The sequence below is a fragment of the Saimiri boliviensis genome, chromosome 8 (assembly GCF_048565385.1).
Source record: "Saimiri boliviensis isolate mSaiBol1 chromosome 8, mSaiBol1.pri, whole genome shotgun sequence".
In the NCBI taxonomy this organism is placed as follows: Eukaryota; Metazoa; Chordata; class Mammalia; order Primates; family Cebidae; genus Saimiri; species Saimiri boliviensis.
The window spans coordinates 9,778,375-9,915,164 of NC_133456.1; the positions used below are offsets into that span (position 1 = coordinate 9,778,375).

General features: G+C 49.1%; 11 protein-coding genes and 1 long non-coding RNA gene across 20 annotated transcripts; 6 read left to right on the forward strand and 6 right to left on the reverse strand.

The window, feature by feature from the left end:
- Positions 1-8,125: 8,125 nt before the first annotated feature.
- On the forward strand, positions 8,126-10,432 carry RPL29 (ribosomal protein L29). The gene is made up of 4 exons (XM_010347068.3): positions 8,126-8,212; positions 8,620-8,664; positions 8,973-9,037; positions 9,941-10,432. The coding sequence occupies exons 2-4, from the start codon at positions 8,628-8,630 to the stop codon at positions 10,313-10,315; spliced, it is 477 nt and encodes a 158-aa protein (XP_010345370.1). The 5' UTR covers positions 8,126-8,212; positions 8,620-8,627; the 3' UTR covers positions 10,316-10,432.
- A 2,064-nt stretch (positions 10,433-12,496) lies between these two features.
- ACY1 (aminoacylase 1) lies at positions 12,497-18,708 on the reverse strand. 3 transcript variants are annotated; one of them, XM_010347069.3, is made up of 15 exons: positions 17,583-18,707; positions 17,035-17,146; positions 15,937-16,001; positions 15,747-15,851; positions 15,269-15,363; positions 14,885-14,961; positions 14,712-14,801; positions 14,555-14,611; positions 14,169-14,242; positions 14,034-14,083; positions 13,775-13,919; positions 13,605-13,673; positions 13,109-13,188; positions 12,873-12,933; positions 12,497-12,788 (listed from the first exon to the last, which is right to left on the reverse strand). In XM_010347069.3, exons 2-15 carry the CDS (start codon positions 17,126-17,128, stop codon positions 12,624-12,626), a joined length of 1,227 nt encoding a protein of 408 aa, XP_010345371.1. In that variant the 5' UTR covers positions 17,129-17,146; positions 17,583-18,707; the 3' UTR covers positions 12,497-12,623. The 3 variants fall into 3 exon arrangements, with proteins under 3 accessions (XP_010345371.1, XP_003936643.1, XP_039333167.1); XM_003936594.4 differs by having other exon boundaries at positions 17,578-18,706; XM_039477233.2 differs by lacking the exon at positions 13,109-13,188 and having other exon boundaries at positions 12,701-12,788; positions 17,578-18,708.
- A 1,291-nt stretch (positions 18,709-19,999) lies between these two features.
- ABHD14A (abhydrolase domain containing 14A) lies at positions 20,000-27,536 on the reverse strand. 4 transcript variants are annotated; one of them, XM_039477234.2, is made up of 5 exons: positions 27,358-27,536; positions 23,445-23,656; positions 23,154-23,269; positions 20,563-20,798; positions 20,000-20,356 (listed from the first exon to the last, which is right to left on the reverse strand). In XM_039477234.2, exons 1-5 carry the CDS (start codon positions 27,427-27,429, stop codon positions 20,174-20,176), a joined length of 819 nt encoding a protein of 272 aa, XP_039333168.1. In that variant the 5' UTR covers positions 27,430-27,536; the 3' UTR covers positions 20,000-20,173. The 4 variants fall into 4 exon arrangements, with proteins under 4 accessions (XP_039333168.1, XP_010345376.1, XP_010345377.1 ...); XM_010347074.3 differs by lacking the exon at positions 27,358-27,536 and adding an exon at positions 26,912-27,119; XM_010347075.3 differs by lacking the exon at positions 27,358-27,536 and adding an exon at positions 26,565-26,841.
- On the forward strand, positions 27,181-31,819 carry ABHD14B (abhydrolase domain containing 14B). Its single transcript, XM_010347071.3, has 4 exons — positions 27,181-27,295; positions 28,644-28,882; positions 30,129-30,370; positions 30,716-31,819. The coding sequence occupies exons 2-4, from the start codon at positions 28,672-28,674 to the stop codon at positions 30,893-30,895; spliced, it is 633 nt and encodes a 210-aa protein (XP_010345373.3). The 5' UTR covers positions 27,181-27,295; positions 28,644-28,671; the 3' UTR covers positions 30,896-31,819.
- Positions 31,820-32,805: 986 nt separating this feature from the next.
- On the forward strand, positions 32,806-42,921 carry PCBP4 (poly(rC) binding protein 4). Its single transcript, XM_039477235.2, has 13 exons — positions 32,806-33,014; positions 39,062-39,206; positions 39,361-39,384; positions 39,493-39,525; positions 39,749-39,865; positions 40,071-40,202; positions 40,367-40,495; positions 40,727-40,801; positions 40,970-41,014; positions 41,092-41,155; positions 41,282-41,334; positions 41,422-41,591; positions 42,040-42,921. The coding sequence occupies exons 2-13, from the start codon at positions 39,126-39,128 to the stop codon at positions 42,326-42,328; spliced, it is 1,212 nt and encodes a 403-aa protein (XP_039333169.1). The 5' UTR covers positions 32,806-33,014; positions 39,062-39,125; the 3' UTR covers positions 42,329-42,921.
- Positions 42,874-51,106, reverse strand: GPR62 (G protein-coupled receptor 62). Its single transcript, XM_039477238.2, has 2 exons — positions 44,829-51,106; positions 42,874-44,733 (listed from the first exon to the last, which is right to left on the reverse strand). Exon 2 carries the CDS (start codon positions 44,706-44,708, stop codon positions 43,617-43,619), a length of 1,092 nt encoding a protein of 363 aa, XP_039333172.1. The 5' UTR covers positions 44,709-44,733; positions 44,829-51,106; the 3' UTR covers positions 42,874-43,616.
- Positions 51,107-51,189: 83 nt separating this feature from the next.
- PARP3 (poly(ADP-ribose) polymerase family member 3) lies at positions 51,190-57,346 on the reverse strand. 4 transcript variants are annotated; one of them, XM_010347076.3, is made up of 11 exons: positions 56,933-57,346; positions 56,097-56,281; positions 55,445-55,570; positions 55,083-55,271; positions 54,751-54,883; positions 54,439-54,665; positions 54,023-54,172; positions 53,719-53,805; positions 53,307-53,484; positions 52,142-52,297; positions 51,190-51,729 (listed from the first exon to the last, which is right to left on the reverse strand). In XM_010347076.3, exons 1-11 carry the CDS (start codon positions 56,949-56,951, stop codon positions 51,560-51,562), a joined length of 1,620 nt encoding a protein of 539 aa, XP_010345378.1. In that variant the 5' UTR covers positions 56,952-57,346; the 3' UTR covers positions 51,190-51,559. The 4 variants fall into 4 exon arrangements, with proteins under 4 accessions (XP_010345378.1, XP_003936654.1, XP_010345379.1 ...); XM_003936605.4 differs by having other exon boundaries at positions 56,097-56,286; XM_010347077.3 differs by having other exon boundaries at positions 56,097-56,286; positions 56,586-57,345.
- A 348-nt stretch (positions 57,347-57,694) lies between these two features.
- Positions 57,695-66,136, forward strand: RRP9 (ribosomal RNA processing 9, U3 small nucleolar RNA binding protein). The gene is made up of 15 exons (XM_003936606.3): positions 57,695-57,859; positions 58,145-58,227; positions 61,421-61,533; positions 61,864-61,931; positions 62,013-62,054; positions 62,320-62,446; positions 63,059-63,183; positions 63,264-63,356; positions 63,903-64,003; positions 64,086-64,220; positions 64,304-64,366; positions 64,783-64,928; positions 65,008-65,087; positions 65,791-65,864; positions 65,973-66,136. The coding sequence occupies exons 1-15, from the start codon at positions 57,773-57,775 to the stop codon at positions 66,064-66,066; spliced, it is 1,431 nt and encodes a 476-aa protein (XP_003936655.1). The 5' UTR covers positions 57,695-57,772; the 3' UTR covers positions 66,067-66,136.
- A 21,564-nt stretch (positions 66,137-87,700) lies between these two features.
- On the forward strand, positions 87,701-90,751 carry IQCF1 (IQ motif containing F1). The gene is made up of 4 exons (XM_003936607.3): positions 87,701-87,784; positions 87,986-88,090; positions 88,223-88,285; positions 90,202-90,751. Exons 1-4 carry the CDS (start codon positions 87,782-87,784, stop codon positions 90,646-90,648), a joined length of 618 nt encoding a protein of 205 aa, XP_003936656.1. The 5' UTR covers positions 87,701-87,781; the 3' UTR covers positions 90,649-90,751.
- A 23,307-nt stretch (positions 90,752-114,058) lies between these two features.
- On the reverse strand, positions 114,059-116,147 carry LOC141585249 (uncharacterized). Its single transcript, XR_012518645.1, has 3 exons — positions 115,991-116,147; positions 115,456-115,907; positions 114,059-115,365 (listed from the first exon to the last, which is right to left on the reverse strand). It is a non-coding gene; the product is annotated as an uncharacterized LOC141585249 (long non-coding RNA).
- LOC101031717 (IQ domain-containing protein F5) lies at positions 114,144-116,022 on the forward strand. Its single transcript, XM_003936610.2, has 2 exons — positions 114,144-114,217; positions 115,568-116,022. The coding sequence occupies exons 1-2, from the start codon at positions 114,214-114,216 to the stop codon at positions 116,008-116,010; spliced, it is 447 nt and encodes a 148-aa protein (XP_003936659.1). The 5' UTR covers positions 114,144-114,213; the 3' UTR covers positions 116,011-116,022.
- Positions 116,148-120,595: 4,448 nt separating the features above from the next.
- On the reverse strand, positions 120,596-122,126 carry IQCF2 (IQ motif containing F2). The gene is made up of 3 exons (XM_003936608.2): positions 122,057-122,126; positions 121,792-121,884; positions 120,596-121,033 (listed from the first exon to the last, which is right to left on the reverse strand). The coding sequence occupies exons 1-3, from the start codon at positions 122,072-122,074 to the stop codon at positions 120,650-120,652; spliced, it is 495 nt and encodes a 164-aa protein (XP_003936657.1). The 5' UTR covers positions 122,075-122,126; the 3' UTR covers positions 120,596-120,649.
- Between the last annotated feature and the right edge of the window lie 14,664 nt (positions 122,127-136,790).

Consider the following 136,790-nt stretch of genomic DNA (forward strand, 5'->3'; position numbering starts at 1 on the left):
CTTTACCCAAGTGGTCATCGATGTGAGAGTATCAGGCAGTGTCCATGCCCAGGAGACTTTCCAGGAGTGGCTTTGACAGGGGAGAAAAGGCTGAGTGACCACCAGCAAGTAACTTTACTTTTCTGAGCCTTAGTTTCCTCCTCTGCAATGTGGGAAGCCACTCTGAGGGTGTGGCGAGAACCAGCCACAGTACAGGCAAAGCTCCTGACTCCAACCCCAGCAGCAGGCCGCTTTCCCTGTCCGTGCACTGGACTTGGGGCTGTGTGCAGGAAAGGCGAGGACATCCTCCTCAGGCCAGGCCTTGGGGGCCTCGGGCGCAGTGACGCTCAGGGAGGCCTGGATCAGCTGGGAGAGCTATAGGAGCAAATGCCAACCTTCACCCTCTCCAGCCCACTGTGTTCTCCCCATCTCTGCCTGATGGCCCAGGGCCTGCCTCATCTTCCAGGAAGGCTCCCAGGGTGCTCCTCCAACCTCCAGAGGCTTTGCAGGGCCCCCTCGCCTGGCTTGAATGGACCCCTCTCTGGTCTACATCTGGGTGTGCTGTGCCCACAGCTTCTTCCCCTCCCAACCTCCCCGGCTCTGCACACCATAGATGCTCCCAGTGATCATGGTGGTGGCCCCGGCACAGCAGATTCAAGAGGTTTGGGGCTGGGGACCCCTCACAGGACCTGTCCGCAGCTCTGCGTCTGCTGCCTCATGAGAATCCCCTGTAGCCATGTGGCCGAAATCATTCATGTGGGGGTGGGAGTGGGCCATTTAGCAGCCCCTGGGAAGGTGAGTGACTTGCCAGGGACATAGCCAGGAAAGGCCTGCCCTTGGGCTGGAACCCACTGGAACCCACTGCCTGCAGCCACAAGCCCTTCTTGCTCAGGGGACACTCGATGGGGCCTTTAGGATCCCCAGCCCCCGCAGACTCCTAGCTCCTCTCTGCTCTTGCTGGAGTCCCATGTGCCTTCCTAAACAGGCCAGGCCTGATTCTTCCTCCTTAGCCTATGTTGTCCTGGGGCCTGGGAGGGGGTTATTGAAGCACTAGTGGAAACCCAGGAACAGGGACCGTGAGGAGGCCAGCACCTCTCAGGGAACAGAAGTGGGTAAGGGCAGCCAGGGGTTTTCTCTGGACCTGTGACGGAAGTGCCAGCAGCTGCCTTCTCATGGGGCGTGGGCCTTCTGTGGCCCTCCATACCTATCCACTCCTCAGACCAACAGTAGCAAACGCACCCTCCACCCCAACCCCGGCTCAGGCCTCTCTGGTTCCCTTCCTGACTCTCACATATCACTGTGTGCCTTGAGCAAATTCCTTCTCCTCCCAGGCCTCAGTTTCCCCAACCATAGGCTTAGAGACGGGAACTAGATGACCTTCAACCCCCTTGCTCCAGTGCTGGCTTTCTGAACTCTGCCAGGGGCTCCTGGGTCACAGCCTCTGTCTCCTGGGAGGGCGTAGGGACTGGGAGAGCTGGGGCTTGAAATCTTTGGGAGAAGATAGCCCCCTTGCTCATTCAGAATAATTCTTTCAAAGGTCATTTCATCCTGTCCTCTCTCCCTCTTAAAGAGTCCTCCATCTGATCCCTAGGAAGGGGTGATCCTGGGATGCAGCCAGGGCATTAACCCCAGGACTGCTTGGTGAGCAAAGAAGTCCTCTCTCCCCCACCCGCCCAGCCTCTCTTTAGTCTGAGCTGGGAAGGGAGGGAAGGAGGGAGGGTACAGAAGAGAGGGGCATCCAGGCAGGACGGGGTTAACGGAGAAAGGGAGTTGGAAGGGGGCTGCGGTTGCTAAGGCAACGACATTGCTGGGGCCATTGGAGGCTGCTGGGGAGGGAATGGAGAGGGGTGTCCCTCCCAACCCTCAGCTTCATTCTTCCTTTTCAGATGCTCTTTGTTAAAAGGGAGTCTCCTTAGCTTCCTTTTGTGGCTGGGAACAGGAGTGGGAAGAGGTACGCGCCGCTTCCCTCCAGCCCTGTCCAGCACCCTCATGTCAGCCACCCACCTTGTCCCTTCCTTCCCACCCTTCCTGGCAGGTCCGTTTTTGGTGCTGCTGGGCTTCTCTTCCATTCATACCAAGCCAGCCCCTGGCTGCCTGAGGCCAGCCGACCCTAGCCCCGGCCTGATCAGGTAGCAGCCTGCCCTCCACCCACGGACACCACCACCTCCTTTCTAGGCCTGCTCTGGATGGGGCTGAGTGTCTGAGCAGAGGCAGGGGCTGCCACAGAGGATTTCCTCACTCTGGGCATCCACTGGCCATAGAGGCCCTGGGCTTCTCCCATCACATGGCAGTCACTGTCACAAAGCCTCCTCCGTGGCCTCACTCGGTGCAAAGCACCCCATGCTCCCCCAGATTCTGGTGGATGCCTGGAAGGCAGTAGCTCTCCATTTGGCTGTAGGGCCTCTAGCCAGTCATGCCCAAGGACTCCATCTCCCCATCTGTGAAGTGGGGTGATGAAAACCCCATCCCCTCCAAAGGCTGCTGTGTGGTCTCACGGTCAAACCCGAGGGCCTCCCGAATGCACAGCGAGGCTCCAGGAGGCATCCTGCCTGCTCAGCCCTGGCGCTGCTCGCCTCCACTGTGGCAGAAGGCTGAGGCTCAGAGAGGTGAAGCCACTCTGCTGGCGAGCGCCAGTCAGAATCAAAAACCAAGTCTGTCTGATGCCAAAGCCTGTTCCTTTAACCCGCAAGAGGCATCGCCCTTGGGTAACTGCAAAGTGGGCCAGGAGGGGCTGTGCCCAGGGATGTCCACGCGCTCTACTTCCTCTGCCTTGAACGTGAAGACACTTCGCCACCACCACCACCAGGAACTTGGAGGCAAGGGAGACCTGATCCAGCTTAGAGAACCTGTTCAAAATTGATGGACAGGGACTGAATCTAGAGGCGGGGCAGTGGGGGGTGCTGAGAAGCGCAGCTGTGAAAGGCCTGGGAGGCTGCAAGAGCCTTCGCGGGAGGGGGGCGGGTGCCTGTCTCCAGCCTACCTGCAGCACCAGATTCCCTCGGTGGTCCCACTCTGCCCCCTTGCGGATGATAGGCTCACTTCTGGGCTAGATGGGCCAGGTGCGCCCCCACAGGGAAATCAGGCCTGGCGCTGGGGGCGGCGTTCGCGGTAACCTGAGGAATGGGCCTCACCTCCCAGCTTCTGCTGGAGCCGAACTCTCTTCTGACAGATACTGAGCACCAGCCTGGCGTTGCGTGTGGTCCACCGCCCTTTCCTTCTACCAGGAGCTTTGAATCCCAGACTCCTGGGAGGGAGTGAACTTAAGAGCTCTATTTTCCAAGCCTCCCTCCCTTTTTTTGGGAGGGGGAGGAAACAGAGTTTTACTCTTGTTGCCCAGGCTGAAGTGCAATGATGCGATCTCAGCTCACTGCAACCTCCGCCTCCTGGGTTCAAGTGATTCTCCTGCCTCAGCCTCCCAGGTAGCTGGCATTACAGGCACATGCCACCATGCCCATTTAATTTTTGTATTTTTAGTAGAGATGGGGTTTCACCATGTTGGCCAGGCTGGTCTCGAACTCCTGACCTCAGGTGATCCACCCACCTCAGCCTCCGAGAGTGCTGGGATTACAGATGTGAGCCACCACACCTGGCCCCCTCCATCCTATTTTTAAACTCCCAACCCCAGGTCATTCTGTGGCTGCTGGCACACCCTTTGTATCAGGAAGCTTGCCACCTCTGGGAGCAACCCATGGTTTAGCGGGAATTCTGATTGCAGAAATGCCCTTTATCCATGGAGCTGGCATTTGCTTCCTTCAGTCATAGCTCTGTCTTTTAAGGACACACAGAATTAGGTAGCCCCTCACTCAGAAAGTTCTAAGCAGATCCAAAGTCCCAAAGCCCACCTCCCCTCTGCACTTCTGTCTTGCAGAAAAAACACCCTGGTTCTGATAAACTTCACAGTCTCTCTTACCTGAAAACACTGGGAGCCCCTGTTGTTCTGGAACTCAGAGGCCGATGGGATCTAGCGCCCCTGGGGACTGCCGGTTTCCTCCAGCCTGGCTTTCTCTTGTTCTTGGATCTTGTCCTTATTTCTAGCATCCACCTTGCCACTGACTTTCTTTCCCCAAACCCTGTCTCCCTCCCCTCAGGCCTTGTGGGGAAGATGCATGGATGGGACTAACAATGATTGAACACCTACTGTGTACTTAACATAGTGTTCTGTGCTTTATGCAAATTATCCAGTTTAGCCCCAAGAGGTAATTACTATTTTTATCCCCATGTTATGCTGGGAACTGAGGCTTGGCAAGCAAGGCTCTGGGTCCCAGGAGAAGAGCTGACTTTTTTTTTTTTTGAGACGAAGTCTCGCTCTTGTCACCCAGGCTGGGTGCAATGGCACGATCTCAGCTCACTGCAACCTCCGCCTCATAGGTTCAAGCAATTCTCTGCCTCAGTCTCCTGAGTAGCTGGGATTACAGGCACCTGCCACCACGCCCAGCTAATTTTTTTTGTATTTTTAGTAGAGACAGGGTTTCACCATCTTGGCTAGGCTGGTGTTGAACTCCTGACCTTGTGATCCATCCGCCTCGGCCTCCCAAAGTATTGGGATTACAGGCATGAGCCACGGAGCCTAGCCAACAGCTGATTTTTATCTCCGAGAAATCCCTCCAAGCCAACCGGCTTCTTGCCCCTGATTCTGTCATCTTCCTAGATTTGTGAAATGTGGACATTTAACTCCTCAAACATGTATCAGGTCTCCACATACTCCTGGGACTGTGACAGGAACCGCAAACACAACTCCAGGCGTCTTCAACCCCATCACTTTGCTGAGGAGACACCATGGGATCCTACTTGGGCTTTGAACTGGGTAATGGGTCTGGACAAGGCAAGACCCTTGCAGGCCACATGGGTTGGGCTGATCACATCCAGCCCCATCCAGCCCTATCTTGTCACCCACGCTCAAATCTTTCTCTGCCTTGTGCCCAAGGCATTTGAGAGAGACCTGGCTGAGGCTCTGCTGAGTCCAGCCAGTGGCTCTGCCCAAGGCTACTCCATGGAGGTGGCAAGTAGACCCCAACCTCCATGTAGATTTGAGATGGGGCAAGAACCACTCGCTCATGGAGAGTGGCAGCGTGTCAGCCCTAGAGGAAAGGTTAAGTTCTCTGTCTTTTTGTATGCTTGTGCCAGAGACTCCTTTGACATTTGGTAATATTTATTGACCTCTTCTCAAAATAATGTTTCAAAATATGTATAGGTTACCGAAGAATTCATATAGCATAAGCTTCCGTTTGTGAAGATAGAGAAGGAGTGAAAAAGGAGGGAGGAAGAAAGGAAAGAAAAAAAGAAGGAAAGAAGGGAGAGAGGAAGAAAAGAAAGAAGGGAGGGAAGAACAAAGAGAGGAAGGAAGGGAGAAATAAAGAAAACTATCCCTAGAAAGAATACTATCTTTGTAGACATGGCTGGCCCTACCATCCATCCCACTTTGAAAAGCATGACAGGGGCTGGGTGCGGTGGCTCATGCCTGTAATTCCAGCACTTTGGGAGGCTGAGGCAGGTGGATCAGTGGAGATCAGGAGTTCGAGACCAGCCTGACCAATACAGTGAAATCCCATTCTCCACTAAAAATTAGCTGGGCATGATGGTGGGTGGCTGTAATACCAGCTACTTGGGAGGCTGAGGCAGGAGAATCGCTTGAACCTGGGAGGCGAAGGTTGCAGTGAGTTGAGATTGTGCCATTGCACCCAGCCTGGGTGACAAGAGTGAGACTTCATCTCAAAAAAAAAAAAAAAAAAAGAAAAGAAAAGAAAAGAAAAGAAAAAAAGAAAGAAATAAAGAAAAAAAAAGCATGACAGGTCAATGGCTCCAAGTCAGAGCCCTCTTTGGCTCCTGGACAGGTCCCCTCAGGTCACAGTCAAAGTTCCTCATTCTTGTCACTGCTTCCGCCTTGCCTAACAGCTGGGATTTCCCTCTGGGCCAATCCTAACAGCCCCAATGGTACTGCATGGCCATGGTCCATCTCTGAATCTGCCTACCCATCAAACCATGGCTTTCTGCTCACTGCTTTTTCTGCCACTGTCATAATGGTCTAGCTAAACCAAGTCACTACTCACTTCTTAGGAGATGTGGGAGCTGCTACCTAGCTGGAAGGCCACATAGCAGAGCAGCCTGGTTCTTTCAAAGTCATCACAGGCTGGGCGTGGTGGCCCACGCCTGTAATCCCAGCACTTTGAGAGGCCGAGGCAGGTGGATCACCTGAGGTCATGAGTTCAGAATCAGCCTGGCCAACATGGAGAAACCTCATCTCTACTAAAAATACAAAAATTGGCCCCAGGTGTGATGGCAGGTGGCTATAATCCCAGCTACTCGGGAGGCTGAAGCAGGAGAATTGCTTGAGCCTGGGAGGCGGAGGTTGGAGTGAGCCAAGCTCACGACATTGCACTCCAGCGTGGGTGACAAGAGCGAAACTCCATCTCAAAAAATAAATAAATAAATAAATAAAAATAAACAAAGTCATCACAGCCCTCGCTGTCAGCCTCTACCCTGCTGGTTTCTCTTTCTAAAGAGTGTGGCAGTCAGACCTCCTCCCTGTCCCAACCTCCACAGCCACCTCTTCCATTTCCTGAGCTGAGGCCCTGGCTCACTGTCAGGCATCGAACCACCCCCCCCCTCCTGTAGTCTGTGTCTCTGCCCACCAGTTTCTCCACCTGTGCTCAGCACCCCACAAGGACTTTGCTCCTGCAGAGACACTTTCCGCAGGCCTCAGCTATTTCTTTCTTGGCACAAGGTCATCCATCAGTGTATGAGCCTACTTTTCATTCTCCCAGCTCACACCTGCCAGATATCTCTCTCCCCTTTCTTAGGAATGCTTCGGTAAGGAGTCATCCACGTGTCTTGCCTCCACAACCTCCTTTCCCCTTCACTCCCCAAACTTCTGCAGTATGTATCTGTCACTCCATGAAATGGCTTGCAAGGAATATTCCCTGGGCATGTGTTTATTAAGCTCTTTCTCTATCCAGATCGTGCTAAGTTAGGCAGTGGGAGAATGAAGGTGATGAAAACAGTCCCAAACTCAGGGCTCCTGTGATAATGGACACATACACCTGTAAGTAAACAATGTAATCAGAATCTGGGAAAATTCTATTAAAAAAGCAAACCATGGCCAGGTACGGTGGCTCACGCCTGTAATCCCAGCACTTTGGGAGGCTAAGGCGGGCGGATGACGATGTCAGGAGATCGAGACCATCCTGGCCAATATGGTGAAAACCCGTCTTTACTAAAATACAGAAAAATTAGCTGGGTGTGGTGGTGAGCTACCGCGCCCAACCAGCTCGGGTAGATCTCCTGGTCGGGTGCTTTTTAAGAACACAGATCTCTTGGCCGGGTGCAATGGCTCACGCCTGTAATCCCAGCACTTTGGGAGGCCGAGGCGGGCAGATCACCTGAGGTCGGGAGTTCGAGACCAGCATGGCCAACATGGTGAAACCCCGTCAATACTAAAAATACAAAAAATTAGCTGGGAGTGGTGGCTCACGCCTGTAATCCCAGCTACTTGGGAGGCTGAGGCAGGAGAATCCCTTGAACCCAGGAGGCGGAGGTTGCGGTGAGCAGAGATCGCGCCATTGCATTCCAGCCTGGGCGACAGAGTGAGACTCTCTCTCAAAAATAAAAAATGAAAGAAGATCACAGACCTCCTTGCCCAACATCTATCCCTCAAGGACTCCTTTCGCTTTCAGGATCCTGAATAGACTTAAGAGCCCTGTCCTGAGGCCGGGCGCGGTGGCTCACGCCTGTAATCCCAGCGCTTTGGGAGGCCGAGGCGGGTGGATCACGAGGTCAAGAGATCGAGACCATTCTGGTCAACATGGTGAAACCCCGTTTCTACTAAAAATACAAAAATTAGCTGGGCATGGTGGCGCGTGCCTGTAATCCCAGCTACTCTGGAGGCTGAGGCAGGAGAATTGCCTGAACCCAGGAGGCGGAGGTTGCGGTGAGCCGAGATCGCGCCATTGCACTCCAGCCTGGATAACTAGAGAGAAACTCCGTCTCAAAAAAAAAAAAAAAAAAAAAAAAGCCCTGTCCTGGAGAAACAGGCGAGGAAACAGCCTACGGGGGGCGGGGCCAAGCTCGTAGCACCGCCTCCCCGTCTGGCTTCCGTTCTTCCGGACTCGGAACCCTTTTTCCCGGAGCCAGGGGAAGCATTTCCAGTAGTACTTTCCGGCGCTGTTGATCTATTTCCCGTGCTGCACTGCGGCGGCTTTCTCTTCCGGTCTTAGGCGCTTCGGGAAGCGCGTCTTAGGTGAGTGTTGGCCGCGCGGTATCCGATGCCATCCGCGGCTTACGGGCGGCGGCGGGGCGCAGGCGGCGGAGAGGACGGGTGACCAGCTGTGTGTCTGTGGGGAGCGAAAGTTGCGGGGTGGCAATGGTGTTTCTAGGTCCTAAAGAGGAGGCTGGCAGGGAAAGCCACTTTATTGGGGAGCGCAGCCTTCTGGGGGTAGGGGCTTGATTTCAGGGCATCATTACCTGGGTTTGGGAGGCGAGAACTGGCGTCGGGTCGTGCAGAGCGAGTCGAGACTGGTGGAGGCTGCAGATCCAAAGCGTCTGTCTGCAGATTCATTCTGGCTTCTCCGCGTTCCACCAGATCGGGGGGCAGAGGTGGCCCAGCCTGGCGAGCCCCTCGCCCTGATCTCCACTCTTGTCTTCCAGGTGCAGACATGGCCAAGTCCAAGAACCACACCACACACAACCAGTGTAAGTTTTTCGGGCCCTGCCCACATCCCAGACCCTGGTAAGGGCTGGTTCAGGGAAACGGGCATGGATGAAGGGGCACGTTTTTATTGTGGGCCTGAGGCTAATTTCACCCAGTAATACCTTTAGGGTAATAGGTTTAGAGATCCACTTGAGATACACAGTGTTTTGCATTCAGTGGTAAGGGTTTCCCATACCTCAAGCGAAGCTGCTGTAGGAAGCCTTGGTTCTCCCAGCCTTGCCAGCTGTCATGTTAGGTGGTTTCATTAGACCGAAGTTCTTTGTGGCTTAATTCCCTTTCCCTCCTGCAGCCCGAAAATGGCACAGAAATGGTATCAAGAAACCCCGATCACAAAGATACGAATCTCTTAAGGGGGTGAGTATGGACCGAATCTTTGATTTCAGGTGCACAGTCAAGGCCTTTCTTTCATGTAGTTTTTCTCTAGCTCAGCTTCTGCCTGAGCAGAGCTTAACTGGCCCATTCAGAGCCTGCAATTGCTTTTTCTACCCTACTAGCCCCATAATAAAGCTTTCCTTGGTCTTCCCCAGCCTGAAGTGTGACTCTCTGGTCAGGGCATAACCTGTCTCTTGAGGGCAGTTTGTTTTGGCCATCTCCCTCACTCAGCAGTGGCACTTAGAGTAAGGTGCAGAGTGGCCTTGTCTCAGTGTGTGCAGGACACCTTGTGATCTTTCCGTACCCACACTGACCAGCCTTATGACCTTGATCTGACCCAGTGCTGGACTTGGGGTCAGCTTCTCTTCTTGTGTCAGGGGGTTCTAAAGATTCACTGAGAATGATGGAGGGTCTAGGGGGAACTGAGCCTGTCCCCAGTCTGTTCCCTTTACTTTTGCCCTCCATTCTGTGGAGTGAATTACAAACTCTGAGCCTCAGTTTCCCCATACTCTGCCTCGGCTATGAGTCTGTTGGACCAGACTTGGTATTTAATTGACACCTTCTATAGAAGGGAGGGGTGTCCATGAGGGGATGTCAGAAAAAACAGCTTGGTTGAACCCTGCTGTAGGAAGTTGAAGTCCTGAAACGTTGGCAGACAGGGCGGCAAAGCAGCTTTCTTTTTTTTGTTCTGAGGTCTGCACAGCATTAGCCAGGTGGAGTATTGGCTCCTTGGGATGGTGGTCCACCTTCTCTGGAAATAGTTTCAAGAGGTTGGGTATTGCCACATTTGAGGTTGACTTGATGCTGGGTACCCCTGTGGAGAGGGGCACCAGGGAAAGACTTGCGGACCCACATGCTGCCACCTGTACCTTTCCTGCTTTTCAGGTGGACCCCAAGTTCCTGAGGAACATGCGCTTTGCCAAGAAGCACAACAAGAAGGGCCTAAAGAAGATGCAGGCCAACAACGCCAAGGCCATGAGCGCACGTGCCGAGGCCATCACGGCCCTCGTAAAGCCCAAGGAGGTTAAGCCCAAGATCCCAAAGGGGGGTGTCAGCCGAAAGCTCGATCGACTTGCTTACATTGCCCACCCCAAGCTTGGGAAGCGTGCTCGTGCTCGCATTGCCAAGGGGCTCAGGCTCTGCCGGCCAAAGGCCAAGGCCAAGGCCAAGGATCAAAACAAGGCCCAGGCTGCACCTCCAGCTTCAGTTCCAGCTCAGGCTCCCAAAGGTGCCCAGGCCCCTACAAAGGCTTCAGAGTAGATCTCTCTGCCAATGTGAGGACAGAAGGACTGGTGCGACCCCCCGGGGCTGCCATCTGCATGGGGCTGGGGTCCTCCTGTGCTATTTGTACAAATAAACCTGAGGGAGGATTTGTTAGCCTCTGTCTATGATCCTGGGGCGGGGTTGGTTGCTCCATCTGTTGGTGTGAGAGAAGACATTGGCTTTCTGTGGAGAGGGTATGGGTGGGAGTCAGGAGATGGGGCCCTCAAGTGAAAGAGCGGCCCTAATGAATGAGAAATGGTTGGGGGCTCGTGGGAAGTTTGGGCATATAGCTTGTTGAACTGGGTAAGCTGTCGAGCAAAGGGAGAAATCTTAAACATCCTCATGAGGTCTCGAAGCATACTCCAAGGGAGGGGAACAGGCTCCACTGAGCAGCTCTGCACCCTGGTCTGAGGTGTCCCAGACTGAAGCTCTTTCAGTGCACCCAGTCAGCATCCACTGCTCTGGGTTGTGTTAGTCCCCCAACAGCTAGGGACCCAGGAAGGCAGGGGGTGGTGGCATTGCCTTACTCCCATGACTGTTTCTGATCCTGCTGTGCCCCTGGGCCAGCTGCTTCACATGCAGATCTTTATCCTCAGCAGACTGAAGTGAGTAGTAAAGTAGTAGTGAGCATTTGTGGAGGCTTCCTGTAGAAGGCACCAGGTGGAGCACTGTTCCTGGCCGTACTTAATCCTCAAGACCAGCCTTGGTCCAACCTTGGACACTTGTGGAAACTCAGAAAGGGGTGCTGTTGTGCTGGAGCAGCAGGTGCAGCCCATGGCATGTGATCCTCTACTTCTGAAGTAGATAACGATGTTTATCTTTGTTTCACGGGGTGGCGGACGTGGGAGCGGAATACTGAAGATCATGCAGCTAGGAAGGGGTTGGGGGTAGCAGAGCCCTAGGAAGTTTCAGTTGTCCAACTAGGGCTGAGGCTCGCTAGCTCTTGACTGTAATCCTGGCAGTCTCTGGGTGGCCAACTGCCCCTTCCCAAGGCGTGTCAGGTGGAGGTGGGGATCCAAATGGAGCAGGAGCAGGTTTTGTATTCTGAAGGTGGTTTGGCCCAGACAGGCCACCAGGCTGGTTGACTTCCAAGTGAAGTCTTTGCTGGTGTCGTGGACATGGGGTGTGAAAGCCATGAAAAACTATTGATCCCTTTACAGAGTTGCAGTCTGAGGGGGCGGCCAGGTCAGGGCTTCAGCTAGACTTAAGGTCACAGTCAGCTGCTGCTCTCAGCCTCCAGCTTGTACGTGGAACTTGCCTTGTGCTCAGGAAGCACAAGCCCCCAGTTCTTGAGTCTCAACTCCTTCACCTCCAAGCTCAAGCTCTAGACTAGGGCAAACTATATTAGTAGAACCTGCTTTTTTTTTTTTTTTTGAGACAGTCTTGTTTTGTCACCGAGGCTGGAGTGCAGTGGCACGATCTTGGCTCACTGCAACCTCCACTCCCTGGGTTCAAGTGATTCTTCTAAATTAGCCTCCAGAGTAGCTGGGACTACAGGCACGTGCACATGCCACCATGCCCAGCTAATTTTTCTTTTTCTTTTTTTTTTTTTTTGTATTTTCAGTAGAGACATGGTTTTGCCATGTTGCCCAGGTTGGTCTTGAACTCCTGAGCTCAGGCAATCCGCTCTCCTCAGCCTCCCAAAGTGTTAGGATTACAGGTTGTGAGCCACTGCGCCTGGCCAGTGAACCCTGTTTCTACACCGCTAGTAGGACCTGGCATCCGTCACAAGATTGCTGTGAGAGTTCAATGAAAAGTAAGGCAGACTTAAGTCCTGGCTCCTGGTCAACTGGGAGCAGGAGTGATTGTTACTTCTGTTAGTACTAAGCCTGCAGCCCAGAGCCAGGCTCGGACTTCTCTTCTGGCTACAGCCAGAAATTTTAAAAATGCAACCACCCCACCCCATCCCTAATTCCCCTGCCCCATACTCAGGGAGGTCCTAACAGGACACAGCAGATCCGGCTAGAACAGGCTCTGTTCTTGGGGCCATGGTTTACTCTTGGTACTGCCTGGGGGCCTAGCAAGGCTGAGATGGAAGCCTGGTTTCTGGGCCTCTGCACACACCCATCCAGGGTGATAAGGACCCCTAGATGAACTGACTTACAGGCTCAGTTTATTCATGTGTGAAATGGAGAAGATAACATGTCCCCGGGAAAAGGAAAATTCTTGCTCCGTGAGTGTCGTTGCTGTTAGTACTTCAGAGACAGCCCTGTCCACAGACTTTATTATTTGGAAGGGGGAAGAGGGGGTCATTGGTACTGGTTGGATGGAAGCCCCAGTGGCAGAGGTTGAGGAATTCCAGGGCTCAGCTCTCACCGGGCAGGGCAGGCACACTGGCAAGGGCAGGCAGCAGGCGTGTATATATGTCCACCCCCCGGAGGAACACGGCCTCATGGAGCCGTTCATCATGGTCGTGCAGCAGCACAGGTGTGTGGTTCATGGGTGAGAAACCTAGAGCTGGGACCCCCACCTGCAGGGGTGAGGAGGAGCCGTTAGGGGAAAGCCAGCACACAGGCCCAGTTCACTGCCCAGGCACTATGTGCAGGTGGCTCACCGCTCGGAGATAGCGGCTGTCGGTGGCAGCAGGGAAGATCTCAGGCTCCAGAGTGAGGTTCCTGTAGGAGGAAGAGCCTGATAAATGGGGAGGGAGATAGGGAAGAGGACAAGGGAAGAATTGAAGAGGCAAAGGAAGGTGGGAGAGAGGTGGGGGAAGGAGGGAGAAGGGAGGGGGCATCAGGAAGGAGAGGAGTAGGGGGCTGGACTGTGAGGAGAGCTGGCCAGCATGCTCACATGTCCTTGCAGACCCGGCTAAAAGCTGCCCACCAGGGGTTTGAGTCATCAGTAGGTGTCACTTGGGGCTGTGTCCACTTCTGGGGGATGGGAAGGATGGCAGGATCGGGACATAGTTCTGGGCATCTTGCCCTATTTTCCATAGAGTAGGCTGTGCCTGGCACAGAACACCTCCCCACTCCCACCCCTTCAACTACCCAGACATCTGGGTGGCCAGTCCAGCCACAGCTCTGGAGCCTAGGTGACAGAGTGAGACTCTTAGAAAAAAGTAGTATCACATAAATGTTTGATTTATGTCTGTCTCCCTGTTTCACTCCTAATTTTACTCCCCATAGCATTCCCCAGCGTCCACAGTTGCCTCTACAACTAATGCTTGTTGGAATAAAATATGTCTGTCACAGATAAATCCCCAGATATGCACACACTGTACTGTTGCACACTTGGGTCTCGCCCAGCCCTCACACTCCCCTATCACATGACCCAAATCCATTCATACCTGACCAAACTCAAAGGTGACCCCCTCACCAGCTGCCTGGCACCAGCTCTGCAGCTGCTCCTCGAAAGCCTAAGAGAAGGAGGATGAGCTGATCCTTCAGGCTTTCCAGGGGCCTCTAGGACAAGATTGAGGACCAGGATCCCTCCTCCAAACCCAGGTGGAGGTGGCACCTTTAAGTCCACATCCGGTGCCACGCGGAAGTCAAAGCTGGCGCTCATAGTGGCAGGTACCACGTTATAGGCCACGCCACCCTCTAGCTTAGTCAGGTTCACAGAGGTCACGGCTCCCTCTTTCAGGTGGGGGTTTGACTGCAGCCTGTGGTGCCAGGGTAGGGTAGGGGCAGCAACAGATAAAAGGAGGTGGCTCAGACTCTATCCTCCGTAGTACCGCCTCCCAGAGCCAGCCCTACTGCTTCCCAGGCTGTCTTACCTCTGCTGTTCCTTCTCCCGGAATGCCAGGATGGAGCTCACAACCTTGTGCTACGAGAGTATGAGGTTAAATGGGACAGTGGCCTCAGGATAGAGCCTCCTGAACTCCCAGACTCCCTCCCGGGGTGCCACGTACCAGCTTCTCTGCTGCTGTGTCCTTGATGAAGCGCGAGCTATGGCCTGGCCTCCCAGTGCTGGTGACCCGCACCCCTGGGGAGGTGTAGGGGAAAGGGAGTGTCTTCAGCACGAGAGGGGCTGGAGGCACAGTCAGCCCTGGAGGGGTCCAGGTCTCCCCCTCATTCCAGGCTCCTCTGGCCCGGCCCTGTCTGCCCCCAGGGCCCATAGCATAGAGCTGGTTTCTGCCCAGTCAGGGCTTGCCCTCAGAGAAGCTCAGGTAGGACGCGGCCTGGATTCAAGGCCTTCTCGGGTCTCAACTTGCTGTGCAACCCTTCGTAGGACTATGCCCTTTCTGGCCTAGCCTCCCACCTGCAGAGTGAGCCCTCCCTCCAAGCTCATACTTACACCAGGGACTCCGCTCACTATAAAAGACAGTGAAAGCATCAGTGGGGTTGGCCAGGCCTGAGGAGGGAGAGGGGGTTCAGAGGGTAGAGCGGCCCAGACCCCACTAGCAGCCTCCTACCCCCTGTCTGGCTGCTCAGTGGCTTGCCAACCTGCTTACCCTCATCCAGGGCGAAGCCTGCCCTCAGGGCCTGGAACTCTGGCCGCTGCACGAACAGCTCCATGCCTTGGTGACCCCCGACCTCCTCATCTGTAAAAGCAGCAGGGACATGAGATGAGGAGGCTGCCCCACCCCACCATCCCCTTTCCCAAAGGTATCTGAGCCACTCCTACCAGGCACAAAGGTCATGTGGATGGTTCTGGGGAGCTGGTGGCCCTCCGCCTTCAGCCTCCTCACAGCCTCCAGGTACCTGATGGGGCATAAGCCATGTGTGGGGAGAGCCACGAGATGCTCAGTCTGGCCCAGCAGGCAGGGCCAGCAGGCTGGATTCCTGTGCCCTGGACTCTACCCTGCCACACCCTAGTAGGGATTCCAGAAAGTCCCTGCTCCTCTCTGGGCTCAATATCCCTATCCATGCAATGGTCATGGAAGTAAGTCTTGTCCAAGGGGTGAAGGTGTCCCTTGGCCTTGAGTTTCTCCAATCACCCCCCAGGTCCTGGGTCAATCCATCGGACCAGTGGGGACATTGTGGGGGAGTGGGAATGGAGGGCACTCACTGGATGCTGATGCACTTCATGTCCTGGGCGCCCCTGGCATAGATGTAGCCCTCAGAATCCTTGAAGGCCTCAAAGGGGTCGTGACTCCAATATTCCTGGGGGCAGGGATGGGACGAGGGGCCCAAAACCCAGATTTAGTCATTGATCCCCTCTGGTCAGTGGTGGCCCTGCCGTAGGAGCCCACCATAGGGTTGGAGTGACAGAAGGAGTGGTGGGGGGAAGATGGGGGCTGAATAAGGCAGCTGGATTGCCATCCCCCATCGATGTTTCCTGTTTCCCACCCCCCAATCCCCACCCCGCTTTGGCACAGAACTGTTGCTGGACAAAGGCTGCTTGAGTGATGTAATGTCATAAGGACATTGAGAGTTAGTGCCAGGACCAGAACCAGGACCATGGGCTCCCTGAGATTGGATCGTGGGGTCTGCATCATGTCTGTCCCCAAGGCCTGCACTACCCACCTCCCCAGCCCCTTACACACCTTGAAGACAGGCACCACATCCGTGTGGGAGTTGAGCAAGATGGAGGAGAGTGTAGGGTTGGTGCCTGGCCAGGTCAGCACGGTCACCACATAGCCAGGTGCCACCTGGAGAGGGTTGGGGGGGTGGTCCGAGCAGGGTGAGGAAGTGCCCAGGCCCACCTCCCCTCCCCACTTAGGGCCCCAGGCTCACCTCCACTTTCTGGCAGCTCAGGCCCAGCTGGCAGGCTCTCTCCTCAAGGAAGGCCACCGCAGCTCCTGGAGGCGCAGAGTGTCTTGGGGCTGCATCTGCCTACCCATGGCTTCCCACTAGGCCAGGCAGCCCAGAGAGGAGCAAACCCAGAAATGGACTGTTGCCTCCCCAACAGAATCCATATCCCTCAGAGACACCTGCATTTCCATCCTCAAGAAAAAAGGTATTTTTGGCTAGTCAGTGACCCTTTCTGGAAGGTCAGGGGGATGTCCAGAGTTGGAGGAAGGTGTTATCTTCCTTAAATATGGTAAACTATGGCACAGAGACATGAAGAGATTCACCCACCATCTCTGAGCTCATTAATCAGAGCAGGAATTTGGATCCATATACACAATTCCCAGCCACCATGGTTTTTTTTTCTTCCTTTTCCTTTCTTTTTTTTTTTTTTTGAGATGGGGTCTCACTCTGTCACCAAGGCTGGAGTGAAGAGGTATGATCTTGGCTCACTGCAGCCTCGAACTCCCAGGTTCAAGCGATCATCCCACCTCAACCTCCCACGAAGCTGGGGCTATAGGTGGGCCACCATTCCTGACTAATTTTTGTATTTTTCTGTAGAGACAGAGTCTTGCCGTGTTGCCCAGGCCAGTCTCGAACTCCTGGGCCCAAGCAATCTGCCAGCCTCAACCTCCCGAAGTGCTGAGATAACAGGCAGGAGCCATCTCCCAGGCCCTAGCTACCAAGCTTGATTCCCTAAGGGCTGCAGCCTTTGTCCAGCCCCAGTAGGCTTCTGGAGGGCCTCTCCTTCCCCTGTGGCTGCCCTAGGCTTCCCCCACCCCTCCCACCCTGGGGAGTGAGGTGAAGTTTTTCTTCAAGCAGCTGCCAGGAGTAACCTTTATAGCAGCAGAGCCTCTGGGGAAAGAGTTCCTCTACTACCTGGAGAGGCTGCCTCAGTCCACTGACTTGGGGAATGGCTGGAGGGGGAGCTGTTTGGGGCAGCAGAGTGGGACTCAGCGGGGTGACAGGGCTTGGAGGCTGGTTTAGAGCACAGTCCCCATCCCTTAGGCCCCGTCACAGGCTCTAGAACTACCGTCTTCTCACCATAGTCAGGCTTGGGCTGGACGGTGCGGATGCGCAGGTACTGGCGGAAGAGCGTCACGGAGGGGTGCTCCTCCTCGGGACCCTTGCTGGTCATGGCGCTGTGCGTGGTGAGCTGGGGGCAAAGAATGGCTAACTACCCCTCCCAGCCTCTGGACCCGGTGCACTCCTGCACACAACCCATCCCACGGCAGCTCCCGGATCTCCCACAGGAGGAGGATACCGTGTCTTGGAGCCCCTGTTAAGGAGCACCCATTCTGTTTCAGGCGCTGGGCTGTCCGCTTCCAGCATATTTCCTTATTTAATGCCCAGAAGAGCCTCATGAAGTTTGTACTCAGAATGCTCACTTTACAGAGGAGAAAGCTGAGAGGCTGAGAGAGGTTCAAGGACAGCTCAGAGAGTAGCTGAGCCAGGTTTGAACCCAGACTTGTCCTCCCCACGCCCTTCTAAAAAACAAACAACAACAAAAAACCCAAAACACCTCTCAATTGCCCGGCTTTTAAGCCACGGAGTCCCAGTCCCTCCATCCCTTCCCAGGGACTCCACCTTACTCTCCTGTCGCTGGACTCACGCTAGTCCCTCAGCGACAGCCCCAGACTGTGAACTGGACTCACGGTCCCGCGAGGTCGAAGGCTCAGGACCGCCCCGGTCCGCCCCACCACGTGGCCGGGCCCTGATCTCGGGGCGGAGACCGAAGACCGCCAGTGAGGGCCCACGACACGCCTGCCACTCCTGCCCGGGCCTGCGAGCTCAGGACGGTCCCGCCCCCTGAGGGCGCCTCCTCCTTCAGCCTCCGGATAGGGCGGGAGGAGAGCAGGCCGTCCCAAGGCTCTCCGATGCAGAGCTGCCCCCTGCCCTCCTCTGGCAAGTCTCCAACAGGCCCCCTTTGCTTGCCTCAGCCTCTCGGGGAGGTCCTCCCTGACGCCTTAGCTCCGCTTGTACTGGTTACTGGCCAATGTCTGTCCGCCCCACGCTGTGAGCTCCGGGAGGCTGTCAGCTCCGCTTCCTGCAAGGTTTGCCCCTGGCCGGGCCGAGCCCGGACACCGTGTCAGGAATGAGGATAAATGCATGGACAAGAACACGTGTGATGGTGTGAGTGTGCCACCGCGTGTGCAGTCTACCAGTGGGTATGATCGTGTGTGTGAGATGGTGGGTGGGTGTGATGATGTCACTGTGAGTGGATGTAATTTCGACCCTGGATGACAGTGAGGAAACTCTGGCTCTTCTGCAGCCACGGGAGAGGGAGGCTAAACAGGCACAGGTGTCCCACCAGCCCCCTGCAGGCCACAGCTGCAGTTGCCCACTTATGCAGGAGCTGCCCTTTGCACTCCCAGCCAGGTCTGCCCTCTGCTCCAGGGGTGAGTCAGCTTGGGGAAGGGTGAGAGACAGACGTCAATCTCTAGGCCAAGGAGGCAGGCTGTGGGGAGGGGGTCTGGCCCACTTTTCCTGAAAGTTAAGGCTTGGCTGCTCACACATAACATGGGGGCAAGTGGATTTTAACTCAGAACAATGCTGGCTAATTCTTTATTTAGGGATTTTTTTCATACAGTCTCACTCTGTCATGCAGCAAATAGACTTTGACTCATAACAATGCTGACTAATTATTTAGCTATTCATGTGAGCGAATAGACTTTAACTCATAGCAATGCTGGCTAATTATTTAGCTTTTTTTTTTTTTTTTTTTTTTTGAGACGGAGTTTCGCTCTTGTTACCCAGGCTGGAGTGCAATGGCGCGATCTCGGCTCACCGCAACCTCCGCCTCCTGGGTTCAGGCAATTCTCCTGCCTCAGCCTCCTGAGTAGCTGGGATTACAGGCACGTGCCACCATGCCCAGCTAATTTTTTGTATTTTTAGTAGAGACGGGGTTTCACCATGTTGACCAGGATGGTCTCGATCTATTGACCTCGTGATCCACCCGCCTCGGCCTCCCAAAGTGCTGGGATTACAGGCTTGAGCCACCGCGCCCGGCCTAGCTATTTGTTTTTTTAATACGGTGCCTCACTCTGTTGCCCAGGCTGGAGTACAGTGGCTTGTTCTCAGCTCACTGCAAACTCCACCTCCTGGGTTCAAATGATTCTCCTGCCTCAGTCTCCCGAGTAGCTGGGATTTCAGGTGCCTGCCACCACACTGGCTATCTTTTTTTTGTGTGTGTGTATATATATATATATATATATACACACATACATATATATATATACACATACATATATATATACACATACATATATATATATATATATATATATATATATAGAGAGAGAGAGAGAGAGAGAGAGAGAGAGAGAGAGATTGTTTCACTCTTGTTGCCCAGGAATATAATGGCGTGATCTTGGCTCACCGCAACCTCTGCCTACCAGGTTCAAGCAATCCTTCTGCCTCAGCCTCCTGAGTATCTGGAACTACAGGTGTGTGCCACCACACCCAGCTAATTTTTGTATTTTTAGTAGAGAAAGGGTTTCATCTTGTTGGCCAGGCTGGTCTTGAACTCCTGACCTCAGGTGATCCACTTGCCTTGGCCTCTCAAGGTGCTGGGATTACAGACGTAAGCCACTGCACCAAGCCAATGCTAATTCTTAAAATGCATTCCCCACACCCTCTAGGTTCCTGACTCCAGCTTGGCTGTCCAAACCCTGGATTTCCCCCCAGTCCCAGTGGTCATGCGGGCAGCATAATACACCCTGCCTCCCACAGCAACCCCCAACCCTTATATGGCCAAGTACTCAGTTATCCAGACTCATTCAGTCCTACAGCCACCCTCCAACCTAGGAGTTGCCATCATACCCATTTTACAGATGAGGAAACTGAGGCATGGAGTGGTGAGGCCAGGCACTTAGGAAGTGATGCACTCTTAGCCTTCCTGGGCTGCTGGAGTATCCCCTCCAGCTCCCAGGCCCAAAGTAGTCCCAGACTTGCCTGCCACTCACATCTCTACCGCAGCACACCAGGAAATGGAACCTGTCACTTCCCAAGCAGGACAAATATGCTCATTTATTGTGTCTGTGAGATGAAATGAGAAGTCCTGGCTGGGTCTGACCCTCTGGCCTCTGGCCTCCAATCCCAGGGGCTGTCTCCCTGGTTGGGGGAGGGTAGCAGTCCAGACTGTCCAAGTTCAGGCCAGGCTGGGACCGGGGAGTGCGTTAACTCAAGGTAGATGGTCAAGAAAGGCAAGCAGGGCAACGTGGAAGTCTTGTGGCTTATGGAGGTAACAGGCATGGCCTGCATTGCGTAGCTTCACCACGGAGTGGTTGGGCAGGTGGCGGAGCTGCCGCAGTGACTCTCGAGCCAGGATGTGGTCCAGCTCCCCATACAGGATAAGGGTTGGAGTCTGCAGGGCAAGGCAGGGGGCCGTGACTCTGGGGCCTGATAAGTATCTGACCCCCAAGCCACTTCCTAGGAAGCCTTCCCCAAACACCCCAATTCTTCCATCCAAGATCAGGGATAAGGCCATGTCCCTCCAAGTAAGACTTGAGTCCTGAACCCCCCCAAGCCAGGGACAGGGCGCCAGGACCTTTGAGATCCTTCTCCTAGTACCTTCACAGCCCAGAATTGCTCCTGGGTGTAGTTTTGGGTGGAGGTGGGTGCGATGGGCACGAATCCATGTAGCTGGTGGTGGCTTCGAATCAGGAAGGGCAGGGCATAGCGGCCACTCAGCGAGGGGCTCACCAACACGGCATTCTGTACCTCCAGGTCCCGCAGTGCTTGTGCCAGCAGCTCCGCCCGCCCTGCCTCTGTGCTTGCCTCCTTCGAAGGTGCTGAGTTCCCAAAACCTAGGAACAGCAGCAGGTACCAGCTGAGGGGCACTGGGAAGGGGTGCAGGACTTCCTACCCACCACAGTGGGGGAAAAAGTTGGGGACCAGTGGCACTGGCACACACTACCTAAAACTGCCCAGAAGCTACTTTTTGGTAATGTGATACCCCTGTTAGAAAAGCATATCTTGGATGCCAGTCACAGTGGCTCACGCCTGTAATCCCAACACTTTGGGAGGCCGAGGTCGGTAGATCACCTGAGGTCAGGAGTTCGAGACCAGCCTGGCCAACATGGTGAAACCCCATCTCCATTAAAAATACAAAAATTGAGGCCAGGCATGGTGGCTCAAGCCTGTAATCTCAGGACTTTGGGAGGCCAAGGCGAGTGGATCACGAGGTCAAGAGATCGAGACCATCCTGGTCAACGTGTTGAAACCCCATCTCTACTAAAAATACAAAAAAATAGCCCAGCATGGTGGCGCGTGCCTGTAATCCCACCTACTCAGGAGGCTGAGGCAGGAGAATTGCCTGAACCCAGGAGGCGGAGGTTGTGGTGAGCCGAGATCGTGCCATTGCACTCCAGCCTGGGTAACAAGAGCAAAACTCCGTCTCAAAAAAAAAAAACCAAAAAAACCAATAATAATCAGCTGGGTGTGGTAGCACACGCTTGTAATCCCAGCTACTCAGGGGGCTGAGACAGGAGAATTGCTTGAACCCAGGAGGCGGAGGTTGCAGTGAGGCCAGATGGTGCCAATGTGTGCCAGCCTGGGCAACAAGAGTGAGACTCTGTCTCAGGAAAAAAAAACAAAAAGAAAAGAGAAGCGTATCTTGGCCTGGCGAGGTGGCTCATGCCTGTAATCCCAGCACTTTGGGAGGCTGAGGTGGGCACCCACCTGAGGTCAGGAGTTTGAGACCAGCCTGGCCAACATGGAGAAACCCTATCTCTACTAAAAAATACAAAAATTAGTGGGGTGTGGTGGTGTGCCCCTGTAATCTCAGCTACTTGGGAGGCTGAGATAGGAAGATCGCTGGAACCCAGGAGGTGGAGGTTGTAGTGAGCCAAGATCACGCCACTGCACTGCAGCCTGGGCGACACAGCGAGACTCTGTCTCAACAAAAAAAAAAAAAGAAAAGAAAAAGAAAAGCACATTTTTCATTCATCATAATATTAGCAAAGTGAAAAAGATTGAAATAATACCCAGTGTTGCGGAAGACATGGGGAAATGGGCACTTTCATACATGACAGATGGCAGGGTAAATCCATACAGCCCTTTTGGAGGGTAGGCAGTAGTTATCTAAATTCAACAATGAGCTTCCTTTGGCCCATCAATTGTCTTCAGTAGCTACCCTGGAGAAATTATTGCTTACATGCTCAAAGAAGCATGTCCAAGAATGCTTCAGCTACATTGCTTGAGCATTCTGCCAGTAGAGGAATGGCTGGATAAAGCCCGTCCATCCCTCCTGTGGCACACACTGCAGGGTTAACACTAGAGAGGGAGGTTTGCAGGGACATGCAGGATCCTCAAGACATGGTATAGGGGGAGAAAACCAAGCTGCAGATGGATGTGCTAAGCAGGCAGGACACCAATCATGTTTACACCCACAACCAGACAAGCCTCCATATTGAGCGGGAATACCCAGAAGAGGGTGTAGCATCCCCTACACTTCTTAGAGAGGGAGAGAAATGTGGCATTGGTCTTTGAAAGCTTTGCTAGTTTTTCGATTTTTTTCATCCTCTATGACTCGATGACATTTTTTGCTTTTTCTAATGACAAGAATGATAGCATAAATCATTTGTGTACTTAAAAACACAAAAAGCTATATAGTTTGTCATAGAAAGTATACTGCTTGGCTGGGTGCAGTGGTTCACGCCTGTAATCCCAGCACTTTCGGAGGCCGAGGTGAGTGGATTGTCTGAGGACAGAATTTTGAGACCAGCTTGGCCAGCATGGTAAAACTCCTTCTCTACTAAAAATACAAAAATTAGCTGGGCATGGTGGCAGGCACCTGTAATCCCAGCTACTTGGAAGCTGAGGCAGGAGAATCGCTTGAACCTGGGAGGTGGAGGTTGCAGCGAGATCATGCAGGACTCCAGCCTGGGCAACAGAGGGAGATTTTTCTACAAAAAAAAAAAAAAAAAAAAAAAAAAAAAAAAAAAAAAAGAAGAAGAAGAAGAAGAAAGTACACTGCTTGTGAAGTGAGTCACATTTCTATTTGCTTTGTGACCTACAATTCACACTGTAGTTTTCATGGTAGAAAATAAAAACACAGACTTTTTCATAGTGCCACCTTATGCTGTGACCTGCCACTGCTTGTCCAGACACTGGGTCTTAGGGCTTAGAGCTTTCTTAGATGAAGGGGTGGGGGTACTCACCTGGAAGGTCAAGGGCCACGGCCCGGTAGCCCCTCTGTGACAGCAGCTGCAGTGTGCCCAGCTGCTCCCACGTGTGCGAGTTAAAGGCCTTTCCATGAAGCAGCACCACCTGCACCCTGCAGGCACACAGGGGAATGTGTGTGCTGAGGACCTGGCGTAGCCCGCCTTTCTTTCTTCCTAGCCTTCTCCCATTGCCCTCCCAGGCCCTGAGCACCCTGAGTATAATGGGGTCCCACACAGAGACTCCCCTTGGGCCTAGTCTGTCCACTAGACCCTTGGGACAGCACCTACCTGCGTGCCCGGTTGAGCGGGAGCACCTCACGGTAAAAGATGGGGGAGTTGCCAGGGGTGAGACCAGCCAAGATTGTGACATTGGGGTCTCCCCAGAGCCAAGACGTCTGCTTGAGGGGGCCCGGCAGCCCCACATACAGTAGGAGCATGAGCAGCAGACCCAGGCCTAGCAGGGCTACCTGGGACCGACTCATGGAGGTCTGTACCACAGTCTGGAGAAGCAGAGGAGAGGGAAAAGAGGCTGGGACTGCGCCCCTACAAAGGCCCCTGGACCCCATCCCAAAACCCCACCCAGAGTCCCCAGCTCTAGCCCTTGCCCTTTCCCTTGCTCTGGGAAAAGGTCTGGGGTTTCACACCCAACTACTCCACATGCCAGGGCAAAGGCTCAGATACTTCACAGTACGAGGAAGTGCATCTGAGCTGTCCCATGGCACACAGCATGCTCCGTGACTGCAACCATCACAGCATCAGTTGAAACCACTATGGTTCATCGAGCGCTTATGACAGCAGGCCCTGAGTATGGCCCTTCACATACAAGGTTCTTTTCCACCAAGAACGCTGGGGAGCAGATGTGATCATAGGTCTCTTACAGGCGAGGAGATAGAGGCTCAGAGAGGTACATTCTCTTGCCCAGAGTGCCAAGTAGCAAGTGGGGGAATTGGGGTTTGAACCCAAGACTGGCCTTCCAACTACCAGGCCACACTCGGATTGCCAAGGAGGAACCTGGAGAGCTGGGAGGTGATGGATGAACTGGAACCTTGCTGGTGGAAAAAGTGGTGAGGGTTATCAAAGGAGAAAGACCAAGTGCAGAGGGACTTCCCACTTGAGGGCATGTTTGGAAATGGTGCTTTTCATCTCACTGCATTTAATACTGCTAAAATCAGAACGTGCTTTACAATCACATTATAACTAACAGTCTACCCCAGCTGTTTTGAAGAGGCTCACAGAGAATGTCTGTGATAGAGGAAAATGCTGAGGAGTCGGGGGCTGCAGGGCCAGGGAGGAGTGTGGTACACCTAGAAACGAAAAGTGCAGTGTGGAGTTTGGAGAGATGAACGCGGCCTGCCACTCCCCATCCCACACACAGACAGCTTCCGGCCAAATGACCTGCTTCATGGACTCCTCCAGTTTGGGGTCTGCGCCACCCCAGAGGGCAGCCCTTAGGACCCAGGACTCAAATAGGGCACGCCTTTGAGACGGCCACTTCCTGGCATGTGTCTTCAGTTTGTCAGTAAGATGGGATAACCTCGTGGCTAACCTCCCAAGCTTCCTGTGAGATTTAGATAATACCGTGCGCTGGAAGAGGGCTGTTCCTGTCATTTCTTGGGCCTAGGATGAGCACGCTTGCTTCGTTCGGGGAGTCCAGCAAACACATCTTTACTGAGTGCCAATTGGGCGCCTGCCCGAGCTAGGAGCCAGGGGCCTGTCTTGGACCCTACTCGTCCCTCGGGGATGTTTGGGGATGTTTCCCGAGCCCGCATCCTCAGGCTCCGGGGTCCGGGGGTTTGTGGTTGGCAGCCTCTCTGGTGTTTCTGAAAAACCAGGACCTATCGGAGGAAGAGTGGGTTCCTGTTTTCTTCCAAACCACGAACAACCTCGGATGCGCAGCTCCAACGGGCTTTAGCCCGGGTTCCCGCCGAGCGTGAGGGACCTTTCCTTGCTGTCCTCCCGGGGCGCCCCCGCGCGCCTCCAAGGAGGTAAGGGCGGGGCTTAGGCTGTTGCCTTGGCAACCCAGGTTGCCAGCAGTACTAGGCAATTGTGGCGGACCTGCAGCCGGCTGCCTTTGGAGATATGTGGGCGCAGGGTAAACTGTGCCCCGCGTTAGGTTATTGGAATATGCTTGTCAATGACACCCAAGTGCACACACATACAAAGACGAGTCTTGCCCCCATACTTTGTTTTGTACAAGCTATTCCCTGCATGTACATGCAGCCTTCTTGTACATGCAGCTTCCTTGCACACACACTGGCCCGTGTGCAATCAATCCCTTGTAATGGTACCCTCGAAATCACCTAAGCAGTCAGGCATCAGGAAGGCAGACAGACTGATGCAGACGCACGCTTTCAAAACCACATGCTGATCCTCAGAAATCCTCAAGCACTGTCATCCGCACAAACGTAAGGCTACATGCTCACACAAGAAAGACACATGCACAGGAAGGCAGACACACACACTCACCAACCCCCAGAAATGCACACAGACGCAGACAGGTAGACACATACCCTTAAAGTCACACGCACACAGAAATACACTCAGAAGACCCACACTGACACAAGCAGGTAGACATCGACGAACACACCCCCCAATATAAGCGCGTAGAAACACACCCTGACGGACACCACACAGGCACATGAGCGAACACATACATACTCCCAGACCCTCAAGAACACACGCAGACCCTGCGCGCACACACGACACGCGCGCACACGCACACTCGCGGCCCCAGCGTCCGCTTCTTCCGCGGGACTCTGTCCCGGAGCGCCCGGGCAAGGGGCGGGGTAAAGATGGCCCGCCCCCGGGCCACCGGTCGGCCTCCCTCCCCGGGGACACTCACCGGGCCAAGCGGGAGAAGCGGGCGGGCCCCGCCCAGGCGGAACCAGCAGCCGCACAGCGCCGCGACCATGGCTGCCTTCGCGGCTCCGCGGGCCGCTCCGGCTCTAGGCGTTCGGGAGCGCGGCCACCGAGGCGCGCTTGCGCACTCCGCAGCCGCTGGCCTGCCGCCCAGTTACCGAGTCGCCTGCGCCCAGTGGGTGCCTGGGGGCAGAGCCCCAACTCTCTCTGGCCCGCCGCACGCCCGGATTTTTGAAATTGTTTTTGACCTGAGGGCCGCCGGGGAGCCAGTGGCTTCTTCCCAGCGGAACGTCTCCACCCTCGCTCAGTTCGCTGGCCTGTACAATGGATTTAAGGATAAAACCCACCGCACAGGCTTGTCCTAGGTTCTTAGGGACGGTTCAAGCCTCAGAACAGTGTCTGGAGCAGAGGCCTTGTTGTGTAAATGCCAGATATTGTTATGCAGCAGCTCCAGGTCTTGGCCCAGCCATTTTCCTGACTTCTGCCCACTCCACCCCACCCCACCCCACCCTACCCCACCCTGCCCCGACGACGCACGCCCCGACGCACACTCACGGCCAGAGCCTGGGCTGGCCCCTGGGCTCCTTCAGGTCTACTCCTGGCACCTGCCCTGGTTTGCGATATGTTACCAACGTCTGGCCTGTCCCAGGCCCTATGCTCTGCGTGGCGACCGGGCCCAGCACAGGGAGGCTGTACAGAGCGCGGAGTTTACTCCTTATTGGTACCCTGCAGAGGTTGGCAACATCTGACCCGCTCTACAGGCAGGAAACAGGCTCGGAGGCATTGGGAAAACGATCAAGGCCACTTGGCTGGACACTGGCGGAGCTCCTCACTCAAACCTGTCGGGCTTCAATTCCGTGCCAGGCGCACAACTCGGTGCCAGGCCGTCAACTTACCCTGGGCAGTTCTGGCTGGGGGATGAGAGGGATGGGGAGCAGGAAGAGAGCAGCAAAGATGCTATCCTGAAGGAACTTTCCTCTTCAGACCGCTCCATGTCATTGTGGGGCAGGTAGCTGAGGAGTTCGAGACCGTGCTCAGCACCGTGTTTGGGGCATGTGGGACCGAGAGGCTTGGGGAAACTGAGGCCGCTGTGAGAACGGCAGTTTAGCAGCGACTATGGACCCTGCGAGCTTGTGGCCACAAGAGGGCGTCCGGGAGTACGGCCCAGTCCCCGCCCCCTTTGGTTGGGACCCGACCTCTTCCCCGAGTTCCTCCTCCGGCCCCATCCACCGCCAGCACTCGCCTGCCTCCCTTCTGCGCGAGTCCACGCAGCTCCCCAGGTACCCGCCCTGCGCTCCTGACCTTTTCTTCCTCTCTCCAGTCAAAACCCAACCCCACCTACTCTAAGTCTTCCTTTCTCGGATTTCTGGGTCTCCTCCTTCGGGGTTGCCACCATTCCCTCTCCGTGCTCCATTCCAGACCTAGCGAGCCAGAACGGTGGTCCGCGGAAGGAACCTGACCGCGAGGTCAACGCGTTGGGCCCCAGCTGGCAGCGCGTTGAGCACCCTGCGTCCCAGGCGGGTCGCCTTACCCTCTGGGCGCTTCGGTTTCCGCCTCTAGAAAATGGGCTTTCGGGTGTGGGGGTGCGCGCCTGTGGTTCCAGCTACTGGGGGGTGAGGCGGGAGGATCACTTGAGCCCAGGAAGCTCAAGGCTGCAGTGAGCCATGATTGCACCGCTGCATTCCAGCCTGAGCGACAGAGCGAGATCCCTTCTCTTAAAAAAAAAAAAAAAAAAAAAAAAAAAGATGAAGAAAATGGGCTTTTTAGTCTGGGCGCAGTGGCTCACGCCTGTAATCTCAGCATTTTGGGAAGCCAAGGTGGACGGATTACTTGAAGTCAGGAGTTCCAGACCAGTCTGGCCAACAGGATGCGACCCCGTCTCTACTAAAAATACACAATTTAGCCGGGCATGGTGACCAGTGCCTGTAAACCCAGCTACTCAGGAAGCTGAGGCAGGAGAATCACTTGAATCCAGGAGGTGGAGGTTGCAGTGAGCTGAGATCATGCCACTGCACTCCAGCCTGGGCAACAAGAGTTTCCAAAAAAGAAAAAGGAAATGGGCTTTTTACCTCAATTTGGGCTCCCTCTGGCCTGCGTTGCCAACCCATGACCTGTAAACCTGTAACTTACTGTTGAAGTACCAGAGTGGGTACTTACTGCTGACTGAGCAGTGACCCCTTCCTACATGGTAGGCATGGCACATGCATCCCCTTATTTAATACTGTCAACTACCTGTGACCTAGTGCTATTGAATTACCCCCATTTATAGAAAAGAATAATAACAGTAAGAACAGTAATCGCAATGGGAGCCCCATATATTGAGTTTTTGCAGCAGGCACCCCCACTGATAATTTTTTTCTTAAACTTCCTAATTTTTGAGGTTGGCTTTATTGTTCCCATATTTCAGATCAAGAAGCTGAGGCCCAGGGTTACACAATAAAGTGAATGGCAGAGGCAGAAATAACATCTATGTCCTCCTGAGCCCAAAGCATGTTCCTAAAGTTCTGGAAGCCTCCTGGAGGCTTCCTTGCTGGTCCTGTGGGACCCCCACCCTGTCTGCAGCAGCCTCCCTGCTCCACCTGGGCAGGGAGTTCTGTGGCCTCTCATCATCATGGCTTTGAATCACAGGCCCTTCACCAGCACAGCAGCAGCAGGCATGGCAGCAAGCGTGGAGCAGCGTGAGGGCACCATCCAAGTGCAGGGCCAGGGTCTCTTCTTCCGAGAGGCCCGGCCTGGCAGTGGGCAGGCTCGCTTCTCTGTACTGCTGCTGCATGGTATCCGCTTCTCCTCTGAGACCTGGCAGAACCTGGGTACACTGCACAGGCTGGCCCAGGCTGGCTACCAGGCTGTGGCCATTGACCTCCCAGGTACTTAAGGGGCAGGCTTCTGGGCAGGGGTTGGGGGGTCTCATCAGGGACCCACAGGTGGGGGATATAGGATCGGGAGGACCCAGCCAGGCTGGGCCTTGAGCTTGACAGAGTTTGGTCAAGCACACTGCAAGGGCCTCTGAGCAGTCTTGATCCACATGTGGTCCTCGCCACCCAGCTGCTCTTCACTGTTACCTGGGCAGCGTCTCAGTGTCTCTGAGCCTCTGTTTCCTCATCTGTAATGGGAAAAAACCACACTCATGTTTGGGGGCTGGCTCTAATGAGAATGGAATGAGCTAATCCATGTGAGTATGTGGCTAGTACCTGACACAGAGTAATGGGTGCTCAGCAAACTGGAAGTAAAATATTTTGACTGTGTCATAACCATAGGCTTTTGGAAGCCCTATGGAATGAGATCTGAGTCTTCTGAAGCCTTGGGATACGAGGCAGGGCCTGGTGGGTGGCCAGGCCCCCAGTTGTGATCCCACATGCAAAGCCCTGAGCTGGGTTCCAGCGGAGGTAGGGTCAGTGCCCAGACTGCCTGTCATAACCCAGACGGCTGGGTCCCAACCCTTGGTGCCAGGGGCAGCATGGCTGGCCCAATCCCCTCATGCCAGGGATGGTATGGTTTCCACAGGGCTCAAGGGCAGTCCTCCAGCTCAGGCAGGATTGTTTCCAATGGTGAGTTGGCCTGAGCTTCAGGGTGAAGGTCTGGAGCTAATCTTGTTGGTGAAGCCTGAATGACTGGAGGAGGAGCTATGAGTGCAGAACCTGCCCCTCAGCCAATATCCTTCAGGAGCCTCTCCTGCGCCAATCCAGGGCCAGCTGCTTTTCACGCAGTTACTTTTCACAGTAATCTTAAATGGCAGACACTTTTGTTTTCTCCCTTTAACAGATGGGGAAACTGAGTAGCTGAGAGAGGACTGAGGGAAGCCATCCAAGGTCACACAGACAGGAGATGCAGAACTGGGTTCTAGACTCAGACTTACTGGGCTTCACAGCTTGATTCTCTTCAGGACACTTACTGTTGGGGAGACGGGCACAGATGTGGAGAGAAATGCCTCATGCTTGGCACAGATAGGATAGAGTGAGGCTACTGTAGGAATAGACGTGGGCACACTTGATGTTATAGGAACCTGGCCACAGAGAAAGTGACCTAGGAGGGCTTCCTGGAGAGAGGGACCATCTCCCTTGTTTTGCCATTCACTGCTCTGGTCTTGTCTCTTCCACACCTGAATCCCTGCAGGTCTGGGGCACTCCAAGGAAGCAGCAGCCCCTGCCCCTCTTGGGGAGCTGGCTCCTGGGAGCTTCTTGGCGGCTGTGGTGGATGCCTTGGAGCTGGGCCCCCCAGTTGTGATCAGTCCATCACTGAGTGGCATGTACTCCCTGCCCTTTCTCACGGCCCCTGGCTCCCAGCTCCGGGGCTATGTGCCAGTGGCCCCCATCTGCACTGACAAAATCAATGCTGCCAACTATGCCAGTGTGAAGGTATCCTTGTGTGGGAAGCTGAGGTGTCCCTGCCAGGAGCAAGGAGCAGGGAATGGTGCATCCCTGGGCCTTCCTCATCTGGGGGCTGGGTAACCAAGGGGTGTCTTCTGGGAGGAGCTGGCCACCCAACTCCACCCTTTTGGTTTACTCAGCAGGCTACTGTGCCAAGCCCTGTGCTAAATTGTTTTCTGGGGCAAATGCCAATCTGTGCCTCCATGCACTGGGCCAGCTTGCCTCTCTCCCTCATATGGGGTGGTCCCAGGGAGAGACTGAAGTGCTGGGGAGGGCTGGAGCTGATATGGCAGGTCCCTGTTGACTCTGCCCCCCACCCTTCCTTCCTCTCAGACTCCGGCTCTGATTGTATATGGAGACCAGGACCCCATGGGTCAGACCAGCTTTGAGCACCTGAAGCAGCTGCCCAACCACCGAGTGCTGATCATGAAGGGGGCGGGGCACCCCTGTTACCTGGACAAACCGGAGGAGTGGCATACGGGGCTGCTAGACTTTCTGCAGGGGCTGGAGTGAAGCACAGCACTGCTGCAGGGGGTGGGCTGCCTGCCTGCTCTGATCTCTCTCTCTCTCTCTCTCTCTCTCTCTCTCTCTCTCTCTCTCTCTCTCATGCTCTCTCTTCTCTCATGGGCTCTGGCCCATGCACATGCAACAGGTGCGTCTGTCTATTTGTCTGGGTTCTTGTCTTTTGTAGCCTGTTTGTCTTTTCTGTTTCTTTCTTTTGCAGTAATAGACTGAGGAGGTAAAATCAAGAGAAAGAAACCTCAGGAATCAAGGAACATAATCCGGTGGAGGGTAATCCTTTAGATGAGCTTCTCCTGTTCTTCCACTTTCCTGCCTAGCTTTTACTCCTTCCTCTGCTCTGCCCAGCCTTCCCCTGCCACCCCTCCTCCTTCTGCAAATGCCCTGCAGGCCAGCCCTTTCCCCAACATCCACTTCCCACATACATACATGCCCACATGCATGCTTACATATTTAGAGCCTTCCATGTTCCCCAATATGACCCTTCGCTTGAGAGCAACTGCATAGGTCCGTGTAACTCTGGACCGACATGCACATTCTCATGTGCAGCTGTGCATATACACACATGCATACTTGAGCCTCCACACAAGCACTTGCACACATGAACACTTCTAACCATGGCTGGGGAGGTGGGGACCCCATGGGCCAGCCCTTGCAGGAGACCCTTTTGCAAGGCCTAGGGTGTGGCCAGCCCTGAAAGTTACTCAGCCACAGGTTTCAGCTGGCCCCAGGCCAGAAGTGGCCCCCAGAAAGGGAGGGCCACCGCTCTGTCCCCTTGCTTTTACCCTTCCTTCTGGGTGCTCTGCATCTCCCCAAGTTACCAAGCCTGAGGCTTCTCATCGAAGCTTGATTCCTGCTCTGAGGCTTGAGGGGTGGGAGCCAGAGTGGAGGTCGGTGAAATAAAGTGGTGCAATTAGACCTCACAGGTTCCTGCGTCTAAACAGCGCCGCCCCTCCCCCAACCCTGGGACCAACGCTGTGGGCCCCTCCCCCACTCCGGCAGGACCAGATGGTCCCCCTGCCCTTTGTCCACCAGGCCAGATGGAGAGGAAGGGAGATTGGATTCCCCTCCCCACCCACACATACCCAGGTGCCAAGAGACTCAGCTGCGGGGGGAGGTGGAGGTCAGTGGGACCAGGCTGAGCCGATTATGGCGGAGAGGGGGAGGACAGTTGCTCCCCCGACGGCGAGCGGGAGGAGGTCTGGGGGACTTGAGAACAGTTCAGCTCCTCCTCCACTACTATCCCTTCCCCAGTAAAAGACTCAACGGAGCCCGTCCCTTGCGACCCTAGCCCCAAAAGGAATTCCGGGGTTAGATTCGGGGTTATCACAGGGCCGGGTGCACAGGGCCACACGACTCTCACGCCCCTCCTCCAGCCTATCCTGCGCGGACCAGGGCCGGGCCGTGCAGCTGTGGGTGGACGAGGGGAGCGGGTCTGGGTGGGCGCGAGCCCGAGCGGAGAATGGCGCGCAGGGAGCAGAGCCGGGAGCTGGGCGGGGCGCGGGATCACAGCCGGAGCTCTGAGGGACCCCGGCCCGGAGCGAAGTGGAGCGGGGGCTGGCGGCGGGGCGGAGGAGGGGTTGGGGGGGGTGCATGGGGGCTCGGCAAAGGCGTCGGGCGGGCGGCCCGGACCGGAAGGACTGGCCTGGCGGGAGCGGAGGGGCTCGGAGCCGGGCGCAGCGCGGGCGGCGCGAGGAAGGGGCTGGGAACCGCGCTTCAGTCCGGACGCCCCTGGTCGCAACCCGCCAGGCTCCGAGAGCGGCAGGGGAAGGGTCGCCCGAGCCCTCCCGGAAGCGGCCGCCGCTCGGGGCGCACCGCGGCGCGCGGGGCGGGGCGGGCGGCTGCGGCACTGGGGCGGCTGGGGCGGGCCCGCCGCGCTGTAATCGGATCCGGGGAGGGGGCGGGGAGGGGCCGGGCCGGGCGGGCCGGGGGGTGGGGGGGGGCGCGGAGCCGGGCTCCGGGCCGGCCGGGCTCCGCGCCTGTCAAACCCCTCATTGTTCGCAGCTGATGTCACTCGCAGTTGTGAGCGGCCGCCTCTCCCGGGGACAATGTGGGACTGAGCGGCCCAGCCGCCGTGCCGCCGCCGCCGCCGCTGCAGGACAGCCCCAGCGAGGTAGGGCGCGGGCCGGGCGGGGCACGGCGGGCCGCGAAGTTTGGGGGTTCGTCCGAGGGCAGGGAGCCAGTGCCCGGATCCCTCGGTTGGGGTCCCGGGTTTGGAAGACTGCGAGACTGTGAGGAATACGTTCCCTGTCCCACACGGCTGAGGCCTGCACAGGTTGGGGCCGCTGGTCTGCCAGAGGAGCCCCCAGCACCAGGGAGAGGCTTCCTGGACCTTAGATCCCAGATTTGAAGCCCCCCATCCCACTCGCTGTTTCTATCCTTTGGGCCTGCTCCTCTCTCTGCCACCTGCTCTGGGTTCTAGTTCTGCTCCATCTCTGCCCTCATCTGCCACTCCCCTGTAGCTCCTGGCTGGACACACACCCCTTCCCATCCTCTGCAGTCCTTGTGTGAGCCAGAGACAGACCTCCAGGCCAGGGGTGTATGGAGATGACAGCTGGGGGCTCAGAATGGTCCCTCCTGCCCCATAGCTCTTCAGCCCTTCAGCTCTGACCTAGCTTCTTGGCTGGGGTCCTGGGGGGTGGGGGTGGGAGGCTCTGCTACTCACTTCACCCTGGCTGTCATGCCTGCCTGGCCAGGAGAGGGAGGTGCCCGCCTCCTTGCTCCCCTATCCCTGGCCCGCCATCTTGAGACCTGTGGCACCCAGTGCCCCACCCGGCCCCAGCACCCAGGGGGGTGGTCTCCAAGGTGATGCACCCAGGACCAGCTGCATTCCTTTCTCCCCACCAAGCCCAGGATGATCATGTTCATGCTGAACCCACAGGACATATGTTCCCAGGGGCTCTCCTTCTGCCACAAAGGCTCTTAGAACCCATGAACTCCCTAGGAGCTGCCCTCCCTGTTCCCTGGGTCACCCTCATTGGCTCAGGACCAGTACCTGGGACCCTATGCTTTCCCCATCTGAAAAATCTCCTGGCCTTTCCAGGTCCTGGAACCCCCTCAACCTCTAGGGCACCCCCATCCCAGCCCCCATTCCCTAGCCTTCATCAGCATGCAGGCTCAGGCTGCCCAAACACAAGGGGATTGTTCTTCTTGCATGCTCAGGGTGGGGGGCTGGGAGCAGGCAGCCCACACACCCTGGCAGGCCCAGGCCACGAGGAGGCTGGTTTGCCCCACCCTGTGTCCCCAGACAGGCTGTCCACCCTCCCTACTCCCATCACTGCTGCCCCTGCAGCCTCCATCACCATGGCCCAGTGACGCTGACCTCTTGAGGAGAGCTCTAAGCTGCACAGGTAGACTCCCTAGGATTCCCAGCTCTGCCAGTTGCCTTCCATGTAGCCTTACAAACGTTTCCGTTCCTCTCTGGGCCTCGGGCTCCTCTTGTGATCGGTGAGGCCTTTCCAGCTGTGACAGGCTGAGTCCAACTCCACTCTGTGAAATGTACCCCAATCCCCAGCTCTTCTTCCAGTCCCCCTTTTCCATAAGGAGACCCACTCTGCTCCCACCCTCTGAAAACCTAAAGCATAGCCCAAATCCCCGACCCCAGCAGCATACCTCAGGAACCCCTAGTCCTGGTAAAACAGCAGGAGTAGGGCTGGGGATGCTGAGAAAGGAACCAGGAATCCTGTCCAGGCAGGTTCTACCTCTGCCCATGTGGCTGGTCCTACCTCTGCCCATGTGGCTGGTCCCTCATGTCTGGGTCTTCTAACTCTACTCTCATTACTCCTCTGGGAACCTCAGCCCCATCTTTAGTTGCAAATGTCCCCAGGCCCCGTGAGCCTCAACTCTTCTCCCTGCACACCGAGCCTGATCCTGTCTCAAATTTCCTCTTTCTGGAGCTCTGTGTATCATGTAAAGACAGGCTCAGAAATGCCCAACGGGGACTTCTTTGAGTTGCAGCAACATCTTTGAGGGGCACAGTGGCCTGAGTGATCACATTGACTTGGAAGCCTGGGGAGGGCTACACAGAGGAGGTGGCATTTGAGAAGGATTTTGACAGAGAGCGAGGATAGGCATTTTGAGCTGAGGTCAGCCTGGACAAAGGCCTCAAGGGCTGGAGGTGCTAAGTGTGTTCTGCAGCCTGGGATGTGTGGAGGATGGGGTGGAGATGAGACAAGAGAGGCAGGGGCTGGATCACTCGGTCCTTGATGGCCTGTCCGTGGAGCTCAGGCTTTATTCTTTGGGCACTGGGGAGCCATGGGTAGCTGTTGAGCAGGAGAGTAAGCATACAGTTTTCAGAACGGAGAATGGGAGCTAGAGACGTTTCTCAATGTGGATGAGACAGTGAGGGGATGAGTAGCATGATACTGTGGCCTTTCTCCTGGAGCCCAGCCAGAGCCAGGCTTGACTTGGTTTACCTTGGTTCTGAAGTCTCCTGGGGGGCTGCCTAATGATGCTGTAAAGGAAGCTGTAGCATTTCTGGCACCTGCCAACTTGTCAGAGCTGCCTTTCCCTTCCTGGCACTCTGTCTGTGTGGCAGATCTGAATGAAAAAGCCAGAGGCTGGAGCTTGTGGACCCCAGGATGCTCACGCGAGGCTCCTTACTCCTCTTCTCCTCTCCCAGCTGGAGATGGTTGGCCATCCTGAGAAGCTGGGAGGCCGAGAGGCTGGGCACATGTGTCCGAGGATGCTGGAGCAGTTCTTGTGAAGGCCTGGCTAGTCAGGAGAGTGAGCATCCCCAGAGGAGGGGATGGGCAGGAGAGTTAGGAGCCCTTGATGCAGACCTGCTCAGGCCGAGGGTCCTCCCCCACCACACCCTGCCTCCCAGGATGCTCTGTGCCATTCCCCAGCATCACTGGGTGTGGCTAGTGTGGCTGGGAATAGGAGAAGGAGGCTGCTAGGCAGGGAGCTGGGGGTGCTGAGGTGATGGGGGGCATATGAGATGGAGAGTGAAGCCCAGGTGGGTCCACAGGCCCCAGCTGGTCCAGACATTCTGGCCAGCAGAGCGGAGGGAATCCCCCAAGGGGCGGGCCAGTCTACTTGAATCGCCTGGCCCCAGGGGCCCTCCCTTCCCCTGGATTGTTCTTGCTCCAGAACAAAGGCAGGGTGGACACTTGATCCCTGCATGTGGGGGGAGCTGGCTAAGCCCCCGGCCCTTTGGGCAGCTGTCATGAGAGAGAGACAGCTGAGGGGGAGGGGCAGGAAGGGGGCAGTCGCCATCGCTTACACAGCTGTCACCCCCCCCCCACCCCCTCCAGCCTGAGTGGCAGAAAGCCAGGGACAGAAGGAGTGGGCGCTGAGGCTGGGGAGGGGGCCTGGGAGTCAGGAGGGAGTGCCCGATGTCGGAGGTCCAGTGTGAGCTTGGTGTGTTCTGCCAGGGAGTCCTGCTGACAGAGGGGGCTGGGCACTCTCGGAGGTGAGCTGGAGGTCAGTGTGGCATGTTGTGTGGCTGCCATGTGGGTGGCCCGGCAGAGACCCAGGGCCCACCAGGCTGCCGTAGCAAAAAACTGCCTAGAGCCCCAGTGAGGGCAGGGGAAGCCAGTGATGCCTTATGGGGCTGCTTGTTCCTTGGGCCCTAGGAGAATAATTTGGAAGACATGGGTCAGTATGCCTTGATCTTTCCTTAAGATGGCAAAACCCTTGAGAGTCTTTTAGAACAGGAAGGGTGCAGAAAGACCAGCAACTCTCTCCTTACCCCCAGCTCCTAAACACAATACAGGTGGGTAAACCAAGGCCTAGGTCAGATGAGGAACTGGCCAAAGTTACCCGCTGGACTTGGGGTGGTGGGTCTCTGCTGGGGACCCAGGCGTCTTTTCATGGCAGAAGCTCCAGTTCTGGCCATGTTCCAGACCTCCTGCCCAATTTTTTCCTGGAGCCACAAGAGGTGATGTAAAGATGGTATGGGGACAATGTCAGGTCTCTCACTGGTTACCATCCCAAGGGGGTCCTTGAGCCCCAGAAAATTTTGGAACTTATGACTGAGGCTCTGGACAAGTTGTCAGTCATTTCCAAATAGTATCCCTGTCTACTAGCCAGGCAAAGTTCTCAGAAACAACTGAAGCCCAGTCCCCACTTCCGAAGGAGCCTGCCCTCCAGGAAGAGGACTAACAGATCCAGACAGGAGCAGCCTGAAAGGGGAGGCAGATGTGGCTTTGGATAGCCCCACACTAGCAATGCTAGTCCCACTATGTCCCATCTCTCTGTGACCTTGGGCAGGTTACTGATCCTCTCCAGGCATCAGGTTCTCCTGTGCAGTGAATTCATCTGTTCAGCTAACCAGTATGTTAGCTGAGTTCCAGCTGAGCTCAGTCTGTTCTGAGCACCTTCTCTGGCCTGGCTCTGAACTGAGCCCTGGGGACGTAAGAAAAGGCACCAGCCTTGGCTCCTGCTCCAAGGGGCTCCTGGGCTCCTGGGCTTGGCTGTCCAGAGAGGCAGAAACAAGCACGTCATCACAAGTGCTTTGATGGGGGAAGTGCAGGCAGCTGGGGGAATGTCTAGCAAGGGCAGCCAGCGTGAGGCTGGCCAGGATGCTCGGAGAGCACAGTCCCTGCATCCACTGCTCCTCTCCACCCTCTGGAGTGCCTATGGCAGAACTCAAATGGAAGGAGGAGCAGCTGCACCCAGGGGAGCAGTGTGTCACCTCTCTTGGAGGGGTGAGGAAACAGACCTTACGCTGTATGGTGGCTTGCCGGGGCTTCTGAGAAGGAGCCAGGCTGGGAGTCGCCTTCCCCTTCCATGCTCACACTCTGGCTAGCAAGGGGAGTTCAGAAGAGGGCGCTGGACAGAGCTCGATGCCTTTTCCTGTCATGTCAGGATGGGGCAGGGGACTGAGGAGGAAGGCACCCAGAGACCTCTGGAGCGTTCCAAGCCCAGCACACTCATCTTTCGCCCGCACACCCTCCTGGGCAGGAGGAATTTGCAGTGTTAGGGCTTGGTCTTGGCCCAGACTTAGCACCAGTTGGTCCCACTCCCTGTTTTCCCCATAGAGTTCTGGTCCCCTAGTGAGCTCCCCATCAAGGCGGAGCCTTGGCAGGAGACAGCCGCCTAAGGAGAGGGATTTCCAAGCAGGATTAAGGTTCAGGATTAAGTTGGGCCTGAAAAGGGGTCGTGTGGGGAGGGCTAGTGGTGGAGCTAATCCCAGCAGCTAATCTCAGGCTCCACCTTCCTCCATCAGTTAATGGCCTTGACATTCCCGCAGCCCACCAAATCCTTTTCTTACCCATCACGCAGTCCCAGAGAGAGGTGTTCCCTCCATTTTATGAGTGAGGAAATTGAGACTCAGAGCCCAAGTGACTTGCTTCTGGTACAGTAGAAAGTGTTCCAGGCTGGGAGTGTGGCCAGCCTGGACACTTCTTCCCTCCTGTTCCCAAGGCCATTTTCAGCACATAGGAGAGAGATTGGAAACCAATGTGCAGATCTGCCAGTCCCCTGACACCCTGTGCCCCACCCACTGCAGTGCAGTGCTGAATGAACCCTGCCCAGAGGTGTCCGTAGTGAGCCTCTGCTCTAGTGACTTCTGGGAGGTGGGAGTGGCCTCTGGAGGTGTGGCTCAATTGCCCGCCTCAGTCCTCCCTCAAGCCTTTACCAGGCAGGGCAAGACCTGACCATATCTGAGGCCTCTCTCCCTCCAAGACTCCCCACGACCGCTCCAGCTTCCTCCACAACTGCTCCTCTGTGCTCCAGCCAGTAGAGGATATGGCCTCTGGATGCAAGTGCCTTTTGTATGGAGTAAAGTTTCAGCCTGAACTCCACCATCAAGCCCCCATCCACAGAGGTTCCCTTTTCCAAGAGGTCAGGGAGGAGGCTCTCCTCTCTGGACTCCCATAGATTCCTAGTCAATTATTTCTTTTAGTATCTCAGGGTAAGGGAAAGACTAGGTACCTACCCTGTATGTGCTTATTGTTTTAATTTTTGTCACCCTTTGGAGATGGGAATTCGTATCCCCTTCTACAGATGGGGAAGCTGAGGCTCAGAAGGGTTGAATGGGCTCCCCAGGCTTACACAGCTTGTGAGACACACATAAGCACCCTCGTTTGGCACTCAAGGTCCATGCAATCTCTTTCCTCTGGGAGTCTGGTTGGCCCAGCTCTGGGGTTCCCATGTAAGGGCATGGGCAGGGTGAACTGCGCTCCTCTCGAATCCCTCTTTGGCTGCCCCTGCCAGAGCCGGCCAGGCCGCAGCGTGGACACACTTGCAGGTCGCTGTGGCCCCAGCCCCGCCTGACAGGATGAGCGGCTCGGATGGGGGGCTGGAGGAGGAGCCAGAGCTCAGCATCACCCTCACACTGCGGATGCTGATGCACGGGAAGGTGAGCGGGACGTGGAGGCGAGGCGAGGCCGGGCTGGGCTGGGCTGGGCTGGGCTGGGCTGGGCTGGGCTGGGTTGCATTGGGTGTCCCAGTGCAGGGGCGGGGGCTGGGCCTGGGCACTAGCACCCATTTGACAGCTCTTGTCTTGTCTGCAGGAAGTGGGCAGCATCATCGGGAAGGTAGGTGACCAGTTCTGCTCTGTACATCCCCCTCCAGCTGAGGCCTCAGCCCAGGGAAGGAGGCTGGGACCTCTAAGGTTAAGAGCGATCCTGTTTTGTCTTCCACAGAAGGGCGAGACTGTAAAGCGAATCCGGGAGCAGGTGAGGATGGAGTTTGGGGTAGGAGCCAAAGGCACCTGATGTGGAGGGGAGATCCCTGCCTCACCTTTTCCCTGAACCACTCCATCTGGGCTGACCACTGAGTGCTCCAGAGGGTGGCAGTTTTGAGCCATGCCTGGGGCCTGGTGAGTGGGGCAGGCAGACGAGTTCCGGCGAGGGAGCAGGGAAGATTCCCCGCTGCCCAGCGCTCATTCTGTATCTGCAGAGCAGTGCCCGGATCACCATCTCCGAGGGCTCCTGCCCCGAACGCATTACCACCATCACCGGGTCTACAGCTGCTGTCTTCCATGCAGTCTCCATGATTGCTTTCAAACTGGATGAGGTCCGTGGCTGGCCAGAGCAGGAGGCCAAGAATGGTTCCCCGGGAGGAACGCAACTCCCATCCCAGATAGTGGCTGTGGGTGGGAGGGGAGGTCAAGCCCTGGGCAGTGTTCCCTTGAAGTGGGACTGGGAAAAGGGTACCCTCCTGACCCCAGGGCGGATGTAGCAGGGATGAGCATGGCTAACCTACCATCTCCGTGTCCTAGGACCTTTGTGCTGCTCCTGCAAATGGTGGAAATGTCTCCAGGCCTCCGGTGACCCTGCGCCTTGTCATTCCTGCCAGCCAGTGTGGCTCACTGATTGGGAAGGCTGGCACTAAGATCAAGGAGATCCGAGAGGTGAGGGGAGAGGGATACCACCCACAGGGAGTCCCAGGCAAGGGAGTAATTGTAAGAGGGGTGCTAGGCTGATGGCATCCTCTCCCTTAGAGAGCTCTGAGCCTGGGCAGCCCTTTTCTGGGTTATAGGAGCAGCCAAAAGCGGCCCCTGTTTTCTGTTTGCAGACTACGGGTGCCCAGGTACAGGTGGCAGGGGACCTGCTCCCCAACTCTACAGAGCGAGCTGTTACAGTGTCTGGGGTGCCTGATGCCATCATCCTGTGTGTGCGCCAGATCTGCGCTGTTATCCTGGAGGTGCTGCCCTGGGGCAGGGAGAGAGGGGCAGGAGATGGGCCCTGGGTCTGCCTTGTCGGGCCCCCTGTGCCACAGGTGGGGCAGAGCAGGGTTGCAGGGATAGACGATGAACTCCAGGGATCACGTGCATTTCCCTGGGCTCATGGTGGGGGCCTGAGGCCACTGGGTAGCTGGGGAGGTTATCAGAGCCTGAGAGGGTCCTAACAGAGCCTCCCCATTTATGCCTTCCAGTCCCCACCCAAAGGAGCCACTATCCCCTACCATCCGAGCCTCTCCCTAGGTACTGTCCTTCTCTCCGCCAACCAGGTGAGGGGAACAGCAGGGACAGCAGGACACATTACTAGAGAAGGGGGATTGAGATGGAGGAGGGGATGGAAGAAGGAATTGTGGGTCCAGGGAGAGGGGAAGGAGTGACTCTGGCTGAACTGACCGAATGTCACAGTAATCCCTGTTTTACTCCCTTTGTCTCCACAGGGCTTCTCTGTCCAGGGTCAGTATGGGGCTGTGACCCCAGCTGAGGTGAGTGACCCACAGCCCAAGGCACCCCTTCCCGAACCAAGCCTCTTCTGATTTCTGACCCCTCTTCTTTGGCACAGGTCACCAAACTCCAGCAGCTCTCAAGCCATGCGGTCCCCTTTGCCACACCCAGCGTGGTGCCAGGTGAGCAGCCCCTGCACAAGGAGGCAGGGGAGGGTCGTAAGAGGGCAGCGCTTCCCTTCCAGGAAGAGTGGAAATGGTGGGGCAGGAAAGGCCCAGAACCACACTCAGTCCCTCTTCCCCACTCAGGACTGGATCCCGGCACACAGACCAGCTCACAGGAGTTCCTGGTTCCCAATGATGTGAGCAGGGGATGGGATGGCTGGAGGGTGGGTAGGGAGCCTGGGGGTCTGGGCCTCACCCAGGGTTGAATTCTGCCCTCCCTCTAGCTGATTGGCTGTGTGATCGGGCGCCAGGGCAGCAAGATCAGCGAGATCCGGCAGATGTCAGGGGCACATATCAAGATCGGGAACCAAGCAGAGGGCGCTGGGGAGCGGCATGTGACCATCACTGGGTCACCGGTCTCCATCGCCCTGGCCCAGTACCTCATCACTGCCTGGTGAGCGTGGGGTGGGCAACATCGGGGGAGCAGGTCATGGTTCTCATGTGCCCAAGAAAGGCAGGAGTGGGGAGAGGACAGCTGGCCTTCTCTGTCTGTCTGGGCCGGACCTCTGCCTCTCCTAACCCTACCCCAATTCCCCACAGTGTTTGCCTAACTCACCCTCTGTTGCCCCATCTCCTGCCTCGATATCCACGCCTCATGTCCTCATTCTTCATTGCTGTCTCTGGCTGCCCCATTTCTCCCTGCACCCCATGCTGTATCTGCTTGTTCTTTCTTTCTCTTCCACACTTCCCATCTTCCCCTCAAACACATCCACCCATGTCATTGTTCTCTCTTCACTGCCTCTCTCTTGCCTTTCATCTAATCTCATGCCCATCTCTGCCCTCATTGCCCCTCTCTCACTCCCACTTTCCCCTTCGTCTCCCTTCTATATCCCTCTCTCCAGTCTAGAGACGGCCAAGTCTACCTCTGGGGGGACACCCGGCTCGGCCCCCGCAGACCTGCCTGCCCCCTTCTCGCCGCCTCTGACGGCCCTGCCCACAGCTCCCCCCGGCCTGCTGGGCACACCCTATGCCATCTCCCTCTCCAACTTCATCGGCCTCAAGCCCGTGCCCTTCTTGGCTCTACCACCTGCTTCTCCAGGGCCGCCGCCGGGCTTGGCAGCCTACACTGCCAAGATGGCAGCAGCTAATGGGAGTAAGAAGGCTGAGCGGCAGAAATTCTCCCCCTACTGAGGCCAGCTGTGGTACAGGCAGGGGCAGGCAGGACCGACAGCAGGGGGCTGCCTCCGCACCCTACTCGCCCAAGGAGACTCCACCCTGGGGTCCCAAGTGCCGCTAACGCCCAGACGCATGGATGCACCCCCTACCCTGCCTCTGTCTATAGGAGTTCCTTCTCTCAGAGTGGGGGCAGTTTCTGGCCCAGGGGTCTGAGCTGTGGCAGCCCCAGGCCAGGGGGCCCTACCCCCTCAGCTCTGTGCTTGGATACAGGGATCAGCCAGGGGACTCCCTAGTGCCCCCACCATGGTTGGTGTCACTCATGCACTCCCCATCCCTTAGGACTCTGCACCCTTGTGAGAGTCAGGGAGGAGGTCCGGGGGGTAGCTGGGGCCAGGCTTCTCTCCCCACCACCTGCAGATTTCTTGCTGCTTCCACTGATACCCTTTTGACTGGAATGAACTGGCTGGGCTTGTCAGGGGGCACCCCAAAGAGGGGCCACTGCCAGGTAGCTGGGGGAGTGGCATGGGGCAGGGGCCCAGTTCTCAGCAGCAGACACTCTGTACAGTTTTTTCAATCCCTGTTTTTTGAATAAATATTCTCAGCGACCACGAAGTTGTGAAATACTGGTGTTGTGGGCGGGAAAACCTCTAGAAAATGGGTGCAGCTGAGGTTCTGGAGGACCCCCATGTGTGAATCCACCAACCTCAGTTAGGCCTCAGCGCCTTCCACATGCCAGTTCTGCGGCTTCAGGACCCTTAGAGGGTCAAGTCATCCCGCCTCCTGCTTCTAACACCAAACTGGTCCAGTTGTCTTCTGGGCATTTTAGAAGCAGATGGAGGAGTTTCAGTAGCTTTGTCCAGACTTTCCTTGGTGCAGATGTCAGGGAAGTCCTGAGGGTCTCTCCAGTGGTTCTTGCTACTGCAGCTATAACCCAGATCCTGTCCTGCTTGGCGGGTCACTTTGGTTGTGAGCCCTTAGGGCCCCCTTCTCTGTGACACCTGCCTACCTTGGCCTGAGGACTACCTGTGAGTTTCACAAACCACCTATGCTGGAGGGGCCCTTAGAGATGCTGCAGGGTGCAGATGAGAAAGCCTAAGAAAGGGTCGGCCTGTGCACAACGCTATGCAGTGCTGGGTCCAGACCCCAGCATTCCTGGCTCTCAGAAGTCCATGGGCCTCACCAGGCTGCAGACATCCTTTCTCCTCCTGTTCCAGTGCCAGATGTCCAGCAGGGCACCTGTGCAAGGGCTGGATGAGCCCCCATGGAAACCACCCTTTTTTCTCCTGCTCAGGAGAGAGAGCTCTCAGGTGGCCCCTGGCATGCTGGGGCACCGAACTCCAGCCAACTCGGGGGTCTGTTCTGGCGCCTCAGAAGGGCCTACATTTGGGCCCTCCGGGGGTCTCTGGAGGCATCGCAGGAGTGCCCGCGGGTGCCAGGCTTGCGGAGTGCAGGCCCGCGGAGGTCCAGGCAGTGCACGGCGAGTGAGGCGGCCCAGTGCCAAGCGCACGGGGCGCTGCAGCAGGCCATACAGGAAAGGGTGAGCCGCGAAGGCCGAGTAGGCGACCCAGGTGACAGCCGCCTCGGCTTCCGCGGCCCGCGCTGCGGGTGCCAGGCACGCGCAGCCATAAGGCAGCCAGCAGGCTGCAAATTGGCCCACGGCCAGCGCTGGGGCCAGGGCTGCCTTGCCCCCGGGCAGGCGAGGCCGGAGGGGCGGCAAGATGGAAAGGCGGCTATCCAGAGAGTCCGAGCGGAGCCGGGACCCCCGTGCCGGCCGTGGGGGCTTCAGGGCAGCGCGACGCGCCACCACGAAGATGCCGCCATAGGCGCCGAGCAGTAGGAGGGCGGGCAGCGCGAAGGCCAGCAGCGCCCAGAGCGGCCGGAAGGGCCCGAGGCCCCCCGCCAGGACCGAGCAGCGAGCAGGAGCTGGGGGCGGCGCGGGCGGCGGCCCGAGCAAGGAGAGCGCGCCCAGCAGCCCGGCCGCGGCCCATACAGCGGTGAGCACGAGCACAGGCGGCGGCCGCGAGCCTGGCCGCAGCGGGTGCACGATGAGGCGGTAGCGCGCCAGGCCAAGTGCAGCCACACCGAGCGTGCAGGCCGGCAGCAGAGCTGCGGAGAGGAAGCGCGCGGCCCGGCACGGCGCGGGGCCCAGGCGCACGCGGCCCAGCCCCGGCGGGGGTGCGGCCAGCAGGCCCAGCGGCATGATGGAAGCGGCCGCCAGCAGGTCCACGACGCACAGGTGCACCAGGTAGAGCGCGTCGCGCAGTCCCGGCGTTCGCAGCACCACGACCAGCAGCGCACCGTTGCCCAGCAGTGCCCCCACCTCCACGACAGCTGCCAGGATCAACGCCACCGAGCCTGCGACTTCCGAGGTGTTCAGCCCTGTGGAGTTGGCCATTTGGGCTCTCAGGCTTCACCCTGCGCTGGAATGTAGATGGCAAAATGTAGAGCCTATAGTTGCAGGATTTCCATCACCTGTCCCTTCCTCCTCCTGTCCCTAGCTCCTCCGGCCCCTCACCTCATTGGCTGCCCAGGAGGTGGCTCCGACGCCCAGGCCGCCATCCTCTCGGGGGCTTGGCCAGCCCCATGGAGGGGTGCAAGGATGAGTCTGGCGTCTCTCTCCCCTGCCCCAGTCCAGCTCCAGCAACTCAGCCCCTGTCGGAGATGGTACTGGCTGTCACTCTGATGTTGCCACACAGGGCTGGCAAGGGAGGGGCAGGGCCTGGCGCCAGCCCCCTGGGTCCTAGCAGCTGCCAGCTGAAGGCTGGAGGCTCTGCTGTGGAAGTGCCTGGGGGTGTCTCTAGGGTGGTGGGGTGGAGGACAGAGCAGGCACCCACCTGGAGCCTAGACTTGAGAGGGTTGGAGTATGGGCTTTGGAGTCAGTCAGAGCCTGATGATCTACCTTTCTCAGTGGTGGGGAGTGGCCCCCATCCCCTCTCCTCCCCCATCCTCATCAATGGGGGTAATCACAGCATTTAGCTCTCATATTAAAGGGAAACTGGTAGCAGTGAGACAAGAGCTGAAGCAGGAGGACCCTTAGGCATGGCCCGGCCCCCAAGAGGGCTAGTTCTCTCAGGAAGAAAGGAGGCTGGGAAAAGTGAGAGAAAAGCATAGGACTTGGCACAGAGTAGCGTGCTTGGCTAATATATATATTTTTTGAGACGGCGTCTTGAACTGTTGCCTGGACTGAAGTGCAATGGCATGATCTCGGCTCACTGCAACCTCCGCCTCCCAGGTTCAAGCGATTCTCCTGCCTCAGCTTCCTGAGTAACTGGGATTACAGGCGCCCGCCACCATGCCTGGCTATTTTTTTGTATTTAGTAGAGATGAGGTTTCACTATGTTGGCCAGGCTGGTCTGAACTCCTGACCTCATGATCTGCCCACCTTGGCCTCCCAAAGTGCTGGGATTACAGGCATGAGCCACTGCGCCCGGCCATGCTCAGCTAATATTAATAACGCACAGAATAGGTGCCCCATGATAGTGTGTGGGATAAGGGAGAGGAGGCTTTAGTGGGCAGATGCTGTTTGGTTTTTTTGTTACTGTTCTTTGCTTTTGTTTTTGCTGCTAGCAAACAGGTTCCCTTCTGGTAAGAGTGCCCTGAATTTAATTTCTTTTCTTATCACTTTCTCTCTCTCTCTCTTTTTCTTTCTTTTTTTGAGACAGGGTCTCAGTCTGTTGCCCAGGCTGGAATGCAGTGGTGCAATCTTGGCTCCCTGCTATCTCTGCCTCCCAGACTCAAGTGAGCCTCCCACCTCAGCCTCCCAGGTAGCTGGAACTACAGGCATGAGCCACCATACCTGGCTAAACACCCTGAATTTTCTTGAGGAAACCACCCCTCCCTAATTCTCAGGACAGGCAGTTTGGGTGAACAAGATCTCCACTCTCCATTAGCCTGGTTAGGCACAAAACCCAGTCCTGACCAATCAGTGAATGGCAGGGTTCCCCGCCCCAATGTGGTTGGCTCATGGAAAGCTGTGTAACTCCAGTGGGGCATATGCCCCCAGGTGAAGTCACCCAGTTTCATGGCAAAACCCCATCTATACTCTGATAGCTTCCAAAGGTATCTGAAGCCTCTTCCTCTTTCCTTGGGTATCCAGCTGCCTTTTCAATATTTCCCCCAGGACTTTCACTAATGGGCATCTCAAACTTCCTATGTCCAAAACAGAACCATGACTCTTGACCCTTCCTTAACAATCTGCTTCTCCCAGAATCTTCTCCATTTCAGTAAACTCTATCTCAGGATGCCTCCCTCTCCCTCATGCCCTATGTCCAATCCACTGAGATCTCTGGAATCCAGCCTCCAGCCATTTCTCACCATCACCATCAAGCTGGTCCCAGCCACCACCTCTCAACTGGACCATCTCAACATCCTTCTAACTGGTGTCATGGCCTCGGCTCCTGTACCTTGTGCTGGCTGCCTGCCTGTTTGCCCTCAGATTCATCCCTCTTCCCCCGAGTGCTATACTGCCTTCCTGGGAACTATTTCCCAGCCTCCTTTGTCAACTGACTTTGGGTATGTTCAGCCAATGGAAGTTACCAGCAGAAGACTGGTGGATGGGAGGAGGGAGAAGCCAGGATTTATTTCCCTCAAGCTCAGCTAGGGGCTCCTTCAGGTGGCCCCCTCTGTGGTCTGGCTCCTGCAGGGTGATCCTTGCCTCTGGGCAGCAGAGCCCCATTTGCTTCCTTGATCTCTCCAGTCTTAGGGTGGTAGTGACTTCCGGCTGTTGCTAATCTTTGGATTGCCGCATCATCCCCCATTTGGTCATTCAATTCTTTCCCTGTATCAAATTTCCCTTGTCTGAAATACCTAGGGTACTTTCTATCTTGCTGACTGGATGTTAACTGACATATATTCTACCGTCCACTCTCCACACGGTGGCTGAAGTGGATCTCTCTAAAAACAAAGCGACGGGGCATGACCCAGCTTTCATCCCTCCAAGAGCTTCCCTTCATCAGAACAGATCAGAATAGAATCTCAGCTTCTCTGTGATGTGAGCTAGGCCCTATTATCTGCCTTTTTTGCCCATCTCTGAGCCCACCCTCCTTGCTCACAGTATTTCTAGCCACAGCAGTCTGCTTGCTGTTCCTTCTGCCCATCAAACCGGTTTCTTTGCCTCTGGTGTTTCCATTGCAAGAATACCCTTCCTGCAGATCTGCCCACGGCTTGCTGCCTCACACAATTCAGGTCTCTACTCGAGAGGGACCTTCAGCGACTGTCTTTCCTAAAATCATTCTACCTTCTCATCACTCAAATCCTTTTATCCTGCTTTATTTTTCTTCCCAGCACTTTTCCTACCTGCTGTGGTATTTCATATTTATGCACACATTTACTTAGAGCCTGCTTTGCTAGAATGTAAGCTCCATGAGAGCAGGGTTCTCATGAGTCCCACTTGTACCGCCTGTGCCCCTAGCACTCCTCACAGGCACATGGTCAGCATCGCTGCAGATCTAGATGGTGAAGACAGGACATGGGCCTCCTGGTTTGACTAATTTTGTGCTGGAATTCAAAGGACTCCAGTGTAGTTCTCCATTATTCAGATGAGAAAAGTAGGGTCCAGAGAGGGGAGAAATGTGTCCCAGATCACACAGCTGAGTTGGACCTGGAATCCAGGTTACTTGCTTCCTAGAGCTACATCCACACAGGTGTCCCTTCCTGTCCTTGGCTACAACTTGAACTTGGGCATTTGCTTCTAGGAGGTGAAGCTGGATTTTTGAAGTTTTGGTCTCTAACCAGGCAGCCCTGTGGCCCTGGGGCAGCCCTTGAGCTACCAGGCCCTGGAGAGAGCTCAGTAGGGCCAGGTGGGAGCAGCAAATGAGAAAAGTAGACTAGGGCGGGGTGGAGACCATGGTGGGTTGCAGAGTTCATGCTCCCTTCAACATAATTAATATGAATAAAAAATTAAAACACCTTGTTAGCATGTGTATGTATGTGTGTGTATTGCAAAATTTGCAAAACACAAAACAAAACAAAATTAAAAAGTTACAGGAAGGATACGCCAGAAACTAAGGCACTGGCTCCCTCCCGCAGGTGAGTAGGAATGGAGGGAGGGGATAGGAGGATTCTACTTGTATAGAGTGGACCTTTTGGAACTACATTAATGTTCCACATATTGAAAACGATACAGTAACACAGAAGAATGTAGACAGAAATGACTGAGCCTATCTGTATTTCAAACCAATAACACAACCTCATTGAAGAGAAAGAACCAATCCAAGTAACATCTGAACCTGTATTTAAACTGTTACTTTGACCATGGACCCTCAGTCTAAAGACAAAAAGATAATCTTGAGTAACATCAGATACATCATGAGCTCTATTTAGAACGTTTGTTTTTCACAGGGTATGGGTATGGCAATTCTGCAATTCCTTTCTGTGTAGAATTGAGCAAATAGGTAGATATATTGATGTTGATGGAAACCCAGGTTGTTACTGTTTGAGAACTGAGGAAATAGGGAATCGGGGAAGAACAGAAGAACTCTGTGGTATTTGATTGGAACTGGATAAATAGGTATAGAGGGATATGTTTGTTTTTTATTCACACATACTTATTCCTTCTCTCCCTTTTTTTTTTCCTTTTTAATTTTTTTAGAGACAGAGTCTCAGTTTGTCATTCAGGCTGGAACGTAGTGTTGCAATCATAACTCACTCCAGCTTCGAACTCTTGGGCTCAAGAGATCCTCCTGCTTTGGCCTCTCACAGTGCTGAGGTTACAGGTGAGAGCCACTGTGCCCAGCCACATATACACGTTCCTTAGCTCTCTTTGCTGAAAGGACTTAAAAGCAATGACACCTTAGTACCAACAAGCACATCTACTGCCCAGATCTTGGATTCTAAACAACATTTCCTGCTCCCAGGAACCAGGACTCCTTGGAGAAATGGCTGATTCCAGGTTTGTACAAGATGAACTTGGAACATCTTGTGATGCCAGAGAGAAAGGATATGCTCAAAAAAAAAAAAAAAAAAAAAAAAAGAAAGAAAGAAAAGAAAAGAAAAAAAGAAATGATCAGGACACAGAAGGGACCTTCTGCTGGCCAAATCTGGGACAACTTGAGGCTCAAAAATAAATGACAGTAATGGATTATAACTCACTGAATAAAATAAAAATCCAGGAGTCTATACTGATAACAAAGACAGAAAGGATATTGTTAACTAATACTATAAAGGAAACGATGGAGTTAGATTAACTACCGTTTCCAACCCTCTTAGCAAAAATTGATTCAGGTAATTGATTTCGGGTAAGTTATCATCAATGGATATTAAAGCTAGTGGGTGAAAGGTGATGAAAAAAGGGACATTTACACCCCACAATATTTCCCCACAGATTACTGATTAATTACAAAGGAGAGAATGGTAGCTTCACAGTGGAGAAATGTAGTGGACATCACCTTAATGGATGATCAAGGTTAATTAACATTACCAAGAATGGGCCATGCCCCTACGGATGGAATTCACTGAAGGCATATCATTTATGTCATGTTCCTGCCTATGCAATACCTAAATCTAATCACCACAAAGCATCAGAGAAACCTAAACTCAGAAACATTCTATAAAACTGGTCTATATTCTTCTCAAGAATGTCAAAGTTATAAAAGAAAAAAAAAGCTGAGGAGTGTTTTCAGATTAAAGGAGACTAAAGGGACACAACATCTAAATGTACCATGCAACCCTAGCCTGGACGTCACCGGCTCCAGCACTGGCACTCCTCGTCCGTGGGTAGGATGACCTGCTGGTGATCACTGGCATTCCTGCCTGAACAGCCTCCTTTCATGGCTGCAGAGCTGTGCTCCTCTGACATGTGTTCAACTTGTTTGTAATATTTAGATTAAGACACAAAGGAGGCTGGGTGCGGTGATCCCAGCACTTTGGGAGGCCAAGGCAGGAGGATCACCTCAGCCCTGGAGTTTGAGACCAACCTGGGCAACATGGCAAAACTCAAAAATTAGCCAGGTATGGTGTCATGTATCTGCAGTCCCAGCTACTTTGGAGGCTGAGATGGGAGGATCACCTGAGCCTGGGGAGGCTGAGGCTGCAGTGAGCAGTGGTCGCACCACTGCACTCCAGCTTGGGTGACAGTTAGACCCTGCCTCGAAAACAAAAAGACACAAAGGGATGTTTGGTGCTAAAACATGAGAAATGCTTGATTCACCTGGCAATGTCTGGGATGAAGGACAGAATCACCATGTGGGTCCCCAGATGACAAATAGTTCTCAGTTGATAGTGGGGGTCGCCCTCGAAGGCTCAATGAGAGGAAGCAGGTTGTTGCAGTGATGGACCAGGAGGGACAGGGGTATGTACATGATCCACATCAACCCATGTGAGTGCTCACTACCTGGAGTGTGGCTGGAGGCTCAGGCCCAGCACAGCTGTGGCACAGACAGGCAGAGGCTGGAGCAATAGAATACCATGTTTACTAAACCTGCTTGCGCGTGCCTGCAGTTTAGCCTACCTTGGTGACCACGGGGCTCTGATGTGTAGTTCAGGCCAGGATGGATGGCGTGGGTGGATGTGGGACCCAGCCCACTCTCAGCTGTGCCCCTTGAGTAGGCTGCTGCATCTGTGTCCCCGTAATAAGTCCCCACCACACCCCTCACTTTAGGAGGCAAGACTCTGGGGCCACAGCCATGCCAAGGCTAACAGGGATTGGAGGGAAGGGGGATCGATGTCTGGGACACAGAGGAGCCTGGCAAGAGGGAGTGATACGGATCCAGCAACCATCCAAGGGGAATGAAATCAGCATGTCCAAGAGACGTCTGCGCTGCCAGTTCACTGCAGCACTGCTCACCATAGCCGAGAGATGGAAGCAACCTCAGCGTCCACCGACAGATGAGTGGATAGAGGAAAGGTGGAGCATATACAAAACAGAGTACCATTCAGCCTTAAAAAGGAAGAAATCCTGTCCTTTATGAAAACATGGGTGAACCTGGTGGATATTATGCTAAGTGAAATAAGCCAGGCACAGAAAGACAAACATCGCATGACTTCACTTACATGTGGAACCTAAAAAAGCTGCCTTATACCAGAGTAGAATGCTGGGAGGAGAGGGACCGGGCAGCTGTGGGTCAAAGAACACACAATTTCAGTCAGACAGGAGGAGTAAATCCAGGGATCCTGTACAGCTCGGTGACTGTAGTTAACAACAATGTATTGCATTCTTGAAAAAAGGAGATATAGGGGAACCGGAGACAGGGAAGGAAGAGTGAAGATCACCGTCCAGCCCTGCAGGACCCAGGGGGACAGAGTGGGCACTCAGAGGTGAACCTCCAGCAGGTAGCGCAGGCGACACTGGCTCTCCTGGTAGATGAGGTACTCGCTCTGGGAGAATGTGGAGCTGCTGAACTCTGGGCAGGGCACAGGCTGGCCCTGGGGCACCACTACTCGCTGGCCATCCAGCTCCAGCTCAGTGTCCTGGGTCGGATCTGCAGGGCACATCAAGGGTCAGGGTGGCTCAGGGGTCACTGGTCCCTGGACTTACAAATAAGTCCTGCAGCCTACGGTCTCCACATCTGTCAGAGGGCACGCCTGCTCATTCCACCTTGCCCACCTCCAGACCACGACATAGGCTCAGGCTTCTGGCTGGAGTGTCCATCTCACCTTCTCTCTGGGAAACTCCTACTCATCCTTCAATGCTCAGTCAATGACTGAGCACTGAAGCCCTCTGGGATGCCCAGGAAAGATTTGTTGAACCAGTGGATGTTTGTCAAATGACAGAGTGAGTGGCTTCAGGGAAGATTCTTTTTGTCCCTCTTCACAGCCCCCTCCCTGAAAATGTCCCAGCCCCTACCTCAGCCCCACCTTTCTCCTTGGCCTGTCCAGCTTCTGAGGACTCACCAGGCTCGGTGTGGCCTCGGGCAATGACACTGTTGAAGCCAGGAGGTGGGGTCTTCAAGCTGGGGTTGTCCATGGTGATATGGTACTCTCTGCCCAGGGCCACCTCACCCAGGAACATGTAGCCGATGTAGTGGTCCCCACAGTTCATGCCAGTAACTGGAGAACACAAGGAGTCACTGGCAGGCAGCTCAGCCTGCCTCCCGCTAACCCGAGGGCTCCTCTCTGCTGTGATGTTATCCCTTCTGGCTTTGCTGCTCCAGCCCAGAAAAGGCTCACTCTCCTCTAGCCATCACTCCCTCCTTGTCCCAGCATGCTCCCTGTGGCCAGGCCTCTGCACCCACTGCTGTCCTCATGAAAGTCAGCAATGGCCTCCCAGTGACCAAACCCGGGGCAGGGGCTTTTCTCCCTGGCCTGCCCTGCTGACTTCACTGCTGACATCATCAGCCCCTACCTGGGACCTCCTCACGGTGGCTCTCCTGAGCCTACCCCACCACTGTTTCCTAAGCTCCTCTGCCCTTCTGGTGGACCCCTTGCTCTTGGTGACCTCAGGCATCCTAGAACTTCAGCCCCATCTATTCTGGGATGTATCCTTGGTCCATGCTCTCTTGGCCTTACAAACGGTGGTGGCCTTCAATGATGGGGTCAGCCTGGGAGGTCATTTCAGTGAGGACACTCCTGGCCAGAAACTCGGAAGTCACTGGAGACAGTGCTGACCCTTTCCCACACGCTGGCCATCCCACCTTCCACACGTCCCTCTCATGGGCTCCCTCCCCCGCACCTCCCAGCCCCGGACAAGGCACCCCTCACATCCGGCTTGGATGAGAGCATGGCCTCCCTGCAGCCTCTGGCTGCTGCTACCTTCTCCACAGCTGTAGCCACTGAGATCCTGCCACACTCAAGTCCAGCTGGGCTTGCCATCACTCCCAGGTCCGGTTGGTGCACCCATTCTATCTGTATTACCTCCTCCAGGAAGCCATCCCTGACCATCAGGCACGTCCCCTGAGATCCCCGCCCTAAAGCCCAGGACAACCCACTGAGCACTGTAGTCATTAACCACTAAATGATTCTTCTCTCGGATCCCCCGTGAGTTTCCAGTGGGCAAGGACTGGGACCCATCCACCTTAGTGCCAACCCTCCCAGGGCCTGGCCTAGAGGGAAACCTCACCATAGCCGGCTGACTTGCTGTTCTCTGAGGCGAAGTAGATGCCCTTGCCAACACGCCCACCAGAATGTGGCATGATGCGGAGTCCACTAGTGAGGATGGCGGCCACCACGGCCACGTTGGTGCCGTGCCACAGCAGCCTCCGATTACCCAGTCTGGAGTGGGCCTGGAATCTGTCTCCCTGAGTGGAAAGGATGTGAGAAATGGGAGTTATGCCACCCAAGCACTCCGGTGCCTTGCCCGGCTGCTCAGAGGTGTGACCAAGCCTGAGGGCCCCTCTGCTTACTCCAGCACACTCATGGCCTGGCAGAAACTGAGCAGAGTTGCTCAATGATTTGCTAAGGGGCAGATAAGCCAAGGGCATCTTCCTAAGGCACAGGGGTGATGGTGGAGGGGGTGGGGGAATCTCCCTCACCTCCCCTTCTCGGTTCACTCTCCAGGCGTGTTGAAGAGTAGGGCACCTGTGGTTGTTGCCAGTCTGTTTTAAGTAGGTCTGTATCACCTGTGGGGAGAGCAGAAGCTGGGTGCCAGGGTGGGAGGCTCAGGAGCTAATCCCCGCTTCTCGTCGTCTCGTCCCCCCTGGTCCTGAGCCCTCCGCAGGCCCTGGAGACACAGGAAGAGAAGGCTGAGGGCGAGTATTCCTCTGGGTACCTGGAGGGCAGGTGGGCAGAGGGACAGGGCTTACTGTTAGCCTGGCCCCTCTGTGGAGCCCAGCTCACCTTGTACTCAGGTGCCCCAGGGTCCAGCAGCTGCAGCTGGCACTTGAGAAGCCGGTAGTCTCGGTCTAGGGGGTGTGGCACCTCCTCCACCATCTTCTTCTGTTCAGGGGCTGCCTGCAGGGCCTGGGCCAGCTCGATGTCTGCCAGCACCTAGGATGATGGGCCCTGGCCGCTCGTCTTCCCATGTGACCTCTGGCCTTCCCTTTCCTCTCTCACATGCCTGGTACTGCAGCTACCCCACCAGTGTGTCCGCCTGTCCCATCACCCCATCTGTCTGCCTGGCCTTCCCCACCCATCTGTCAGCTTGCCCAGGCAGTCCACCCCTCTGGGCGTTCTTGGCCACCTGTCTCTCGTCTCGCTTGTCGCCTAGGCTGTTCAGTGCCCCACTGCCTGCCCGCACCCCTGCCAGCCCTCACCAGCAGCATGTCCTTCTTGGCCTGCAGAAGCTCCGGGGTGTTGATGGGTGGGGGCCGGCTACGGCCGAAGTTGTGCGGTATGACGGTGTAAAAGTGGGAGGACAGCTCCTCCAGGCTCTGGCCACCATCCTTGGGGCCTTTCAGGGCGTCCTCCAGTGCCTCCAAGGCCTCGAAGCCCCGTGCAATCTGCTGCTTGCTCAGCTTTCCCAGGGGCATCTTCTTCACATCTGGGGGGACGGGGGAGTGGGGAGACTCAGCCCCACAGCCCTGCCTCCCTGAGGCCCCTGCCACCCTGCCTCCCTCACCCCTCACCCAGGTCCATGAGGGCCATGGCATTCTTAAACATCTCCTTGCTGAAGATGTTAGTGATGAGCTTCTGCGTGGCTGGGTCCAGGGAGCAGGGCTGCACCCGCTTTGCCACAGTCCTCACTGGGCCTCCGTCCACCTGAAGATTCAGGGCACATGTGAGCAGGAGCGGCTGGGCAGGGCGCAACACCAGACAGAGACCAGCCAGCCTGAGGCCAGAGGGGAGTTCTGTGCCTGAGGCTGCACAGCTGGGCAGTGGCACAGCCCACCCAGCAGGGATTCTCCAGCCAGTGCCCTCCCTCTGCCCAGGGCCTGCCTCCCTTCCCTGGCCCTCTCACCTTCACCACAGCTTCCTGGGCCTCATCCTCTCCCTGCACTTCGATAAGTGTGTACTTGCCGGGGTGGGCCACAAATCGGTCTCGCTCTGCCCATTTGTTCTTGGTCTTTTCCTGAAATTTCTTCTCAAAGTCCTTCTTTGCATCTTCTAGTGTTGTGAAGGGGTTGAGCTTCGACTGGCCAAGCTCTCCCTGCCACCCACAGATAGCCTTCAGGGGTGTGCCCACCATCAGCGTTTGCTGGCCTGTGTGCTGGGCCAGACCCTGTGCTGAGCACCCCTGGACAGTTGGGGATGCCGCCCAGTCAGTAGCCGTGGCCTTCTGAGGGCCCTGGGCAGCACGTGCAGAGCAAGCGGGGCACTCACCACGCGGCCCCAGCGGGTCCAGCAGGCAAAGCGGCCACCATCCTGGAGCAGCTGGATGATGTAGAACTTGTTGTTGTTCTTCCCGATGTCGGTCTGGTTCAGGGTGCAGTCGTAGTCCTCATGCACCTGGGCCAGAAGGGAGGTGGGGGCAGGCTGGCTGGGGTCAGATGGGTGCCTGGCTGCACACTGAGAGGGCTCCGAAGGGGACAGGAGTCTGATGGCAATGGGAGTCAGAGGGACTCTGTCTTGGAAGCTTGGGTGGTCATGGCTCTTCCCTAGGGGATGTGGTGTGACACTCGGATGGGGGCATGTCCTTCTGGGAGGACACAGCTGGGCCCTGAATGGGGAAATCCAAGAGGGACATGGCTCTGCCCTGAAGGGACATGAGTGAGCACCAGGGAGACTGAGGTAGTCAGAGACTTTCCCTAAGCATGCTGGGCGGAGGCCTGCATGGGGTCTGAAAAGCAGATGTGACCTGCCTAGACCTGATGGGACACAGCCCTGATGTCTGTGTTCAGAAGAACATGGCCTTGCTCTGGCGTGCTTACCTGGGGGCCTTGGGCTCCAAAACCAGAACTGAGCCCCAAGGGGGAGGCCTGGGTGTGTTTGCGCCTATCAGTGGGCAGGCTCTGGCCTGGCTGGGGCCACTCACCTGGGTCCCAGGGCTGCTGCTGAGTGGACACGTCGGATCCACACGGATTATGCGCCTCTCTGCGGGTGCGGCCCTGAGGGCCTCAGCGGCGGAGCGGAAGAGGTCCTCCTGCCCTGCCCCCTGCTGCCCCTTCTTCTTCTCAGGGCCCTCAGTCTGTACTGAGCACTTCCTCTTTGGAGCCATGGCTGTCCTGAGGCACAGAGGGGCCCGTAGGTCTCCATGGTCTCCTCATCCCCAACGCCCACTCTCACTCCCCAACCCCACCCTGGGCCTGTATAGCACCAACTTGTCCCACCCCGGGCTCCCTGTTCGGTGGCCTTCCACTGTGTCCTCTGTCCACTCTGACTGCATTCCCAGCCCCAGACCACACCCAGCTCTTTGTCACTCAGAAACACTCCTTTCCCCAGTCCCAAGTGCAAGGTTAGGACTCTCCAGTCTTCCCACTCTAGTCAACGGAGTCTGCCTGGCTCCCTACCCTCTCCAGCTCACCTTCGAGTCCTGAGGGGTAGGGAAAGTGAAAGGAAGATCGCTCCAGTCCACTTAGGGGCTCCTCCCTGTGTCAGCTAGCTCAGCCCTGGCATGGTTGCTGAGCTGAGTCACGGAGCTATGGGGGAGGGTGGGCAGAGGATCCTGGGGCGGGCCAGATTTATCCCCCTGAAGCTTAGAACCCAGTGTTGTAGAGGCCCTTCCCAATGGACTGAAGAGTTCTAGGAAGCCAGAACTCCAGATCAATGGCCTTGAACTACCAGAGGGCAAAGGCCAGTCCACCAGGCCCTGCCCTGCCCTGCCCTGCTCTGCCCTGCGGAGGACTGTGGGCAGGACCATAGGACACTCACCCAAGAAAAGCAGGGACATGGGAGAGGTCTTGGCTGCCGCCCGACCTGGTTGTGTGCGCCTCCCAGGGCAGTCCCAGGTCTAGCATCTCTCCATGAGTCTCAGGCGTGACTTAGCGAGGGAATTCCCAAGAGTCGCCAGACGCTGTATGTGCTTGTGTAAGGCTTAGACATCGGCTATTTGGCCACCAGTGGGGTGAAGCAGAGGCTGGGGCAGGTCGAATCAGGAGGCCAGTCCCACGGACGGGTGGGCACTCGATCTGGTATATCCAAGGCCCGGGCAGTCGCGTCCGTAGCGCTGCTCATGTGGCCGGGGCCTGCGGCATGCATCTGTCGGTCGCCCGGTGACCTTGGGCCCGGGTACAGGCACCGCCTCCCTCTCCCCCAGGCTGCTTGGATCCCCGCTGGGCCTAGCGCCTGGCTGCCCAAGGAGGGGAGGAGTCACGCTCCAGAACGCGGACGGGTTCCGCGTCTCTGGCGCCCCCCAGCGGCCAAGGGGCGCAAACACCGAGAAGGCTCTTGCTCCCACTTCGAAGTCGGCCAGCAGCAGAGCGCAAGCGCTGCAGCTTCAGGCCGGAAGCGCCCGGGAGACGCCGGCTTCCCACTCGAGCCTAGTGCGGGAGCCTATAGGAACTCCAGGAGGCGGGGCCACAAGCGTCCATCCTATGGGCGTTTGGGGGCGTGGCAGAGCCTGCCGAAGGACCCAATGGAACAGTGGAAGGCGGGGCCCGGGCTATGGAAGCCTATCAGGAAGCGGAATCTTGCCATGCGGCTGGGGTGCGGGGAGGGTTCAGCTGCCACGTGAGTTCTCCGGTGGCCGCTGGCACACACCCGGTGGGCAGCATGTCGGCAAAAGCAGCGGCTCGTAAGCGGGGAAAGCCGGCTTTGGGGGCCGGGGCTGGTGCGGCGGCCGGCAAGCGGCGGCGAAAGGTAAGCATGGTGCTTCTGCGGGCCGTGGTATGCCCTGGTGCTGGGACAACCGTCATCCCATCAGGGGGACCCGGGTCCGGGCCCTTCCCCAGCTCTTCGCCCGGGACACCAGCTGGAATCAGCTTCGTTCTTCTCTCCGCTAGCCAAATCCTAGAAAGCCGTGCATTTAACCCGGGAGCCACTGCCTTTACCATCCTGGGGCTCATGAGGGACCCGAGGAGGCCCCTTAGTCAATGCCAGGGTGGTCGGGACTCTTGACCAAAGAAAGGACCTTATAATTCCCAGGCCGTCTCTGCGGGGGACAGGGGCAAAACCAAAGGTGGCACCAAGATGAATGAGGAGATCTCCAGCGACTCTGAGAGCGAGAGGTGAGCTGTTCTTTTCCACCTAGTGGGAGGGAAAACTGAGGCCCATGGTGCCTGGAAGACTCTTGAGTCTGGGCAGAGCTAAGCCTAGAACCCAAGACTCTGGCCTTGGCTCTGAGATCGTAGCTCTTTCCTTTAGTTTCTGGTCCTGCGAAGTCTCGTTTCTGCGAGGTCTGTGGATGGGAAGGACCCTAGGCCCCAATCCGAGGCTACTGCGACCTCCTTAGGTTTTGGCAAGGAGCTAAACATGGGACTGGACTGATTGTGAAATTGCAGGAAAACAGAACAAAGCTGTCAAGTATTTCTTGCATCCCTCTCCTCTTGCCAGTTTTCCTGCAATTTCGCGATTTAACTAGAGTCCCTGTCGGTTAACATGCCAGACACTGCCTTCACTGTTGAAAGTGCAGAGTTAGGCAGGCAGTTGAAGAAAGTTTGTAGTGAGATGTGTATCTTATAGTTAGTTGTGCGTCTGGGAACAGGGGAGGGACATTTAAATAGGGTCTTGAGAGATGAGGAGGAGTCTCTCATGGAGAGGTAGGGAAGGCATTCAGGGATCAGAGGACAGTTTGAGGTGTAAGTGTGCCAGAATGGGTGATAGAAAAGATGGAAGGGGCCGGGCCTGGTAACTCACACCTGTAATACCAGCACTTTGGGAGGCCAAGGTGGGAGGATTGCTTGAGGTCAGGAGTTTGAGACCAGCCTGGACAACACAGTGAGATCTTGTCTGTACAAAAAGTAAAAAAGTTAGCTGGCTATGGTGGCATACACCTGTAGTCCCACCTACTTGGGAGGCTAAGGTAGGGGGATCCCTTCCCAGGAAGTTGATGCTGCAGTGAGCTATGACCATGCACTGACCTCCAGTCTGGGTGACAGAGCAAGACCCTGTCTCTACAAAAACACGATAACAGGAGGGGTGGTCATAGGTACATGCAGATTCTAAAGGGCTTTGAATGCCTCCCTTATTTCTGGAGATGATGGGTGTGGTTGCTTGCAGGATTCCAAAGAGTCAGGCAAGGTGTCAGGCCTGACCCTGTGGGTTAGAGCTCTTGGATCAAGGAATCCTAGTGTCTTCCTTATGAATTGACTTGAGAACCTCACTTCTAGAATTAAGTATGTGTTGCCTTAATTTGCCTGCAGAAAGACTTAATGTACTTTTTTTGTTTTTGAGACAGAGTCTCACTCTGTTGTCCAGGCTGGAGTGCAGTGATGCGATCTTGGCTTACTGCAACCTCTGCTTCCCTGGTTCAAGTGATTCTCCTGCCTCAGCCACCTGAATAGTTGGGATTATAGTCCTGTACCACCATACCTGGCTAATTATGTATGTGTAGTGGAGATGGAGTTTCACCATGGTGGCCAGGCTAGTCTCAAACTCCTGACCTCAATTGATCCACCCACCTCAGCCTCCCAGAGCGCTGGGATTACCAGCATGAGCTACCATGCCCAGCCATTAATGTACTTTTCTTAATGGGAAGGTTATTGTGGATGAGTATGTGCCAGGCTAGTGTGGGCTAAGCACTTTTAAATGTTTTTTAAATGTATTGTGAAGCTTGTTAGATGCAGAAGAGTGAATGATATACATATGTAGAGAGTAGTGGTGAAATGGTAAGCCTCTGCACTTACCACTTAGGTTAAGAACTAGAACATTTGCAGCAACTTAGAAGTCCCAACTGTTATTCCTAACTTGAGTTAATAATTTCTTTGGTTTCTTTCTTCTTCTTTTAAAAAACTAATATTTTCCATTTAGGTATAATTTACATATAGTAACATTCACTTTTTAAAGTTATGGTTCGGTGAATTTTGAGAAATATACACAGTCATGTAATTACCACTACCTTGAAGATATACAAGGGTTTCATCACCCTCCAAAACTCTTCCTCCTTCTTCATAGTCAGCTCCTCTCCCTACTCCAGTCTGTGGTAGCCGCTGCCCCTAGAATTGTGTGTTTTCTAGCACGCCATGTAAATGGAATCATAGTGTATACTTCCCTTGCATTTCTTTACTGTTCTGCCTCATGCATATGAATCCTTCAACAATAGATTGATTCGTTTGGCTAAACTGAGTAGAAGTCCGAACTTAACACAGGTCCCTTGGCTGTGTAAAGGAAGGGCAGCACCAGCCCTGTTTTTGGCTGAAGACCTGCCAGGCATAGGGCACTAAATGATTTCTGGGGCATGGTCCAGCTTTGGCTTTCCTGAGAGTTTTCAAGGCCCCTTCTGTGGAAGTCAGGGGCAGGGTTATGAGTGAGTCCTGGAAACACGGTTAGGGCAATGGACAGAGACTGGATGTCTGCTGGCACATGATCAGAGGGAATGGGCTGCCCCGGATTTTCTGTGTTTGAGTGCTCATGACCTACTCCCAGCTCCCAGAAACAGGTCAAAGCAGGACCTATCTTTGAGTGAAGTGGGTCCTCTCTGCTGATCAGGGGACTGGGGGCATGGAGGGGAAAGCAGTGACTCTACCAGTAAAGGTCAATCCTCAAGCAGTGAAGGTTCATTTGGAACCTTGTCCCCAGGGTAAAGGATGGTGCAGTGGTGATGACAGTCCCGGTGTGTCTGCCTGGTGGGTCCTTGGATTTGTTCCAGACTGCCCCTGTCGTGTCTGGGGATGGTGTCCTCTTCTCTGTTCTCTCTGTAGCATCTCTGGTTTCTGGCATCCCTTGCCTTCCCTTTCCCAGTTTACTCTCTCATTTGGGGAGTACATCCTCTATCCTTCTTAAGAAGAAGAGGGAGAAACAATTCTGTGGCACCTTGCACACCTGGCAGTGTTGTTCGTTTGACTGGGCATGGCATTTTAGGGGTCAGCATATTCCTCCAGAGCTGGGTGTGTGAGGCTCCTCTGTCTCGTTCTCAATATTGCTGTTGAGATGCTGGAGCATTTTGATTCCTGACTCTTTGTATGTGACCTGATTTCTTTTGGAAGCCTGGTTTCTCTCGGAAGCCTCCTCTTTCCCCCAGAGTTGAGAGGCTTTAGTGATCTCTTTGGGATTTGGGTCTGTTTCCACCCTTATGTGGGCCACTGAGTGGGGCCTTTTAACTTGGAGAGTCACATCCTTCAGCTTTCTGCAGTGTAGTTACCAGCCATATGGGCTGGCGGGGATGGGGAAGGTTGGATAGGAAGGTGAGCATTCAGAAGGCAGAGTCCTAGTGGCCAGAGGAACAAGCTGAGCCCCTCAGACCCAGCCCCTCCCTGCCTACAGCCTACCTCCAAGGAGGCCTGAGGAGGAGGAGGAGGAGGAAGAGCTGGAGGAAACTGCACAGGAGAAGAAGCTGCGCTTGGCCAAGCTCTACCTAGAGCAGCTCCGACAGCAAGGTGAGCCACGGGCAGGGCTTGTGCCGCCGCTGCAGCCCCAGCCACCTGATGGGTGACTGACGTGGGTGCCCAGTGAGTGCCCGGGCTGTTGGTACTGGCTGCCCTGTGGGGGTGGCCAGGAGCTCTCATGGGCCTTCCAGGGAAGCCAGTACTGACAATAAGTACTGATCCAATAAGTAAAGGCATGAAGAAACCCTCCAGCCTGCTCTCCCCTCAGCTGAGGCACCTGGAACTTCCTGCATTGCCCAGCCCTGGGACAGTGGGATGGGGACAGGATGGGCGAAGAGGGATCTGAGCCTCAGTTTACTTGGTCTGGTCTGTCCTGCACAGAGGAGGAGAAGGCTGAGGCCCGAGCATTTGAGGAGGACCAGGTGGCAGGGCGCCTGAAGGAGGATGTGGTAGGTGTGGAGGGAGAGTTGGCGGAGGCAGGGTTGGAGCCGATCTGCTCCCAGGGTCCCATCTGACTCTTCTCCATGCAGCTCGAGCAGAGGGGCAGGCTGCAGAAGTCAGTGGCAAAGGAGGTGAGTGGTCCTGGTAAGGTTGGAGGGAATTGGGGTCCCACCTGGGTTGGTGGCCAGGTGAGTCAGTGGGGGCTCAGGGTCTTTGCTCTAGAACATGGTGGACACTTGGGACTATAGGGTCAGGTAAGGAGCTGATCCCTGTTGCCTTGGGTCTTGTTTTCCTTCTGGCCGGGAAGGGTGGGACGGGCCAACACTGCTGGGTGGGGTTGATGGGGGTGGTGCCTTTATGCCGCCAACCACAGTGACCCAGCCCCTGTCCGCCCAGATCCAGGCTCCAGCCTCGACTGACATTCGCGTTTTACGGGGGCACCAGCTCTCTATCACATGTTTGGTCATCACCCCCGATGACTTGGCCATCTTCTCTGCTGCTAAAGACTGCACCATCATTAAGTGTGAGTGAGTGCCTGGGTCGGGCCGGAGGCCCCTTGGCGCATCCAGGATGGCTGGTCAGGGGAGCGAGACTGGTCACGGCAGGCTGAGCCCTGAGCTGGAGGCAGGTTTGCTTCCCTAGAGGTGCTCTCTGGGTGACAGTGGAAGCTGCTGCCCGGCAGTGGGGCTTATGAGCTCCCTGTCCCTGGAGACCTTTGGACAAAGTCAGGCTGATGATTTAATGGGGATCAGTGTTGCAGGTGGGTGGTTGGACTAGAAGGCATTTGAGGCTGTGCAGTCCTGGGATTGAGTCCCCGGTCCTCCTGGGTTCCCATCCATTCCTGCTGAGCAGTTCTTCCTCCACTCACTGTGGTCACAGAAGAACTCACACCATCAATCCCACGTCCATCCCTTTTCTTCTTTGGGCTTCATGGCTGCTGTGTGGCACTAATGTCCCTCTTCATAGATGAGGAAACTGAGGTGGCTTTTCTGCAGGCTCATGGTGGCTGTGCCAGGTTTTCTGGCCGAGTCCGGTCCGGGACCTTTGCCATGGCTCTTTATTCCATGCTTGAGAGGGGTTGCCAGCCAGCCCTGTCCCCGCATCCCAGTAGCTTCTCCCCCACCCCCCACGGCAGGGAGTGTTGAGAGTGGACGGAAGCTGCATGTAATTCCTCGAGCCAAGAAGGGTGCCGAGGGAAAGTCCCCTGGCCACAGTAGCCACGTCCTCTGCATGGCCATCTCCTCCGACGGCAAGTACCTTGTAAGGCCAGGTTGGCCCTGGGGGCAGATGGGAGGTCTGGTGCACAGTGGGTGCCTGTGGTCATTGTCTTCACCCCGTAGGCCTCGGGTGACCGCAGCAAGCTCATTCTCATTTGGGAGGCCCAGAGCTGCCAGAACCTGTACACCTTCACAGGACACCGGGATGCAGTGTCGGTGAGGAGCTGGGCCTTTGCCAGTGGATAGTTTTCGGGCATGTGCTGAGTACGCTAGGCTCAATGCTGGCCTCTGTGGTCCCCGTCCTCAGAGAACCTGCATCCTGGGTAGCGAGTGGGTAGTGAGTGGTGTTATAAAAGACATAAATGGGCTAAAGGATGGGGAGGACCTGGTGGAGACTGGGTTGAGCTTGCTCAGGAATCAGGGAGGGCCTTGAGAAGTCCGCCTCTGGCTAGGGTGTGGCAGCTCTTAATCCCACCACTTTGGGAGACTGGGTGGAAGGATCATCTGAGTCCAGGAAGTGGAGGCTGCAGTGAGCTATGATTGCACCGTTGCACTCCAGCGTGAGCAACACAGTGAGACCCTGTCTCCAAAAAAATAAAGAAGTCCGCATCTGCTCAGGGGTAGATGGGCGTGTGGGCTGCACAAAAGTGCCTCCCAGGACATGCCACATGGCTTGCTTTTTGGGAAGTCCTCCCGGGGCCTGACCTGTCTCTTGCCTGCTGTAATCCAGGTCCCCTTTGTTCTCTCCCCATGCACCCTTAGGGGCTGGCGTTCCGCAGAGGCACCCACCAGCTCTACAGCACATCCCATGACCGCTCCGTGAAGGTGTGGAACGTGGCAGAGAACTCCTACGTGGAGACTCTGTGAGTGTGTGTGGGAGAGGGTGTGTGGATGCACGTGCGTGAGTTCACACATGACCCCTATCCTGCTCTGTCTGCTCTCCAGCTTCGGGCACCAGGACTCTGTGGCTGCACTAGATGCCTTGAGCCGGGAGTGCTGTGTGACGGCTGGGGGCCGGGATGGGACTGTACGTGTGTGGAAGATCCCTGAGGAGTCCCAGCTTGTCTTCTACGGCCACCAGTAAGGTGGCCTGCCATGCCAGTGGGGGCTACATGGGCTGGGGGTGGGCTTGGGCCACACCCCTCAACAGCCCCTTTCTCCAGGGGCTCCATCGACTGCATCCACCTAATCAACGAGGAGCACATGGTGTCCGGCGCAGACGATGGGTAAGGGCGCATTTGGATGTCTCTGGCCAGCCTTCTGCTCCCGAGCGATGGCTGCCTGCAGGGCCCTGAGCTTGCCTCATGGAACCCCCAGTGGGGTAGCTGTTGTAATCTCTTTTCATAGATGAGGACGCTGAGCCAGAGAGCTCAGATGACCTTGTCTGAGCTGTGTGCTCTTGACCTCTTCCTGTCATGTGGACTTTTTTCTTTTTTTTAGAATTAAAAAAAATTTCTGTGGGTACCTAGTAGTTGTATGTATTTATGGGGTACCTCAGATGTTTTGATACAGGCATGCAATATGTCATAATCACATCATGGAAAACGGTGTATCCATCCCCTCAAGCATTTATCTTTTGTGTTACATGTGTTGTCTTTTCTGCCTCTGGCCCCTCACTGCTGTACTCCCTTCCTGTCCGTAGTTCTGTGGCCTTGTGGGGCCTCTCCAAGAAGCGACCACTTGCCCTGCAGCGTGAAGCTCATGGGCTGCGGGGGGAGCCAGGCCTGGAGCAGCCCTTCTGGATATCATCGGTGGCAGCCCTCCTCAACACAGATCTCGTGGCCACAGGTGGGTGCCCTGAGAGGCAGGGAAGAGGGGCGGCTGCGTGGGCTGGTATGGGGGTTGCTCACTGTCCCTGTCTCCCCAGGCTCCCACAACTCCTGCGTGCGGCTTTGGCAGTGTGGGGAAGGCTTCCGGCGGCTTGACCTTCTCTGTGACATCCCCCTGGTGAGTGAGTGGGATTGAATGCTCAGCCTGTCTTTGCCACACTGCTGAGGCCCCTGGAATTAGCTTTTTAAGGTCTTTCTTCCTGTCAGAAGGGAACCTTCTCAGGGTAGGGCCAGCTCCTAGCACAGGGCCTGGCAGGAACCCTCCCCACTTTCCCTCTTCTGCTCCCCTTTCTAGCCTAGGCCCTGTCCAGGGTGCTGGGGTACAAGTCAGGGAGCCGCACGGGCAAAGACCTGGAGGCCCGGCCCTGTGATGGGTTTTGCACCGCTGGTGCCAGATTGGGTGCTAGGCTAGAGCGTGTGGACTTGACTGTCCACACTGGGGTGACCTGGAGGAGAGTGGCAGGATCTGTCAGTGATGTGTGCTCAGAATGCAGGGTCTGGGTCACTGGGGAGTCATGGGGTCTCCAGGGCCCCACAACCAGGAGCCAGCGTCAGGCCATGGCCTTGACATACTTGGGGTACACGGCCTCCTTCATTCTCACAAACTCACTGCCAGCCCAGTGCTCTGCTTACCCTCATCTCGCAGATTTGGAGGCTGAGGCCCTGATAGGTAAAGGGCTGGGCTGTGTCAGCAGGTGGCAGGGGGCAGAGCAGGGATTTAACCCAGGCCTGGTAAGGCCCAGCCCTTGACTGTGATGCTGAAGATGGTGGTGGAGGGGTGTTCTAATGTCTTTTCATGTTGTCTTTCTCTCTCTGCTCAGGTGGGTTTTATTAACAGCCTCAAGTTCTCCGGCTCTGGGGACTTCCTGGTAGCTGGGGTGGGGCAGGAGCACAGGTATGTGTGGCCCTTGAGGGTGTGGGTGAGGTGGTGCAGGCTGCACAACTGTGTGGAAATGGGCTGGAGAATGGTCCGGGTCTAGGCTGCTTCTTGTGCTCCCTGCAGGCTCGGCCGATGGTGGCGAATCAAAGAGGCTCGGAACTCTGTCTGCATCATCCCACTCCGCAGGGTCCCTGCACCCCCAGCTGCCGGCTCCTGACACTTACCCTCCTTATTTAAGTCCTTCCCAGGCCATGCCCCACCCTCTTTGTATTAAAAGCCTCCTCTTTTGGGCCTTGTCTCTTGTAGTTTCTTGGGGAAGTGGAGTTGGGGGTGCATCAGGGGCTGGGTGGGAGGCGGCCTGGGAGGGACAGGATTCCAGCAGTCTCCTAGCTCTGCCCCTCTGCTAACCTGAGGGCCGTTATCCTTTTCCAAAGAACTTGGGATGGAGACCTCAGCTGGCTCCTGGCTCCTGGCCCCTCCCGGAGTGTCCTGCATGACCTCACTGGGCGAGCTGCCCGTCACTGCTCTTGGGTGGTCGGGGTCAGAAGCTGCTCACCCTTCAAGCCATGGCTTGTAAGGGCTGGTGCTAGGGTCAGAACTGGACTGTAGACAGCAGACTTGCAAGTCAGGCTGGCTTGGCTTCCTCTCCCAGGTCAGGTCAGGAAGCCGGCAGGGACAGACTGCCCGTGAGGTGTAGGGGTGGGGAGTGGGAATGGGACCCTGCACTGGTGGGCTTGCTGTTTGAGGACAGGGGTCCAAGTTGGGAGAAGTACTGTCTTTGGTCTAAATGTCAGAACCAGGCTGCGGTGCTCATCACAGCCAAGACCTGCCTGCCAGGCAAGTGAGTCAAAGTGAAGGCTCACTTTCCCTGATTTCACTGAGTGGGTAACTCTCTCCTGCTGTGGGGTGAAGCCAGTGAGGAGGAAGCAGAGGTGGACTGGAGGTGCAGAGCACAGTGAGGTCCCCTCCTCTCAGGAAAAAGAAGGGGATGTTAAGGGAAAGCCTTCGCCCATGGGGCCCAAGGGCTAAACCTGTGAAGGAGTGGTGTAGTCCCCTGAGAGAAGAAGCCACCCCCTTTTGCCCCCATGCTCATGAGGCCTCCCCCTCAGACTGACCTGTGCCTGCCTGCAACTAACCTGGGACCAGAGGGGTCAAGTTCAGGCTGAGCCGCTGAAAAATACTATTTATTTATTTATTTTCGAGGCGCAGTTTCATTCTTGTTGCCCAAGCTGGAATGCAATGGTGTGATTTTGTCTCACTGCAATCTCCACCTGTCAGGTTCAGGCGATTCTCCCGCCTCAGCCTCCTGAGTAGCTGGGATTACAGGCATGCACCACCACTCCTGGCTAATTTTTGTATTTTTAGTAGAGACAGGGTTTTGTCATGTTGGCCAGGCTGGTCTCAAACTCGGCTGGTTTCAAACTCCTGACCTCAGGCGATCCACCTGCCTCAGCCTCCCAAAATGTTTGGATTACAGGCATGAGCCACTGCCAGCCTGAAAAATCCTGTTACAGATGAGAAGATGTTGGTAGAATTCACTCAATCCTATGTCCCATGACACATCGAGCTCAACAATGTCATAAACACATCTGAAGAACACTGCACACAACACAGAAAAGCCCCTGAACATGTGAACCCTTTCCTATTAGTACATTGTCACCAAATGAAAATGACGACTCCAACTTGGAAGTGAAAGTAATTTCTCCCGTGGTTTCTATTCTCAGCCTTTCTCTGCTGGGGCTTCCTTGCTATTGGATTCTTGAGCAGAGGCTGCTATCAGCAGACCCAGTGCCTCAGTCTCTCCCAGGACCCTTCTCACCTCCACTTTGGTCAAAATCTGGCTGTTCTGGTAGGGTTGAGTTCCACGCAGCTCTCAGGCTGAGACTGAGTAGGTGTTCATGACTCCTGCATCTGTTAGCTATTGCTGGGCAGCAAACCATCCTAAAACTGGCTTAGAATCACTAGTGTGCATGAGTCTGTAGGCCAGCTGGGGGTTCCTTCTGGTCCCAGCTGAGCTTGCTCATGCTTTTGCAGTCAGCTGTGTGTTTGGAACTCTGCTGACCTTGACTTGTCCATGTTGGGAGGTTGGCTGGCAATGGACACACTGGGAAAACTGCACTTCCATATGTGGTTTCTCATTCTCTAGTAGGCTAGCCCAAGCCAGGTTTGTTCACTTGTCTACACAGGGTTAAGAAGAGAGAAGCAGGAAAGTCATCTAGAGTTCTGGGCTTGGATCTGGCACTTCCATCATGTTCAGCTGGCCAAAGTGAAAGGCAGACGATCCCAGATTCAAGGGAAACAAACTTCCTCTTTTGATGGGAGTGACTGCCATGTCATGTTGTGAAGGGCACAGAAACGGGACATTTCGGCAGCGAATCCACAGTGTGTCCAGTCCAGAACATCACTCCACCTTTCTCCTGCCAGAGCTGGGCTCTTCTTACCCCTGAGTGGGCAGAAGATGGTACTAGAGGGCAACCTCAGACACTGATGGTCCAGGAAGAGTCAAGGATGGAATGGCCAGACCCTAGCCCTCTGGCCACCATTTTTTTTTTTTTTAACAGGGTCTCTGTCATCCAGGCTGGAGTACAATGGCACTGATTTGGCTCACTGTGACCTCTGCCTCCCTGGTTCAAATGATTCTAATGCCTCAGCCTCCCAAGTAGCTGGGTTTATAGGCATGTACCACTACACCTGGCTAAATTTTGTATTTTTGGTAGAGACAAAGTTTCACCATGTTGGCTAGGCTAGTCTCAAACTCCTGGCCTCAAGTGATCTGCCTGCCTTGGCCTTCCAAACTGCTGGGATTACAGGTGTGAGCCACGGCACCTGGCTGTCCCCCTGGCCACTATCAGGAGGGTGGCATGACAGATGAGCAGCCAGTATCCATTCTTCCCTTCTTCCTGAGAATGGGCCTAGAAGTACAGTCTGTACCGCTGAGCCACCCAAACTACAGCCATTCTCAGGGAATCTACCATCAATCCTAACTTCAAAAGGGAAACTAGAAATCAGGAAGGTGAAGGCAAGAGGGCTGGCAACCCATCTTCTAGGGGGCTGGGCTCTCTTTGTGGGGATGGTGACAGTAATATGTCTTCTGTACCTGTTGTATGGTCTGCCAGGTACTCATTCTCATTTCTTTCTGAAAGTGTAATTCCAATTTCTCTTGGAAAGCTATCCCTTGCATCCTGTAGCATATCCATCCATCTGTCCATCTGTCTGTCCATCCATCCATTGATTCATCCATCCATCCATTGATCCATCCATCCATCCATTGATCATCCATCCATCCATTGATCCATCCATCCATCCATTGATCATCCATCCATCCATCTGTCCATCTGTCCAACAACATTTTATTGTGTTCCAGTGATGCCCCAGCTGCTGCTCTAGGCCATGGCGATGCAGAAATGAGCAAGAAAAATTTCTGCATTCAAGAAGCCTACACTCTGGAGGTATAAAGCATGTAAATAAGCAGACACAGTGCAAATCCAGATGATCAGTGTTATGAAGAGGTCAAGCAGAGTGAGATGACAGAGACTGGGGTAAGGTCTCTGGAGAAGTGACATCCAGTGAGACCTGAATGATGGGAAGAGCTGGGGGAAGAGTACCCTCTGTCTTGAAATCACCTGAGCAAAGGCCTAAGACAAGAGATCTTCCTCAAGGAGCCACTTTCCAGGGCTTCCTGACTAGAGAAGTGTGTGGACAGAAACCCTAGGCAGAGTTGAGTACGACAGAGGGATAGCTGGTGCAGGACGGGGTTGGCTCCTGGCTAAGTGGCTGCCCCTTTCAACCCCTCTTAGTCTACCATGTCTCTGCCTCATTTCTCTTCACCCCTACCTTTCCAATGCTGGCTCTTCTGGTTGCTGTCCGGTTCCCAGTGCTGAACTCCACCGTCCCCAGTGCAGAGCTTCCTTAAATCCAGCCCAGTCACTTGCTGCTCACCCCTACCTCTACTGGGGTCACTGGGTACAAGGAAGTGCAGTGGCAGGAGCTGTCCCTAGGCATGGAGAAAAGGGTCTCAGGACTTTAGGATTTTGGGTCTCCCCAGAGAAGCATCTGGTCCTCTTTTACTTTATAATATTCATTAATTAAATGAGCAATTATTTAGTACCTGCTCTGTGCTGGCACTTTTTAGCATCTGAGGAAAATGCTCAGATTCTGCCAGCAAGGAGCCAGGTGAAGGAAGAGACAGGCTAGCAAAGGTGACTATATAAGATCAGGTGGGGACCGCAGGTGGATATAGATCAGGTGGAGATCTATAAAGGGGGCCATGGGGCTTCCCAAGGTGCAAGATCCACTAAGTAAACTCCTGGGTCCTCCTGGGAGGCTGCTGTGTCAGGGGCTGCATGTGAGGGTCACTTATCTGGGGATGGGGCTGGGGATGCTGCAGAAGAAATGCCTGAGGCAGGGGCTAATGGTCGCCTTAGCACAGCCCACTCCCAGGAGCGCTGCGTTCCCTCCTCTGCAGGCCACGGGGCTAGGGGCACATGCTGAGGGCTGGGCCCACTGAGACGCTCACTGAGCCTGGCTTTCTTCTCCCTTTTCCAGCCCTCCCTCAAGGGGACCACTGAGAACCTCTGGGGGAAACTCCGGTAGAGGAGGTGGAGAACGGTGGGGGTGGGATGGGAGAATGTGCCCCAGGATGCTGGTACTTCCGTGATTGGCTCTCACCCATGGTGGCCCTCAGGGGCCTGTGTCTTGCTCCCTGTGCTGCATCCCTTACCGCAGCTCCAGGAGGCTCACCCACCATGCTCACCCCAGGCCCCTCACCCAGCGCAGCCTCCAATCTCCCCTTGGATGGCGTCTCCCTCTGCTCCTCAGCCCCTGCGGTGCCTCCTCCCTGCCCACTGGCCAGAGGCTGAGCTGGTCCTGGTGGCACTCCAGGCCCCCAAACCCTCCCTGCCTCTAGGGTCATCAAATCCAGCAATGCCCCAGCCCTGGGTCTCTTCCCTGTCTGGGTCTTCCTCCATTCTGCACTCCAGCTCTCTAGTCATTCTAGGCTCCAAATGTGAGATCTTTCCTGTGCCCTTGGAGTGCAAGAACCTTCATCTCTTTGCTTCTTATTTAGACCCAAATAGGAGGATCATGATTGTTGTAAGTTGTTTTTAAAATTTACACACACTAAACTTGCTTGATGTGACATATGGGGTTTCTGAATTTTTAAAAATTATTGTGCGGTGAAACTGACTTTTTTTCTGTGAGTTATACAGTGTAACACACGTACAGATTTATGTAACCACCATCACAACCAAGATACAGAATAGTCTGTTACCCTAAAACAATCCCCTTAGTACCCCTTTGTGGTCAGACCTCCCCCATCTCTAACCTTGGGCAGCCACTGAGCTGTATTTTAGAGAATGTCACATGAATTAAATCATACAGTATGTAACATTTTGAGACTGTCTTTTTCAATGCAGCACAGTGTCTTCGAAATTCATCCACATTTTCACATCCTTTTCCTACTGAGTGGTATTCTATTGTATGGATGGACTCCAGTTTGATTTATCCATTCATATTGTGATGGAACATTTGGGTTGTTTCAAATTTTTGGTGACTATGAGTAGAGCTTCTAGAAGCTGGGCACAGTGGCTCATGCCTGTAATCCCAGCATTTTGGTAGGCCAAGGCGGATGGATCACCTGAGTTCAGGAGTTTGAGACCAGCCAGGCCAACATGATGAAACACCGTCTTTACTAAAAATACAAAAAATTTAGGCAGGCGTGGTGGCATGCACCTGTAATCCCAGCTACTCTGGAGGCTGAGGCAGGAGAATTGTGTGAACCTGGGAGGTGGAGGTTGCAGTGAGCCGAGATCACACCATTACACTCCAGCCTGGACAACAGAGTGAGACTGTGTCTCAAAAAAAAAAGGTGGGGGGGCTACTCTGAATATTCATGGACACACTTTTTCACTTCTCAAGGTTAAATACCAAGGAGCTCGATTTCTGGGTCATATGTTGAATTTTATAAGAAGCTGCCAAACTATTTTCTGAAGCAGCTGTACCATTTCACATCCCTGCCAGCGATTTATAAAGGATATGGGGGCTTCTAGTCACTCCACATCTTTTATAACACTTGTTACTGTCAGTATTTTAAATTTTATTCATTTAAACAAATGTGTGGTGGTATCTCATTTTAGTGTTAATTTGTATTGCCTAGTGGATAATGGTGTTGGATATCTTTCATGCAGTTATTTTCCATCTGTATATCTTCTTTGGTGAAGTATTTGTTCAAATCCTTTGCTCATTTTAGTATTATGTTGTTTAAGAATGTCAAATAAATAGAATTATACAGCATATAACATTTTGAAACTGGCTTCTATTACTCAACCTGATGTCTCTGAGGTTTGCACAAGTGGGTGGGTTTATTAGCAGCTTGTTCCTCATCACTGCTGGAATTACAGCAGTTCGTGTTTATCCATTCTCCTTTTGAAGCACATTTGGGTTGTTTCCAGTTTTTGGCTATTACAGTTAAAGCTGCTGTGAACCTTTGTGTACATATTTTTGTGTGAGCGTAAGGTTTAATTTCACTAGGGCAAATACCCAGGAGTGGGATTACTGGGTGATTTGGTAAGTATATGTTTACCTTATAAGAAACTGCCAAATCATTTTCCAGCACAGTTGTATTTTTCTCATTCCAGCCAGCAGTGTGTGAGTGTTCCCGTTCCTCATCATTCTTGCCAGCTTTTGGTGTTGCCAGGATTTTTAATTTTAGCATTTCTAACAGAGGCATAGATACAGCTCATTGTGGTTTGAATTTGCATTTTCCTAATGGCTAATTATATTGAACATATATTAATACATTCACTTGCTATCATTATATCCTCTTTGATGGTGTGTTTGTTCAAGTCCTTTGTCCATTTTTAAATTGGGTTTGTTTACTTATTATTTAATTTTGAGAATTCTTTATAATAGTCTTGATACAAATCCCTTCTAGAATGTAGTTTGCATGCATTTTCTCTAATTCTGTGGCTTGCTTTTCCATTCTGTTAACAGTTTTTTTCACTGAGCAAAAGTTTTAAATTTTGAAGTCAAATTCATCATTTTTTTTTTCATGGATAATGCTTTTGGTATTATACCAATGAAGTATTTGGTTAACTCAATTATGAAAAATTTTCTCTTGTTCTTAAAATTTTACATTTTGCAATAATTTACAGCTATAATCTATTTTGCGTTAATTTTTTATAAGGTAGGAAGTTTAGGCTGAGAGCCCTTTTTAAATTTTCTGATAGATGTCCAATTATCCCAACATCATTAAAAAAAAAAAAAGACTACTTTTTCTCCATTAAATTGCCTTTTTGCCTTTGTACCTTTGTGGGGAAAAAAAGCAATTTGTCATATTTTATGGAGATCTATTTCTGGACATTCTATTGTGATCCATTTATCTGTGCTTCTAATCTTCACTAATGCCACACTGTTTTGATTATGATAGCTTTATAGTAAGGCTTTTTTTTCTTTTGAGACAGAGTTTTGCTCTTTTTACCCAGGCTGGAGTGCAATGGCACCATCTCAGCTCACTGCAACCTCTGCCTTCCAGGTTCAAGTGATTCTCCTGCCTCAGCCCCCTGAGTAGCTGGGATTATGGGCATGTGCCACCATACCCGGCTAATTTTGTATTTTTAGTAGAGATGGGATTTCACCATGTTGGTCAGGGTGGTCTCAAACTCCTGACCTTGTGATCTGCCCACCTTGGCTTCCCAAAGTGCTGGGATTACAGGCATGAGCCACCACGCTTGGCCTTATAGTAAGTCTTAAAATTGAGTTATGTGAGTCTTTCAATTTTTTTTAATCTTCAAAATTGTTTGTGCTATTTTAGTTCCTCTGCTTTTCTGTATAAATTTTAGAATCAGCTTGTCTCTTCTAAAATTCTGCTTGGGATTTTGATTCAAGTGACATTTAATTTATGGACCAATTTGGGGAATATTTAGCTATATTGAGTCTTCCAATCAATAGACATGGTATATCTTTCTAATAGACATAATGTATCTTTCTATTTGTGTCTTTTTATTTTGCTCATCAGCATTTTGCATATTTCAGAATATGTATTCTGCTTATGTTTTATTAGGTTAGACAAATCCAATTATTATATTTTTGAAGCTAATGTAAATGACATTGTTTTTATAATTTTTGTTTCCCACAATTCACACAAGTATATAGACATATGATTAAATTTTGTATGTTAACCTTACATCTTTTTTTCTTTGAGCATGGAAGTAAATCCTTATTTTAATCTTGCTAAGCTCACTGAGTTTTAGGGGCTTTTGGTGGAGTCCTTGAGATTTCCTACGTAAACAATCACTGTGAATATGGACACTTGTATTTCTTTTTGAATGTGTATGCCTTTTATTTCTTTTTCATGCCTTGTTGCACTGACTAAGACTTCCAGCACAATCTTGAGCAAGAGTGATGAGAGTGGACCCATTGTCTTGTTCCCAATCATAAGAGTGAACATTTTGTTTTTACTGTTAACGATTATTTTACCTGTCAGTTCTTTTTAGAATCCCTTTATGGTGTTAAAGAAGTACTCTTCCATTCCTAGCTTGCTGAGTTTTTATCATGTATTGCTGTTGAATTTTTGTTTTTATTTTTTAGACAGAGTCTCACTCTGTTGCCCAGGCTAGAGTGCAGTGGTATGATCTCGGCTCACTGCAACCTCTGCCTCCCAGGTTTAAGTGATTCTCCTGTCTCTGCCTCCCAAGTAGCTGGGATTGCAGGCATGTACCATCACACCTGTCTAATTTTTAGTGGAAACAGTGTTTCACCATGTTGGCCAGGCTGGTCTCAAACTCCTGACCTCAGGTGATCTGTCCACCTCGGCCTCCCAAAGTGCTGGGATTACAGGCCATGGCATGTGGCCAACTTATTTATTTTTATTTTATTTATTTATTTTTTGAGACAAGGTCTCATTCTGTTGCCCAGGCTGGACTGCAGTGCACAATCTCAGCTCACTGTAACCTCTGCCTCCCAGGTTCAAGCGATTCTCCTGCCTAAGCCTTAGCTGGGATTACAGGTGCCCACCACCACATCCAGCTAATTTTTGTATTTTTAGTAGAGACAGGATTTCACCATGTTGGCCAGGATGGTCTTGAACTCTTGAACTCAGGTGATCTGCCTGACTCAGCCTCCCAAAGTGTTGGGATTACAGGAGCGAGCCACCACGTCCAGCCTACTTATGTGATTTTTTTCTTTAATCTGCTTATATGATGGATTGTATTGATTGATTTCTTTTGAATATAGAACCTTCCTCGAATTCCTATGATAATCCCAATTGGTAGTGGTGTATTATTCTTTTTGTATATTGCTAGATTCGATTAGCTAATATTTTGCTGATTTTTTTTTCTGTGTTCATGAGGAGCGTAGTTTTACTTTCTTGTAATGTTTTTGTCTGGTTTTGATATCAAGATAATTCTGCTCTCTAAAGCTATTTGAAAATGGTTCCCTTCAGTTATATTTTATGGAAGAAATTGTATATAACTGATGCGATTTCTTCTTTAAATGTTTGGTAGAATATGCCAGCAAAGCCATCTTTATCTGGAAATTAGAAAGTTTTAAACATCGAAGTCAGTTTCTTTCCTTTTCCTTTGTTTTTTAAATTAAGATGGGGTTGTGTCACCCAGGCTGAAGTGCAGTGGTGCAATCACAGCTCACTGCAGCAACTCCTGGGCTCAAGTGTTCCTTCTACCTCAGCTGGGACTACAGGTGCACACCACCATGCCCAGCTAATTTTTTTACTTTTATTTTTTGTAGAGATGTGATCTCGCTGTGTTGATCAGGCTGGTCTCAAACTCCTGGCCTCAAGTGATCCTCCTGCCTTGGCCCCTCAAAGTGCTGGGATTACAGGTGTGAACCACCATGCCCAGCCCAGCCCTGGTGCACTGGTTCATGCCTGTAATCCCAGCATTTTTTTTCTTTCGATGCCAACTGCTTCACTTTACTCTCCTTTGCTCAGATGATTTCTGATGAGAAATTTGCTGTATTTCTCATCTTTGCTCTTCTGTATGTAAGGTGTTCCTCTCCACTCCCCTGGCTTTTCAACATTTCCTCTTTGCCCTTGATTTTAAGCCCTTTGACTACGATATGCATCGGTGTTGTTTTTGATATTTATCCTGTTTGGTGTTTCTGGGTTTCTGGGATCTATAGTTTGGTATCTACCATTAATTTGGAAAGTTCTTGGCCATTATTTATGCAAATATTTCTTCTGCTCTGTATCTCTTCTTTTTTAGGTATTCCAGTGACACATATACATTTTAGAAATTGTCCCTCAGTTTTGGATACCTTGTCTTTTTTCCCTTTGCATTTTAGTTGGGAAGTTTCTATTGGCATATTTTCAAGCTCACTGATTCTTTTATCAGTCATGTCAGGCTACAGGTGAGTCCACTGAAGACATACTTCATTTCTGTTGTTACAGTGTTTTAAAATTTCTAGCTTTCCTTTTGATTCTTTCTTAGAGTCTCCATCTCTCTACTCATATTACCCATCTATTCTTGCATTACTTTTTCCATCTGAGCCCTTCACACAATAATTATATTTACTTAAAATTCTCGGTCTGATAATTTCAATATCTGTGTTATATCTGAATTTGATTCTGATGATTGCTTTGTCTCTTCAAATTATGTTTTGTGTGTTTTGCCTTTTGTCATGCTTGTAGTTTTGTTTTGTTTTGAAAGCTGGAGGTGGATTGGGTGTGGTGGCTTCTACCTGGAAGAAGGTAATCCCAGTGCTTTGGGAGGCTAAGGTGGGAGTATTGCTTGAGGTCAAGAGTTCAAGACTAGCCTGGGCAAAATAGTGAGACCCCCATCCCCCCCCAAAAAATTAGCATGGCCTGGTGGCATACGCCTTTAGTCCTAACTACTCGGGAAGCTGAGGTGGGAGGATTGCTTGAGCCCAGCAGTTTGAGTCTGCAGTGAGCTCTGATTGTGCCACTACACTCCAGCCTAGGAGAACAGAACAAGATCTTGTCCCTAAAAAAAAAGAAAAGAAAAAGCTGGACATGTATCAGGAACTGAGGTAAATAGGCCTTTAGTGTGAGGATTTATGTTAATCTGCTGGATTTGGGCTGTGGTTTTCTTTTGTTTGTTTTTGATACGGTCTCACTGTTGCCTAGGCTGGAGTGCAGCTCACTGCAACCTCTTCCTCCTGGGCTCAGGTGATCCTCCTGCCTCCTGAGTAGCTGGAACTGCAGGCATGCACCACCATGCCTGGCTAATTTTTGTATTGTTTTATACAGACACAGGGTCTCACCTTGTTGCCCAGCTAGTCTGGAACTCCTGGGCTCAAGTGATCCACCTGCCCCAGCCTCCCAAAGCATTAGGATTACAGGTGTGAGCCACCGTGTGCAGCCTGGGCTGTGTTTAGAATCCATAACTCCTAAATGTCTTCTCATGTTCCCTTCCTCTCACCCATCCTGAAGCCCCACCTCCATCTTCAGGAAATCACTGATCTGCTCTCTGACATTTTAGATTAGTTCTCATTTTTCTAGAATTTTATATCAATGAAATTTATATATATATACATATATATATATAAATATACAGGATATATACAATTTTTACTGACATAGAAGAGTTGTACATGTTTATGGGGTACATGTAATATTTTAACTCATGCATAGAATGTATAAGGATTAAGTCAAATTAATTGGGATATCCATCACTTCAGACATTTGGCAGCAACCTGGATGGAACCGGAAGACATATTGAGTGAAGTAAGCCAGGCACAGAAAGGCAAATATTACATTTTCTCACTCCTATGTGGGAGTTAAAAAAATTGATCTCATGGAGGGAGTGAGTAGAATGATGGTTACCAGAGGCAGGAAAGGGTGGGGATGAGGAAGAATGAAGACAGATTGGTTAATGGGTGCAAAAATTCAGTTAGCTAGGAGGAATAAGTTGAAGTGTTAGCACAGTAGGGTGGCTATAGTTAAGAATTTATTAGGCCGGGCGCGGTGGCTCAAGCCTGTAATCCCAGCACTTTGGGAGGCCAAGGCGGATGGATCACGAGGTCAAGAGATCGAGACCATCCTGGTCAACATGGTGAAACCCCGTCTCTACTAAAAATACAAAAAAGTAGGTGGCACATGCCTGTAATCCGAGCTACTCAGGAGGCTGAGGCAGGAGAATTGCCTGAACCCAGGAGGCGGATGTTGTGGTGAGCTGAGATCGCGCCATTGCACTCCAGCCTGGGTAACAAGAGCAAAACTCCATCTCAAAAAAAAAAAAAAAAAAAAAAAAAAAAAAAAAAAAAAAAAAGAATTTGTTGCATGTGGCTGAGTGCTGTGATTCACACCCGTAATCCCAGCATCTTGGGAGGTGGAGGCGGGCAGATCACCTGAAGTCAGGAGTTCGAGATCAACATGGTCAACAGGGCAAAACCCCATCTCTACTAAAAGTACAAAATTAGCCAGGCATGGTGGTGCAAGCCTGTAATCCCAGCTACTTGGGAGGCTGAGGCATGAGAATCGCTTGAACCCAGGAGGTGGAGGTTGCAGTGAGCCTAGATCAAGCCACTGCACTCCAGCCTGGGTGACAGAGTGAGATTCTGTCTCAAAAAAGAAAAAAAGAATTTATTGTATGTTTCAAAATAGCTAGAAGATTTGAAATGTTCTCAACACAAAGAGATGATAAATGTTTCAGGATATATTCTTTTAATCTGTATACTTTCTAACAAAACTTACTTTGAGATTAATCCGTCTTACTGTATATATCCAGAGTTTATTCCTTTTTATTGTGGAATAATTTGTGTCTCATTGAATGGGTGTGCTACATTTTGTTTATGTGTTCACATTTGTGTTGTTTTAAGGTTTTGTCTATTACAAATAAAGTTGCTATGAACATCAGTGTACAAGTCTTTATGTACACATATGCTTCTGTTTCTCTTGGGTAAATACATAGGACTTCCTGAAATACCACAGGGGGAAAAAAAGAAAAATACTTAGGACTAGAATAGGAGGGCCACATGGTAGGTATATGCAAAATGTTTTAAGAACTGTCAAACTTTTTTGCACCATTGTACCATTTTTCATTCTCATGAGCAGCGTATACAAGTTTGGTCCCGTCTAAAGAGTTCAAGTTGCTCTACATCCTTACGGGCTCTTGGCATGAGTCTTTTAAATTGTAGGCATTTTAATAGGTGGGCCATATGAGTTTATGGTTCTAGTCTACATTTCCTAATTACTAAGGATTTTGAGTATCTATACACATACTTACTTACCAGTGAGATATCTTCTTTGGCTCCCCCTTCCTGTACAGTTGCCTGGAAACTTTCCAGGAAGTAAACTCTCATTTGTTTCCTGTCTCTTGGGAATCATCCTGTCCTTCATTTCTTGGTTTCTAGAATCTTAAAAATCATTGTTTTCTAGATTTTGTCTAGTTTTTGGTTGTTTCAAGTGGGAGAGTAAATCCAGTGACTGTTGCTCCATCTTGGCTGGAAATGCAAGTCCCATCCTTTTACTTAACTTTTTTTTTATTGAGGTAAAATAAACATAAAATTTACAATTTTAACTATTTTCATTGTGTATTAAGTACTTGTTTTACTTTTAACATGCCTATATAATTACATTTTAAATAGATTTATTATAGAGAGCACACAGTTTGTCTTTTTTAAAAAAACCAATATGTTACTACCTCTCTTTTAATTGGTGTATTTAGACTGTTTACATGTCTTATTATTATTATTATTATTATTATTATTATTATTTTGAGACAGAGTCTCTTGCTCTGTTGCCCAGGAAGGAGTGCAGTGCCACAATCTTGGCTCACCACAACCTCTGCCTCCCAGGTTCAGGTGATTCTCCTGCTTCAGCCTCCCAAGTAGCTGGGATTACAGGTGCATGCCACCATGCCTAGCTAATTTTTGTGTTTTTAGTAGAGACGGAATTTCACTATGTTGGCCAGACTGGTCTTGAACTTCTGACCTCAGGTGATCCACTAACCTTGGCCTCCCACGGTGCTGAGATTACAGGCATCAGCCACTGTGCCTGGCCTAATATTATTATTGACATCATTTAAGACTATAGTTTATCATTTGTTTTCTGTGTTTCCTCTGTTATTTATTTTCTCCTTCTGTTCTCCATTCCTGATTTCTTTTTCTTTTGGGTTATTTAAATATGTTTTAGTGTTCCTTTTTTTTGTGTGTATGTGTGTCTTATTGAATGGGTGTGCTACATTTTGTTGTGACAGAGTGAGAGAGTCTCACTCTGTCGCCAGGCTGGAATGTAGTGGCGCAATCTTGGTCCACTGCAACCTCCGCCTCCCAAGTTCACACAATTCTCCTGCCTCAGCCTTCCAAGCAGCTGGGACTATAGGCACCTGCCACCAAGCCCGGTTAATTTTTGCATTTTTCGTAGAGATGGGGTTTCACCATGTTGGCCGGGGTGGTCTCGATTTCTTGACCGTATGATCTGCCTGCCTCGGCCTCCCAAAGTGCGGGATTACAGGTGTGAGCCACCACGCCTGGCCTCTAGTGTTCCATTTTAATTTACCTTTGGGGTTTTGAATATGTCTCTGTGTTTTTTCTCAGGATGACTACATATTTATACATATAGCATACCTTCACAACCTGTTAGAATTGATACTTCATCTCCTCAAGTAAAATGTAGGAACTTTACAACCACACAAGTCCCTTCATCTTTCCCTCTTATGTAACAGTTGCATGTGTATTTCTTTTTTTTTTTTTTTTGAGACGGAGTTTCGCTCTTGTTACCCAGGCTGGAGTGCAATGGCGCGATCTCGGCTCACTGCAACCTCCGCCTCCTGGGCTCAGGCAATTCTCCTGCCTCAGCCTCCTAAGTAGCTGGGATTACAGGCATGCGCCACCACGCCCAGCTAGTTTTTTTGTATTTTTAGTAGAGACGGGGTTTCACCATGTTGACCAGGATGGTCTCGATCTTTCGACCTCGTGATCCACCCGCCTCGGCCTCCCAAAGTGCTGGGATTACAGGCTTGAGCCACCGCGCCCGGCCTTGCATGTGTATTTCATTGCATACTTTGAAAGCCCCACCTGACAATGCTATAACAACAGGCAAATACATTCTAAAGAACTTAAAAGACTACTTCTTTTAGTGTATTATATTTACGTAGATAACCATTTCTGTTGTATTTTCTTCATTCCTGAAGTTCCAAGTTTCCCTCTGATAATATTTCTCTTCTTTCTAACTTCCTTTAGCATTTCTTTAGCAACAGTTCTGCTGGCAATGAATTCTCTTATTTCCTTCATCTGAGAATGTCTTCATATAATCATTATTCCAAAATGATTTTTTTTCCTGGATATAGAATTCTGGGTGACAGTTCTCTTTAAGCATTTTAAAGATGTTGTTCCACTGTCTTCTGGTCTTCATGATTTCTGATGAGGAATTCAGTCATTTGAATCATTATTTCCCTATAAGTAATGCATCATTTTTTCTCTGGATGCTTTTAAGGTGTTTTTTCTTTTCTTTTCTTTCTTTTTTTTGGTCTTTGGTTTTCAAGAGTTTGATTATAATGTATCTGGGATGGTTTTCTTTGATTATATCCTTTTTGGTGTTTGCTGAGATTCTTAAATCTGTAGATTTATGCCTTTTACCAAATTTGGGAAATTTTTAGCCATATTTCTTCAAACGATTTTTTTGGACCAATTTATTTCTCCTTTCCTTCTAGGTCTTCAATAACATGAATGTTAGACTTTTGATACTGTTCCACAGTTCTCTGGGGCTCTGTTTATTATTTTTTCCAATCTTTATTTCTCTGTTGTTCAGATTAGCTAATTTCAATTGCTCTATATTCAAATTCACTGACTGATTTTCTGTCATCAATGTTCTTCCAGTGGGCCTGTCAGTGGATTCTTTATGTCAGATATTGACTGTATTTTACAGTTCTAAAATTTTGATTCAGTTGTATTTATTTTTAAAATTTTGGTGGACCTACCTGCCCTCCTGAGGGAGAGGGAGGGCAGGGCCCTGGTTATATTCTCATTTTATTTTACTTCTCTGCTTAGAGTTTCTATCTCTCCAGTCACTTATGAAGGATTCACCTTTGCTTTATTGGAAATAACAGCTTGGAGTTGCAAAGAAAATGAGCGCTTAAACAAAGGATTTCTCAGCAAGGCAAATTTATTGCTGCGGAAGTGTGCTGCTTGCTCTTCTGGCTGCTGTGAGAGCACACCAGGCAAATGAGGGAAGGGGTTTTTATCCCTAATGTAGTTAGTCCCTGGTACTGTGTCTGGTCCCCATTGGCTGGAGTTGGACCACACAATCTAGCATGAGCCCAATTGGCTACTTCAATTGGAGCAGGGGTGGGGTCTACAGCAGCAGGAAGAGTAGTTTCAGAACTAAGGGCACAAATAAGGAACAGATGTGGGTTACAGATTGGGAATGGTTGGAAGGTTGTTTACTGTGACTAGGGGCAAGGTGGCACAAAGATCAAGGAAGTTAGGCTTTGAAAATAGAGAACAAAGAACAAGGGAGTTGAACAAGTGGAACCTTTGAGGAGGAACTCACTGTATCCAACAGCTTCATGAACAGTGGTTACATTAACTGCTTCCAACATCTGAGTGACTTAGGAATGGCAAGAACTGATTGTCTTTTCCCTTGAGAATTAATCAGATTTTCCTGGCTCTTCATATGTTGAGTAATTTTTGATTGCATCCTAGACTATTTAAATATTACATCTCTGGACAATATTTACTTTTTATTTTAGCAGATAAATCAGATACATAAAGACCAGAGGCTTTGTCTTGCTTTCTGTGGATGATGATTCTAATGCCAGTGTCAGTTTTCAAAGCCTTTTACATGCTGTTTAGGTCTGCCTTGCATGTGCTACATAGGGGTTAGTTTGGGACCTGGCAGTGGTTTTTGTTATAGTTCATTTTTCAAAGAATGCTGTAAACCAAAAGTATCTGAGACAAGTCTCAGTTTAGGAGTTGATTTTTCCAAGGTTAAGGACATGCTGTGACACAGCCTCAGGAAGTCCTAACAACATGTTCCCAAGGTGGTCAGCCTACAACTTGTTTTATACATTTTAGGGAGTCATAAGGCATCAATCAATACATGTCAGATGTACACTAGTGTGGTCTGGAAAGGCAGGACAACTGGAAGTGGGGGCTTCCAGGTCATAGGCAGATTTAAAGATTTTTCTGATTGGCAATTGGTTGAGTTATTATGTAAAGACTTGGAATCAGTAGAAAGGAACATCTGGGTTATGATAAGAGGTTGCAGAAACCAAGGGTTTATTATGCAGATGGAGGCCCCAGGTAGCAGGCTTCAGAGAAAATGGATTGTAGGTGTTTCTTATCAGACTTAAAGTGTATGTTCTATCATTCTTAAGGTCTGTGTTGATATTAATAGCATTGAGGTATGTCTGACTCCCACTTGCTATCATGGCCTGAACTAGTCTTACAGGTTAACTCTGGAGCGCCCTTGGCCAAGAGGAGGGGTCCATTCAGGTGGTTGAGTGGCTTTGAATTTTATTTTTGATTTATAATGTGCAGCTAAGGCATGAGGCTGAGACATGTGTTTGTTATACACAGAATTATGGGATTCCTTTTCCCACATTTTCTGGGCTTTCCTCATTCTTCCACTCCTAGAGATTATGTTCTTGATTTCTCTGCCAGAAATATGGATTTGTTTGAGAGTTTTAGACCACCACACTTCTATGCAGTTCCATGTGACTAGAGCTGCCTTCAGGGCGAAGTGGCAAAAGAAATGAGAAAAAAATGACTTCTTTCAGACTACAGGAATCCCGTCCCTTTGTATGTTTCCTCTAGCCAGGGAGATGATTTTTCACGTGCCCAAAGCACCACCACTGTGACAGTGCAGTTCTGTGAGCGGGCCTGGCTTGGGGTAGGGCCAAGAGGAAACACAGAAAGAAGAGTAGGGATGCTGTCCATATTCCCTAGCACGAGGAAGTGTCTTTTTCTGATCCTCTGACCCAAAGTAAGGACTTTCTTTTGGATTATTTATTGTCGACACTGTGTGCAGTTCTGCATTTTGACTTGGAAACTGGAACTGATAGTTCTTCACATTTGACTTTCTTCCCCAATCTGTGTGCTATTGTTCACTTTTCAGAGTCTAGTTGCTTTTCGTATTCTGTCCAGAGTTTTCCATTGTAATCACTGGAAAAAATTTTCTATAGTGTAGTTACTTCATCTTGCCAGCACCGGACTCAATGGTATTTTAAAGAAATTTGAAAAGATTATCTTGCAATCTCTACCTCCTGGGATCAAGTGATTTTTGTGCCTCAGCCTTCCAAGTAGCTGGGATTACAGGCATGCACCACCATGCCAGGTTAATTTTTGTATTTTTAGTAGAGAAGGGGTTTTGTCATGTTGGCCAGGTTGGTCTTAAACTTCTGGCCTCAAGCAGTCCACCTGCCTCAGCCTCCCAAAGTGCTGGGATTACAGGCATGAGCCACCACACCTAGCCACCACTGGTTTCTTTTTTTGTTCTTTTTCTTTTCTTTTCTTTTTTTTTTTTTGAGATGGAGTCTTACTCTCTCACTCAGGATGGAGCACAGTGGTGCGATCTTGGCTCACTGCAACCTCTGCCTCCCAGGTTCAAGCAATTCTCATACCTCAGCCTCTGAGTAGCTGGGATTTTAGGCACATGCCATCACACCCAGCTAATTTTTGTATTTTCAGTAGAGTTGGGTTTTCCCACCTTGTTGGCCAGGCTGGTCTCGAACTCCTGATCTCGAGTGATCTGCCCACCTCAGCCTCCCAAAGTGCTGGGATTATAGGGGTGAACCACTTGGCTCTTAAAAACAATTTTCTTTTCCCTTGATTTTTTAAATCAGTTTTATTGTTGTACGTACATGTAGTTTTCTTTGTCTTTATCATGTTTGTATAATTTTTTGACCTGCCTTGGAGTTCGACAGTCCTTTCTTTTGCTACTCTCTCTAGTGAACTATTCATTTTGGGCATGGTATTTTTTAGTTTTAGAATTTCATAACTGGGCGTGGTGGCACATGCCTGTAGTTCCAGCTACTCAGGAAGCTGAGGCAGGAGTATTTCTGGAGCTGAGGAGTTTGAGACCAAGGTGGCTGATATAACAAGACCCTGTCTCTCTAAATAGAAAAAAAAATACATTTCTTTTATTCTGTTTTCTGGAGCTTTCATTTGTCTGCCAAAATTCTCTATCCCTTTTTTCATTTTTTTCTACCTTTACCTCTAAATTCTTTTTCTGTTATATGTATTTATGTCATATTTGCTGTTTCAAAGTCTTTGCTAATTCTAACATATGAATCATCTGTGAATATGCTTCTATTCCTTTTTTCCTTTTGATTACAGATTATATTTTTCTGCTCTTCAAGTGTCTACTTTTTAAGATTTTATGCAAACAATGGATAAAAGCAGTAAAGGCTAGGCTAGGCCACTTTTCAACTATTCAAGAGTTCAGTTAAGCTGGGGCTGTGTTGACACTTTGGTTGATTTGCATTCCCCTCAGTTTCAAATGTCTTGAGGATGGGCTCAGATTCCTTTCTCCAGCAAAAGTGTGGAATCTTAGCACTGTGAGACTTGAGAAAGCTCTCTCTGCTGTCCAGGCCAGCCCCTGGCTCCCTTTGCTGCTGCGGATCCAGCAGAAAAGGTCTCATTGGAGGGAATGATGGCAGCAGAGGACTCTCTCTCTCTTTCTCTCTCTCTCTCTCTCTCTGTGTGTGTGTGTGTGTGTGTGTGTGTGTGTGTGTGTGTGTGTACATGTCTGTGGCTTTCCCAGATTCCAAGTTGCCTCACAGCTCACATGCAGCCATTGAAAGTTCAGCTGGTTTCTCCCCATCACAGCAGCATTTTTCTGCATATGGCAGGCTCACTCCTGCAGGTCCCTGTGTCCAGAGATTTGGCACATATCCACAGGCATGAAAGCGGCCACTAACCCCTGTGCAACTAGAGAGGGACAGTCCTACTCTAGAATTCAGTTTATTTAGATGCTCCATACCTACTGCCATGTTGTTTTAAGTTTGTCAGGTGTTTCCTTATTGTGCAGTTGCTGTGGGAGTGTTTTGTGACCCTCTGCATCCTAACTGGAGGTGGAGCCCTCTGACATTCCCAGGAAGTGGCATTTCTTCCTCCTTTCTGGCTCCTCTGGAGGGAAGCCCTTCCATGTCCAGACCTGCCTTATATTGTCTCATTTCCTCTCTCAATGTTGCCAGGGCTTTTTGTTCTTCACACGATGTGGGTTACCCCATATATTCTGATCTGTAATTAGATTTTGGATTTAATTTTTCTATCTCTCTCTTTTTTTAAGACTGGGTCTCACTTTGTCACCAAGGTTGCAGTGCAGTGGTACAATCATGGCTTACTGCAACCTCGACCTCCCTGGGCACAGGTGATTTTTTCTGCTTCTGTCTCCCAAGTAGCTGGGACTACAGATGCACACCACCACGCCTGGCTAATTTTTGTATTTGTTGTACATATAGGGTTTTGCCATGTTACCCAGGCTGGTCTTAAATTCCTGGGCTCAAGTGATCCACCTGCCTTGGCCTCCCAAAGTGCTGGGATTACAGGTGTGTGTGAGCCACCATAGCTGGCCTTTTCTGTCTTCTTATCTCTCAAAAAGCTGATGTCCACTACTTAGGTTGTGAGGAGGTTGGGGATTATTCTTCCAGATAATGAAGCACAAGGCTATCATGACTATGTGTGTGTTGTGTTGGGCTATGGGGAGGTGTGTGGGAGTGTTGGGAGTTGGGGAAAGTAAAAAACTGACTAGTGTTACTACAAGGGCTTGTACCCTATTATCCTTCTCAAATGAACACATATCACACCTTCCCTGTCATACCCTCTATTAGTCCATTTTCATGCTGTTGTAAAAGACATACCGAAGACTGGGCAATTTACCAAAAAAAGACTTACAGACTTAATTGGACTTATAGTTCCACATGACTGGGGAAGCCTCATAATCATGGTGGACATCAAGGAGGAGCATGTCATGTCTTACATGGATGGCAGCAGGCAAAGAAAGCTTGTGTAAGCAAACTCCCATTTTAAAAACCATCAGATCTCGTAAGACTCATTCACTATCCCAAGAAAAGTGCAGGAAAGATCTGCCCCCATGATTCAATCACCTCCCACTGGGTTCCTCCCATGACACATAGGAACTGTGGGAGTTACAATTCAAGATGAGATTTGGGTGGGGACAAGAGCCAAACCATATTCTGCCCTGACCCCTCCCAAATTTCATGTTCTCACATTTCAGAACCAATCATGCCTTCCCAACAGTCCCCTCAAAGTCTCAACTCATTTCAGCATTAACTCAAAAGTCCACAGTCCAAAGTCTTATCCGAGACAAGGCAAGTCCCTTCTGCTTATGAGCCTGTAAAATCAAAAGCATGTTAGTTATTTCCTAGATACGATGGAGATGCAGGTATTGAGTAATACAGCTATTCTAACTGGGAAAGATTGGTTAAAACAAAAGGGTTACAGGCCCCATGCAAGTCCGAAATCTAGTGGGGCAGTTAAATCTTAAGGCTCCAAAATGATCTCCTTTGACTTCATGTCTCATATCCAGGTCATGCTGATGCAAGAGGTGGGTTCCCATGGTCTTGGGCAGCTCTGCCTATGTGGTTTTGCAGGCTAGTCTTGAATTCCTGACCACAGTTGATCTGTCTGCCTTGCCTCCCAAAGTGCTGGGATTACAGGCATGAGCCACTGCACCCTGCCAAGTGTTTTCAATTAAATGTTATTACCAATGACTGCCTTTTTATAAACCTTTACATCAATGGGCCAGTATTTCTGGCATCTTGCCTTTGAAGTGAGGGTTTTGGCCATTTCTGGCAGAAAAGAATGGGCAGTTTTGTCTTTCCCTCTTTCCCTTGGAGGGGGCTCACCTGTTAGGTGCTATCTGGTGCCTGAGTCACAGGTATCATTATGACATCACAGGTCTTTCTTCCTCTACCCTTCCTGCCTATGCTATGGCTGGATGAACACAGACCTGAGGGGATTTGAACCATCTACACCTAATCCATGTGTGACCAATGGTAAGAGAAAGCCAGACACATCAGCTTGTTAGAGATGTCCCCATAGATCTCTGAGATGTCCCCATAGATCTCTCTGGATGAAGGGACCACCTGACACTGAAGACTCTGAGAAGTCCTGGAAGCTGGGGATGCCTGCCATACTTAAATGGAGAGGGAGGGACAACAGCCTCACTCTTGCTTTTCCCCTAATGCTGATTGCAGGAGGAGAAGCAGCCCCCAAAGATGGAGGAGCCCTCAAAAAGAGATGAGCCTCAGCAGAAGGAGACACCGTCCCCTTCGTCCTTAGGAGCAAAGTCGAAGGCAGAGGTAGGAGGAGCCCTGACTTGGATATCATTAATCCTATATCCTAGTGCTTGTGGCTAGTGTATTTTGCATGGTGCTGAGCTAAGAAGAGAAATAAACTCAGTCTTGTTAGTCCTCTCCCCATTTCCTTTTCAGGTTAAAACTCCAGCTCTGGTTGAGACACAGACAGTGGGCAATGCCAGTGAGAAATTAGAAAAAGTATGACCTCCCAAACCACACAGGGCTGGGGCTGGAGATGTGGGGACTGTGCTTTTGGAAAGGAATGACCATGATATGGGAAGCTGGGCTCAGTCAGAAGTGTGTGCGTGCATGTTTGAGCTTGTGCATATATGGTGTTTGTGAATTAAGATTTAAAATGCAAAAGTTAAGAAAAATGATGGAGAAGAGAAGCACTTTGGGGTGGGGGAACTTTAATACTATAAAATTGTTGGAAATAAGAGCTTGGAGTCACAAAGAAAATGAGCACTCAAACAAAGGATTTCTTAGCAAGGCCAAATTAGATTTGCAGAAGGATGCTTCTTGTATACCAGGCAGTGGCAAGAGCACACTGAAAACAACAGAAAGAAGGCATTCTTATTGCCCAGCACGGTCCCTGTTTCCGTGTTCTCCCCCTGTGGGTTGGGGTCAGATCACACAATTTAAACTGATTCCAATTGGCTAGATTTGCAATTTTTTTTAAATAAGGGAGGGATGTTGGGTACAGGCTTAGAACAGGACAAAGAAGTAGGAAGTTAACTGTTTGTACCTCATGACTGAAAGCAGGGCGGTGTAGGTCAATTACAAGCTTGGCAGGTTAGGCAAGAAAGATTACTTATAGAATAGAACAAAGGACAAGGGAGTGAAATCTTTTGAAGAGGAACTGTTTGTTCCTAACATGTTGACGAAAAGAGCTGAATTCTGTAAAATATGAAGAGATTTATTCTGAGCCAAATATGAGTGACCATGGCCCATAACACAGCCCTTAGGAAGTCCTGAGAACATGTGCCCGAGGTAGTCAGGCTGCAGCTTGGTTTTGTACATTTTAGAGAGACATGAAACATCAATCAAACACATTTAAGAAATACATTGGTTTGGTCCAGAAAGGTGTCCAGAAAGGACAACTCAAAGCAGTGGCAGAAGCAGGGAGGGAGGTGTGGTGGGGGAAAGGCAGTGCTTTCAGGTTGTAGGTGAATTTAAACATCTTCTGACTGACCATTGGTTGAGTTTGTCTAAAGACCTGGAATTCATAGAAAGGGAACATTCAGGTTAAGATAAAAAATTGTGGAGACCAAAGTTCCTTTGAAGTATTATAGTGGCTGACCTTAGATACGACAGATGAGGAATGTTTCCCTTTCAGACCTTAGTTAATCTCTTCAGGATTGGGAGGGTGGGTCTGGAAGAAAAAGATCTAGCTATGTTAATAGATTCTTTACAGATGCAAATTTTCCCCCACAAAGAACAGCTTTGGAGGGCCATTTCAAAATTTGGCAAAGAAACATGTTTTGGGATAAAGCATTTTTCTTCCTTGTCTCATAATGTTATTATGCCAGGGTCAGGTTGGAAAGTAAGTCACAATATATAGGGTTAAATCAAATCCATCTGATGAGAATTTATGATTTGTAGGGCATGACTCCCCAGACCCCTTTAGATAGGAATCCGGGCATGATAAAAAAATATCAGGGTTTAGTCCTCAGGCATGATAGAGGGAGAGAACAGACTGAGGTTATGAGCTGGAGTCAGGGATGAGAGGGCAGGGCTGGCAAAGGATGTCATTTCACTGGCAGTTGGGAGGGGTCTGAAAGGAAGGGTAAGGCCTGGGTGGAACATGGTAACCCTTTGACTCTATATCACAGTGTCCTTGCTGGCCAACTAGGTCCATGGAAAACTGGGCAGGTGTGACCCACGATGGGGACCTGAGACCCAGGGGCAAGGTGATGTGCTTGGGGCCATCAACCAGAGGATGGCAGAGGCAGGACACCTACCTGGTCTTCCGGTTCCAGCCAGTGCCCTCCCCAGTGCTCCTGAATTCCAGAAAAAGGGACAGTTGCTAATAGAGAATCAGGGCCTTTCCTGACACATCCAGGGCTGAAGCCAGTGGGGAGCATTCTCTGAAGGTCCCTCTTTTTTCTTGAAAGCCCCCAGAAACCCAAAAGAAGCTCTCTGACAAAGATATGGTAGCCATCAAGATCCAGGCCTGGTGGCGGGGGACCCTGGTGCGTCGGGCACTGTTGCACGCAGCCCTCAGAGCCTGCATCATTCAGTGCTGGTGGCGGCTGATGCTGTCCAAGATTCTGGAGAAGAGGCGGCGGGCAGCGCTGGAGGTCTTCTCCCGGGAGGAGTGGGCAGCAGTCACACTGCAGTCCCAGGCCCGCATGTGGCGCATCCGCAGGCGTTATTGCCAGGTGCTCAATGCTGTTCGCATCATCCAGGCCTACTGGAGGTGCCGTGCCTGTGCTTCCCGGGGGTTCATCAAGGGCCAGTACAGAGTCACGGCCAACCAGCTGCATCTCGAGCTGGAGATCTTGCTGGGCTCAGGACCTTGCATTGTGACGGAGTGTATTCCCATCTCAATAAAGGAATGAAGTGGTCTTTTCTGCATAGTCTCTGTTCGACAAGCAGAGCAGATCAGAGCAAAGGATGGCAGATACTTGGCATTTCATATACCAGCTCTGAGGAATGGGCAGGGCTTGTCTGAGGCCTCATGTGGAGCAGGACTCTGAGCCCCTCTTCCAGACTGAGCAGAGATTGTGATTGATTAGCAATGTCTGCCATAGGAAGGAAAGTTGAGGTCAAAGACCTGTCAATTGGCCAACTCCAGGGAGCATCATTCATATTTACATCATTCTACGTAAATAGCGCACCCTCCCCAGGACCGGGTGTAATGGAAGCCTGGCTGGTGGTGGTCATGGCATTCTCCAGGAATTCAGCATTCTCCAGGAATTCACCGGACTGGATCTAGTTGCTCAGAGTTTGTTCCCCAATCCCTACGACTGAGAGGAGCCCCCCAACCCCAAGCCCTGTGATCCTGTCTCCCTGGTGCACTGGGGGCTATGTCCTTATACTTGGCTTCTAAGAATCTGAGACCAAACTGGAAGCTGTTAGCATAACTCAAGTCCTCATCCTCACCTCAAACCCCATCTGTCCCTTGCCCTCGAGCTCCATATGGAAGCTAGGACTCATTTTCCTCCAGACCAGCCTGGCGTGGGAGGTTCCCCAGGCAAGGGGTGCGAGAGAGGGCATTTTGCTACCAGCCCAATCCTCTGGTGAGTATTAGACCTCAGGTTATCACAGCTGCAGGAGCTGAGGAGGCGTCAGTCTTGTCTTCCTTACTCTCTCCCATGGTCCAACTACTGCAAGGACCAATCCAGGCAGAGCTGGCTCCTCTGAAAGTCCCTTCCTGTGAAATGCTCCCAGCTTGGGGTGGGGTTGGCGACCAGGTGATGATAAGGGCCAAATAAGAGGTGAAGGTTTGCATTACTCTGATAATTAGTGATGTTGAACAATTTTTCATGTATCTATTTGCCATTTAGCAAATAACAATGTAGTGTATATTTCAAGATTCTTTTTTTTTTTTTTTTTTTTTTTGAGACAGAGTTTCGCTCTTGTTACCCAGGCTGGAGTGCAATGGCGCGATCTCGGCTCACCGCAACCTCCGCCTCCTGGGTTCAGGCAATTCTCCTGCCTCAGCCTCCCGAGTAGCTGGGATTACAGGCACGTGCCACTATGCCCAGCTAATTTTTTGTATTTTTAGTAGAGACGGGGTTTCACTATGTTGACCGGGATGGTCTCGATCTCTCGACCTCGTGATCCACCCGCCTCGGCCTCCCAAAGTGCTGGGATTACAGGCTTGAGCCACCGTGCCCGGCCTTATTTCAAGATTCTTAAAACAAGATTTTGAATGTTGTCACTATAAAGAAATGATAAATGTTTAAAGTGATGGATATGGTAAATATCCCAATTTGGTCATTATACATATATACATGCATTGAAATATAACATTATATCCCATAATTATGTATAATTTTTGTCAGTTATAAATTAAAAAATTAATAAAAGCAAAAAAAGAGGTTAAGTTTAGGCTGAACCTCTGCCTGTTGATACTGCTGTCCCTGTCCTGTGGTTCCCTGCAGAGGGAGGATTCTGAGTCCTGAGTCACAGCCTACATCCAGTCCTTCTTCAATGACTGTGCCCTGGAGAGCTGGTTCCTCAGCTCCCAGATGTTCTGAGACGTGCTCAAAAGTCTCAGGCTCTAGCTCTGGGGCATGAGCTCTGTATTCCCTGCTCTGTCTTGCTGTGTCCTGCCCCTTGTGTCTCATTCAGGACCTGGCTCTCTCATACCCACTCTGAAGGATTGCTGTCTTTCTCCTTGCTTTCTGTTGTCCTGTCTTCAGAGTCTCAGAGCACAAAGCTCTGACCTCGATCTGATCCCTGGCTCTGCCTCTCACTGCTGTGTGGCCATGAATAAGTCATTTCCCCTCTCTGAGCCCAGTGTCCTGAGCTGTGAACTGGTGCTAACGTTCCCCACCTTCCAGGGTAAATGTCAAGCACCATAAAAACTAGCATCTTCAAAACATCAAGTTTATACACCTATATTGTATTTAACTTTGCTAACTGTACCTCAATAAAATTAAAAAGTTTCTGCATCAGCATCAAAACAAGGAAAAGAGTCACAAACAAACTTAAAATACTGGTAGCCATGGAAAAAGCAGCCAATTCTGGGGTCAGCTGGAGTGGCCCAGCAGAGCACATGGCAGCAGGCTCATTGTTGTTGAGGTACTCCTGCTCCGGGTCCTCCTCAGTGGACAGAGCCAGGAAATACATGTTTGTGCATATGCACAAGCAATGCACATTTCTATCTGTGTTTATTTCTACAGATAAGACACAGATATAAATTTTTTGTTTATCTATATTGAAATCTATGTATTCACACTGATAGCTCCAATCCCACACCAAATTTAAGAATGCACTCTAGTTTTCTCCTTTCCATATTTCTTTCTTTCTTTCTTTGAGATGGAGTCTGGCTCTGTTGCCCAGGCTGGAGTGCAGTTGCATGATCTCACCTCATTGCAACCTCCGCCTCTGGGTTCCAGTAATTCTTCTGTCTTAGTCTCCCAAGTAGCTGGGATTACAGGCAGCCACCAAAATGCTTGGCTAATTTTTGTATTTTTAGTAAAGACAGGGTTTTGACATGTTGGCTGGGCTAGTCTTGAACTCCTGACCTCAAGTGATCCACCCACCTTGGCCTCACAAAGTCTTGGGCTTACAGGCATGAGCCACTGTGCCCGGCCTCCTTTCTGTATTTCTAACTCCTCTTCCTGAGAGTGACGCTCCTAGCTCCCGTTATCTTTAATACATTTTCTTATTTGATCTTCTCTGTGTGCAACTGATTCTACACAGCTATTGCTGGCCTCTCACAGAGACATTGGCTCACTTCTCTTGATCTCTGATATACCAGGCCATCTATTGCCCTCTTCCTGTGGCTCAGGCTGTGGCTCCCCACATTAGTCTGATAATTGGGGTAAATGTCCCTTCGCCCCACCTGAGCTGACACAAAATGTCAGGCCACCCTCTGTGTGGATATCCTCCTCACTGCGCTCAGGTTCTGACGGTCTATGCCACCAAGGATGCCCTTCTCATCCTGCTGGATATGACACCATCACTGGTATGGTCTTACACGCCTGTGTGGACTCCTCCACCCACTGCCTGAGTTCCATGCTGGTCCCTCCTAGACCAATGCCTTCTTCCCCTGTCTTGTGACCCTCCCTCACCTGGCTCTGTTACATGGTGGCTCTCTTTCCCCCTGGTGCATCTATGCTGCACTGCCCAGCCTGAGGATTTCAGACTGACTGACTGATTCAGGAAGGAAAGGGAAAAAAAATAAAGGCAAGGGCAAGAGAAAACTAAATTTTCAATTTAAAAAACGGAGACAAAACGTCTGCAGAAAAAAATTCTCAATCACAGGCTAATATACGCTTCAATGTTTTCACCTCAAACCTCAAGCAAGCATAACCACACAGAAGATCTGGAAATTGTTCATGAAATAATGAATCAAAATGTTTGAGTACAGGCTCAGGCCTTCCTCTCCCTTTATGAATTCATAGGAATAACAGAAAGGAAATACATTGATGTCAAAAGTTTGTACTAGTACCTAAAATATAGGAAGGTTGCCTTCAGAGAATGGAAATCATGTGGAATCCCTAAAAGACAGGCATATGTGAAAAAACTGAAAGACAATCAGTCAAAGATTTAGAAAAGCAAAAGCAAAGGCAAGAGTGGCCATGCAGTTTCTCCATGCTTGGAACTAGCTGGTCTAGGGACAGCAGAGCTGTGGGGTCCGCAGGGCGCTGGTTGGAATATGCCCATAGGAGTAGCAGCTGGCTCTCCATTGACCCACAAGAGAGTGGCTGATGGCAGAGGGCTCTGTGACTGGCCTGGGATGGCATGGCAGGGCCTGGAGCCATGTGACACCTGTGCACAGCAAGGCCCCTGCTCAGAGGACCACTCACAGAGGTCCCATCCTGACAGCCCACTCCACGGAAATGGAAGACCTGGAAGTTTCACTGTTGGTCAAATGTATGCTTCTGAGAAAGATGGAGAATGGAGGAAAGGCGCACTCAAGCATGAATGAGAGGATCTCCCATCATCAATGAGAGCTTTAATGAGATTCTTTAGAAAGAACTACAGTTTAAGACAGTTGACCAACTGCACTGAGATGACTGAAAACAGATGGAACCCAAAACATGTTATGGCTGAAGATAAAATGCTGAAACTTTTTTTTTTTGAGATGGAGTTTTGCTCTTGTTCCCCAGGCTACAGTGGTGTGATCTTGGCTCACTGCAACCTCTGCCTCCCAGGTTCAAGCAATTCTCCTACCTCAGCCTCCTGAGTAGTTGGGATTACAGGCACCTGCCACTGCGCCTGGCTAATTTTTGTATTTTTAGTAGAGACGGGGTTTCACCATTTTGGCCAGGCTGGTCTTGAACTCCTGACCTCAGGTGATCTGCTCACCTTGGTCTCCCAAAGTGCTGGGATTACAGGCGTGAGCCACTGCACCTAGCTAAGATACTGAAACATTTAAATAGGAAATAAAACCAATGGTTTACTCATCAAGGATTGAGTCAGGTTGACTTCAGCTTTCTCAGCAGCAACAATGAGTGCAAAGAGAGAGTGAAGCCACAGCCCCAACTTTCTGCAGAATAATTTTTTTCAGCATAGAATCATAAACTCACCCGAATATTATCCAAGTGTTGTCCGCCACCTCCCCTGAGAACCATGGAATCAGGGACGTGGCACTCAATAGACTAACGGGAAATCTAAAAACAAAGATGATCACTCAAACAAGAATCACCAAGCTTTGGAGGAAACCAACAGCATGAAAAAGCATTCTTAAGCTGTGCAAGCAGAAACCTGATAACCAAGGGAAAGACTTGCGAAATTAATATCCTCATTGGGTGGAGAAAGACCTCTTAAATACAAAAGAACAAGCCCTATTTAAAAGCCATTTATGGATCTCAGAAAGGAATAATGATTGTCAAAATTAAGACCTAGTAAGTCGGATGAGTAGCAGAATGGATGTATAAAGTGCAGATTAGTGAGTGGAGACTTTGATGTGAAGAATCCTCCTGGAGTGTAGCACAAAAGGTCAGAGAAATGAAAAAAGTTAAAGAAAATAAATAAAAGAATGAGGCATTGATCCGGAAGTTCCAGTCATGGTTGAATGTGTATCCCCAAGAAAGGAACTGCAGAGATGGAGGCAGAAACATTCAAAGCATTGATGAGTTTTCCAGAGCTTAAAGAGACTCACTTGCCCTCAAAAGATGAAGGAAAACAGATGGAGCTTCACACAGGTCACAACACAATCTCTTAACTGATGAAGATAGAATACTTAAAGAGGAAAAGGAATCAACACATCACCTCCTAAGGAATATGTTTCAGATTCACATTAGCTTTCTCAGCATCAACACTGAGTGTAAGGAGAAAACGGAGCGACACTCCCAATGTTCTGAGAGAAAGTAAATGTGAGCATTGATTGTTATACTACCCCAAATGTCATTCAAGTGTAGGTGCAAAGTAAAAGCCATTCTTTGAATTCAAAATTTAATCTGCATCAGAAGTCTCTGACTGTATCTCTGGGAAATTAACTCCATGACAAAGGAAAAGAAATCCAGGGGAGTGGCACAAGACTTAGTGATGAGTATAGATGCCATGAAAATTTATTATTATGACTGAAGATTTTCCTATAAAATATGTGTATTTCTTTTTTTCTTGTTTTTTTAGACAGAGTCTCTCTCTGTTACCAGGCTGGGCTGCAGTGGCTGGATTATGGGTCACTGCAGCCTGCACCTCCCAGGCTCAAGTGATTCTTCCACTTCAGCCTCCTGAGTAGCTGGGACTACAGGTGCATGCCACAATGCCTGGCTAATTTTTGTATTTTTTTGTAGAGATGGGGGTCTCACTATGCTTCCAAGGCTGCTCTCAAAACTCTGGGCTCTAGCAGTCTGCCTGCCTCAGCCTCACAAAGTGTTGGAATTACAAGCGTGAGCCACTGCATATGACCAAAATATGTATTTCTATAAAATATGTCTATTTCTCAAATGATGGCAACATGGGAGGTTGTTGGAGGTAATGTACAGAGAAAAGGAACTTGCACTAAAGCTCCTGCCTGGTTTGAGGCCCGGGTGATACTGATTTACTTCAGAAAATGCAAAATAAAATCTGTGTAAACATGTAAGTGTAAGTACTAGAAGGAAAGCAATGAGGTTTATAATGTCTAGGTAAATCAGAAACTACATTCAACTAAAACAGAAATCTAAAATACAGTGAGTCAAACAAATTAGAGGTTTGTTTTATATCACCTAAAAGAAGTCTGCGAGTGAACAGTCCAGGCCCAGTGGGCAGCGCCATGATGTCATCACGAAGCTAAGCATTTACGGTTACCACACCACCTCCCCACTATGTTGGGAGGTAACCCATGTCCTCACGCTCTGAAAGTGGTTACCAGAGTGCTGGCCATCATGTTCACATTTTAGGGAAGAAGAGGGTTAAGGTGAAATGGGAAAACGGCCCATTTGGAGCCCAGCTTGGCTCATTACAGAGCTTTCTCAGAAGGCTCACCCAGTGACTCCTGCTGGCATCTCATTGGCCAGTGAATATCACGTGACCACTCCAGTCGCAAGGGAGGCTGAGAAACGCTATTTATTTAAGCAAGCATGTTGTCAACTCCAGTGAAATCAGTTCTTTTTGGTGATGAAGTGGAGGTCTAAGTATGGGTAAGAAACTCACAATATCTGAGAAAATTCCTAAAACAGTAGAAAGAAAAAAACCTCACTAATCTTAAAACTCACTGAAAACCTAATTAATCCAAAAAAGACAGGATGATAAAAATAAATCATAAGGGAAATTATAGATTACAAAATGGTATAGCAATAAGCCAGATATATTAGGAATCAGTAAATGTAGTAATATCCACCTATTAGAAAATGAGACTTCTGGCTGTGCACAGTGGCTCACACCTATAATCCCAGCACCTTGGGAGGCCAAGGTGAGAGGATCACTTGAGCCCAGGAGTTCTAGACCAGCCTGGGCAACATAGCAAAATTCCATCTGTACAAAAAATACAAAAAATGTCTGGGCATGATGGTACGTGCCTGTGGTCCCAGCTACTGAAGGACTGAAGTGGGAGGGTCACTTGAGCCCAGGAGGTTGCAGGTGCTGTGAACTGTAATCATGTCATTACTCTCCAGCCTGGGTAACAGAGTGAGACCCTGTCTCTGAGAGAGAGAAGGAGAGAGAGAGAGAGAGAGAGAGAGAGAGAGAGAGAGAGAGAGAAGAAGAAGAAGAAGAAGAAGAAGGAGGAGGAGGAGGAGGAGAAGGAAGAAGAAGAAGTGGAGGAGGAGAGAGAGAGAGAGAGAGAGAGAGAGAGAGAGAGAGAGAGACTCTTATGCTAGGTTAGACAGATTGTGCTTATGGTGGATGTGGAGACGCACCACTCAGAATCCTCTTCGACAAAAGACCTGTTGTATCAGCTCCCAGGAGTGCTGACTGCAACTGTTAGCTCCTTCAGGGACTGCTTCAGCTGCAGAAAGCCTGCCTTGCCCATGGTTAAGCCCTTCCAGATGCCACCCACAATGACTGATCCAGGTGAATGGATAACCAGCTGGCCACCACATTCAAATTGGGCAATTCCACCAGGTTATTTTAGAGTCAGAGCTTCCTATGGTACTTGATAAGGATACCAAGGGAATACTATGTACAATACACATTAAATTAATGAATGGATCAATTCACTGAAAACAAAAAACTACTTGCTATACCAAAACTTGTCCAACATGAAATAAATAACTGGAACCATTCTATAGCTATTTAAAAGATTGAATTTGCAGTTTAAAACCTTCTAGTTGGTTTTATTGGCAACTCCTACCAAGTATTTTACAAATAACACCAATTCTACACCATCTCTTCTGCAAAATAGAAGAGGAGAGACACTTTTCAATTCATTTTATGGGGCCAACATTATCCTGACAGCAAGACCAGACAAAGATAGTGTAAGAATAGAAAATTACGAGGCCGGGCGCGGTGGCTCAAGCCTGTAATCCCAGCACTTTGGGAGGCCAAGGTGGGTGGATCACGAGGTCAAGAGATTGAGACTATCCTGGTCAACATGGTGAAACCCCGTCTCTACTAAAAATACAAAAAGTTAGCTGGGCATGGTGGCGCGTGCCTGTAATCCCAGCTACTCAGGAGGCTGAGGCAGGAGAATTGCCTGAAGCCAGGAGGCGGAGGTTGCGGTGAGCCGAGATCGCGCCATTGCACTCCAGCCTGGATAACAAAAGTGAAACTCCATCTCAAAAAAAGAAAAAAAAAAAGAAAGAAAGAAAATTACAGACCAAGGCCAGGCCCGGTGGCTCACACTTGTAATCTCAGCCCTTTTGGAGGCCTAGGCGGGTGAATCACCCAAGTTCAGAAGTTCAAGACCAGCATGGCCAACATGGGATACTCTGTCTCTACCAAAAATATAAAAATTAGCTGGGCGTGGTGGTGGGTGCCTGTAATCCCAGCTACTCAGGAGGCTGAGAAAGGAGAAACGCTTGAACCCAGGAGGTGGAGGTTGCAGTGAGCCAAGATCGTGCCACCGCATTCCAGCCCGGGAGGGACAAGGGTAAAACTCTGTCTAAGAAAAAAAAAAAAAGAAAAAGAAAGAAAGAAATCTGTGGACCAATATAAGTTATGAACACAGAAACAAAAAATTTATTAACTAAGCATTAGCAAATCCAATTTAACAGAAAATATATAATATTACAGTCACATATCGCTTAATGATGGGGATATGTTCTGGGAAATGCACCATTAGGTGATTTCATTTTTGTGGGAACACCATAGAGTATGCTTACATAAATGCAGATGGTATAGTTTTCGACGTAACTAGGCTGTATAGGCAAGGTACAGCCTATTGCTCCTAGGCTGCAAACCTGTACAGCATATTACTCTGCTGAATACGTTAGGGAATTATAATACAATGATGTCTGTGTATCTAAGCATAGAAAAAGTACAGTAAAAACATCATATTATAGTATTATGGGACCACTGGTGTATATGTGACTGAAATACTGTTATGTAGTGCATGACTGTGTGTATTACACACACACACCACAACATGACCAAGTGGGCCTCATTTCAGGAATGCACAACTTCATATTTCAAGAGTTCACAGTTTCAATACTTGAAAACCAACCATTATAACTTACATGATTAATTTAAAAGAGGAAAACCACATGATCATATAACTTGAAGTTAGAAAACATTAGGGCCGGGCGTGGTGGCTCACGCCTGTAATCCCAGCACTTTAGGAGTCTGAGGTGGGTGGATCATGAGGTCAGAAATTCAAGATTAGCCTGGCCAACATGCTGAAACCCTGTCTCTACTAAAAATACAAAAAAAAAAAAAAAAAAAAAAAAAAAATTAGCCAGACATGATGGAGGACGCCTACAATCCCAGCCATTTGGGAGGTTGAGGCAGAGAATTGCTTGAACCTGGGAGGCAGAGGTTGCAGGGAGCCTAGATTGCGCCACCGCGCTCCAGCCTTGCAACACAGTGAGACTCCATCTCAAAAAACAAAACAAGCCGGGCGCGGTGGCTCAAGCCTGTAATCCCAGCACTTTGGGAGGCTGAGGCGGGTGGATCACGAGGTCGAGAGATCGAGACCATCCTGGTCAACATGGTGAAACCCCGTCTCTACTAAAAGTGCAAAAAATTAGCTGGGCATGGTGGCACGTGCCTGTAATCCCAGCTACTCAGGAGGCTGAGGCAGGAGAATTGCCTGAGCCCAGGAGGCGGAGGTTGCGGTGAGCCAAGATCGCGCCATTGCACTCCAGCCTGGGTAACAAGGGCGAAACTCCGTCTCAAAAAAAAAAAAAAAAAAAACCATTTGACAAAATCCAACATTTGTTCATAATAAAGACTCTCAGCACATTAGGACTAGAAGGGAATGTTCTCAACCTGATAAAGTTATTTACAAAAATCCTACAGCTAGTATCTTTCTTAGCAGAGAAAGATTAAATGCTTTCCACCAATGCTGGGAACAAGGCAGAGGTGTTTTCTCTCACCTGTCCTGTTTACTAGATGTTCTTGCCAGAAAAAGAAATGAAGATATACAGATTGGAAATAAGAAAATAAAACGACACCTATTCATAAGCAACAGGATTGTCTATGTAAAAAAAGCCCAAGGAATCTACAAAATAAAAGCCCAAAACTCTTCTAGAATAGATAAGGCAATTGAGCAACATTGCAGGAAACAAGGTTAACATAAAACTCAGTCATGTTTCTATATACTGACAATATACAGTTGGAAACTTAAACATGAAAAACAGTACTATTTACAATAGTTCCATAAAATGAAATTCTTAGGTATACATCTAAAAAAAATGTACAGAATCTATATGTGGAAAACTAGAAAACATTGACTAGAAGTACCAAAGAAGGTCTAAATCAATGGAGAAACAGTGTGTTCACATGTTGGAAGACTCAGTAAAGATGTTAATTATACTCAAATTGATCTATAGATTTAATATAATTCCAGTCAAAATCCCAGAAAGATTTTTATAGATATATACAAGCTGATTCTAAAATTTATGTGAAAAATTCAAAGTATTTGGATACCCAGAGCACTTTTGAAAAAGAACGACAAATTTAGAGTAATCATATTATTTGATTTTAAGACTTATTATAAAGCTGCAGTAATAATTAAGACTGTGATATTGCTAAAAGGATAGACACATAGATCAATGAACTAGACTTGAGGGTCTGTAGATAGATTCATACAAATAAGGCCAATCAATTTTTCACAAAGATATAAACAAATTCCAGTGGAAAAAGGACAGTTTTTTTGTGGTCAAATAATTGGAAATTCATATGCAAGAAAATGAACCCCAACCTAATCCTCATATAAAAAATTAATTCAATGTATACCTATGTAACAAACCTGCATTATCTGCACATGTACTCTAGAACTTAAAGTATAATAAATAAATTTAAAAAATTAATTCAAAATGAATCATAGCTATAAATGTAAAACATAACTATAAAATCTTAGGAAATAACATATGAGAAAATCTTTATCACCTAGAATTAGAAAAGGAGTTCTTAGATACGACAAACGTGAAATTCATAAAGGTTCGTAATTTATTAATTGGACTTCATCCGTGAAAGATACTGTTAAAAGAATGAAAATATAAGCCACATAATGGGAGATCATATAAATCACATATCTCACAGATAATTTTTATCCATAATATATAAAGAACTCTCAAAATTTATTAGTAATTGTGATGGTTAATGCACATGTCAATGTGACTGTGCTAAAAGATGCCCAGATAGCTGGTAAAACAAGATTTCTCTGTATGTCTGTGAAGATGTTTCTGGAAGAGATTAGCATTGAAATTGGTAGGTTGAGTCAATAAGGCTGCCATCATCAATGTGGTGGCCAGGATCCAATTTGTTGAGAGCCTGAATAGAACAAAAAGGTGGAAGAAGTATGAACTCACTCTCTTTCTTGAGCTGGGACATTCACCTTCTCCTACAGAGCACCTGGTTCTCTGACTTCAGACTTTGGGACTTGCACCAGAGGGCACTCCTCCCTTTCCTACCCTTCCAACTCCAGCCGAATTACTTTACCAGTTTCCTGGTTCTACAGCTTTCAGAGGGCAGATTGTGAGACGTCTCAGTCTTCACAGTTGCAGTGAGCCAATCCTGTGATAAATCTCTCTATTTCTATCTCATCTCCATTGGTTCTGTTTCTCTGGAGAACCTCAATGAATACAGTAATAAAATAAACAGCCCATTAACATATGGCCAAAGACTTGAGCATACACATTACTAAAGAAGATATATAGATACCAACTAAGCACACAGAGATGCTCATCACCATTAGCCATTAGGGAAATAAGTTAGCAAACTTTTTCAGTAAAGGATTAGAAAGATAGTAAACATTTTCAGCTTTATGGGCTGAGAGGCAAAATTGGTGATATGATGTGTGTACGTAGTTACATAGCAAGAGAGAAAACAAGTTTCCACAAATTTTTATTGATGAAATTAAAGATATAATAAAAATTAAGTTTTGTAATGCAAGTGGACTAATGAAAATAACGCATTTTTTTTTTGGTGAGGGAGGGACAATGTTTAGTTTAATTAGGGCTGAAAGTTAGTGTTTCCTGTCTTCAAAATCAGTTGCACATGCTTACATATAATGAATTTTATATATTTCATCTTTGCAATGTCTTTTTACATATATAAGCACTATGTAAAATATTTGCTACTACCAAATACTAATGTGAATCTGATATGGTTTGGATCTGTATCCCCACCGAATCTCGTGCTGAATTGTAATTCTCAGTGTTGGAGGTGGGGCCTGGTGGGAGGTGATTGGAGCATTGGAGCATGGGGGTGGTCCTTCATGAAGGATTTAGCACCATCCCCTTAGTGCTGTTCTTTGATAGTGAGTTCCCATGAGATCTGCTTGTTTAAAAGTATAGCACCTCCCCGCCACCCTTCCTCCTGCTCCAGCCATGTGAAGTGCCAGCTTCCCTTTCATCTTCTGCCATGATTGTAAGTTTCCTGAGGTCTCCCCAGAAGCTGAGCAGATGCTGCCATGCTTCCTGTACAGCCTGAAGAATCGTGAGCCAATTAGACCTCTTTTCTTTATAAATTACCCAGTCTCAGGTATTTATAGCAGTAGAAAAATGGACCAATATAGAATCCATGAACATGTGGCTTTGATTGAGAATATTTTCACTTGGGAGACATTATTTATAGAGTTCTATTAAATTCTTCTTTTGACATTTGCCTGTACACATATCATTACTTTTGTTGATTAACTACTTCCAGTTAAAGTTTAGGTGGTTGCTACTCAATTGCTTAAATAAATATATTTAGAAATGTTGAAATTCCCCTTGTACTTGCATAGAAATCTGAAATGCACATGCTACCGGAACTGCAGTTTGAGTTCAGAAAAGATACCCCCTGCAAATTTGTGTGGGAAATTCATGTTTTAACTTTTGATATCTCAGGAAGTTCTTAGAGCAGTTTAATATTACTTATGATTCAAAATTGTGGCCAACTTGTCTTTACCATAGTATAGGTGCTATGTGTAAGTTTTGTTTTGCCCTTTAACTTCAGGTTTAATTCATTAAGGAACATAAAGACTGCAGCAAAAACTTATTTATAGTGCTATTCACTTATTTATAGTGTTATTTGATAATAGTAGTTAAAGGCAGTTTTCCTCATTCAGAAAAATTTCAATCTCGACCTTGAACTTAAAAGTTCTCAGTAAAACCTTATCACTGCTAAGCCATGAACCTGCTGTGTGGTTTGGCAAGTCAGCATATCTAGCTTCTATTTATCACAAAAATTCATAAAACTGATGATGGTTCAGTCAATGATACCATGTGAAGTTTACCATTGACACTACTGGTTCAGTAACAGGATTGATTCCAATATTTTCCACAAAGTACCTACCGATGAATGATAGGCTTTAAGCACCTACATTTTCATAAGCTTTGTTTTTTCAACTAAGCCTTTGTTTGGCCCCACACATATTTTCACTGCTATCAGATTTATCACATCTTGGCACTTTCCATTTTCAGGTTGTGTTGAATTAGCATTTTTTCAATTTCTTCAACAAATATTCTCATCCATGTTTGTTTCATACACATAGAGGTTAAATTTCTCAGTCACTTCAAACTTGGCAGTTACCCTTCAGTAAGCAACAGCCGAGCTGTATTTGTACATCTGTCAACTCATTAAGAGCCAAGAAAAACCACTTGAAATCATTTGCCTTGTTGTTTATTTGACTATTGATGTTGTTACTCATGTCTTTGACTCTCTGAGCAGTTATTCTCATTGAAAGGCTAACAATGGGCTTGGGGCGGTGGCTCATACCTGTAATCGCAGTACTTTGGGAGGCCAACACTAGCAGATTACCTGAGGTCAGGAATTCAAGACCAGCCTGGCCAACATGGTGAAATACCATCTCTACTAAAAATACAAAAATCAGTCGGATGTGGTGGCACATGCCTGTAATCCCAGCTACTCAGGAGGCTGAGGCAGGAGAATTGCCTGAACTTGGAAGGTAGAGGTTGCAGTGAGCCAAGATCACACCACTGCACTCCAGCCTGGGTGAGAGTGACAGTCTGCCTCAAAAAAAAAAAAAGGCTACCAATGTTTATTTTCTCTGGACACATTTCTTCAGCTGCTGCAGTCAAATATGATTTAATTAACTCACTACTGGTAATAAGCTTTCCCTGCTTGGCTAACAAATGAGCAACTTGGAAACCTATTTCTCTTGCAGTCTCATTTTCATTTTTTAGTTTCTGTAAAGAAATTCTACTATAATGAGATATGCCATTTAAAATGTCTAAATTTTATGATTATTGATTTCTTGTAAGTTAGGAATATGGTGGAGTGCTTAGTCTGGTAGTGATGCATAACATTGTGCACTTTTAGCACAACTATAGTGTCATTGCATAATGGACACAATGCTTTGCCATTGTCTTTTTTTTTTTTTGAGACAGAGTCTCAGTCTGTTAGGCTGGAATGCAGTAGCATGATCTCAGCCCACTGCAACCTCTGACTCCCGAGTTCAAGCTATTCTCCTGCCTCAGCTTCCTGAGTAGCTGGGATTACAGGCACCCACCATCACACCCAGCTAATTTTTGTATTTTTAGTAAAGACAGGATTTCACCCTGTTGGCCAGGATGGTCTCGATCTCCTGACCTCGTGATCTGCCCGCCTCAGCCTCCCAAAGTGCTGGGATTACAAGTGTGAGCCACTGTGCCAAGCCTGCTATTGTCTTAAAAGTGCAACACTTGAAGTCTGCTTTTCTCTTATCTTCTTATTTTGATGTGATGGGCATGCACTGGTAATTAAAAAATAGGCCACAGTACAGCACTATATATCTATATGCAGTGCACAAAACACTGTTTAACTATAACTGCACCTCTGTGACTTTTGTGGGCTGAGCAGCAGTGGAAGTAAGGAGAATGCCCACATAGTCCCCTTCACAGCTACTTAATTCTGTCATTGTAGCGTAAATGTGGCGATAGACAATATATAAGCAAATAAGCATGATAGTGTTCCAATAAGACTTTATAGACACAGAAATTTGAATTTCATATAATTTTCATATGTCATGAAATAATATTCTTTGAGTTTTTCCAATCACTAAAAATGTACAAAGTATTCTTTGCAGGATGTACAAAAACAGGCATTGGGCTGTATTGACCTACTAGTTGTAGAATGCCCAACCATGCCCCAAGTCAATGTCCATTATACAGTGCTGAGTCCTTAATAGGAACCAATGTGTGGCATGGTAGTGGACCTGTGACCACCCCTCCAGTTATTCACTTGAGAATTCATATGTTCTGTTCCTGTAACTTCAGGCTCCATCTGATTGGAGGTACTAGATTCTAGGGAGGGGAGACATTTATCAGGGCTCACAGTAGAGCCTCACTAAACATAAAGCTATGGCTGTGACCTGGTCACTTTATGCTCGTATAATGAAAGGAGTCACTCTGTTAGCAGGAATAATTAAACCTGATCATCAGGAGAAGATGCCCTGCTGCTACACTAGGTGGGGGTGAGCAGGAAAGACTATGAATTCGGTTTGGGTAGTTCACTGGAAAAAATCTCTTGGTGCTTCGCTGCCAAGGTGTAATGGTAGATTAACCCATACAACCACCATAGCCTGAGAATTTTTATAGCCAGGGATGAAGATCTGGATCATCACTGCACCCAATCCCTTTCCCTTACTGGTAGCCTGCCTGGACAGCAGAGAAGCAAGTCAAACAGGAAAGGACTCTAGAAGGGGTAGTGGATGAAGGGGAAAAGATGTGTGACTAATGGTCTCAAAGTAAACAATGGACTGTCGCTTGTCCTTTTGACCCTTTTCTTTCCTCAAGGGTACACATGGAGGTTTATTAAACATAAGTAAACTTGGGTTACGGGGGTTTCTCGTACGTTTTGTCACCCAGGTAATAAGCCTATTACCCATAAGTTATTTTTCTCGATCTTCTCCCTCCTCCCACCCTCCACCTTCCATAGGCCCCAGTATCCCAGTAGCTGTTGTTCCCCTCTGTGTGTCCATGTGTTCTCACCATTTAGCTCCCACTTGTGAGTGAAAACATGTGGTATTTGGTTTTCCGTTCTTGTGTTAGTTTGCCAAGGATAATAGACCCCAGCTCCATCCATGTTCCCGCAAAGGACATGATCTCATTCTTTTTATGGCTGCATAGTATTCCATGGTGTATGTCTACCAGATTTTCTCAGTGTACTATTGATGGGCATTTAGGTTGTGAGGAATATAAGTCATTCTGTCATAAAAACACATGCACGTATTTGTTTGTTGCAGCGCTATTCACAATAGCAAAGACATAACCCTTCTCTTTTAAGTTTTCCTAGGAGACAAGACCACCTAGAATCCTGAAGAAGCTACTTTTTAAAAATTTTATTTATTTTGAGATAGAGTCTTGCTCTGATGTCAGGCTGGAGTGCAATGGAGCGATCTTGGCTCACTGCAACCTCCATCTCCCAGGTTCAAGCATTTTGCCTGCCTCCGCCTCCTGAGTAGCTGGGACTATAGGTGCACAACACCACACCTGGCAAATTTTTGTATATTAGTAGAGATGGGATTTCACCATGTTGGCCAGGCTGGTCTCGATCTCCTGACCTCGTGATCCACCTGCCTCGGCCTCCCAACGTGCTGGGATTATAGGTGTGAGCCACCGCGCCCAGCCAGAAGCTATTTTTAGATGGTGAAAATTTAGTATGAGAAGCAGGTAGGTATGAGTGGCATAAAGGGTTGGGCTGCAGCGGATATGCAGATGTAGTAGATCCTTTCTTCATAGCTGGTGACGCATCCTATATCTCTTGGGAATATTGGCTGCTGCTGGGTCATTGCTGTTTTCCCCTGGGAATTGTCTTTGGCCATAGGAAAGAGATTTGACCAAGATTATGTCCTCTCCTAAGGGGAGTCCTGCAGCTAATCACTGGCTTGTGGTTGGTGTTATACGTTGAAATGTATCCCTCCAAAGAGATATGTTGAAGTCCTAACCCTCAATACCTCAAAAACTGACCTTATTAGGAAATAGAGTTTTTGCAGATGTAATGAATAAGATGAGGTCATTGGGTGGGCCCTAATCCGATATGATTGGTGTCCTTATGTTAAAGGGAAATTTGGACACAGGCACAGATGTGTACAGGGGAAGAATATGTGAAGACACAGGGAGAATGCCATGTGAAGACGGAGGACTGGAGTGATGTATCTACATGCCATGGAGCACCAGAGATTGCCAGCAAATCCCCCAAAGCTAGGAAGAGGAAAGGAAAGGTCCTTTTCAGGTTTCAGGAGCATGGCCTTGCCGACACATTGATTTTGGATTTCTAACCTCTGGAACTGTGAGCCAATTAAACTTTTGTTTTTCTAGTTCCCTGTCTTAGTTTGTCCAGGCTGCTGTAAGAAAATACTATAAACTGGGTAGCTTGTAAACAATAGAAATTTATTTCTCACTGTTATCAGAGGCTAGGAAGTCCAAGATCAAGATGCCATCAGATTTGATGTCTAGTGAGGGCCCACTTGCTCTGTATATGGCAGAAGGGGTAAGGCAGCTCTCTGGGGGTCTCTTGTAGAGTCACTAATTTCATTCGTGAGTACTCTGCCCTCATGACCTAATCACCTCTCAAAGGCTCCATCTCTTAATACTATCACTCTGGGAGCTTGGTGTAATGGCTCACACCTGTAATCCCAACCACTTGGGAGGCTGAAGCAGGAGGATCATCTGAGGCCAAGAGTTTGAGACCAGCCTGGGCAACATAGTGAGCGTCTGCCTCTAAAACAAAAACGAAAACAAAAACAAAATACTTAGCTGAGCATGGCAGGGGGCACCTGTAGCTCCAGCTATGGAGGCTGAGGTGGGAGGATTGCTGGAGCCCAGGAGTTCGGGGCTATAGTGAGCTGTGATTGCACCATTGCACTCCAGCCTGGGCGACAGAGTGAGATCTTGGGTCTAAAAAATAAAACGAGGCTGGGTGCGGTAACTCATGATTGTAATCCCAGCACTGTGGGAAGCCGAGGCAAGCAGGTCACCTGAGGTCAAGGGTTTGAGACCAACCTGGCCAACACAGCGGAACCCCATCTCTACTAAAAATACAAAAATTAGCCAGGCATGGTAGTGGGTGCCTGTAATCCCAGCTATCTGGGAGGCTGAGACAGGAGAATTATTTGAAACCGGGAGTGAAGGGTCTGTGGGGAGCAGAGATCATGCCAATGCACTCTAGCCTGGGTGCGAGGATTAGGTTTGGACATATGAATTGGGGAGTGGGGGTAAAATCAGATCCTAATAGCTACCCAGCCTGGAGTACTTTGTTATGGCAACCCTAGCCAACGAGCACAGTGGGGTACAAAGGCCAGTTCCCTGTCCCTCAACTTTCCCTGAATTGGAGCAATTCTGAAGGGTCATCTAGCTGACATGCTCCCAATAGGATTGGTTGAGACCTCACATGCAATACATTGTAGATTAGCTTCTCCTTTTGCCCAACAGCACACTCCTCACAGCCTTAGAAGTGCTCCTAGCAGTCTCCAGTTAAACTGTATGCAACCCTCCATCTCAGAGGCTGTTTCCAGGGAACCAAATATAAGACAGTGTCTGAATTAGAATTCAGGAATACCCCAGTCTGCCATCCTGCCGTGGCATCTTGGCCACCCAGGACTATCCAGTTATGAACTTCCATGACCCTAAATCAGCAATATAGAGACTCTACGTATCTCCCATACTCAGGACCTGGTGTTACAGCAAATGTGTCTCTTGGGCCAGAGTCTGTCTCCAGGTGAGGCACACTCAGGGCTTCTGTTGTGTCTTGGTCACCCAGGGTAGGACAGAATTGGGCTGGGGACCACCAGGAAGGAGAGATAAACAGTATTTTGTGGGCAACTGCCATGTCCATAGCCCTGGAGCAAGGATCTTAGCTGGGGCAGTAAAGGATCTTAGACTCATTCTCAAAACCCACCTGCCAGGAACTCTCAGCTGGGACCCTGTACAGTCAGTGGACAGAAGAATGGGGGCAGCAAGCTTCTTTAGTGGGGAGACCCTGAGGTTTCAGGACTTTCACTGGTTGCAGCCTAGAAAAATCACATTCTGGCCAGGCGCAGTGGCTCAGATTACAGGCTCATCTTGAGAGGCTGAGGCATGAGAATCACTTGAACCCAGGAAGTGGAAGCTGCAGTGAGCTGAGATCACACTACTGTATTCTAGCCTGGGAGACAGAGTGAGACCCTGTCTCAAAAAAAAAAAAAAAAGAAAAAAGAAAAAAAGAAAGAAAGAAAAAGAAAAACCACATTCTGTCTCACCTTCTTCCTCCCTGCTCCCCTGTTCTCTCTGACTCCAAGTCCCCGTATTTCCCCTCTGTCTTCTCCCTCCAGGTTTCTTCCTTCCTCCCTCCTTCCCTCCTTCCTTCCTTTCTTCCTTCCTGCTTTCCTTCTACAGGGTCTTTCTGTGTTGCGCAGGCTAGAGTATAGTGGCATGATCTGCAGCCTTGATCTCTTGGCCTCAAGTTATCTCCCCTTTTCGGTCTCCCAAAGTGCTGCTGGGATTACAGACAGCACCACTGTGCCTGGCCCCCTCCCCCCAGATTTCTCTCTTTCTCTCTCCCATGCCTTCCCCATGTCACCCTTCTCCTCCAGCCCCCAAATGCCCAGCCTCCTCACCTTGGATCTGGGACTTTCAGCACCAGCCCAGGTCCATCCAGGCCCATGCCCACCTACAAAGGTAGAGGCGACAGAGGAGGAAATGACAGAATTTGCCCCCAGGAATGCAGACCCTGAAGGCTTTGGGTCTCCTCAGAGAGGTGGGCTATGAGTAGATAGTCCATTCATTCATCAACTCATTATACTTCCAGTGAACAATTATTTTTCACCTATTATATCCTGTTATTTTGCAGATTCTGGGGTCACAAACATGAAAAATGCTCAGGCTCTGCCCTCTAGGAACCAGTGGAAAGGGGCCAGTCAGGAACCAGGTGACTATAAGATCAGGTGGGGACCACAGGTGGATATAGATCAGGTGGAGATCTATAAAGGGGGCCATGGGGCTTCCCAAGGTGCAGGATCCACTAAGTAAACTCCTGGGTCCTCCTGGGAGGCTGCTGTGTCAGGGGCTGCATGTGAGGGTCACTTAACTGGGGATGGGGCTGGGGATGCTGCAGAAGAAATGCCCGAGGCAGGGGCGAATGGTCACCTTAGCACAGCCCACTCCCAGGAGCGCTGCGTTCCCTCCTCTGCAGGCTGCGGGGCTAGGGGCACATGCTGAGGGCTGGGCCCACTGAGACGCTCACTGAGCCTGGCTTTCTTCTCCCTTTTCCAGCCCTCCCTCAAGGGGACCACTGAGAACCTCTTGGGGAAACTCCGGTAGAGGAGGTGGAGAACGGTGGGGGTGGGATGGGAGAATGTGCCCCAGGATGCTGGTACTTCCGTAATCGGCGCTCACCCACGGTGGCCCTGAGGGGCCTGTGTCTTGCTCCCTGTGCTGCATCCCTTACCGCAGCTCCAGGAGGCTCACCCACCATGCTCACCCCAGGCCCCTCACCCAGCACAGCCTCCAATCTCCCCTTGGATGTCGTCTCCCTCTGCTCCTTAGCCCCTGCGGTGCCTCCTCCCTGCCCACTGGCTAGAGGCTGAGCTGGTCCTGGTGGCACTCAAGGTCCAGCACCCACCCTGCCTTTAGAGCCATCAAATCCAGCAATGCCCCAGCCCTGGGTCTCTTCCTTGTCTGGGTCTCCCTCCTTTCCAGACTCCAACCCCCTTGTTCCACTAAGCTCTAGTAATGGGATCTTTTCTGTGCCCTTGGGGTACAGAGATGTTTATCCTTCCTCTACCACCCAAACATACTTGGATCCTAGTATGATGATCTCTGTGTTGTAATAGGGAGGGATAGAGGTATTTAAATAAACTTTTATTGAGGCATAATTTATATACACATAACGTATATATCCATTTTAGATGTACATTTCATTGATTTTTTGGGGGACAAGTTCATACACCTGTGTGACCATCATGGCCACCAAAATGAAGATATTCTAGGCCGGGCGTGGTGGCTCACGTCTGTAATCCCAGCACTCTGGGAGACCAAGGCCAGGCAGATTGCTTGAGCTCAGGAGTTTGAGAACAGCCTGGGCAACATGGTTAAACACTGTCTCTACAAAAAAATATAAAAATTAGCTTGGTGTGGTGGTGTATACCTGTAGTCCCAGCTATTCTGGAGGCTGAGGTTGGAGGATTGCTTGAGGCCAGGAGGTTGCGGCTGCAGTGAGACATGATTGTGCCACTTCACTCCAGCCTGGGTGACAGAGCCAGACCCTGAAAAAAATGAAAGAAGAAAGAAAGAATGAAAGAAAGAAAGAAAGAAAGAAGCAAGAAAGAAAGAAAGAAAGAAACCTAGAACATTCCATTATCCACATAGTTCCATTCAGTCTCCATCCCAAAGTCTGGGCAACCACTGCCCTGTCCCCACTGATGACAGCTGTCCCTGCTTCAGTGCACGTGCATGGATTCACACTGTGTGCCCTCCTCAGAGTCTGGCTTCTTTTGCTTGGCTAATTTTTTGAGATTCAGGATGGAGGTTTCTTAGCGGAATTTTTTCTAGAAACAATGACAACCAGAAGCTGTGGGAAAGCATGGAGATGCTGGAGTCTGCACGATGTGGTGGTTTAGAGCCAAGTCTCAGGGTGGAACAGAGCTGGGACCAAATGGTAGCCTCACAGCTGACCAGCTATGAAACAGGGTGAGGTGAGTGAGGCATGATCTCTGCACCTCCGTTTTCTCAGCTGTGAAGTGGGGCTAATGTCACTGCATTGCTATTACCATGGACAGGAATATGGTTACTAGCGGTTTGATGACTAGCAGCTTTACTCTGGAGCTAGACTGATGGAGGTACTAAATAGACGCAGGTCTCCCAGGGGCCTGGCCAACATCTTTATCTTCAAATAGATGCTTCCTGCTCCTTTGCTGTTCCACACATTGTACCCTACTATTTCCCCATCCCCAACCTTATTACTATCTTCCCCACTCCCTCATTCCATTAACCCCAAACCAACACACTCCCCAGCCTCAAAGCATCTCCTCCTCTTCCCTACATTCCCCCTACAGACCCACATCGGCCTCTCCCATACTCACCCTACACATTCCGAATGCACTCCTCCGTGGCCTCTGGGGCTATACCTCTGAGGTATAGCCTGATCAGGCCGATCTGCCCGATCAGGCAGAAAGGGGGCCTGTTTGTGCGGTGGCCACCGTCATCTATCTGACGCCTTGAAGTGCTGAGGGGCAGAGGAAGACAGGAGAGCATTTGAATCCATTTGAGCTTTGGATGGAGCCCAGGCTGGTCCCGGGGGCCTCATGGAGTTTTCTGGCCTGTGTGTGTCCTGTCCTCTCAGGTGCCTGAAAGCAGACTGACCTGCAGATAGGTCAGACACAGGGGGATTAGCCACAGTGAAGGAATTTGTCTTGTCCCTCCAATTCCACCGTCCTCATTAGAGATATCATTGTTAGTTTCATGTACATCCTCCTACTCCCAGTCTTTAAAATAATGCCTTTACAACACGTGTATAAATGTGTGCTTATATTGGAATCACCTTGCCTTTCATCTTGATTTGTTTCACTCACTAAATCTTGCACTTTCCTATATTTGCATGTAGAGAGCAAACCCATTCTAATAGTTATTGGGAATACTAGTGTTTAAAGGAACTGAAAGCCACTTAATGAATACCAGCCAGATTTTAATAAGCAGCATTATGCACCTCTATGTCAATGGATTAGTACTTGGGACCTTCTAGGTTTTCTTTTTGTTTGTTTGTTTGTTTTTTGAGACAGAGTCTTGCTCTGTCACCAGGCTGGAGTGCAGTGGTGCAATCTCAGCTCACTGTAACCTCCACCTCCCAGGTTCAAGCGATTCTCCTGCCTTAGCTTCCTGAGCAGCTCGCACTACAGGTGTGCACCACCATGCCTAGCTAATTTTTGTATTTTTAGTAGAGACAGGATTTCACCATGTTGGCCAGGATGGTCTCGATCTCTTTACCTTGTGATCCACCAGCCTCAGCCTTCCAAAGTGCTGGGATTACAGGCTTGTGCCACCACACCCCGCCAGAAGCCTTTTTTTTTTTTTTGAGATGGAGTTTCACTCTTGCTGCCCAGGCTGGAGTGCAATGACGTGATCTCAGCTCATGGCATCCTCCACTTCCTGAGTTCAAGCAATTCTTCTGCCTCAGCCTCCTGAGTAGCTGAGCTTACAGTGCATGCCACCACACGTGGCTAATTTTTGTATTTTTAGTAGACACAGAGTTTCATCATATTGGTCAGGCTGGTCTTGAACCCCTGACCTCAGGTGATCCACCTACCTTGGCCTCCCAAAGGGCTGGGATTACAGGCATGAGCTACCACACCCAGCAGAGGTTTTTCTTAGAAGAGGCTCATATGCTGGAAGCCATCCTGGTGCCTGCATCATAGGTGCCCTTATGACATCACAGGTCCCTCCCCTCCTTCACTCTTCCTGCTGGAGTGGTGATCGGAGGAGTGCGGACCGGAGGGTGATGGAACCATCTAGCCCCTAGCCATGGGTAATTTAGTAAAGTGCAGACCTGTGGGGATTTTCCCACCTGTCCCCAATTAGATGTTTTGTAAAAGGCAGTCAGAACCACACTAGCTTTCTGAGGAGGGGGTAAATTCCCCACAGTTACTCATGACAGGACTCCCCTCTATGTCTGAAGTCCTAGAGAAAGCCAGGAAGCTGAATCTAGAAACAGTGAGAACCGTGGTTGACTTGGCACCTAGCAGTCGGGAGAGCACCTTTTACTTTCTCCCCGATTTTCCCCCATGCACTCTGATTCCAGAAGGATAGCAAGCTGTTTTAAATGATCATCAAGGATAATGATGAAATCACATTGATAGAACAGAGCTGGAAAGAACAAAGGGGCGAAGAGGGAAGCGACTCCATCGCCAACACCCTCACCCCTACCCGGCCACACCCTTACCCCCAACTCTGTGAGTAGCTGGGTCCAGAGAGCATTAACTAGTGATATCTCTGACCCTTGTGGCCCCGCAGAGTGACTCAAAGATCTATGGCGCTGTAATTTATTGTACGAAGAGTGGCTTCACTGAGGGAAATGGGCATGTCCTCATTATCTGACATCAATCAGGGTGTCCCAGAAAAACTGGGGTGAAACTTCAGCGTGTGCGGAGCTGGAATGAACGGGGATTGGCTGTCTCTTTCCCCCAATTTCTTGTTAGGCAGAGAGATGTGAGTCTGGCTGAGATACAGAGTGGAGATTGTGGCAAGGAGCAGGGCAGAGGAGTGTGATCCCAGACCACAGAGGGCTGGGGGCTGCAAATGGGGACTGTGGGGAATGCAGGGACCAAGGGGCAGGAATTAAAATGTGTGTTCGTGTGTGGAGTGTGCATGTTTGTACTGATGTATGCACAGCTGAAGTTCAAGCTGTTCACCATGTGTGTGAGGTGGAGTAATCTGTTACTGCTTTGGTGAGGAGGAGGGAATACAGCAGCTTGTGGGTCTGACCTGAAGTCAGAGTGAAGAGGGCAGGGGAGCGAAGGACACCACTCCTCCAGCAGGTGGGAGGGCTCTGAAGGGAAGAGGCATGGGTCCCAGGTAGATGGTTGCTCTTTTACTTCAGAGTCACAGTGTTCTTGCTCTAGACTGGCCAGCAAGGTCCATGGAAAATGAGGTGAGGTCGCTAGGGCAGATGTACACCTATTTTGCAGACGGGGACATTGGGACTTAGAGGTCAAGGTGAGGTGAGCACATCCACTAACCTGTGGGTGGCAGAGGAGGGACACCTGCCTGGTCTCCTGGGTTCAGCTGTTGTCCTGCCCCGTGCTGAGCTTCCATCACTGATAGAGGATCAGGGACCCTTCCTGGCATACCCTGAGTGTTCTCTGTTTTCTCTTGTAAGGCCCAAAAGAGAAGATCATCATGACAGAAAGGTCAGCAGCTGTTTTCATCCAGGCCTGGTGGCGGGGCACACTAGTGCGACGCACACTGCTGCATGCAGCCCTCAGGGCTTGGATCATTCAGTGCTGGTGGAGGCAGGTGCTGGCGAGGCTGCTGGCAAAGAGGCGGAGGATGGTGTTGGAGTTCTATGTGCAGCAGGAGTGGGCAGCAGTCAGGCTGCAGTCCTGGGTCCGCATGTGGCGTGTCCGCCAGTGTTACTGTCGTTTGCTGAACGCCGTCCGCATCATCCAGGTCTATTGGCGCTGGCACAGCTGCCATTCCCGTGGCTTTATTGAGGGCCACTACGAACTCAAAGAAAATCAACTTAATGTTCAACTTGAAATCTCTCTGGGCTCACAGGCTTGTAAGGTGCAACAATGCATACCCCTTCCATTAAAAGAATGACCAGGTCTGCTATATCTGTGTCCCCAGCTCTCTTTGCCAGATGTATTTTCAGGAGGTCATTGTTTGAGATAATGATGGGAAATACTAGGCATGTCACAAGTCAACTCTGAGGAATCAGCAGGGGTTGTCTGGGGTTCCATATGGAGAAAGATTCTGAGAGCCATCTTGGATGAGTAGGACCTGTGATTGATTAGCAATGTCTGTCATAGGTAAGGGAGTTGAGCTTCAGGGTCACCAGGTCAGATTTTACCATGTAAACAAAACATATAATACATGTATACTTACATAAACACATCCAAACACACGCGTGCACACACACACACACACACACATACATAGAAAGAGAGAGAGATCATACAGCTTTCATTTTAGAATTTTTTTCATGAGACAGTAACACAAGCTCACTGGTTTATAAAAGACAGTTGAATCTAAATTATATTTCAGACAAAATAGGAACCTATTCATATGGCTTAACTTTGTTTTCCCTATAGGTATTCTAATGAATCTTGTGAACCAAAATTTTGGAGAAAGCAGTTTCCATGGCAGTTTGATTTTTAAAAGCTTCTTTCGCCCCTACCCGCTTTTTGTCCTTTTTAAATTTTAAAGTTTAGTGTTAAATTTTCCATGTTTACATTTTTGAAACATGGGGGAAAAAAAAACCATGGCTGAATTGTGTAAGAAAAACAAAATCTCCAAGTAGTCTTGAACTAGTAACAAATCCATCTTTCAGTTGCTGGTCTGGGGTTGCTTGATTAGCATATGCAGGAGGGAAAACATTTTAGCACATTTTTTCCAGCATTTTCTCATTGGCCTCTATGTGGCAGAAAAAGTAAAATTTTTATGCTGGATAGAGATGCCTTATAGCATGGCTGCGAACTCAAGATTTTGACCTGTTTGATGAGATAGCCTAACTTTTTTTTTGAGACAAAGTCTTGCTCTGTCGCCAGGTGCCGGGCTGGAGTGCAGTGGTGCGATCTTGGCTCACTGCAACCTCTGCCTCCAGGTTCAAGCAATTCTCCTGCCTCAGCCTCCCGAGTAGCTGGGACTATAGGCATGCGCCACCATGCCCAGCTAATTTTTGTGTTTTTTTGGTAGAGACGGGGTTTCACCATGTTGGCCAGAATGGTCTTGATCTCTTGACCTCATGATCTGCCTGCCTTGGCCTCCCATAGTGCTGGGATTACAGGTATAAGCCACCATGCCTGGCTGAGAGCCTAACTTTTATAAACATTTATCTAATTCATTTTCCTTCGGATTACTACTGTCTCAATTAAGCATTCCATTATCATTTGCAATTATTAGTCAAGCACATCTAAATTTATAGTTCTTTGTTTTTTGTTGTTTTTTTTTGAGATGGAATTTTGCTGTGTTGTCCAGTCCGGAGTGCAGTAGTGTAATCTTGGCTCACTGCAACCTCCACTTCTTGAATTCAAGTGATTCTTCTGTCTCAGTCTCCTGAGTAGCTGGGATTACAGGTACCTGCTATTACGCCCAACTAATTTTTGTATTTTTAGTAGAGACAGGGTTTCACCATGTTGGCCAGGCTGATCTCGAACTCTTGACCTCAGGTGATCTGCCCACCTTGGCCTCCCAAAGTGCTGGGATTACGGGCGTGAGCCACTACACCTGGTCCTAAATTTATAGTTCTAAAAGGTGTCTAACTTGTTGGTTACTATGAAGCTGTTATAATTTGTAAAGCCATTAATTTGAAAGCCTTTAAGGCTTAAAAAAAAATATTGGCCAGAATGCCATAAGGAGTGAGTTTTATCACAACACCAGTAGAAAAGTCAGCAGGTTCAAAGTTGGCAATAAAAACACGCAGAGAACTTAGAAGACTCTACATGTTAACTTTACAATTGCAGGTTTTTAGAATATTGATTATTTCAGCTCCCGAATTTTTCTTGATTTAATTTTGCTCATCAGGGGCCAGGTGTGGTGGCTCATGCCTGTAATCCCAGCACTTTAGGAGGCTGCAACGGGAGGATCACTTGGGGCCAGGAGTTCAAGAGCAGCCTGGCCAACATGGTGAAACCTCATCTCTACAAAAATACAAAAATTAGCTGGGTACAGTGGCACATGCCTGTATCTCAGCTACTTGGGAGGCTGAAGTGGGAGGATCACTTGATCCCAGGACGTGGAGGTTGCAGTGAGCCGAGATGGTGCCACAGCACTCCAGCCTGGGTGACAGAACAAAACTGTCTCAAAAATAAAAAATAAAAATAAAAATAAATAATTTTGCTCATCAATTTTAAAATGTTTTCAAGAGTGGGCTGTAATATGCAGACAGCTGGAGTCCCAGAAAACCTGGTACACCTTAATGTTTGATAATTCCATTCTATTTCTTCTTAATCTCTCAAGAGCAATGAAAATTCTATAAATCCTGTTGGGGAACATCAGGAGTTTAGGCTGGTGTTTCAGATGGTGGTGACTTCCCTAGTGGCTTTTAATTAGCAGTCCTGCACCCACCATCCAGAATGTTTGTTTTTGCTTTTAGAAGATCTTTAGAAACAAGAAAAGAGTCAAACCAAATCAAAAAGAACCAGTATAAGAGTGTTCACAAAAATTGTAACCTATGAATGCTGATTAATATATTAAATGAATTCCACAAACCAGAAAAGACATACCTCACAGACTGAGTTCTCTTGTAAAAATAATAATTTACACTACCTCCTCTCCAAAAGTTTGTTATTTAGGTTGGAAGAATCGTGTCAGAAATGAAACCTGAAAAAGAACACTATTGGAAGAGATTGCCGATTCTTAGAACTGGTCTGCAGGACCTACTTGAGCCCTTTGAGCTCTCTGCTCCCAAGGCTTACCTTGTAGAAAACAAGAGAACTCAATTCAGGAAGACACACATCTTGATATAAGAAAGCACTTACCAGAAAAGGCAAAAAGTCTTTTTGTCATCCAGGGAGAGATGTATGGTCCTTTATTAAGGTTGCGTGATCCGAACCAGATCCCAAGTAATATCAAATATTACCAGAAATAGGGAGGCTCAGCCTGAGAGAAGACTCAGCAGGGCAGAAAAGGTGAGCCGTGGAAGCAAAGAGCTCAAAGGACTCAAGTGGGTCCTGTCAACCGGTGCCAAGAATCACCGATCCCTTCCAATAGTGTTCTTTTTCAGATTTCATTTCTGACACAATTTATTTCAACCTAAATAACAAACATTTGGAGAGGAGGTGGTGTAAATCATTCAACTCAGAAAATGTAAATGCAACTATCCTAGAGAAATTTATTGGGAAATTAGTCTAGTTGAGATATGTGGTCACAAATATAAATTAAGTCCATGCCTCATGGTTGTTGGTTTTGTCCCAGCCATGCTCCCTTATTCTGTAGGCACGGAACAGGGAGATGGTTGGCTTCATCTCATACATGTTTGCAGAAAAAGAGTGGGCCAAGGGAGTCAGGTAGTGCAGGGGAAAGACGATCATAATTAACCACGGAATCTGTGCTAGGTAAAGAAACATGCAAGAGGATGTCGGGGGTGGTGGCTGTAAAAAAAAATAGGGTCAATAAACTGGAAAACCTTATCACATCTAAAGAAATACTCTATTGGGGTTATTGAAAAGCTGAACTGAAAGGAAAGAAGAAAGTAATCGAAGAATGGAAAACTAGAAAAACAATTTGAATAACAGTACAATTATTGGTGATGATGAGGTCTAGAGCCTCATTGTCCAATGACTATTTAAATTTAAATTAAATTAAATCAAAAGTTCAATTCCTCAGTTGTACCAGGCACATTTCAGGTGCACCACACCCATATGTGGCTAGTGGCTACTCTGTTGGACAGCATAGAGAAGATTGCCATCATCACAGAAGTTCTATAGAATAGCACTGTTTTGGTACGACTGTGGGAGTGAATAGCTGAGGAGGACAGCAGAAAAGGTTTATTTGAGGTTAGAATGAGGAGATTGTAGGGTCATCCTGACCAATGATAAAATCACCAATAATTGAGTTAAGAGTAGGGGTGGGGGTAATATCAGAGGGAGCCCTGTTTGTCACATGGCCCTTGGGGAGAGGAGTTCTGGTGAGGGAATTGTAGAGAAAGAGATGAGCTTCTGTGAACTTCTGATTTCCGCTAGTCCTCAGGGTTACCACCTAATCATTAGCATGCCTAGCCCCAGCCCCACTACCACTAAGACCAGCCTCTTATCCTTCACCTGGGGCTGCATTGCATTGCTCCCAGGAGAATCAGCCAAATATTGCTATTCTTCCATCTAGGTGCTTGCCTAAAAGGAAACTGAGGCATCCCAGACCCTGGCTGACCTTGATTCTAGGTTGACAGAGCATAGCCCAATAATCCATCCATATATGCAGAGGTGCCCAGAGTCTCCAGGAATATGCAGCCCAATTGCCTCCCAGATCCCTCAGTGAGAACAAAATAAGGCTGGGGATGGGAATGAAATTTCTAGCTCTGTCATATATCAGGCCAGACTGGAGCTTCCTAAAGCCATTATCAGCCCTCAACAGGGTCCATGGACACAGGGGAAAATCTCACTGAAATTCTTTGCCAGGAAGAAGAGGAGGCAGCAAGGTTCAAGTCTCAAGATTCCCATTAGCTGGGGGACCCCATGAGACACATAAGACCAGGTTAGATCTTTAATAGGGACAGTAGATACAGTGCCCTTCCTGCCAGCCCTTAGGAATTGATGATCTCAATGTGAAACTGCAAGTGAGTGGCTGTGACTACACAGTGGCCCCGGAGGAGAGCACAGGTCTGGCAGTTGTGGCATTGCCAGTGGCCCTGGATGACGTAGATGGCGTTGAGCACCTGGCAGTATCGCCAATGGACACGCCACATACGGACCAAAGACTGGAGCTTGATCACTGCCCTCTCTCTGGTTGCGTAGGCGATCAGAGCTGCCTGCCGTTTCTTCTCCAGCACCCTCAACAGCGTCATCCGCCACCAGCACTGAATTATCCAGGCCCTGAGGGCCGCATGCAGCAGTGTCCTGCGCACCAGGGTGCCCCGCCACCAGGCCTGGATCTTTATGGCTGCTTTTGTTCTTATTCTATGTTTTTCCTAGGCAGAGACAAGACAGATCACTCAGGAAACTTCCTGCCACCAACTTTTGGGATCTTCCTAGAAGGAGCCTGGGTTTCCTCTCTCAACACACAGCCCTTCCTCAGAGTTCAGGAGAGTTAGCAGGACACTGACTAGGAGCCAGCAGACCTGGTAGTGACCTTCCTCTGCCACTGTGGACACATCACCTCACTCTCAGAGTCACAGAGTCCTTCTCCTGACTACCTCAGCAGTGCATGGATCAAGGGAAAAACCATTAGTAACTAGAAGGGTGCAGTAGCGATGTGCAGGACCTTGTCAGTTACTCATCTCTTCGATGTTCACTGGGTTTGGAAAGCTTGGCCTCATAACCTTCTGCCTGGTTACTCTCTGCTAATTCCAGCCCCAAACCACCACTGGCTGATTTCTCTCTGCCACAACCATATATTTCGATACTATGGTGGGTTTTAAATACCCTGACCACATATTCTACTCTAAGCCTTTTCATATTTTGAACATTCTACCCTCTAATTCCAGGTTCTCACATTCTCACCTCTCAGCCCCATGCATTTCTTGATGGCTTTCATTCTTTCCAATCACTCTCAATGTCTCAGTCAGATCCCGATCAGACAGCCTAGACTGAGCAGGGGATGGAGGGAAAATTAGCTAACATTGGGTTGACTCCTAATTAGACTCTGGATCCATAAGAGGCAAAGTCCCACACCTCATGATGTAGATATAAATGTTCTGGATTTCTCTTAACTACATGGAATTCTCACCTTGGTTTTCTGCTGTTTCTTCTTCTGCAATATCTTCCATTCAATGGTTTCTTCAACATCCTCAATCACAATTAAGATTAAATTGCCTTTGGTCTGTCATCAGAATTAAATGGGAAATACATAAATGAGTTAAGACTGTTGTTTCTCTCTGTGGCTCTATACAAAGACATTACTTTAGCATCCTCTCTTTTCTCAAGTTCTGTAAAGCCCAGGGAGATACCTACCCACCCCTAGTCCACCTAATAGATCTGACCATGTCACTTACACAAAATTGAATCCCCATGGCCTGTCCCTGGATGGTTCATTAGCCCTGATTTCTCTGCATCCCAAGGTCTGGCATGAGTAACATGAGCGAGGAGAGTGCTCTGAATTCACAATTGCATTATGACATAGGGATTAGGGCATCTGCCACTGAGATGGGTCTCTGTCAGAAACAAACTCCAGGGGAACTTGTACCACCTGTCTACTTGCCTCCTGTTGGAGATGTGTCAGAGCTGAGGGTGGAAAAATAGAGCACTTGAGTGCCATTCCATACCAGGGCTCTCCACATGTGAAGTCTATTTATAGTCCTTTCTCATTATCAGAGGCATGGCAAAGCAGGGAGGACCATGGTGGTGCATCCTCACATCATTCTCCAGTGTCTGGTGAGATTTAGCACTTCCTGTCTTACCTTGACTCAGTGCCTCATGATGCCTTAGGAATACACCAGACAAATCCAGGTACCTGTCAAATAAAGATCAAAACTTAATGACATAGAAAACAAAGGTGGATAGTGGAAAATAAATTTAAAAGGCAGTATTCTGACAAGTTTTAAAGATACTCGGTTATTCTGACAAGTTTTAAAGATACTGGGTAATCAAGAAAGAACAAAGTGGAATGACAAAGGTGAAACAGCCACAGTAAATACAAGAAAATATTAATGGTGACAAATTTGAACACTAAGAGGAAATGATTTTCTTTTTTCTTTTTCTTTTCTTTTTTTTTTTTTTTTTTGAGATAGGGTGTCACTCTGTTGTCCAGGCAGGAGTGTAGTGGCGCAAGTTTGGCTCACTGCAGCCTCGACCTCCCTGGGCTCAGGCAATCCTCCCATCTCAGCCTTCTGAGTAACTGGGACTACAGGTACAAACAATCATGCCTGGCTTTTTTTTTTTTTTTCATTTTTTGTTCTTTTATTTTTTAAAATAGTTATTTATTTAGAGAAAATATTTATTTATTTATTTATTTATTTATTTATTTAGAGAAACATTTCAACAATGTTTTGGAGTTTTCAGTGTACACTATGTTGATTGGGCTGGTCTCAAGCTCCTGGGCTCAAGTAATTCTCCCACCTCAGCTTCCCAAAGTGCTGGAATCATAGGTGTGAGCCACCATACTTGGCTGATTTATACTTCTAAGAGTTTTACAGCTTTAGCTCTTACATTTAGATCTTTGATCCATGTTGTTTTGTGTATGGAGTGAGGCTAGGTTCAAATTCATTCTCTTGCATGTGGATATCCAGTTGTTCCAGCATAATTGGTTGAAAAGACAATTGTTTCCCATTGAATGGACTTGGCACTCTGGTCAAAACTCAGTTGACCACAGATACATGGGTTTCTTTCAGACTCTCAATTCTGTTTCACTGACCTATATGTCTGTCTTGGTGCCAGTACCACACTGGTTTGATCAACTGTAGCTTTGTAGTATGTTTTGAAATCAGGAAGTGTGAACCCTCCCACTTTTTTTGTTTTTCAAGATTGCTTTGGCTATTCTGAGTTCCTTGCATTTCCATATGAATTTTAGAACCAGCTCATCAATTTCTGCAAAAGAAACCAGCTGGAATTCTGATAAGGATTATGCTGAATCTGTAGATCAATTTGGGGAGCACTGTCATTTTAGCAATATTAAGTCTTCTAACCCACGGACACAGATGTCTTAATTTATTTAGATCTTCTAAAATTCTTTCAACAGTATTTTGGAGTTCTCAGTGTACAAATCTTGCTCTTTTTCTGTAAAATTTATTCCTAAGTATTGTATTCTTTTCGATGCTGTTGTAAATGGAATTGTTTTCGTAATTTCATTTCATTTTTGGCTTGTTCATTGCTGATACAGAACTACAACCATTATTTGTATACTGAGCTTATATCCTGCAAACTTGAATCACGTCATCTGCAAATAGTGAGTTTTACTTCTTCTTTCCTAATCTGTATGTCTTTTTAAATTTTCTTCACTAAGTGTTCTGGCTGGAATCTAGTCCAATGTTGAATACAAGTGGTGAGCAGACATTTTTGTCTTGCTCCTGATCTTAGGCAGGAAGATTTCAGTACCTCACCAGTAAGCATAATGTTCACTGTGAATTTTTCACTGGTGCCCTTTTTCAGGTTGAGGGTTGAGGAAGTTCCTTTCTATTTCTAGTTTGTCCAGTTCTTCTTTTGTTTTTGTTTTTTGACCATAAAAGGGTGTTAGATTTTGTCCAGTGTTTTTTCTAATGTAGCAATTGGGATGCTTTATGATATTTTTCCTTTATTGTATTAATACAGTGACACAATAATTGTTGGGTTTTTTGTTTTGTTTTTGTTTTTGAGATGGAGTCTAGCTCTGTCACCTGGGCTGGAGTGCAGTGGTATGATCTTGGCTCACTGCAACCTCCAACTCCCAGGTTCAAGTGATTCTCCTGCCTCAGCTTCCCAAGCAGCTGAGATTACAGATGCCTGTCACTCTGCCCAGCTAATTTTTGTATTTTTAGTAGAGAGAGGGTTTCACTGTGGTTGGAGGCTGGTCTCGATCTCCTGACCTTACCATACACCCTCCTGGGCCTCCCAAAGTGCTGGGATTACAAGTGTAAGCCACCACACCTGGCCAATAATTGTTTTTTGTTTGTTGAACCAATCTTGCTTCCCTTGGATAAATCTCACCTGGGTATGGCATATCATTCTATTTATAAGCTGTTGTATTTGGTTTATTAGTATTTCGTTGATAATTTCTGCATGTTTATTCATAAGGAATATTGGTCTCTAGTTTCCTTTTCTTATGATGCCCTTGTTTAAGTTTGGTATCAGGGTAATATTAACCTCATAGAATGAGTGGGAAAGTGTTCCCTCTTCTGTTTTTTTGGAAGAGTATGTGAAGGATTTGTGTTAATTATTATTTAAACTTCAGTAGAACTTACCAATGAAGCAATCTGGCTTTGAATTTTTCCTTGTGGGAAGTTGCTTTATTGCTAATTCAATCTCTTTACTTCTTTGATATAGATTTATTAATATTTCTCTATTGCTCTTGAGTCAGTCTTGGTAGTTTGTGTCTTTCTAGGAATTTGTTCTTTTCATCTGTGATATCTGTTGTTGGTATAGAATTGTCCATTATATTGACCCAAATATTCTTTTATAATTCTTTTTATTTCTGTAAGGTTGATAGTAATGGTCCCCCTTTCTTTCCTGATTTCAGTAATTTGTGTCTTTCCCTCTTTTTCCTTGTTCAGCTTAGCTAAAAGTTTGTCAATTTTGTTTTCCTTTCAAAGAACCAACTTTTCATTTTATTGACCTTTTTTGATCTTAAAATCATCCTTTATTTATGCCTTAATCTTAATTATTTTCTTTCTTTTTTTGTGTGTTGGGTTTAGTTTGTTCTTTTTCCAGTTTCCTAAGGTAGAGGGTTAGGTTATTGATTTAAAGGTTTTCTCTTTTTTTTTTTTTTTTTTTTTTTTGAGACGGAGTTTCGCTCTTGTTACCCAGGCTGGAGTGCAATGGCGCGATCTCAGCTCACCACAACCTCCGCCTCCTGGGCTCAGGCAATTCTCCTGCCTCAGCCTCCTAAGTAGCTGGGATTACAGGCATGCACCACCATGCCCAGCTAACTTTTTTTTGTATTTTTAGTAGAGACGGGGTTTCACCTTGTTGACCAGGATGGTCTCGATCTCTCGACCTCGTGATCCACCCGCCTCGGCCTCCCAAAGTGCTGGGATTACAGGCTTGAGCCACCGCGCCCGGTCAGGTTTTCTCTTTTTAAAAGTAGGTGTTTGTGGTTATAAATTTCCCTCTGGGCACTTCTTTTGATGCATCCTATAAGTTTTGGTATGTTGTGTTTTTGTCTTCATTCATCTCAAAATATTTTCTACATTTCTTTGATCCATTAGTTACTTAGCAATGTTTTGTTTAATTTCCAAATTTTCTTCCACTGTTTATTTCTAATTTCATCTTATTATTGTCAGATAACATATATTATTTCAATTTTTAAAGAATGTGATGAGATTTATTCCAACATATTTCTGGGGAATGTTCCATGTGCACTTGAGAAGAATGTATATTCTGCTCTTGTTGGATGGAGTATTCTATAGAGCTCTATTAGGTGTAGTCGGTTTTTATTGTGTTTTTCAAGTCTTCTACTTCCTTGCTGATCTTCTGTCTAGTTGTTCTATCTTTTGTTAAAATACAATATTAAAGTCTCCAACTATAACTGTTGAATTATTTCTTTCTCTTTTTAATTCTGTCTGTTTTTGCTTCACGTAATTTCATGCTCTGCTGTTAGGTGCATGTGTATTTATCTACTTGGTAAATTAACCCTTTTATCATTGTATAATGTCCTTATTTGTCACTGGTAACCATTTTTGTCTCTAAATCTACTTTGTCTGATGTTAGTATAGTTACTTCACCTTGGTTTTGGTTGTTGTTTGCAAAGTGTATCTTTTTCCATTCCTTTATTTTCAACCTATTTGTGTCTTTGAATCTAAAACCAGTCTCTTGTCCTTACAGTTGGATCACATATTTTATCCATTCTGACAATATCTGCCTTTTACTTTTAATTTAATGTAATTACTAATAAGAAAGAACTTCCTTCACTTTGCTGTCTGTTTCTATAGGTCCTGTGTGTGTGTTTCCTATTCTTCCGTCACTGCCTTTCTTTGTGTTAAGTAGGTATCTATTAGTGTACCATTTTAATTGCCTTATTGTTTCTTTTACTATATGTTTAAAAATTATTTCCTTTAGGTTGTTCTGGTATTATTCCAGAGATATCTTAAATTTTGACATGGTCAAATCCATCTATTTTTCCTTTAGAATTCAGGTTTTGTAATTTTCTAAGCAAGTGCTTTCCCATCTAGAATGATGTTTTCCTATTAGCTTCTGCTCCCAAAAGGAACTACCAGTTAGTAAATCTAGATGGGCTTCACATGGACCACTGCCATCCCTGCTTTTTACTGCTTTCTGTAATTTTTCCCCTTCCTGACTCTACTGAGTCCCTTCTTTGCCCCCTCCCTCACTCTCCCTTTAAAATGCCAAGTTACCTGTTTGCAAATAGAAGTTTAATTCAACCTTGTTGGAGACTGTTCTTTATTGCAATAGTTATTACTAATTAAGATCTGTCCTTATCACTTTAATTAGTGTCCAGCTTAGGTTTTCTTTGATAATATTACCACCCAGATCCTAAACTGCTCCCAGGGTGGCACACATACAGCATAGATTAGAAATGCATGCCAAAAGCTTTGAAAAAAATTAACATTGGAACTACAGCCAACAAAAGATCAGCTGTATCTTATTGGATTGACTGCCTGCTAAAACAAACAAACCAGCAAGCAAAAATCAATATTCTTGAAAAGATTGTAAGATGACACAGTATCTTACAAAGTAGTATTGAAAATGTCCAGAATACAGCACAAAATTACTCAACCTACTAAGAGTAAGAAAAACATAAACAACTATCAATGGAGAGGGCAATTGAAAGATTGGCATTGGCAATGTCAATCCCAAGATGACTCACATGTTAGAATTACCACACAGACTCGACAACAGTTATTATAGATATATTTCAAGAAGAAAGACTGAATAATATTGAAACATATGGAAATATAGTTTTCTTGGTAAAGAAATATAAGCATTTTTTTAAAAGAAAAACATAACTGAAAAATACAGTAATTATATAAAAAGTCACTAGAGTGGCTCAATAGCATAATGGAGATGACAAAGGAAAACTTGAAGATGAGCAACAGAAATTCTTAAATCTGAACAACATAGAGAAGGATAAATAGAAACAAAGGAAACGTAGCCTCAGAGACTTACGGTATAATACCCAAAGATGTAATATTTTTGTCATGGGAGTACCATAAAACAATGGAACAACATTTTTAAAGTGTAAGTAAAAACAACTGTCAACCCAGAATTTTATATTTATTGAAAATAGTAATCAAGAAGGCAAAATAAAGACATTTTCAGTGAAGGAAAATCACAAGAATTCATCTCCAGTAGACCTGCTTTTAAAAAAATGCTAAAGTAAGTTATTCACATAGAAGGGAAATGATGACAAAGGAAAATCTGGAAAATTTACGAAGAGCATTAAAATTAAGGACAAGCATCCAACATGGAAAATAGCTGGGTAAATAGAATAAAATATTGTCACCTTAAATTCCTTAAAATATGTATGATGTTTGAAATAAAAAATTACAACATTGTTAGATAGGACTGAGACAGCCAGGTGGGAAGGGATCCCTGGTAGAGCCTCCAACCAACCTGCACAGTAGGAGGAGTGTTCACTGGGGTGGAGCCACAGCAAGGAGGAGCCTGGCTCTTCCTCTTCCTGTGTGGACCCTGGGATTCAAACTGTGAGGCAGGAAGCACAGCGGCAGGGACTCTGGCTTTGTAGGGGTCTCCCTGTTTCCCTTTTGTTTCTTTTCACCCAATAAAACCCTGCCTTACTCACTCTTCAAATCATCTGCAAACCTAAATTTTTGTAGGCTGTGTGACATGGACCCCATCTTTAGGTGAACTAAGAAAAAGTCTTACATTTTTGACATGAAACATGAGGGCTTGAGAAGTGGTGAGTGACTCAAAACCTTTCACTGTTGTTTCTAAGCCTTTTCATCCACAGACTTCTGAGCTTATGGGAAACCATGCCTCCACCCTTGTTGCTCCCAGGGGTTGGTAAGATTGGTCTTGGTCTCCATGACCTTTTTCTTCCTTTGTTGGAAACAGTGGCTCTCCTCCACCCTCCCCTTCCTGTCGGGGCTGGGACACATGGCCCAAGATGCCCAGGTGGCTGGCTGCCATTTTCTGCCATGCATGGAGTCTCTCTCTCCCCAGACCACGGAGGCCAGCTCCAACCCACAACAATTAAATTTGTCTTCCTCGTGGAGGAACCACTTGCATAAGAATAAGAGGTTCTTTCCCCAGGCATTTAAAAACATTTTTTCTTTCCTCTTCTCCGCTGCATCAGCAGTTAACTTTTAAGCAAGTTTTTTTTTTTCCTTTTAGAAGACATTTTACTACACCAGCCCCACCAACTATCACTGTTTATATTCTCTGTAAAGCTTTAATTGTGAAAAAGGATTTGTGAGGCTGGTCTTAAGCTGTAGCCAAACTGGTGTGCTTTGCATGTCTTTATGCGCCATAGCAAACTTCCCAGCAAGCCTCCATTTGTTTTACATCCTAGGAGCATGCCTTATAACTCCTGGGGCAAGGCTTTGTTTAGCAATCCTGCCTTAGGAATAAGTTCTTTTCTGGTCCTGTTTCTTAAAGGGCCCCACCCAGTGACTGCCCATAGTGTGTGTGTGTGTGTGTGTGTGTGTGATGTAAAAAGAGCTCTAATAATTTGGCCTAAAGGAAAACAAGAGCTTGGATCAAATATTTTTTAAAGGGAAGATAAAATATGTAGTACCTTTCAGTTCATGTGACTTTAATATTTGAGAAATAAAAGTAGCCTTAAAAATTATTGGTAAAATGTAGGTGTCGTTAAAGTCAAGTAGGTGAACTAGATTTTGCAGATCAGATGGCATAGTTTGCTACATGTTTTAAGTTATAAACTGCTTTTTGGGTTTTGAAAACTATTTTACTTGCTGGCTTCACAACTGGTAAGGCCTGGGGACATATGAAACTAACCACACCCTTAAGTAAGAAGGCAAAGCTTGGCTGCACCTAGCACACAATTAAAACAATGTACCAGGTTTTACATTAAAGTTAAAAATCGCTAAGAGTTACCATTATAATGTGTAATTGAGACTACTGGAAATAAACTTACATGCAAGGTGTGTAAGAACAATAAAATGTGTTTTTCAGCAAAAGGTTATAAGAAGGCATTGAAATGTAAACTTTTGCCTAGGATTAAAGAATTGTTTTAAATTAGATAAGATAAAGCTGAAGGGTCAAACAAGTGGTGGAAGACTGTGGAAATTAATCTTACAAAAGAGTTCTCTGCATGAACATATTGACTAAGTTCGAAAGAGTATTATATAGTTTTTCTGTATATGGAGCATTGAAATAAAAGCACAACAAGGTATTCTTAAGGCACTAATCTGCTCATTGGCGAAATTTGTAAAGGGTTATAGATGGTTTTTGCTTCTTTAAAATTTCTCAGTCATTATTTTGGCAAAATAAATAGTTTATGGTAATCTGGAATTCTATTTCATAATATCAAGTTATTTTTTTTCTTGCTGGAGTCTTGCTCTGTCGCCAGGTTGTAGCACAGTGGCATGATCTCAGCTCACTGCAACCTCAGCCTCCCAGGTTCAAGCAAGTCTCCTGCCTCAGCCGCCTGAGTAGCTGGGACTACAGGCATGTGCCACCATGCCCAGCTAATTTTTGTATTTTTAGTAGAGACCAGGTTTCACCATGTTGGCTAAGATGGTCTTGATCTCTTGACCTCGTGTTCCATCCGCCTCAGCCTCCCAGAGTGCTGGGATTACAGGTGTCAACCACTGCACCTGGCCAGTTTCAAGAGTTTTAAACTTTGAACATATTTAACAGCCTTCCCAAAATCAAACTTCATTTTCAAAATTGTCTTTCTGATGCCTGGCTTTTTGGATGGTTCAGAGTCCCTGAAACATCCAGAAAAGAGGTAAAGAGGATTATTTGACATGCTTAGGTACATGAGATTGCCAAAATAATGTTCAATTTTCTTTAGGTTATATTTTGGTGAATGGTAATATATATTCCAAACTTATATGGGATTTCTAAAATTCTTATGTCTGAATATATGCTATCAATCATAATTAAGGTTGTTATGTAAAGTTATTGTAAATCATGGTGATAACCAAACTTCTTTGTCAATTGTGTTTCTAACTGTAATTACCCAGGACATTTTGTTGTTCACAGAAAATTGTTGTCTTGTTTTAATTCTTTTCAAAAGATGGTTTGTAATAAGCTATAGGATTCTGGCAGGTGCTCTCAAATACGTATTTCTGATAACTTTAGAGACTGTGACATAGGAATAAAAAAAGGTACAGGACTCATGAAGAGGTGAAATGTTTACAAATATCAAGCAAAACAACAATTGACCAAATGGATTGAACTCAGAAAGCTGAAGCAATCTTTTTGACATTTGCTTGAAATATGGCTGATCCTTGTTTTGTTTTTCAGAGTCAAGGAAATGTATTTTGAACTATTTACAGCCTTTAATAATTAAGAAAGGTATAGTCCTAGAATCAACATTTGGAGCATGTTTGTTTCTCTCTGCCTGCTTGCCCTGAATTTGGAAACTATCTGTGAGTATTCTTAACTTATGGCAATATAGTTGTTTGCATCAGTGCAATAAGAATCCATTTTTCTTTTGCAACAGGACACAACTGGAAAAAATGGTTATTTTACAAAGGATTTGACTGGAAAGATATGCTTTCCTTTAGGGAGTCAAGCTCCACTTGCAGGGTAGATAGAAGCCCAGTGGGGAAACTGTCTGCATACTCTCATCTATGCAGTCCCTGAACAGGATTTCTGACCTATGGTCAGTAAAGAATGTCACTTTCTAACTGGTCCCAGAGCTCCAAGTTTATCTTTGGACCTTAAGAGAAGAGGATCACCCAACTTATAGGTATTTGAGGATACAAACCCATGGCTGGGCTCGGCTTTAAAAGGTTTTATCTGAGATTCCTTGTGGAACAGACTTCTATCAAAGCCAGTCCAAAAGGCCTATATAGAAATAATTATTCTTATTGCACTTTATGCAAATAATTTGACTAAATATAAAATTAAAGTCTTATTTTACAAACCACCGAGTTCTATGATCATTTGTTTCTTAACTAAAATGAGGACTGGAGAGAGAGAAATTATGTTCCAAAACTTCACATACATTTGTCATTAGATTATAAACTTACTAAATGTTTTTAAGTTTTAGCCTACATTGTAGACTAACCCTGCTTGTTCCTGTGAACCAACCAGCAATCTCTCACTGCAACTCAGAAAGAAGGGAAGAGATAATGTAAAAATCTGGATCAATATTCTAGTTTTGAGCAATTTTCCTGTAAATCCTGCCAGGTGATGGGAATAAATAGGATGCTCATCACTCAGAGGTTTTCTTTTTGGGAAAATAAGACCAAGGGAGCTAACCAAAGCCAAACACCATGCACCCAAATCCTAGCAAACATAAATATGGCCACCAGTTATCTGGGCATGTCACAAGACATTCTTTTCTCTCCCTCGGAGTTGGAGGAGGACTTGGTTCCACAGTTACACCTTAGCTTATGATAAGGAGTCTATGCAACTGTCCTGAGACACATTTTTGTCCCAAACTCAATTCCAAGCTTTGAGTCAAAGCCCTAGGGAAAAAAAACCTGGATCTGAGGGATCCAGAGTCAGATAATAATGGAAGTTAAAAGGCACAGCGGAGATGAACGTGACTGATTCCTGACGATTAAGCCAAGCTTTCCATTTCATGGAAAAAGGCCACATTAGTATCCGTGGAATAAATAAGGTCTAGGTAATCCAAGGCTACTGAGAGTAGATGGGAAACAGCATAGGTGAGAGTGAGTAGTTCCTATTCTCTAGGCTCTCCTTGCTTCATGGGTGCAAGCCAGTTTAACATCCATGGCAGTGCCTGCCAAATTTGCTGGGATTCAGGAGGCAAGGACAGAAGAGGGGAAGAGGCCCTCTCTCCCTCATGTACCCTGGGTATCTGCTAGGAAGGGAGGGAACCAGAGATGCCTGTCCCCCTCTTTCTAGGTGGGTAGCCATTCATCTTCAGTCTGTACGCCTTCCGAGTGCATCATGAACCCCTGAAACTCCTTTGAAAAAAAAACCTTCTCTCCTCTTCTGTCCTCTCTTCACTGATAGGTAACTGTGTCTCTGTAATATGGAACGCTCCCATCAGATGCATGCTCCAAACTGGAAAGAGTTATTTTCCCAAACCTTAAACTGGTTGGCTTAGGATTGGGCTCAGAGGAAGGGAACCTCTGAGTAAAAAATCTGTACCCTTTTGCCAACATACCGGCAAAAGGGTAAAGATTTTTTTCCAGTTGGGCTTTTGGCCTCCCTCTCCCTGTGCAAACAGGTAAAGGTCTTGGGATTTTTGAGCTCTCCTTACTCCTCCCCTTGTTTCATTTTGATACATGTTTTCTAATAAGCTGATTTGGTTTGTCTGCTCTTGCCTTCAGGCTATCAAACTCCAAACGGTCATGCAACTAGAGCAAAATCTACTCCTGCTCACCGGAACCCTTACATAGGCCTCCAAGGGAGCTCTGACTGCCCGTTCCCCAAAGCAGTGCCCCCTGTCAGCAGGAAACAGTTAAGATCTATCTTCCTCTTTATGCTTATTTTTATTCTGATGGCAGTTAGATGTACTTCATGTACTTCTTTAGAGGGGGAATGAGACAGCCAGGTGGCAGAGCCTCTGACCAACCTGCACACTGGGAGCAGTGCACACTGGGGTGAAGCCACAGAAGTTCACATTTGCAGCAAGGAGGAGCCCGGCTCTTCTTCTTCCTGCGTGGAACCTGGGATTCAAACCGTGAGGCAAGAATTCTGGCTTTGCAGAGGGTCCCTGTTTCTCTTCTGTCCCTTTTCACCCAATAAAACTCTGCCTTAGTCACCCTTCAAATAGTCTTTGAGCCTAAATTTTTGTGGCTGTGTGACAAGGACCCCATCTTTAGCCGAAAAGTCCTGCAACAAGGCCTTCAATGTGTGTTGATGTAAGCCATACAACTACAATGCAGAGTCATAAGAAAAACATGGATAGGGAGCTTTTTGTGTGCTAGGCATTGCCCCAAGCCCTTTATATGGATTGTTTCATTTAATTCAGGCATGAAACGAACTGTACAGTCTAAGGAAGGTGACGAACACAGTCACTGCACCAGTCCATCTGACAGGGTATATGGATCTAGGCCTGTGGTCATTTCCTCAGTTCCCAAGTTCATCATGAGGGCTGATACACTCAGCAGCTAGCAGAACCCTCGTTGAGTCCTTTGAGTTAGAGTCATTATGATAGGGAAGGTCAATAGGAAGCCCCTGAGGCCACCACTCCTTTATCAAAATAATAAATCAGAGACAATGCCACATTCTGGGAAGAAAGGCAGAAAGGTCTTAAAGGGTGTGAGAGTGTTGGTCCACATCATGTCCTCATTTAATTCACCAATATGGCCTGCAAAACATTAAAAAGATCATGGAAGAGATTTGTAGATTAGTATAAACTTAACCAAGTTGTAGTTCCAATCAGAGCCACTATGCCAGATTTATTATTATTATTGTTATTATTATTATTATTAGCAAGGGAATCTCACTCTGTCACCCAAGCGGGACTCAAGGGATCCTTCCACCTCAACCTCCTGAATAACTGAGACTACAGGTCTATACCACCATGCCTAGTTAATTTTTTTAAAAAGTATTTTTGTAGAGATGGGGTCTTTCTATGTTGCCCCAGCTGGTCTTGAACTCCTGGCTTCAAGTGATCCTCCTGTCTTAGCCTCCCAAAGTGCTGGGATTAGAGGTGTGAGCCACTTTACCCAGCCTCACATGTTATATTGTCACTGGAACTTATCAACACAGCCTCCAGCACTAACTTTTTGAAATTCGTATTAATAAGGGAAATAAAAAACGGTTCAAATTCACCTGACAAGGACAGTAGTACATATTCGTGGTCCTGCACCAGGGCCCTTGCTCTAGACCCGTCTACCACATTATAATCCAAAGGGACTTTAATCCTCTGGATATGCTGCAGAACATCACACTGTTTCTTTGTTAATTGGAACTGGGGAGCAGTAAGTGGTAAGTCTTCCGGCATGCATACCAGATGGTGGGAAATTACAACAAAGATTTAGGGCCTTGTCATATGAGTGAAGGTTTTAAGGATCCTATAGTCTAGCTTCTGTTGGTAAAGGACAAGTTGTTACACCTTGTACTTCCTACCACTAAGAAAGAGGAACGGTGCTAGTAGGTTTCCTTTGATCTGTGGAGGCAGCATATATCACAGTTAGGAACACTGTTTGATCTATTCGTTGTATGACTTGGACTTGGAAGCAGCTGGTTTCGAGTGCAGTCCAGAGTAAGAGAGAGGGGATTGCAAAAATTTCAGGCTATGGTATAAGCAGCCTGCAGCTTGGACCATTTCAGTAAGTGGAACCCATGGTGCTAGAGGGAATATGTAAGGATGCTGTGTGAGGGTCTCTGGAAAGCCTTCATTGAGGAGATGCAGTTCTAAAGCAATTGCAACCCATATTCAGCAGAGATCCATGCACCGGTCAGAAAGGAGCTTCTGGTGCTGCTGAGTCCTGTTAGAGACTGAAAACCTTATCACGCCTGATTAAGCATTGCTGTGATTGGAGATGTACATCATGAGTTGGGTTTAGTCAGATGCACCAAGTCATAGTGTTGGGAAAATGCAGCAGCAACCAGTATGAAGATGAAAATGGTATAATCAGCGTTAGGTCAAGATAGCCTGTTGCATTGCCTCCTTTCTCTCAGCTCACTGTGTATTCGTGGGGATGGCTCTATGAACAGGTGATGGAGGAGGAAAAAAAATCCCAAGCTTGATTTATGAATTTGTCAGTTCAGTCATTGCTACAGTCAAGAACAGACTGTGGTCACACTCCACCTCTACTCAGGGGTGGCCCTGTGGGACAGTGCTAAGGGAGAACTGCTCCAGTGGCAGAGTTTCAAATAGTACAGTGGGTCATCAGTTTGGTGTGGAAGGAGATGTCAGTCAGGGCCCATTATAAGATATATATCGAACTAGCTACTTTAACAGAGAATTTAAACAGAATAAAATTCCCATTAACATGAAGATGTGCATAATAAACTTCTTCACATCTGTGTGTGTGTATGTGTGTATGTATGTGTGACATCATCAGTCCTGACATCCAAATGAAATTCTGGATGAGAGTCTAACCCTGTGGTGACTATAATACAATTTGGTTTCTTTTTTTTTTTTTAAATGTAAACATTTATTGAGTCATAGTAATAATGAAGGCATTAACATGTTTAACCTAAAGAATATCTTTTTTTTTTTTTTTTTTTTTTTTTTTTTGAGATGGAGTTTCGCTCTTGTTACCCAGGCTGGAGTGCAATGGCGTGATCTCGGCTCACCGCAACCTCCGCCTCCTGGGTTCAGGCAATTCTCCTGCCTCAGCCTCCTGAGTAGCTGGGATTACAGGCACGTGCCACCATGCCCAGCTAATTTTTTGTATTTTTAGTAGAGACGGGGTTTCACCGTGTTGACCAGGATGGTCTCGATCTCTCAACCTCGTGATCCACCCGCCTTGGCCTCCCAAAGTGCTGGGATTACAAGCTTGAGCCACCGCGCCCGGCCTACAATTTGGTTTCAAGTGGCTGATTGAGCTCCTCTATGGATGGTGCATACTGGGGTTTCAGCATTGGTCTCTGATGCTGGCAGGTTAGACTTTGGGTAATAGAAGTAGGGTTTTTTAGCCTTTATACATGAAATCCTATACTGTTGGACCCATGCATGTATACTCTCAAATCCTTCTGGCAACTCCATTTATGTGTCCATTATATAGCTCTGGGATGGCCTGGTGCCTCTTCCATGATGGATACTCCCTGGCAGGTGTTAACATGTCTTATAAAGATTTTTGAACTTTGTTCACATTCCCATAGGCCCATTCACAGGCCTTTACTACAGAGCGCATTGTCCTAAACTTCCAATCTTTTACCTTCTAGGTCCCTGACCAATGGACCAAACCATTTACCATGGTCTATGAATCTGAATGTATTTTAACTTCAGTTCCCCACAAACTGACGATAAGGTCCACTGCCCTAAGCTCTCTTCTTTAGGAGGACTTCTCACTCCCATCTTTTAAGACCAGCCTTGAGTGAGACCATACT

Excerpts from the sequence above, each read along its gene's own strand:
- GPR62 (XM_039477238.2), bottom strand. The coding sequence starts at position 44,708 with ATGGCCAACTCCACAGGGCTGAACACCTCGGAAGTCGCAGGCTCGGTG.
- PCBP4 (XM_039477235.2), top strand. The coding sequence starts at position 39,126 with ATGAGCGGCTCGGATGGGGGGCTGGAGGAGGAGCCAGAGCTCAGCATC. Across the intron at positions 39,207-39,360 it reads GGATGCTGATGCACGGGAAG|GAAGTGGGCAGCATCATCGG; the intron begins GTGAGCGGGACG and ends TCTTGTCTGCAG. Across the intron at positions 39,385-39,492 it reads TGGGCAGCATCATCGGGAAG|AAGGGCGAGACTGTAAAGCG; the intron begins GTAGGTGACCAG and ends TGTCTTCCACAG.
- IQCF2 (XM_003936608.2), bottom strand. Across the intron at positions 121,034-121,791 it reads AGAAACAGCAGAAAACCAAG|GAAAAACATAGAATAAGAAC; the intron begins GTGAGAATTCCA and ends GTCTCTGCCTAG.
- IQCF1 (XM_003936607.3), top strand. Across the intron at positions 88,091-88,222 it reads GAGCAAAGTCGAAGGCAGAG|GTTAAAACTCCAGCTCTGGT; the intron begins GTAGGAGGAGCC and ends TTTCCTTTTCAG. Across the intron at positions 88,286-90,201 it reads CCAGTGAGAAATTAGAAAAA|CCCCCAGAAACCCAAAAGAA; the intron begins GTATGACCTCCC and ends TTTTCTTGAAAG.
- RRP9 (XM_003936606.3), top strand. The coding sequence starts at position 57,773 with ATGTCGGCAAAAGCAGCGGCTCGTAAGCGGGGAAAGCCGGCTTTGGGG. Across the intron at positions 63,357-63,902 it reads GACACCGGGATGCAGTGTCG|GGGCTGGCGTTCCGCAGAGG; the intron begins GTGAGGAGCTGG and ends ATGCACCCTTAG. Across the intron at positions 64,367-64,782 it reads GTGTCCGGCGCAGACGATGG|TTCTGTGGCCTTGTGGGGCC; the intron begins GTAAGGGCGCAT and ends TCCTGTCCGTAG.
- ABHD14B (XM_010347071.3), top strand. The coding sequence starts at position 28,672 with ATGGCAGCAAGCGTGGAGCAGCGTGAGGGCACCATCCAAGTGCAGGGC. Across the intron at positions 28,883-30,128 it reads TGTGGCCATTGACCTCCCAG|GTCTGGGGCACTCCAAGGAA; the intron begins GTACTTAAGGGG and ends GAATCCCTGCAG. Across the intron at positions 30,371-30,715 it reads CCAACTATGCCAGTGTGAAG|ACTCCGGCTCTGATTGTATA; the intron begins GTATCCTTGTGT and ends CCTTCCTCTCAG.
- ABHD14A (XM_039477234.2), bottom strand. The coding sequence starts at position 27,429 with ATGGAGCACGGAGAGGGAATGGTGGCAACCCCGAAGGAGGAGACCCAG. Across the intron at positions 23,270-23,444 it reads CCGCTCAACCGGGCACGCAG|GGTGCAGGTGGTGCTGCTTC; the intron begins GTAGGTGCTGTC and ends GTGTGCCTGCAG. Across the intron at positions 20,799-23,153 it reads CGTGGCCCTTGACCTTCCAG|GTTTTGGGAACTCAGCACCT; the intron begins GTGAGTACCCCC and ends TGCTGTTCCTAG.
- PARP3 (XM_003936605.4), bottom strand. The coding sequence starts at position 57,018 with ATGCTAGACCTGGGACTGCCCTGGGAGGCGCACACAACCAGGTCGGGC. Across the intron at positions 56,287-56,932 it reads CATGTCCCTGCTTTTCTTGG|GACAGCCATGGCTCCAAAGA; the intron begins GTGAGTGTCCTA and ends TCTGTGCCTCAG. Across the intron at positions 54,666-54,750 it reads CATGGCCCTCATGGACCTGG|ATGTGAAGAAGATGCCCCTG; the intron begins GTGAGGGGTGAG and ends CCGTCCCCCCAG.
- RPL29 (XM_010347068.3), top strand. The coding sequence starts at position 8,628 with ATGGCCAAGTCCAAGAACCACACCACACACAACCAGT. Across the intron at positions 8,665-8,972 it reads CCACACCACACACAACCAGT|CCCGAAAATGGCACAGAAAT; the intron begins GTAAGTTTTTCG and ends TCCCTCCTGCAG. Across the intron at positions 9,038-9,940 it reads GATACGAATCTCTTAAGGGG|GTGGACCCCAAGTTCCTGAG; the intron begins GTGAGTATGGAC and ends CCTGCTTTTCAG.
- ACY1 (XM_010347069.3), bottom strand. The coding sequence starts at position 17,128 with ATGACCAGCAAGGGTCCCGAGGAGGAGCACCCCTCCGTGACGCTCTTC. Across the intron at positions 14,243-14,554 it reads TAGTGAGCGGAGTCCCTGGT|GGGTGCGGGTCACCAGCACT; the intron begins GTAAGTATGAGC and ends ACACCTCCCCAG. Across the intron at positions 14,084-14,168 it reads ACACAGCAGCAGAGAAGCTG|CACAAGGTTGTGAGCTCCAT; the intron begins GTACGTGGCACC and ends ATACTCTCGTAG.